Source organism: Mesoplodon bidens (assembly GCF_964165515.1).
Source record: "Mesoplodon bidens genome assembly, chromosome: 4".
NCBI lineage: Eukaryota > Metazoa > Chordata > Mammalia > Artiodactyla > Ziphiidae > Mesoplodon > Mesoplodon bidens.
The window spans coordinates 9,334,462-9,477,883 of NC_138160.1; the positions used below are offsets into that span (position 1 = coordinate 9,334,462).

General features: G+C 43.6%; 2 protein-coding genes and 1 pseudogene across 6 annotated transcripts; 2 read left to right on the plus strand and 1 right to left on the minus strand.

The window, feature by feature from the left end:
* Positions 1–7,530: 7,530 nt before the first annotated feature.
* Positions 7,531–84,126, plus strand: MARCHF6 (membrane associated ring-CH-type finger 6). 3 transcript variants are annotated; one of them, XM_081231506.1, is made up of 26 exons: positions 7,531–7,708; positions 26,155–26,251; positions 27,285–27,358; positions 30,352–30,495; positions 35,027–35,099; positions 39,114–39,282; positions 40,809–40,998; positions 42,830–42,891; positions 43,508–43,540; positions 46,422–46,473; positions 50,724–50,782; positions 52,076–52,156; positions 52,619–52,687; positions 52,767–52,841; positions 54,164–54,298; positions 56,280–56,399; positions 57,156–57,256; positions 59,921–60,058; positions 61,388–61,592; positions 63,506–63,575; positions 66,990–67,186; positions 68,810–68,944; positions 74,292–74,381; positions 76,334–76,466; positions 77,449–77,584; positions 80,310–84,126. In XM_081231506.1, exons 1-26 carry the CDS (start codon positions 7,690–7,692, stop codon positions 80,398–80,400), a joined length of 2,748 nt encoding a protein of 915 aa, XP_081087632.1. In that variant the 5' UTR covers positions 7,531–7,689; the 3' UTR covers positions 80,401–84,126. The 3 variants fall into 3 exon arrangements, with proteins under 3 accessions (XP_081087632.1, XP_081087631.1, XP_081087633.1); XM_081231505.1 differs by lacking the exon at positions 7,531–7,708 and adding an exon at positions 15,741–16,312; XM_081231507.1 differs by lacking the exon at positions 7,531–7,708 and adding an exon at positions 15,742–16,312 and having other exon boundaries at positions 67,005–67,186.
* On the minus strand, positions 17,161–18,395 carry LOC308616745 (small ribosomal subunit protein uS8-like; annotated as a pseudogene). The gene has a single exon. The product of its transcript is annotated as a small ribosomal subunit protein uS8-like (transcript).
* A 5,133-nt stretch (positions 84,127–89,259) lies between the features above and the next one.
* On the plus strand, positions 89,260–109,803 carry ROPN1L (rhophilin associated tail protein 1 like). Of its 2 annotated transcripts, none has more exons than XM_081231997.1 (6): positions 89,260–89,389; positions 89,699–89,873; positions 93,525–93,648; positions 94,832–94,993; positions 105,496–105,671; positions 109,571–109,800. In XM_081231997.1, exons 2-6 carry the CDS (start codon positions 89,743–89,745, stop codon positions 109,665–109,667), a joined length of 690 nt encoding a protein of 229 aa, XP_081088123.1. In that variant the 5' UTR covers positions 89,260–89,389; positions 89,699–89,742; the 3' UTR covers positions 109,668–109,800. The 2 variants fall into 2 exon arrangements, with proteins under 2 accessions (XP_081088123.1, XP_081088122.1); XM_081231996.1 differs by having other exon boundaries at positions 89,354–89,389; positions 89,719–89,873; positions 109,571–109,803.
* Positions 109,804–143,422: the final 33,619 nt, after the last annotated feature.

The following is a 143,422-nucleotide window of genomic DNA, read 5'->3' on the forward strand; positions in this document are numbered from 1 at the left end:
GATTAAGGGAGACTATGTAGGCTTAAACCAGTAGCAATGCATGAAGGTCAATTGAATGCTTGTTCCAAAAAAAAAAATTCAAAACAAAACTATAAAAGACATTCTTGGGACAATTATAGAAACTTTAGATTCTAGAGGTAGTTATGGTGTGTCAATGGGTTTAAAGGACATTATTCTAACTGTAGGAGATACATGCTAAAATGCTTAGGGGGAAAGTTGTTCAAACACATACTTTCAAATGACACACAAAAAACTATAGTTAAAATACATATGGCTAAATCTTAATAATTGTTCAATCTAGGTTGAGGGCATATAGGTGTTCATTGTACTATCCTTCAACTTTTCTGTATATTTGAAAATGTTCATAATAAAATGTGCAGAAAAAAACTGGTCTTGAAGGCCTTCATCTCAGTAACATTTTGGCTTAAATTGCAAATAATTTTTATTTGAATATTGTATCTGAATATGTTAGGGATAAGAAAAACTTGGTACTTTGTTTTGATGATTTGATTTGACTCAGTGTAACTCCTTGTTGAGACTATCTGCCTGAAGCATTGAAACTGAATTCATTATAACTGAGAAGTGCAGATGTAGAAGTAGACACACCAAACCTTATATATCACTGTTGCTCAATTGATATTTCAGCTACCTTATGAATGTGTCTCTTGCTAAGAAAGGCATTCATACACATGTTGCTATTTCAGCAACAAAAAGTATCTCCTCGAAAATTATGCTTTGTTTATTCAGCCAATATTTATTGACTTACTACTACATGTCCAGACCTGTGTTGGCCTAAGGGAAACATCAGTAAATGAAAGGGGGCCACGGCCGTTGAAGATCTACAGCCACTGAATTCCAAGTGCACAAGGACAGATGTAGCCTCATTCATGCTAATGCAGAATTCTCTAAAGATTTTGCTTGTGTACACCCTAAAAAATTATTACCTTCATTTCTTGATAAAGATTTTTCATTGTATGTTTAAATGGCAGCAAAGATGTAACTCTGGCATAAAATCGATATTTTAAAATTGTTTCATCACTTTTTTTAAAAAAAGGTCCTAGTAAGTATAATTTCTTTACAATCTTTGTCTGGTAATCCCATATCTGAAGTCTTTGTAGGATGGTTTCTGTTATCTGTAAGTTCTTGTTTATATACATATATATATATATATCCCAGGTATGGGATTACTATATTGTATCTTCCAGGTACTTAGGGGTCCCAGTAGTTCAGGATCATTTTGAACTAAATTTATTGCTTGAGATTATTTGGTTACTGGTGTGTCATGAGTTTGAGGTGCAATCCATGCCAGGGTTGGTTCATGGGTATAATTTAATAAGGCTCAGCAAAACCAAATTTTCCTAAAAGTTTCAGAGAGAGGTCTACTTTTGGTTCACTATTCCTCCTGAGAACGCCGTTCTGGAGGCCCTGGGGGAGAATCCAGGTAGAAGGTCTCTTAACAGATGTTTGACCGTTGGCAGGCTCTGGGCTTTGACAGTTGTTATTCTTGCCCCTGGAAGCTGTCAAAATTCAGGTTCAAAGTTTGCCTGTAATCAGCAGAGCAAAAGCAACTGCCATATTCCATTTATACCCCGTCCTTAGATTCTGGCCTGCTAGTTGCTTTACCATTTTTGTCAACTCTTCAGTGGTTTTACAAATATGTTTTTAATATTTTATCAAGTATTTTCAACTGTTGGTCTAAATAACCTAGCCTGCTATATTCTTGGAAAGGGAAGTAAACATCATCATTTTTCTCAGTACTTTAAATGAGAAGCTCTTCTAACCGGAGGTTTCTGCCTGGACTTGAAGGCAACCATGAACTCCTAGAAACTGTATGCAACATTTTGTGTTTATGCAGTTTTTCTGGGAAAAAAAGCCCACAGATTTTATCAGATACTCAAAGGTGCTAATGACTGAGACTCCCCAGATCTGAGAACCACTGCTTTATAGTTCCATTAGCACGTAGCAATTTTAATTTTAAAAAATGATTTCAGAATAATTTCAGACTCACAGAAGAGTTGCAAGTACAGTCCAAAAAAATTCCGATATTGCCTTCACCCAGATTCACCAACTTTTAACATCTCTCTCTCTCTCTCTCTCTCTCCCCCTCACACACACACACACACACACACACACTTAGTCTTTTTCTAAACCATTTCACTACAAGCTTCAGCCCTGATTCTACATCACCCCTAAATACTCTAATGTGCATTTCCCTAAACAAGGACCTCCCAAGAAGTCAGAAAATCAACACTGATACAACACTACCATTCAAAGAACCTATTCAACTTTTAATTTTGCCAACTGTCCCGCAAATGTCTTTCTTGGTTTTCAGGTCTAGGATTCCTTCGTACATTGCATTTAGTTGTCACGTCTCTTTGGCTTCCTCCAATCTGGAACAGTTCCTCAGTCTTCTGTCTATCATGTCCTTGAGAGTTTAAGAGAATACAGCCCTTATATTCCATAGGCTGACACTCAACTTGATTCCACTGGATGTTGCCTCATGCCCAGACTCAGGCATGCATTCCTGAGAAACTTCAATTTTCTCGTTATGTCAATCTGTCCAATCACTGGTGATGTTGACCTTGATCATCTACTCATGTTGATGTCTTCACTGTAAAACTACTATTTTTCTTGTTAACTGTTGGAAAATGTTCCAATAATATGCTAAAATCCTGTTCCTCATTGAAACTTCACCCATTCTTAGCCTCCATTGACAACTCCAGTCTGAACCACTAACAGGTTGGTCAGTGATTTTCTGTTTATTGGTTGGCATTATACTGCAAAGGAAGAGCTTTTTTCTCTCCCTACTGATTTATATCATGATGAGCTCATGGATTCCTATTTTACTTAACAGGTTATAATCTGTTACTGTAATATTTATTTTCATGCTCAAATTGTCCTCAGCATGGCCAACGGGAGCCTCTTTGATCCAGTTTTTTTATCCTTTTAGCATGGCCCTATCAGTTTTTGAGCCTTTCCTTAATTTCTGCACAAGATGTTCTAGGCTTATCTTGCAGTTCTCCTGCTTCAGCCCTAAAATCTGACATTTCTTCAGAGTCTTGGTTACTCTTTTTTTCCCATATAAATATTTTTTTGAAAATTTTGAACTTTATTTTTTTCTTAGAGCAGTTTAGGGTTTACAGAAAAAGTGAGAGGGAGGTACAGAGATTTCCATATGCCCCTACATAGACTCCCCCATTATTAACATCCCCCATAGTATATTTGCTACAATTGATAGAACTGACACATCATAATCACCCAAAGTCCATAGTTTGCATTACAGTTCACTCTTGGTCTTGTACATTCTATGGGTTTGGACAAATGTCTGATGACATGTGTCTATCATTATGGATCATACAGTCTTGGTTCCTTTTAGTGGAGCATGGTATTAGAAACCAAAATCTGTATACGCAGTGTGCTCATAGCTACTGAGATATCACTGCATGTCTATCCTCTCAGAGGACAGAACTAGGAAATGTATACAATGTACACATAATATTAAATATTATATATTTCCTAGCATATATATTTAACAGCCGATATATATTATATATGATATTTATAGACATACATATATAGTTGAGCCTTGAATAACACTGGTTTGAACTGCATGGGTCCACTTATACTCAGATTTTTTTTCAATAAATACATACTACAGTACTACACCATCTGAGGTTGGTTGAATCCAAGGATGTGGAACCACAGGTATGAGGGCTGACTATAAAGTTATACTCAGCTTTTCAACTGAGCAGTGGGTCAGTGCCTCTAATCCCCACATTTTTCAAGAGTCAACTATATATATTTCTATATTTGTTTACATTTTTAAAAATGAGTTCCTAATGATACCTATATTTCCAATCCAACACCTCAGGGTTCATTTTAGCCTTCCCCTTTTCCATGTTAGTATTTTCTCCAACAGTGGGAAATCTGGTCATCATTATTCAACATAATCAATTGTCCAACCACACCAGTCTTCTCTCTCTGCCACCTGCATGCCTCTCCCTTCAGCATCCATGTTCTTGCCCACATTATTGTTGTGTCTCATAGCAGGAAGGGAGGAGAAATGGAATAGAAAAATGGAAGGGAGGACTTCCCTGGTGGCGCAGTGGTTAAGAATCTGCCTGCCAATGCAGGGGACACGGGTTCGAGCCCTGGTCCGGGAAGATCCCACATGCCGCGGAGCAACTAAGCCCGTGAGCCACAACTACTGAGCCTGCGCTCTACAGCCCGTGAGCCACAACTACTGAGCCCATGTGCTGCAACTACTGAAGCCAACATGCCTAGAGCCAGTGCTCCGCAACAGGAGAAGCCACCACAATGAGAAGCCCGCGCACCGCGACGAAGAGTAGCCTCCTCTCGCCACAACTAGAGAAAGCCTGTGCACAGCAACAAAGACCCAACGCAGCCAAAAATAAATATAAAATAAATAAATAAATTTTTTAAAAAATGGAAGGGAAGGGAAGATGAGATGAGAGGGAAAGGAAGATAGGAAGGAAGGAAAGAGTTTTATATTAAGATAATGCCACAAACTGCCTTCAATAATTTATAGACGTTAATGTTAAGCTTATAGTAAGGCACTTTACTTAATTATCATACGTATACTTGGTCAGCAACAACTCTGTGCAACTTCTGTGCAACTGTTGCAAAGTCTTGGGCTTCTATCTAAGCATGGGCTCATGGTAAAAAGTTAAGAGTTTAGTGGCAGTGTTAAGAGTGTGGCTGCAAAGGGCAAACAGGTGAGGTTTAAAAATTAGAGGTCTGGAGTTAAAGACAGACCTGTGCTTTAATTTTGGTTCCTCTTCTACATATGGCCAAAAGCAAGTTACTTATCAGCTGTCTCAGATTCCTCATCTGTGAAATGGCTACAATATTTGCTTTGCAAGATTGCTATTAACATTCATTGGACATAATAGGGAGTTAGGTTAATTATTGTTATTGTTAGTTTGAGTTAGTGCTCAAAAATTATACCACACATCCCCTGTTGCTCCTTTGATTGCTATATGGAAACCCAGAATTACTAAGCTATAGTATCCTCATGGCACAGTGCGCGCACACACACACACACACACAGAGGCTGGAACCACATGTATGCTATACCTTTAAGTGTCTCTTTTGATCAAAATAACTTTTTCTCAGGTTGAAATTGTGTATGAATTCTAACTGGTTTCCTTGGATGAAAGTGTGGCAAATAAAAATATTTCTATATTATCTTGGTGTCCTTGTTTGAAAACAACGAGAATTCTAATTATAATGCATATCTATTGCTTTGTCTTCCCTTTTCTTGTGGGAAATGTTCTTTCTGCACTTCAGTAATGTAATTCAATGGCGGTGTACACGTTATGTTCTTACAGACCCTCATCATTTGGTTCAGGGATGGGCACTTAGCTGGACCAATGAACTGTCCTTCCCTAGGAACTGTTGAGACCAGAGATCGTCGCCCTCAGCCTGTCTGATGGTGAGGCTGAAGATATGACCTTGAGAGCTATCGGGCCTTGTCCCCAGCCATGTGGAGGAAGCTGGTGTGACAACAAGAAGCTGATGTGCAGAGAGAAGCAGAACAGAGGGATGGGGGCAGAGAGGGGACTCTGGTTCCAGCAATTCCTGAGGCCCACTGGACAACTACCCTTGTCACAGTTTGTTCATGTAGACAGTCCATTCCTCCCTTTTGTCTACTAGCTTAGTTGGTAACCAAGAGAGGTCTGACTGCCTTACGTATCTCAAAGGGTTTGTTGTGAGGACCAATGCTTGGCACATAATAGGGACTCAACAAATATTGTTTGATTACTCTTAGGTTTAACCTCCAAATGAAAAATGAAAAAAGGTTGGGGCAATTCTCAACTCTAGAAGTAACCTTCCTTTGAGCATCACAAAGGAAGACACAGAAAGACAAAAGGAGGGAGCCCTCCACCCACACTGCATACACCCACATCCCTCCAATCCTAACCCAGGTCTACTGCCTGGAGGTTCACACACCTGCCCGGAAAGACCATTAGCACTTCCTCCAGTGAATCTTGAAGTCTACCTCTCAGACTCCTTCCCGCTTTTGCTGTACAACCCCTGAGGCTGGGTCTGGTGGTCCTGAACAGTGACCCTGGTCTGAGTTGAGTGGTCTGCCACAGGCCTTACAGGGGATGTGACTGCTCGTCCTGTTAGGCAGGAGGGGTGGGGACTGGAGTATGAGCCCCCTTCAGATTCCATTCCTTGGGAGATAATAAAAAATAAAAAGCTTAAATATGCTCAGTTCTCAAGGTCAGCTCTTGAAATCGGCGGGTCTCCATTATTGGGTCAAGACTTTGAATTCTCTCCTACCTCGGGTAACATGAGTGACACTGGTCAAATCGGTGACATCCGTCTTCAAGGGCTGCTCTCTCTACAGAGGATTACACTTCGTTACTTTTATTCTAAGTCTCATTCTGATTGATGAGGCTTGGGGGAGGGCGTCTTCCCAACTCCGTCCCTCACACAGGTGGAAAAGAGATTGCTAGCGCTCCTCAATGTACCATGTATCTAATCTATATGCAAGTCATCCGCATATTCTTTAAAATAGATTTCCTTGGGATTAGAGACACCTTTGGTTCTACTCAGGCGATTCTAAAAGTGGTGACCTTTCTAACTTGTTATTTTCTGCATAGTTCTTCATTTAGACAAAAAGCCAGGGATTACAGTGAGGAAAGGTGCTGTACGGATGGAAGCAGAGCTCAGTCCGAAGCAATTTAGCTCCGGCCAGATAAGCGTCCGACACGCAGTGTTATCAAGCCCTGTCCGTATCTGAACCGATTTCCCTTAGAGGAGGGTGTTGCAGCCTCCAGCCTAAGCAGGTTATTGAAGCAGTCCTTCCAGTTAAATGAAGAAGTTTCCCTGGGAGGGTGTGTGGTAGAGTTAGAGCTTGCCTTCTTAATTTCAGTGATATTTCAGTACTTCCTCAAAACGTGCATCAGAAGTGCCCGCGTGCGGAACAAAAATGCATATCCCTGGGCCGACTCCAAACACGCGGCACCAGAATCTCGGGGCGGGAGAGAGGGGGGCGCCGAACTTGTATTTTCACAGGCGCCCAGGTAACTAACTCTTCAGCCCTGAGACCCGCCTTTGTCTGCACCGCGCCCGGCCGGCGCTGGGCTCGCCACCTCGCCGTCAGGAGCTCGCTCCCGCTGCTCTCCTCCCTCAGCTCTGCGCCTTCTTTGTCGCCTCCCTCGGGGTCATTAGAACTCAGCTCCTTCTAAGGTTTCAGCCCCATTGCCCGCGCAGCCCGCGGGACAAAGCCCGCGCGGCCCGCCGCCCACGAAAGTAGCCACACGCTGCCCGCAAGGGGCGCCGCAACGCCCCCGGGGCCGCCAACCACCTAGGAAGGCGCCGCGGATGCGGCGGCCGCCGCCGGAAGTGACGGCGCCTGTCGTTGACGCGCCCCGCCCCTTCCGCCTCCGCGCCCCGCCCAGGCCTCTCCCCTCGGCCCTCCCCGCCCCTCCCCCTCCCCTCTCTCGCCCGCTTTCTGTCTGCCTTTCTCCCTCACCCTGTTCCCCTCTTTCCTTCCTCTGGCTTCCTCTTTCGCACCTGAGCAACGCACCTGCCCGGGCCCGGCTCCGCTCCCTCCTCCCTCCTCCCTTCCCTCCGCCCCGGCCGGAAGGCTCCGGCCTCCGCCGCGGGAGCTTGGCGGCTGCGTCACCGCCGCTCCCCCCCCCCGCCCCAGACAAGATGGACACCGCCGAGGAAGGTAAGCCGGGGTCGCCCGCGCCCTTGCTCTGGCGCCCGGGTTCGGGCCGGGCCCGCGCCCGGTCCGCGGCGCTCGAGGCAGGCGGCGAGGCCCGGGAGGAGCGGCGGGGGCTCCTCGGCTCGGGGCGGGGGCGCGCGGGGACGGCGGCGGGACCCGGCGGGCGGGATCGCGGCGGGGCCGGCGCCCGGGCCGTTTGCCCGCCGAGCGGCGGACTCGAGGGGCGGCAGGGAGCAGTAGGTGACCCCTCGGCGCCCCCGGCCGTTTCTCGCCCGCGCGCGCGCGCAGAGAGCAGGACCCCTGCCCTGGGCCGGGGGCGTCGGGCTGCAGTGGCCGCGGCCGGCGTGGCTCCCCGCCCCCTCTGTCCCGCCAGTCCCGGGGTGGGGGGACGGCGCCGTGGTCGCTGCACGAAGTCTGGGGGCGTTTTCCACACCCTTCCCCCACTCGGTTTTGTCTTTCTTTATGTCGCTTTGCCCCTCGCTCTCCGGGCCCGACCCTTTCACGATAAAACTTCTTTGTTGACTGAAACTTCGCGAAAAATACCCCGCCAGGTGACGGCCTGGTGGAGTGGAACTGACCCCGTATTTAAAAACCTTGCCCTCTGCTTGCGTGGCCCCTAGTAGTTTGTTTACTAAGCGAGGCAGAGGCAGCGCCACCGGGGTTATTCGAAGCAGGAAGGCTCTTTGTTTCGGTGTAGTTTATTTTGTGCTTAGTCTCTGGCACCAATAAGCAGAGTTTTGTGTGTCTGTTTTGCTTTTGAGTGCGTGTGTTTTGGATGTGGCTGTTCTGGAACAAGCTGACTCTTGTGAACTGAATACAGAAGTGAAGACATGACTGAACATCTGTGACTAGTGAAACGCATTTGCTGATCCGGCGAAGGTAGTTAGGTTGTTTTTAAGCAGTTTTATCTTTTTAGAGTTTATGGAATAATTTCGTGAGTCTATAGAGGAAATTCCTAATCGCTTTCCTGTTGTTGAGGTTATCGATGAAGATACATTTATGCTTTGGGTTTATTATGTGGGGATATGATAAGCGTCTTGCAACCTTACGGGTTGCGATTTTGATGATTTTAGATGAAGATCGTTGGGGACTGTCGTGGTGTGCAGTAATGGGTGATGAAAAGTTTGATGTTGTCTGTATATGTGATGCGTGGAGGGGATCAATTTATCATTTTTTTTAAAGAAGTCTTTCCTTCGATAGGAAGAACCTCAACTGTAATGATATTTGCATGTTATACTTGACAGTTTACAAAGCATAGTTACATGCCTTCACATTTGATCTAAGATCCCTATGGAGTAGGTAGGTATTATTATCTTTTATAGGTGTGGAAGTTAGTTTAATAGTTTGTCCAAGTTTCACACCCTAGTAAGAGAAAGATTTGAACTTAGGTATCCTGATTACACAGTTTTCCTTTCATTATGGCTCAGTTGTTTTTATTATGTGCCGTGAGTGAAAGGTAATCACCACAGGAGACTCCTTTGGAAAAAATAGTAAAGTGAAACTGCTGAGGAGGTTAGGAATTACTTTCTTTTGACAGGTGGTCCTAGTGTGTAAATTTCCATCTACATCCATACATCCTTTTGGATTCAAATTTTAATGACTCAGTCTAGTAATGCATGTGTTTATTGATTTATCAATTGATATATACTGGCATGGTTTATTAAATTCCCATTCTTTGAGCTTAGGCACTTAGTAATTGCATACACTTATGGTATGATAGTGGTGATTCAGGAATTGCAGAATCGCAAAGCTGGAACCATGAAAGAAATATTTTCTGAGTGCTTCTAGTGCACTGCCCACCCCCCTCAGTCAGGGTGCGGTACAAATGATATTTATTTACTGACTTGAACACTGTTCTCTATTGAAATAACTGACATTTACTGAGAACTTGATGGATGGCATGTACTTCACTAAACATTTTATACACATCTCATTTAACTCTCCTAAGACTGTTAGGTAGGCACCATTCCCTTTTTACAGATGAGGAAACTGAGGGTTAGTATGATTAAGTAACTTGCCCAAGGTCATACAGGTAACAGATGTCAGAGGCAAGATTCCAACTCAGGTCTGTCAGACTCCATGGTTAAATTTATAAGTGGATACCCAGTGTCCAGTGTTGAGATGACTGTATTTTTGTCACTCCCTTTATAAGGTGAATCATCTACATAATTTGACAAAGCTTTACTTTGCATTTGTTTTATGACACTGTTAGTCATGAAATGATAGTGAATTTTAATACTGCTCATGCCTAATTTTGCAAAATTCCAAATTGGAAGTCTTCTGAAATTGTCAAAGTTAATGTAAATTTAACTTGAAAAAATGCTGGAAGGAAAGGGAGGATTACAGAAGATTTCAGGATAAAAATGACAAAGTGAAGACACCAAAAAGCTTGGAAACAACTTCTATTTGCTAAATGAGTTATTACAGGTTATTTCTTAAATTAAAAAATGCAATTGGGTTTTTGATTATAAAAGAAACTTTTTTTTTTGGTAGGAGACTTGGGAAATGAGGCTAAACATAAAGAAAATAAAAAATTTAAAAATCTTAAAATTTTATCACTCGTTAAAAACACTGATGATGTTGTTTACTTATCTATTTTTTAATATGTTAATCTGAGCAAACAGAAATCTGAAATACCAACCTGCAAAGAGATTGTTAAGCTCTTCCATCTCTTTTAAAAATTGCATGTTGCTTTCCTCTAATGGTACCATATATGATGTTATAATGCTCAGAATGTTTCCTATTTGTAGTAAACAAGACTGAATTCTATTAGAAAATTGGTTGTTTGCCAGGTGGATTTTGACCCTTCATATTTTGTGTTTGCTAGCTATTAAAGATCTCTAAAGTGTTCAGTGTATTGTTTTATTTTTGTAAAATCAACAGTTTTATAATCCATTCTCATAATAGAGCCATGCCTTGTTTTATTGTGTTCATTTTATTGAGCTTTGCAGATATTAATTTTTTTTTACAAATTGAGAGTTTGTGGCAACCCTGCATTGAGTAAGTCTATAGGTGCCATTTTTCCTGAAGCATTTGCCCACTTCATGTCTCTGTGTCACATCTTAGTAATTCTTTTAAATATTGCAGATTTTTTCATTATTATTATATTTGTTATGGTGATCTGTGATTTACTGTTGTAATTGTTTTGGGACACCATGAACTGTGCCCACAAAGACAGTGAACTTAATAGATAAATGTGTGTATTCTCACTGCTCCACCAACTGCTGTTCCCGTTTCTTTTTTTTCTCCTTGGGGCCTCCCTATTCCCTGAGGCCCAACAATACTGAAATTAGGCCATTTAATAACTGTAATGATCTCTAAGTGTTCAAGTGAAAGGAAGAGTCACATGTCTCTCACTTTAAATCAAAAGTTAGAGGTAAGTAAGATAAGTGAGGAAAGCATGTTGAAATCCGAGATAGGCTGAAAGCTAGGCCTTTTGCACCAGTTAGCCAAGTTGTGAATGTAAGGGAAAAGTTCTTGAAAAAAGTTAAAAGAGTTCCTGCAGTGAACACATGGATGATAAGAAACAGCCATATTGCTTATATAGAGAAAGTTTTAGTTGTCTGGAGAGAAGATCAAAGCAGCCACAACAGTCCCTAAAGCCAAAGCCTAATCCAGAGCAAGGCTCTAACTCTCTTCAATTCTGAGAAGGCTGAGAAAGTTGAGGAAGCTGCAGAAGAAAAGTTTAAAGCTAGCAGCGCTTGGTTCATGAGGTTTAAGGAAAGAAGTTGTCTCCATAACACCAAAGTGCAAAGTGAAGCAGCAAGTACTGACGTAGAAGCTGCAGCAAGTTATCCAGAAGATCCAGCTGAGATAATTCTTGGTGGTCACACTGAGAAATAGATTTTCAGTGTAGATGAAACAGCCTTATATTTGAAGCAGATGCCACCTAGGACTTTCATAGCTAGAGAGGAGACGTCAATGCCTGGCTTCAGAGCTTCAAAGGACGGGCTGATTCTTGCTGGGGCTAATGTAGCTAGTGACTTGAAGCTGAAGCCATTGCTCATTTACCATTCCAAAAATCCTAGGGCGCTTAAGAATTATTTTTAATCTACTCTGCCTGTGTTCTGTAGATGGAACAACAAAGCCTAGATGACAGCACATCTGTTTACAACACTGTTTACTGAATATCTTAAACCCACTGTTGAGACCTACTGCTCAGAAAAAAAGACGGTTCCTTTCAAAATATTATTGCTTATTGACAATGTACCTGGTCACCCAGGAGCTGTGATGGAGATGTACAACAAGATGAGTGTTGTTTTCATGCCTGCAAACACAACACCCATTCTGTAGCCCATGGATCAAGAAGTAATTTCAACTTTCAAGTCTTATTATTTAGGAAATACATTTCATAAGGCTATAGCTGCCATAGATAATGATTCCTCTGATGGATCTGGACAAAGTAAATTGAAAACATTCTGGAAAGGATTCACCATGCTAGATGCCATTAAGAACATTTGTGATTCTGACACAACATTGTAGATCAACTATACTTCAATAAAAAAATAAATAAAATTTTAAAAAAAGAACATTTGTGATTGATGGGAAGAGGCAAAAATATCAACATTAATAGGGGTTTGGAAGTTGACTCCAACCGACATGGGTGATTTTGAGGGGTTCAGGACTTCAGTGGAGGAAGTAACTGCAGATGTGGTACAAATAGCAAGAAAAATAGAATTAGAAGTGGAGCCTGGAGATGTGACTGAATTCTGTAATCTCATGATAAAATTTTAAGAGCTGAGGAGTTGCTTTTTATGGATGAGCAAAGAAAGTGGTTTCTTGAGACAGAATCTACTCCTAGTGAAGATGAAATGAAAAGTTGTTAAAATGACAACAAAGCATTTAGAATATTATGTAAACTTAGTTGGTAAGGCAGGGGCAGGGTGTAAAAGGATTGACTCCGATTTTGAAAGAAGTTCTGTTAGGTAAACTGCTCTCTATCATCAAATATTTGAACTTCAGAGCTTGAGGAGGTCTTAGATCTTCCTCATTTTATCGATTAGGAGTCTGATCCTGCAAAGCACTGATATTTTTCAGTTTCAAAAAAAAAATCTGTTCTTTGCTCAAGGATATACATTTTTTAAAAGTAAAAGCACTGCAACATTGGAATAAATGTTGCAAGTATTGATGTATGAAACTCTCATTAAGATACTAAACGTTTTGCCATAGCAGTGTGCTCTCATTTCAGCCCAGTGGTATATAGAGCTGACATTTTTCTTTTTCATTTTTCTAGATTACTGCTCACACTAGCAGAATGTAATAAAATCTTACCAGCCTATTTTTATGGACTGCCAAAACATTGGAAGTAATGAGTTAAAAGGATAAGAAGTTGTCAGAACCAGACAGCTAGTTACTGTCTTTCTAGAACCACATGGTCTTTCATCTCTGCTTCCAGTAATGCCTGCTTCATTCTTCTTGCCACAGATCAACTTTCACTGCTTTGGCATGCTTACGGGCAAGCATACATGCACTTATTTGACAAGTGTTTATTGAGCACCTGTTAACTAGCCAGGCACTATTTTATGCACTTGGGCTAGGCTGGTAACAAAATAGACAAAATCCCTTCTTTCATAGAGCCTACGTTCTTGTTTTCGGCTTGGTAGAGGAGGAGGGGAGGACAGAAAGTAAACACGTAGTAAATTATGTGGCATGACGAGATGGTTATACGTGCTATGGAGAACAGTTAGTTGGGAGGGAACAAGATGGGTGAGAGAAGGATGAGATGAAGGTGGATTACAAAGGGGCATGAGTTAATTTTGGTGGTGATGGATGTGTTCATTATCTTGATTGTGGTGACAGTTTTACCAGTGTCAAGCGTATCAAGTGATATCCTCTAAGTAAGCGTATTTTATTGGATGTCCATTATTCCTCAGTAAAACTGTCTTTAAAAATCTGTTGTCTTTTACTCATGCATGGCTTTGTAACCTCATGTATTGATCATTTGGTAGCTGTTGGATCAAGTTATGCAAATCTTCCAAATCTTGACACATTTTCCTGTGTAACATAAAAGTCACATTCATTAACGTCACCACTTATCTCAAAAGGGCTTTAGGTATTGGAGAAGCTGTCGTTCTTATTGTGGTGGATGTAGGTTTTCTAAAATACTAATATTTGCTTGAAAGTTTTATTTTGTCAGTGGCAGCAAATATTGTCAGTGTTTTGCTTGGTTCTTAGGCTCACTTCATTCTTTTGTGACACAATGCCTGCCGAATACCCGAATCTGTCTGAATAACTGTTGTTTGTCATTTTGTTGTTGTTTTGTTTTTTTCCATAGTAAAAATGGTGTTTCGTGGGGGGTGGGGGTAGGGAAGCAGTTAGTTCAGCTGGTAGCTCCAAAGAATAATACAAGTGCTTTTTCTTGAGACAAACACTGCTGTTGAGCCTGAGTCCAGGAGTGAGTCCACACTCTGTATTTTTCACCTAAAATTTCCACTTGGTTCTTCTTTAAATCTTCTTTTTCCTTTGCACTTTGGATCCAGTGAGGAGGCAGAAAACACAGTAACTTAACTAGAGGAAGTTGAAAGAATTGTTAACCTAGGATTAGAGAATAATGATAAAGATGTAAGGACTACCGTAAAGGGTACTCTGGGCCTGAGGGAAAATGTCCAAGTAGGGACAGACGGGGGAGGGGTGAGGGCCCCTCCTCACAGCTGTGGTTCAGACCTCGTTGGAGAAGTACGGAGTTGTCCAAGCCAGAGTGAGTCCACAGTTTCTGGGTGAGCAGGAAACAACCCTCCAGGGTGGACGCAGGAGACTCAAGGTTGATGAGTAGGCGTGCAGACAGAGTTAGGGTACCACTGTGGGCTCAAGGCCTGGAGTGAGTTGAGCTGTTGTCAGTAGGGCTGTGAGAAGTTGGTTACTAAAGCAAACCTACTGACAGTGCAGCGGGAGCAAGGAGTGCTCCAGTCCTCCTGTGTTGTCCCTCCAGCACCCTCTACTGACAAATTTATTTTTAAAAACTGTTTAAAAGAGTCCAGTCTCTTATCACTGAACAGGTTGTACTGAAGGATAAATTTGGAGCTCAGAGGAAATATTCAGTACATTGATACTTGGCACACTCCTGCTAAAACCTGGGAGTTATTGCCTGTGCTGCTGAATTTGCATTTGCCCACTGCTGGCAAAAGCCTCAGCACGAGCTCTGTAACTACTGCAGGAGTCCACAGGACCTGCAGTTAGCTGCCGTTGCTGTTTTTAGAGCCAGAAGTAGGAAATGGCTTTACTCCTTCCCTCCATCTTATGTTCCCACGGAAGAGCTTCTCATTGAAAGCATGTGACTCAAGCCTAGTCAGCAAGGCAGATGTAGTTTTCAGGCTTCCAGGAGCAATAGTATAGGTGAATGTTAGTTTTGTAATGATCAGTAATCTGGAGAGAAAAGAAATAACTAAGCTTTGGGATATATGGAGAATTGGGATATATGGAGATTTGGAATTTAAATGTATGCTTTCAAGACCTAATTACCAAATCCATGTTAAAAAAAATAGGTATACTTTCACAGTCAAAAAGGAAGTGTTTTTCACAGAATTTTAGCAGTTAAAATTTTCTTTTTCTTGTAATTGTGAAAGTAGCAATGAAACAGTAGAAACTTTGGGAAAACAGGGGAAGGAAATCACCCATGTTTCTCATCTAACCAATATAATGGCTATCATTTTTTGTATTTTCTCTTTTAGGCTGTTTTGGGTTTTTACCTTGTTGTAAGAACAGTATGTATTCATTTTTTTATTCCTGCTTTGTTTACTTGACATTATGCATATTTCCATATTGTCATATAACTGTTATATTTGCTATTTTTAAGGGACTGTAGACATTTGTGTAGTGAATGTACCACAATTTATGTAGCCACATTTCTGGTTTTAGCAGTATAGGTTATCCACAGATATTTTGAATAATACTTTTTAATAATGTATTTTTAATATGTTTATTGTAATCGTAGCTACTAATTATAAAATTTTTGTTGATAATCAGCTATTAAAAATCCTTTGTTACTGCAACCAGGTGAATCAAGGTCACCATTAACAGTCATAAAAATCATGTTGATAATGTACCGTTCATATTCTGTGATGAAATGGCACTTTACCTATGTGATTTTCCTCCCCAGAACCCATAGCCCCACTCTAATCATGAGCAAAAACATCAGACCAATTCTGGGGACTTCCCTGGTGGTACAGTGGTTAAGAATCTGCCTGCCAATGCAGGGGACAGGGGTTCGAGCCCTGGTCTGGAAGGATCTCACAGGCCACGGAGCAACTATGCCCGTGGCCACAACTACTGAGCCTGCGCTCTAGAGCCCGCGAGCCACAACTACTGAGCCCATGTGCCACAACTACTGAAGCCTGCGTGCCTAGAGCCTGTGCTCCGCAACAAAGATAAACCACCGCAATGAGAAGCCTGCACACCGCAACAAAGAGTAACCCCTGCTCACTGCAACTAGAGAAAGCCCTCGTGCAGCAACGAAGATGCAACGCACACAAAAAATAAACTAATTAATTAAAAAAAGAATCAAAGTCATCAAAAACAAGGCAAGTGTGAGACACTGCCAGAGCCAAGAGACGCCTAAGGAGACGTGACAACTAAATGTAATGTGGATTCTGGAACAGAAAATGACACTAGGTAAAGATCAAGGAAATCTGAATAAACCGTTGACTTCAGTTAATGATAGTATGTCATTACGGGTTCATTAAGTGTAGTAGAACTACCATCCTAATGTCGGATGTTAATAAGAGGGGATGCTGGGTACTGTGTATGGGGGAGCACTGTTCTGTCTCCTCACATGTTCTGTAAGTGTCATCTGTTGTAAAAAATAAAGGATATTAAATCCTTTGTTTATTAAAGTATCACTAGTTTATCACCAGAAGGAAAATGGAAACATTCTGAAACCTTATGTGAAACAACTTTCAGGATAGACATTGGCTTAAGAGTTAAGATGTACCCAAAGCTTTAAAAGTTGTTTTGCATTTTGTCTCATAGTAGATACTTAGAATATATTTGGTGAACTGGATTTTTGGCTAAGAAAACTAACGGGATGGGCTAGCCTTGAGTGGGTGTTGACTTCCCCAGCTGGCACCAACTTGATAACCTCTTACACTGTTGGGTGTTCACCCTCCCTTTCATCTCATGGGCTGTCTCCATCTTCAGTCACTAAGGACTTGAAGATTTCATTCAAAAAAAAACTTTACTGAGCTAGGTACTGTGCTAGGAACTTCTGAAAGATGTATGCTTTGTGAAGATACTAAGTATTCAAATAAAGCAACAAAAGTTGCCATAGGATTTAACAGAAGAAATTTGCCCTTGAAAACCAGGAAGAGCTTTGATTTATTGTTCTAGGTAAGTTTGCATTCATAACCAGCAGAGTGCATTGATTTTACTTTGGCCTGAGCAAGATTTTTAATTTTACTGCATGTAAATTTGGTGGAGTCTTACTCCACCACAGAACATTATATCATTTTTAGTGAAGGGCCTCAGGCTGCACCTTTTGTAGACTGCACTCTCCTTCTGTACCCTTGGCCTTGTTGTTCTCTTGAGGTTTTGGGTGGTGGGATTGATCCTAGTAAACAAAATAGATTATTTTTTCTTTGACTCCCCCCCCCTTCTCCATTGAGGCATTTTATTTGCACATTGTTATATACTCCTAGGAAAAAAATTCCAGGATTTCTTTCCTATGTGTTTTTGTCTTGTTTCTTCATGGTCCTCGTGCCAGCTGAGGTTGTCAGTACAGTGAAACCAAGCTAGAAGAATGGAAGTAGGTTATTTTGACACTTTTCTAGATGTTTGAGTTGCACTTCAAATCTGGGCCTGATCACTTCATGCTTGTTTAACTTGCCTGTGAGGTTCACAATAATTTTCCCAGCTCTGTGATCATCAGTGATTTGAAATTTGCCAGTGTAAGCATGCTTCATCATTACAGTTAGAAACCAGGTGATTTTGGAGCATGGCCTGACAAGAACCTGGCGTTTGTCTCTCTTTCAGCATTGTTAATGCTCTTGAGAGCATCAGCCAGGTCATTCATGCACACCATTGCGGTAGCACAGAAAGATGGCGAAAAGAGTTTTCTTTGACTTTCTGTGTTGGTGGTGGTTGTGCTTGTTTTAGTTTTAGTTTTGTGAAGCAGCTAAGATCTTTTATAAAACAGGATAGGCTAATTTATGTCTTAGTCACAAACTTCCCCCAAACCTGAGCAACAGAAGGTTGCTTTAAGTTTCTCACTGACATCACGTCCAGTGTGGCTGGGGAGAGATTCTCCTGCTAATAATGCTGGTCACTTGGAGATATAGGTTGGAGACCATGGCTTAGCACATGATTCCACAATCATTGAGGCAAGAAAATGCAGTGTGATGGATTGTGTTTATTGGTGCCCAAAGACTTCTATCCAGAAGTGATGGTACATCACTTATAACTCATATTTCATTGACTAAAGCAAGTCACATGTTCAGGTATAATTTCAGAGGTGACAGGGGAGTGCAGTACTGCCACATACCCAGAAAGTAGAATGCCAAAAATACTTGATGACCAATGCTGATCATTTCCACAGTCCCTAGCAACATTAATTCCTACCTGGCCGGATGAAGTAAATGTGCTCATTGGGATATATTTCAATCTACAACTTCATTAGAACACATTTTAGAGAGGGAACTAATTTTTTTTCATGTCGTTACCTTTTCTCATTTGTTCTTTTTTTCTACGTCTGTTTAGACACTAGTACTGTAGAAAACATGATTTTATTAAAATTAAAGTGTATTTAAAGTTTTCCTTGTTTAATGTCTGTGAGTTTTTGACAAATGCATATAGTCATGTAGCCACCACAATCAAGATATAGAATAGTTCTTTCACTCCCCAAAATAACTTCGTGTCTTTTTATGGTCAGCTCCACCCCCAGACCCTCGCAACCACAGATCTGTTTCTGTCTGTATAGTTTTGTTTTTTCCAGAATGTCATAAGTGGAATTAAACAGTATGTAGCTGTTTGAGTCTGGCTTCTTTCAGTTTAACATAATGCATTTAAGATGTAGTCACATTGTTGCCTGTATCAGCAGTTTGTTCATTTTTATTGCTGAGTAGTATTCTGTTGTAGGGATGTGTCACAGTTATCCATTCCCCAGTTGTGGAATTCTTGGGTTGGTTGTTTCCAGTCTGGGAGAATTATGAATGAAATTCACATAGGTTTTTGTGCAAACATGAGTTTTCATTTTACTGGGTTAAATACCTAGGAATAGGATTGCTGGGTGTATGGTAAGAGTATATATGTTTTTATTTTTGTTATTTTAATAGGTATGTAGTGGTAATCTTACTGTGGTTTAAACTTCGTTGTTAATGTAAAATTTACATAACAAAATTTACCATTCTAACCATTTTTAAGTGTCTAATTCAATGGCATTAAATATAAGCACATTGTTGTACAGTCATCAGCATCTTAAATTGTGTTTTTAATTTGCATTTCCTTAATGAGTCAGCATTGTTTCCATTTGTAGACCTTCTTTGCTGAAGTATCTGTTCAAATCCTTTGCTGAATTTTTTTGGACTATTTTCTTATTGTTAAGACCCCAATTAGTAAGCTGGACGAAGAATTTGAATAGATAGTTCACAAAGAGAACATGGCAAAATATGGAAATATTCAGCTTCACTAGTAATAAAACTACTTCTTACTTAGCTGTTGTACTAGTTATTTTTACCCTTATATTTCAGTAATGTGTTTCATTAGAGGGAGCAAATCTACTGTTCAAAAGGAAGAAAATTATAAATTTGGAGTGGTAGATAGTAGATATATATAGGATATTGACAGTAAATTATGAAAAAATAAAACATTCAAGGAAACTTGATCACATAGCCAGGGTGTGTATGATAAAGTCAAAAAGTTGTCTTTTGGAATTGGGGGTTAGGTTTTAAATCCTCATTTCCTTCTTAACTTGCTTGATAATATAGTTGGGCTAGGATTAGAAATAGAGTTCGCTAATCTTAGGTCTACTCCCCACTTGTTCTTGACTGTCAGAGGTGCTGGTAGGGTCGAATTTTTTTCTTGTACTGTTTGGCTGGGGTACAGCAGTAGTTACTGTCTAAAGTTTTCTGTCTTGCCGAGTTGCCCTTCCCTGGTCCTTTGGCTAGAGAGAGAGCAAGCTTTTGGGCGGAATTTTTTTTGTCTGTTCTCATTGGTGTTTCTAGCTTGCCAGCTTCTCCCCCTCAGCCTCCAGTCCAGGATACTTGAGGCAAAACACAAATCCAGAGAACTCACTGCCTTTTGGTTCCTTGGCATCCCAGCTTCTTTTGCTGATCTGCCTTCTCTTCGCCTTTTAGAGTCTTCTTATGTTTGTTTTTGTATATAATATCCTGGGTTTTTAGCTGTCTTTGGCAGGAGGAGTAGGCAGAAAACTCGTACTGTTTCATCTTGGTCTAGAATTTTCATTTGTCTTCTAGTCTTTATTGCTGTCTTTCTCTAGAGCGAAACTTTATCCTTATTTTCTAAATGATACGTGTTTTACATGTTTCTGAATTTTTTTACATCTGGAATTGTATAGGAGTAGGTACTCTTTGTGTCTGGGGTTCTTTATCACTCAACATCGTTTTGTGAGATAAATCCAAATTGTGGTTTGTGGTTTTGGTTGGTTTATTCTTTTTGCCATGAAGTATTATATTAAATTATGTGAATATACCGAAATTTATTTATCCAAATTTATTTGCCAAATTTAGGCAATTTGGGTAGTTTCCATTTTGGAGGCATTATGAATAGAGCTGCTATGAACATTCTTGTACATGTCTTTGAACATAAGTATATAGGAAACTATTAATTTTAAGTAAGATACTAGCAAAATACTACACAAATATATACAGTTGATCCTTCAGCAACACTGGTTTGAGCTATTTGGGTCCACTTATATGCGGATTTTTTCCAGTACTTATATGGTGTTGGCCCCCGCCCCATTCGTGGGTGTCACATCTGTAAATTCAACCAACTGCAGATCAGAATTTTCATCTGAATTTGCTTGAATCCGTGGATGTGGACAGAACCTGCAGATGTGGAGGGCCAACTATGGGACTTGAGTGCCCTGGAGTTTTGGGATACATGGGGGCTCTTGGAAGCAATCCATCCATGGATGCCGAGGTACACCTGCACTGTAGGCAGCATACACTTATGAAATAAGGAAAGAACTTCTTTCCCCCAACCCTGATCCCCCCAAAGTAGCAGCTGTTAATAGTTTCTTATGTATTCTTCCCGAATAAATGTTTAACTATGACCTTTATATACCCGTGCCTTGTTTCAGATTTTTCTCCTGGAATATAGATTGGCAGGGAAGAACCTTCCATTGCTTCTACTCCATGCACATGGACTAGCTAAGGAAATTGAGTTGAGGATATAGAGCAATGACAGTGGCAGCCTATCTCTTAGGTAGCTTTTCCTGACCTCCATTTCCCTGCGAGGGGTGGATAAGCCACACCGAATCAAGTGTGGCTCGGGGCCTGCTAGACAGCTGAGTGTTTGCCTTGAAGAGTTTTATAGCTGAGGCATATCACCATTCTGGTTGATTTATAGCAACAATCTTTGCCTTTCCATTTATGGAAATATTTATACATAAAGTACTCTTGAGCAAAACTCAGTCACAGCTTCATCATGTGGGGAAAAACAAGAGTCAGTACTGCAAAAGAGATTTGTGATGTTGTTTCTTGGACCAAATTCTGTATTAGAGTCATTTAGATGAAATGGTTTTGAGTTAGAAATGGGTTGTTGGTTGCATAGCAGTAGGCTTTTAGGAATGTTGAGACAGATTATTTAGATCTTATTTTGCTTTCTTTCCCTGATGAAGATATAGCCAGTGAAAGTTTTAACACATTTGAAAAGACATGGTCAGTGAAATAGGAAAATTGCTAACATGAGTTTTCACATTTGTGTGTGTATGTTAAGTTAAATAAACCACATGCAAAGACCTCCTACTAAAGGACTTCACTGATAAAATTGGACTTGGTGGGCTTCCCTGGTGGCACAGTGGTTAAGAATCCGCCTGCCAGTGCAAGGGACACGGGTTCGAGCCCTGGTCTGGGAAGATCCCACATGCCGCCAAGCAACTAAGCCCGTGCGCCACAACTACCGAGGCTGTGCTCTAGAGCCTGTGCTTCACAGCAAGAGAAGCCACCGCAATGAGAAGCCCGCGCACCGCAACGGAGAGTAGCCCCCGCTAGCCGCGGCTAGAGAAGGACAGCGTGCAGCAATGAAGACCCAACGCAGCCATAAATAAATAAATAAACAAACAAATAAATAGGACTTGGTAGTGTTAGTAAAGTGAAAGTTCAGCTATGATATTTACAAATTGCATGTTAACCTTTGATTGTTTCTTTTTGTTTCATTATACAAAATTTCAAACTCTCACAAATAGATTAATGTAATAAACTTCCAATAACCAGCATCTGGATTCAACATACACAAGCATATGGTTGATAATTCTTTTATCTCAACCCTTTCCCTCTTGCCTCCCCACACTTCTGCTGGATTGTTTTAAAGGAAATCCCGGATACTATATCTTTTCATCCATGAATACTTATGTATTCTAAGAGATAATTTTTTTAAAACAAATAACCACAATACCAGTATCATACTTATTGTCTTTATCCTCCAAGTTTTAAAGTAACTATCAATATTATTATTATTAACATGAAGATTACTGAATTCTCTTTAGGATTTCTTTATAGTTCCTTCTGTCTTTGGATATAGCCTACTTGGGGATATATGATCATGTTTTAAAGTCTAAAGTAATTATTTTCTGTGATTAAGCTTGATATACACAGGTTCACTTGTTTGATTTGTTTTTGGTTTATTTTGCATTTTGATTATTATATGATTTCCACTTTTATTATTATGTTAAAGATATCCGTGGTTCTAAAACAAAGTGATTCAGAAGTCTAATGTTCCCTTCCCTTTCCTTTTCGTTTTATAATCAGTGGAGCTTGTGAAGTCCCTGGTACAATAATGATAATTTTATGCATATGTGTATTTTGAGAGAGCCATAGTTATTTTCTGATTTTTTTCAGGTGTTCTGTGAGCAAAATCTATCTGTCTATCTATCAGCATACCTAAACATACCACTACGATAGAGCAGTGGTTCTCAAACTCTTTTGGTCTCAGGATCCCTGTAAATTCTTCTAAAAGATTCAGAAGAGCTTTTATTTGCCGTATAAGAGAATAAAAAAATTTAGAAATATTTATTCACTTAACACCCATTATGTGTTAATATTATATTTACATACCTCTTAAATGTCTGGTTTAATGGGAGGCATCTGCATTCAAACAGGTGTCTCATGTAGCCTCTGGAAAACTCCACTGTACACTGGCAAGACAATGAGAGGTAAAACACTCTTACTGTTACGGCGAAAATAGTTTAGGCCTTGCAGGGCAAGGTGAGTCCAGTCCTGTACTTTAGACTGTCGAGCAGAGTTCTGGGCCTTGATTTAGATTTGTTGTGTTTGCTTAGTTTTCTGTTTATTGGTCCTTCAGAAGGATGGAGTCTACTGAAGATCGGTGTCTGGTCGTATTCACGTGTTTCTCTGCCCTGCTAGTGGAGGTGCTGTCTGTCCAGCCCCACCCCACCCAACCCCACCTGCCCCTCGTGGCCGTGCTGTGGGAGTGTGGGGAGACGTGGTGCCTCCTGCGGGTGGGCACATCCCTCAGCCTCCCACTGTGACGTCCTTGCCGCAGCTCCCTGCGCCACACAGGGCTAGGTCACCTTGTGGGGCTGGTCCCTGTGTAGGAGGCGCTCGGCATTCACACCCGTGTTAATACTGTTCCGGTGTTTGTCCCGGCATCCCGCTAGCTGAGGTGTGCCCACAAAGGCTGTCCCTGCCCCACCCCAGTCCATCGCCGCATAACTGGTGGCTGAGCAGTCACCATGTTGGTGGAGGGTGACGTGGCGACCCTCGTGGTGACCCTCGTTCGTGTAAGCCCAGTGGTGTCTCTTGCCGCTTCCCTCTGCACTGTGTCTTGCTTACGGGACACCTCTTGCCGCGCTGTGGCTCCTGTGCCCTACTTTCTACTCCCGCAGCTGCCTGAGAGCTGGCCGGGGAGACAGGATGAGGAGGAACCGCTTTGCCCTATGACTGCAGCTGCCTCCCCACACTCGCACTCAAGCCCACCCTGAGGGTTGATCCTGCAGCAGCACATGCCTGTTGCTAAAGTTAACCCACGGCCATCTAAGCACTTCTGGCTTAGACACCCTGACGTTGAGAATGACTTTGAGCGCTTGTTTGGCTCCTACCTGCAGAACTGTGGTAATTCTAGAACTAATCCATGCCTGTGGACATCAGCAGCTCTGCTCTGATGATTCTAGATGACCAGGATTGCACGTTCTGTGGCCCTGTTAAGGAGCCGTTTTGCGTACCATGGCAACCACTGTGACTGGGAATTCGGGTGATGGGAAATCTGGATTCGATTCCATAGAGGAAGCCTGGTAATCGACTACTCCAACCTAGGAAGGTAGCAGATTAACCACTCGCGACCCGAGGGTGGGGAGGCAGTGATGAAAAACAACGCTGGACACTTTCGAGGTCCGGTAATTGGAATGGGTCCACTTAAAATCCTTTAAGGCAGATCTATTGTGTGGCAAATCTGGTACCGGCAGCTGAGGTAATCCCCAGCTTCAGTGGTAGGGTATTGAGTTAGGTGCAGTTAAAATGCTGTGTGATCTGCCGCGCGGGTCTGCGGATGGGGAGCCTCCGTCCCTATCCCTACCCCCTGCTTCTCAGTGCCCTCCTGGCTCCTAGCCGAGTGTCCGTGGGCTCAAGTGTGCACTTGAAGAAATTAAAGTACTCCAAGCAGGCGCGAGCTGCCTGCACACTGCTGCTGGAGATGCTGGAATGGGAGCGTGGTTCTGTTTGTGTTGGAATTGGATTGTGGAGGCCGGTTAGGCGGGATGGCTGGGATGCTCGTACTGCACCGCTAGAGCTCAAAGTCTTAGACTGCTGCAAGACCGACCAGAGTGAAAGCTTTTGCCATGGATGTTTTCATTACTTAAGGATGAAGGTGAAAATGGGGGGTTTGAAGAGATTCTGATCCCACGTTGTTCTGACCATAAACAATGCCGACTGCCCTCGTTATTTCCGGTAATGTGCCGGCAGCTTATTGCTGGAAGCTTATGGGCAACCAAAGCCCTTCGGCTGGTGGTAGCTGGAGCGTCTGGTTCCAGAGCTGAAATTTGAAGGCACAGCGGTGTGGTCTGCGCTTAATTTGACTCAATCTGGACAACCTTACGCGACTCCATCACAGACAGGATTGGCACTTTGATAGCTCTTACGTGGGTGGTGGTGCGTGGCCTTTCTGTGTTGCTGGAGCGATTTGTCTGGCTCATTGATAACCGGGGAGACTAGTGTGCTCACCACTTAGGTTACCCCCAGGGCTTGATATCCCTAACTTCAACAGATATTGCTTAGCCACCCAGGATTGAGCAATCACAAGTCTGTGATGCTCTTAAGGGGCCGTAACTGCGCCACGCTTCTCAACATGTGCGTATCCCAGTCTGACAGGTGCTGGGGATTCATTATTAAATCCATTAGTGCTGGGCTCTGGGTTGCAATTATTCCTCATTAATGAGGAACTCCCTGTAAGAGAGTAGATCAGAAGCTTGCATTAAGTCCCTGCCCGTTGTTCATACTGCCCATCGCCCCTCAGATTGCCCACTTGGGGTTGGCATTTGGTCTTGGTGGATCGCCGAGAAGATGGTCTAAATGAAAATTGCAACCAGGTTTCGGTAGGTGGTCCTGCGGAAAGACCGCTTTAAGGACCGAGCAAGCAAGCTTAAGGGATAGCTTTCGGACATCTGTATGTCACCCGCCACCCCAGGCAAGACTGACAGTAGTGCCATGAGAATCACTTGGGGCGGGGGGTGGAGGGAGTGAAGGAAGAGCTGCTGCCCTTTGATGGCCAACCTGTAGCCCTGAGCTTCCGTAGTTTCTGCTTAAGGTGGCCTCTGGCTCGCCTCTCTCTGGCCTTCGTGGTCTTGGGGTGCCCCCTCCACACTCTGTCGGGTGTATGTCTGTTTCTGTCTGTCTCTCCCTCTAGGGCCACTCTGCTGTTTCGATGTGTTTTTGTGAAGTTTAAACTTAGGACCGGACGTAGGACTTTAGACTTTAAACTGTTAGGACAGGAATGGTGAAGTGATCTTGCATATTTCTATCTACAATCTGTTAGTTATGAGAAAGTACAGTTTCAAATAAAACCAGGGTTTCCATTATTTTCAATTTTAATTTATTTACAAAGCTCTCATACAAAGAACAGTTTACCTTTTTATATAATAGAAAATTTTTAAGTTTCAGATATACTATATTATCATCCTGATCACACTTTTTAGTTCTCCATGATGTTGATTAATGTTTTACCTAGTGATAGAGTCTTGCTTTAACATGCAGTATTTTAGTTTTTGGTGGCCTATTATTTTTTAAAAAGTTATAACCAAAGATAATTCAATTTTTCTTTTTCATTAATAGACATATGTAGAGTGTGTCGGTCAGAAGGAACACCTGAGAAACCTCTTTATCATCCTTGTGTGTGTACTGGCAGTATTAAGTTTATCCATCAAGAATGGTGAGTCATCCTTTTAGAAAATTTTTATGTCTGAGCTTTACTGTCATCTATATAATAAGGGGTACTGTTTCAATGAACTTTCTCTGTAACTAGTTATTTCTTTAAAATTTTTATTGTGAAAATTTGGAAATTACCCGTATTTCTTATTACCATGCCATGTCATTTTGGTATATTGTCTTTCAGATGCACGTGAGTACCCATTTGTTTATTTCTACCACGGAGAGCTTATGTTCATGGGAAGTGTTATGGTGTTCTAGTTTTGCTTGGCATGATTATAGTTTACATTTAGGAAATGCTTTGTGTAAGGTAATAACTCAGTGGTTGTATACATTTTAACTCATTTAATCCTTACAACAAAACTGCAACGTGGAGTATGATTATGATTTTATGATTATTCAGGTGAGGGAACTGAAGCATTGAAAGGTTAAGTAACTTGTTCTATGTCACACAGCCAGCCAATTAGTGATAGACCTAGCCACCAGGTAGCCGTATCCTTAGACCAATATTAGAACTGATGTTGATGCTTGGAGATTCTTCTATATTCAGTTATCTTTGAGGACGTTACAATTTACTTTGATTAGTTAATTGTTCAGTTAATTGAAACTGCTTTTTTTTTTTTTTTTTTTTCGGTACGCGGGCCTCTCACTGTTGTGGCCTCTCCCGTTGCGGGGCACAGGCTCCGGACGCGCAGGCTCAGCGGCCATGGCTCACGGGCCCAGCCGCTCCACGGCATGTGGGATCCTCCCAGACCGGGGCACGAACCCGTGTCCCCTGCATTGGCAGGCAGACTCTTAACTGCTGCGCCACCAGGGAAGCCCCTTGAAACTGCTTTTTAATAGAGGAAATACATGTCGTTTTTATCTTTATCTGTTATAATTCTGTATTCTTAGAGGGCATCAATGATAAAAAGTTCAGGACTTTGTAAAAGTTCTTTGATATGTAAAATTTTAGTAAAGCAATATTAGTTTTCAATGAAACCTTAAAAGTTTTTTTGTTATAAACACTATACTTATGAATGTATTTGTAATTGCAGCTTAGTTCAGTGGCTGAAGCACAGTCGAAAAGAATACTGTGAATTATGCAAGCACAGATTTGCTTTCACACCAAGTAAGTTCTTTCGAAGTTTTCACTGCATTTCTAGGTTATAACTGGCCACATAAAGGTGTTGAAACAGTTTTAAAGCAACTGTGTTCAGCTTAATTTGTCTTTTATGGTAATAGAAAGTATTGCTATAACATTTTGGAAAATATTTTTAAAAACTACACGTCAGCTTTTAACACACCACACGTTAGCTTTTAACACATCACACACACGTGATTAAATTTGTGGAATATTTCTTTTTTCTTTTAGACAAGTTCAAACGTGTACAAAGGTATAATGAGCCTGTATGTATCCATCACTCAGTTTCATCCATTTTCAACTCATAGCCTTTACATGTCATTCCCTAAGCTCTTGTTCGCACCTCTCCATCCTTATTAAAGCAAATCCCATCATTTATGATTTCATCTGTACATATTTTAGCATGTATCCCTAAAGAGTAATGGTTTTTTTAAAAAAATACAGCTATAATACCATTATTTACCCAGAAAAATTATTGATGCCTTGAATTTGTCAAATATGCCATCCCTGTTCAAATTTGGGACATCTTTTGAGTTTAAATTATGTTGAATTTAAATTATGTTGGTTGGAATAATAAAGACAAATACTTAATTCACTTTTTTAAAATAAGGCTTTTTAAGCTCCGTATTTTGTAGGCTTAAGGTAAATATTTTGCAGATCTTTAAATTCTAATTATATTTATATATATTTATAACTCCTTTACCTATTGATTGATACTTAATATTGTTCATCTTAAATAAGTAGAGGTTTATACTGGCAAGTTATCAATAATTTGAAGCACATTTTCATTCTGGGATCCTAGTAAATTGCTCTCCCCCTCCCCCAGAGATATTTTTATGCTTTAGTTTTTGTTTGTTGTAAGCATCTGGAGCTGCTGAGTGTAAATTCTGTAAATTAGTGTTAGTTTTACTTTGTCTTTATGTGATGAGTGTATATAATTAAAATCATTACAGTTTCACTTTTGAAGCTTTGTATTCACTGTGCTCAAAAAATGTCAATTCTGTTGTTTTGTAGTTTTTAATTTTCTGTAGGGCATAAAAACTGTACAGCTTGAGGTTTATTGCAAACTGCAAGACTAAATAATTGAATATCTTCATGAAGTTTGATTGATGAGAAATACTCATGTGAGCTTCTTTATTCTGAGGCCAATAAAAGCTTGTGTTTGTACCTTTTAGTTTTCATTTGACAGTCATGTGCTCTCTTTATTACTGGTTTAATGACTAGCTCCTGTATATCAAAAAATCCTCTTAAAGTACTGATCTTTGTGGGTGTGTTGTAAAAAGTTGCTATTTGTTACTTGTTCACTCCTTTTGTGTCTATAGCTGTGAACAGTTTTGTAATAGTGCTTTCATAAATTTCAGATCACTGATTTTAAGACTTTATTTATCATAGCTGTTTGTTTCGGCCTTATTGGAGAAAGAGGCCTTTATTCCTTCTGTATGTTCTTTCTGAGAAATCTGTGGTAGAGCAGTGGTTTTCACTGGAACCATTTACAAAGGAAATCTTTCTAAAACGTGTGTACATAGGGTCTGGTACCAATTCCAACATGTTTGTGGGGTGGTTTTCCCTACACCAGTGAGCAGTTCTGCAGGACACCAGCTGGGTGTCCTGCAGTTTAACCCACTTCTCATACTGTCTGCTCCAAGACAGCATTCCATTCCACAGGTTGAGGGCTCCGTCCTTAGAGGACTGGCGCCCCTCAACCCCCTGCAGATGCTAGTCGCAAACCCAGGCTGTTACTTCTGCTTTTGACTTTCTGACCCACTGACTTTAAATCAGGGGTTCCCAATGACCCCTTTCTTGGTTTGATTAATTTGCTAGAGTGGCTCATAGAACTCAGAGAAACATTTTACTTATTAGATCATCAGTTTATTATAAAAGGATATAATTCAGGAACAGCCAGATTGAAGAGATGCATAAGGTAGGGTATGTGGGAAGGGAAACTGCACCGTTTTCCCCAGATCTACTTGTTTGCACCAGCTGGGAAGCTCTCCGAACCTGAGGCCTTTCGGGTTTTTATGAAGGCCTCATTACACAGGCGTGATTGATTAAATCGTTGACTCTCTGCGATTGGTTCTACCTTCAGTCCCTCGCTCCTCCCCAGAGGTCTGAAGGGTGGAGCTGAAAGTTCCAACCCTCTAATCACTTGGTTGGCTCCCTTCGAAAACTCAAGCCCTACTCTTTCTCCCCACCCCTGCCAGGTTCAAAAGTCATCTCATTAACATAACAAAAGACACCTTTATGGCTTAGAAAATTCCTAGGGTTTCAGGACCTATGAGCCAGGAACTGTGGACGAAGACCAAACGTATATGAGAAATATATTTTGGTCATCTGAACGACCAGATATGTATTTCTTATAAATCACAGTATTACCTGTGGCAGAACCTCTTTTTCTGAGTATTGAACCACACTTTGCAGAGAAGTGGGAAGACCTTAATTTACCATTTGGAATGTTGATTATTGTGCTAAAATGGGGTGGGGAGTGGCTAACATATCAGTGGGCTGTTCGATGTTACAGGAAGTGGCTCTGCTGCAGATTGTTGTGCATTTTGAGTGCTATTTCTGAGGCTGGCATGGGGGGAGGGTTTTTTCTTGATGACATCTGTCAGCTTCACCTTTTGCTCCTGTTTGCTTTATGTGATCTTTTATAATTTGAGAAACCAGATAATTACAGGGTTTGAATGCTGAAATATGTGTAAATTAGCCTTACATAAAGTTCCTGGCTATGAGTGAGGGATGTGTACTTCTCTTGAATCTTTTTTCCTGCTCAGAGGCCTGTTTCTACATTTCTTATGTGATTTGCTCTCATAAATGACTTCTGGGTAAATGTAGTATTTTATTGCGATTATTTGATTCATTGTTCTTATAGGAAAAAATATTTAAGTGCAATTGCAAATGTTGAAAGTTAAGATAGTGCTACCTGCCTAGAAAATAACCTGTTTGAATCTTCATGAAATTATGTGAACGTTTTCCCCTTATAGTTTATTCCCCAGATATGCCTTCGCGGCTTCCAATCCAAGACATATTTGCTGGACTGGTTACAAGTATCGGCACTGCAATACGATACTGGTTTCATTATACACTTGTGGCCTTTGCATGGTTGGGAGTTGTTCCTCTTACAGCATGTGAGTATTCATTCTTCTGTGGCTGGAGTTATTTAAACATTGCACAACTATTTAATATTATAAAGTAATATGGCATCATAGTTTTGTTCGAATGATATTTAATTATTTGATATTATAATGTCATGTATTAGGAAAACCTCATTTAGGAAACATTATTCACCTGAATTAAAAACCATTTTTTAACAGGTCAGTTTCTTGAATGAATGTGGGAAAGAAAAACACAGCATACAGAGGCTAATAATGAAAGTTCATGAAAGAATTGAAAAAGCAAAATCAAACATAATTAGAAAGAAATTGAATTTTATTCCTTGAAGTTTATTAGAGCTTTCAAGGATGACAAAAGATGGGTTCTTTTGAGATTTTTTTTGTTATCCCCTTTTAAAAAACACATATCTAATGGTGCTGAATAATTGGGAAGCATATCTTTCAAATATAGGAGGCTCTTTGGGAGATTGGTATACTAACTCTTAGTTGATTCTTTTTAGGTTCTTTGTGTTCTTAAAGACATGGAGAGGGGTCGATAGTATATGGTGCCAGAGTATATAGATAGGATTCTTTAGAGTTAACCACAAACAAGATTTTTAAATAAGTATAATAATATCCTCATGTCTCCTTAAAATAAAGTAAAATAAACTCAATCAGTTATAAAAACGAAAATCTTATGAGAGTAGCAGAATAGGTACTATTCACTTGAGTGAATTAGTGAGCTAGAAGATTGAGCAAGGAGTTCTCCAGGATGTAACTCAGAGACAAGAAGTTGCAAGTATGAGGGAAAAAATTTGAGAGATGGAGGCTACATCCGATTCTTTCAGTATCTGTCTAGTAAGTAGTTCCAGAGGGTAAAAGAGATTGAAAGAGAGAGAGCTGACTGGAAAAGGAAAAAGACAATCCTAGACACATTCTGAAGTTTTCCAGTGCTGAATAGGGTGGTGTATAGATGTTACGCTTTCAGATTATCCTACAAAATCATGAAAATCAGACTGGCATCAGACTTAAAGTCAGCAACATTGAATGTTAGAAGACAGTAGAATAGTCAACATATGGCAAAATTTTTGAACCCAAAATCTTATTATTAAATCTCAGATAGAAGGACAAAATACAGACATTTCAATAGATGCAAGGACTTGCTTGGAAAGCTTACTACCTCAAATTATTTATGAAAAAAGTGTTTGAGAATATATTTTACTAAAACGAGCAAGGAATCAAAGACAGGGAAAGGTGTGAGCTCCGGAGAAAAAGAAACAAGTGCTTCTTATAGCTAAATCATAATTGTTGTTAGTCTACAATAATTAATAATTTTTTAGGTATCAATCGGAAACTAAAATTCTAGATGATCTTAACGAGAGAAATTGTGAGGGGAGGATAGAATTGAGAGCTTTTTAGGTTGTCTTATTTGTGGTGAAATTATAGGTGCTTTAGATAAAACAGGAAAATACAGTGTAATTATGCATTAAAAATACAGGAGTAACCAAGTAGAGTCCAGAACTAGCAAAGGGGATTAACAGCAAAGGTGCCACTGCTGTTCAGGGGAGGAAAGATGGTCTTTTCAATAAATGGTACAGCATCAGCTGGACGGGCGTGTGGAGCAAGGACCCATACCATTACCTCCCACCTGACACAAGTTAACTTTAGATGGTCATAAACCTGAATGTGAACATTAAAACCAAACAACTTCTAAAAGAAAGTATAGGAGAACAACCATAAAAGAAAATACTGAGAAATTTAACTTAATTAAAATTAAGAACTTTAATTCATGCTCAGATACCTTTGAGAGAGAAAGGCAAGCTACAGAGTGAGAGACGGTATTTGCAATACACATATCCAGCAAAGGACTTGTATCCACGATATATAAAGAACTATATAAATCAGTAAGATAAAGGAAGACAAGCCAGTTAAAAAGTGAACAGCAGATTTGAACAGATGTTTCTGGAAAGAAGATTAAATAGCCAATAAACACGTGAAGAGGTGCTCAGTATCATTAGTCATCAGGGAAATGCACAAGAAGATGCTGCTACATACTCAGAAGAATGGCTGAAATTAAAAGAAAAGACAGTGCCAAATCCTTCTTAGGATGTGCAGCATCTGCAACATGCGTACATTGATAGTAAGAGTATATAGAGTATAGCCACTTTGGAAAGCTTTTTGATGTTATCTATCAGTGGTAAATATTATAAATACCTTATGATCCAGTAGTTCTGTTTCTGGGAATGTTGGTAACAGGAATAAGAGCCTTGTGTCCACTAAAAGACATGTGTGTAACAGTGTCGTCACTGCAGCTTTGATAATAGTAGTTTAAAACTGGAACCAACCAAACAACTATCAACAGTAGAATGGATAACAGTGTGGCTTACCCCTATAATGGAATACTACATAGTGGTGAAAAAGGAGCTGGCTGACGCGACATAGACTAACATGGATAAACTTCGCTTCTTTGAGAAAAAGAAGCCAGGCACAAAAGAGTATGGATTGTAGGATTGCATTTATGTGAAATTTTAAAATAGGCCAAATTGATCTATGGTGATAGAGATCAGAATAGTGGTTACCATTTGCTGGAGATACTGACTGAAAAGGGTCTTGAAGGAGCCTTCTGGGGAGCTAGAAATGTTGAGAATCTTATCTGGGTGGCAGTTACTTGGATATATACTAATATAAAAATTCACCCAGACACACTTAATATTTATGTAAATTTTATCTTAATAAAAAAGTAACAAAACTTAAATTTAAGTAACTGTTAGGAGAATAGAAATAAGATGATAAGTTTTCATCCTAGGGAGCGGGAATAGGAAACAGTGAGTAAAATTTGTAAAGTCTGACAAAAGACAGGAAAGACAAGAAGGGAGGGCTGAGGAACGGGAGTAAAAGAGAAGAAAAGATAAGATTGCAATATCCGTGATCATAGGGTTTAGATAGAGCCTCGTAATTGTGTATGTATAAAGTGTTCTGCTACAAGAGATAAGTACGAAACAGCCCAGGTTAATGCTAGAGGGATTTGTTAACAAAGGCTGACAAAACGCAGGAACAGTATTCACCAGCCAGATATTATTCAAGATGAAACACTTTAAATGAAGAACAGCATTTTATTTCATATTAATAAAAGGCATAGTCCACTAAGAAAACTTAAGAATTTCTATGCACCAGCAAACAGGACTTAGAAATATGTAAAACATTCATAGTTGTAGTGGAAGACTAACACTTCTCTGAAATCAGTAGATCAAGTAGTCAAAAATTAAGTAAGAACTTTGAGGATTTAAGTAACAGGTAGCAAGCTTTATTTCTGTTCTGACTTGTTTACACACACTCACACACAACTAAAATCTAAATTATGTCACCCACTACACATTCTGTAACTTCTTTCTTTAAGTTAGCAGTGTACCCGTGGCTGTCTTTTCCTGTAGGAATGTGTTGAGCTACCTTATTTTTAAGCACGCTAGTAAGGAGGACTTTAATTTATGAGTCTGTTTTCTTATCTACAGACAATTGGCTGTTTGTCGCTTTTACTTGTTACAAGCATACTTGCTTTGAATGTTTTATACATATATGTAAGTAATTTCTGTCACAGAAAATCTTTTCCTGTCTTTCTATTTTGACTTGGCATTTGAAAACAGCCATTGAAGTCACTGTAAATTTTTGGTACAAGGCTATATAGGAAGTGCTTAAACTAATACACAAGTACTGGTTTGAAAGAAAACCTCAGCTTTTGGGCCTCATTTCCAAATCTGTTTCTGCCTTTTCTGACTAAGAGGATAAGGGATGGCTGTGTATTTGCCCTTACTTCATCTTTTCCCTTCATGGCCAGATTTAAGATTTTGTCCTTTTGAGGACCCTTGAATCTGTTTGTCAAAAATTGGTTGTTAGTTTGCTGTTCATAGCACTGAAGCATGTACTCTACTGAAAAGTCCTCTTAATGTCAAAAATGTGTACCCCCAAAACTTTATTTTCATGAGCAGACTCAGTGAAGTTTAGAATTCTAGGTTAAAGAAAAAATACTCTATTATAATTTTGGAGATATTTTCTTGAGATTGGTCCCCCCCTCTTCAAACATCTAAGCTCATTTAATAAAAACAAGTAAGTAAATCTAGAGAGAATCAAAACTTTAAGCATTATTGTGTAACATTTATTCTTTACTGTCACTATTTTTTTTTTTTTTTTTTGCCGTACGCGGGCCTCTCACCATTGTGGCCTCTCCCGTTGCGGAGCACAGGCTCCGGACGCGCAGGCTCAGCGGCCACGGCTCACGGGCCCAGCCGCTCTGCGTCATGTGGGATCTTCCCGGACCGGGGTACGAACCCGCGTCCCCTGCACTGGAAGGTGGACTCTCAACCACTGCGCCACCAGGGAAGCCCTACTGTCACTATTTTTAATGCTTGACTCTTTTTTCTTTAACTTTAGTTTTATGAGGCTCAACCTGGCAAAGACTAAATGTTTATTTCAGTGGCGCTCGCAGTGTTCCACTTTATCTCTGTTTAGTTGAGCGACTGTATGAGTTACAATGAGAGTTGTGACTGTGTGCCATCGTGCCCTTTCTTGGTAGGCCGCATCTACAAGTGCTTGTTTACTGGCTCTGTGAGCTCCCTACTGACACTGCCGCTAGACATGCTGTCCACGTAAGTACTGAACCTCGTGGTGGTGGAAGGCTGCACATTGTGAATGGTGCTCATTTTTTCTTCTGCATACTTGTGTTTGTTGTAACTTGAAAAGTCCTCCTATTCCAAGGACAAATAATACCTTATGTTTGTTACCTATTCTAAAGTTACAGCGACAGTGGAAGTAGCTGACACATACAAATGATGTTTTAAAACATACCCATCTTAAAGGACAGTTTGGTAACGGTGGGACAGCTAGTTAAATAAGCTGTCGTGTAGTGCGAGAAATGTACTGTTCCATATAGTGATAGGACCGGAGTTCATTTAAACATGTGTTTTTAACAACACAGACATTTGAAGTCAAATTTCTTTTTTAAATGTTTTTTGTGATTGTTAGGAGATGGACTGTAAAAACTTGTTCACTGTGATGGTTTTACTGTATTTTAGTTTGATATAAAGCTTTGTAATGGCAGTTTCTTGGGAAAGACATATATGTGTTTTCAAAATTATTGATGTTAGAAATGCTGTAAATGATTAACAGTATCAAGATCATTAGAATATTAAGCTTGCAAAAGATTGCACCTCTGTTTGTTAAAATCTTCTTTTGTACCCAGTTGACCTTAGGTTTCTGATCCCTATGTCAGTAAAGGCAAAGAACAATATAAGACTGTCTTTTAGAACAGAAGCATGCGGAATATATTATAAAAATAAGCCAAATGGTAATAGAAGAGAGCAGGAGAGCATGTTACATTTCTGATAGAAAAGAAATCAAGGAGGAGGTCTTTTAAGTCTCTTGTGTCTGCATCATTATTTTGAATTGTGGCTGAAAATACTTAGAAATATTAGATGTGTTTGCAACTTGGTTTTCCTACTTGATAGTTTTACCTGTTTTTGGATAGAACAGGCAAGTTATTTAATTTATGTGTTTCTTTGGCAGTATAGGGAATAGATAAGATAAAAGGTTTTGAACTTGAACTTTATTTACATTACAACAGCTTTCGAAGTAATGTTTATAAGTAGACAAGGATCTTGAAAACAGGGCACTAATGGCTGTGGCCCTCATAAAAAGGAGAAGCAGTAATTTGACACACTTGAGAATTTAGAAATAGTGTAATAAGGTAACCCTTTGTATGAAAATATTGACCTTCTATGAAGCGATTCAGTGAAACAAGTAGGACAGCGTTACTATTTTTGGACATCAGATTTTTATATCAGCCATCCAGAACACAGTCTTAGTATAGAGGCAAGAAAAATCAATCTTGGCTGAAGTGTCATTCATATGTCTCCACGTATATGATGTAGCTCATCTCCGGCTTTCATTTAGGAATCGTATACGACATAAAGGCACGTATTAGAAGTAGCGAGGGAGGTCAGAAGAAAGCCAAGGGGTGACTGCTAAGAGTGATGGAAGTTATATTTTAATATCTATGAACTAATAAAAGAACCGTTTCAAACAGGGCAGTCTTGTTCCATTTAGTGTGAGGCTAGAGTTGTGTTTATCATTGTAATTTGTGAGAGAGCAGTGTAGCAGCCAGTCAGTATCTCAGTTGTTTAGAAGAGGAGACTTGAGGTCCCATCTGTGCTGTTCAGTAAAGTGGGGGTGTGTTACTTCTTTAATGGTTTCTGTTTTAAGTGGCTAAATATGTTAATGTTTACCAAAGCTTAAATTGGTAGGCTTTGGCTTTGTGAAAAACAGGTGTTTATAGAAGCCATGTCAGTGAAAATTTAGTATTTTAGTCTCAAGTAAGGCAGTATTTTACTTGCCTACCACCTTTACTTCTTGTTGGCACAACCATTAAACATCTGGTTGTTTGGCAAGTATGATCACTTGGGTGATGCAAAGAGGTAGCTGGTTGTAACAGAAGGAGCCCTGACATTGGAATTAAAAAGTTGCTGCATCTGCAACTTTTTGGTGACCTTGGGCAAATCACTGGACAGTTCTGAACCCCTGTTTCCTCATCTGTAAAATGAGGAAGCTCATGCCTCAGGGATTTGGGTGGGCTGTTCAAAGATTAAATTCACAAATACACGTAAAAACTATATGTGAATTTTGAGCACTATGTTAATACATAGCAAAATTATCACCAAAACTCAGAGCTGTTGCTTGTCTTATGTTGGCAGGCTCTCCTTTTCTCTGTGACCTGATTGGTTAGTGGGCCATACCTGAGTTGCCTTCATGAGCTTCCTCATTGACATGGGAAGAATGCTGAAAGCTTGGTGGGGATAGTGGAAAAAAATTGTAAGCGTGGGTTGCTTTTGTAATCTCATGCTGCCTTTTAGAATTTGAAGAATTGAGCCAGTTTTTCTGAAAGCACTTATAAGTAAGTCACTTATTTTTTTCTGAGTAATGCTTCATTTTTCTCTATAGAATCCATTTTCTGAAATTTTACTTAAAATTTCTTAATATCTTAGCAGCTGCTACATATTAGCAGCTGCTAACTGTAGCTCAGTTCCTCAGCATCTCTAGGCACAGTCTATCAGTTAACTATTGCTGCAAAACATGCTGTCCCTAAAACTTAGTGGCTTAAAACAACAAACATTTTATTTGCTCATAATTCTGGGGGTTAGCAGTTTGGGCTGGGCTCAGCTGATCCATTTTTCTGTTGGGCTCACCTCCATTATGCATGTGTGTCACTGGGGTTGGGTAGTCTAAGATGGGGTACCTTGGCTCTTCCATATGGCTTCTCATCTTCAGAAGGCTAGTGGGGCTTCTTTACGTGGTGGCCTCAGGGCAACATTCTAAAGGGGTGAGAGTGGAAGCTCACCTGGAAGCTCTCTTCTAGGCTTTAGAACTCAGGAAATTCGCTTCTGGTCCAGACAGTTCACAAATCAGCCCAAATTCAAGGTGTGAAGGAAAAGGAAAGGATTCTACAAAGGGTTTGTCACCATTTAAAAATCTACAATAAAATCGACAATAAGCAGTTGCTGTCCTTATTGCTGATGACAAGGAAGGAGTAGAGAAGTGGGTATTTTAGTCCCAACCTATCAAAATTTTAATGGCCTGGAGGGGTCCTTAGCAAGCGGGTGATTAGTATTCCTCTTTTGATTAACGTATATTCCAGCTAACACCCGAGGGCCACATTAGTTCAGTTTGGAGCTACCAGGCCGAGGTCTCCCAAATTGACCCTTCCTTAAGTTCTCCATGGAGGGAAAAACGTCCATTATGGTAGTGAATTTTCCAAAGGCTACCAAGATTCTTGAGTTGCCTTTGAATTACTCTGAAATCAAGACATAGACCGGGGAAGGATATGCTCCTTCAGAGAGGAAAAGAACAAAGAGGTCTTCAGTATTATTATACTCCGTGTATTTTCATGCGAACCATACTTGATCTGTCTGGATTTGTTGAGAAACTAATACACTTTTGGTGTATTTGCAGTTGGCATCAAAATTTAATCTGCGTTCTAAATGAGGCCTTTGTAAAATGTACCACAGGCTTCTTTGCCTCATGCATTGTGTACTGTGTATCTCTCAGCCTTCCTTTATGTTGTCTTTAGGCCTTTCTAGAGGCCCTTCTCCACCTTTCTGATTTGCTGATTGTGTTCATTTTCATGGGTTTAAGTATCAGCTAACTAAGTTGGTTAAACTTGTGTATAAACTAAGGATAAGGATATTCTTAGTAAGGGTTGGACAGAGTCATGTATCTTTAGGAAATTACATGTATTTAATACTTGACCTTTGTCAAGTATTTGGCTACTTTCGGTTTTTTGCTTGCTGCCTTCCTTTTTCTCAGCTATGTTCAAAGAGAGGCTGGATAGCCGATTTATGTAGTTCTGATGTTATTCTTTGCTTTCTATAATATGAACACATACAATACAAATATATAAATAAACATATTTGGCCAGCTTATAAGATACATAAATTGCCACCATCCTCGGAAATAATTCTTTTTGAGAGACTGATTTTTCACCAGAAAGTTATGACTTACTTTTCTTGTTCTTTCTGAGCTTTTTATGTAAAGTGAATGTCGTTACCTTTGGTTTCTTAATTTTAAGTGTTCTTTGGAGTAATTCTATGTACTTTTTTTTTTTTTAATAGGGACAATTTGTTGGCGGATTGTTTGCAGGGTTGTTTTGTGGTGACGTGCACATTGTGTGCGTTCATCAGCCTGGTGTGGCTGCGAGAGCAGATAGTCCACGGGGGAGCCCCGATCTGGCTGGAGCACGCTGCTCCGCCCTTCAACGCTGCTGGGCATCACCAGAATGAGGTAACTCCCTCTAGCCCCAAATTCATTTTATTTGGGTAGGACATAAGAATTATTGTCACCCTCTAGGACCCAAACCCTTGACTCCCGTGTCCCTCATTGCAAAGCAGGACAGTGACAACGTTTGGGAGAAGATTAAAGGAGATGTGAAAAATCAAAAGAATGCTGTTGTTACTTTGCCTCTTAGTTTTCTAGCGAGACTGGGAGCAGTACTGGGGGTATACTGCATGCCCTTTCATTCCCTTTGCCTGGGTTAGCAGCGTGCTGCCGGCCTGGCAGTTAATAGACAAACCACCTGCATGGGCTTCTGACATGCTGCATAACATTCAGGAAGCCCCCTCACCCTCTTTGTTCATTAGTTTCTTCATGTGTAAAATGCCTCACCTTTGTTGCTTTTAGTAGAAACATTACCAAAAATAGAAAAATTGGAGTACTGTTGATAGCAGTCTTGTACAGTTTTACTTTTTATTTATGAGATGACATGCTCAGATACAAGGGTGTCTGCTAGAGACATTAAGAAGAGGAAGATAGGATAAATGATTTTTATTATCTTGTTTACTGAGAAATTATAGGGTTGAAAATGTAAAAAAAAAACAAACAAACTGGCTACTTACAATACAAAAACAATTTGCCCTTTGTAAAATTTTATTATGAAAAAATTCACTATAAAATTAATTCAAAATAATACTTAACGATACTTAAGGACTTAATTTTTCATTTAAGGACCTTTGGCTTTTTTTAGTGTGAAGATTGATTTCATCAAATTCTGCCATACCCTTTTTTCTACAGAATTAAGAGTACAACTTCACCTTTGAAAACCACACATATGAAAAATGGGACTATTAAGCAAGTTTTTACCTAGTGTTAATACTTTCATCATTGTACCTCATATTTTGAAGCATTTTAATACAGTTCTTTTAGAATCTTCATTAACTCCATAGGAGTTCAGTGTTTTAATTAACTACAACTAGGTCTTTGCATTTGGTAGGTAGCAGAATTTAGGAAGAGCCAGAGAAGCGTGCTTATGGAAACTGATAAAAGTTCATATGGACAGGCTTACCCTCCTGAGCAGAAATGAGAAACCTTTTCTCAAGTGTGAACTGATAACTGAGAATTAAGTTATATATCAGTATGTGTGTAAACAGATACATAAATATATTTTCATCCCTGAAGTGGTCAGTAAAGACAAGAGATGCCTTATAAAGAGGATTATGGAATGATGTATTCAAGATAGCCAGATTTGTTAACCTGTTTTCTGTAAAGCTTTGTGAAATGTTAATCTCTAAATTATATTGAATGAATATGTACACTATTAAATGAGTTTATGTTCTTATATACCAAGTTGATCCAAATTCAGATACATTTAGAAGAAATGCCCTTGAGAGGTGGGTTTTTTTTTGGAATTTTAATAGAGTTTGTGTCTGTTTGCTAGTTTTGTTTTTTTTTTTTTTAGAAGGGAGGGTGCTATTTGAAAATAGAGCAGAACTGAGGCAAGTTAGCCAAATTTCTGGTCTCCTCTGTCATTTTAGGCTCCAGCAGGAGGAAATGGTGCTGAAAATGTTGCCCCCGACCAGCCTGCTAACCCACCAGCTGAGAACGCAGTGGTGGGGGAAAACCCTGCAGCCCAGGATGACCAGGCAGAAGAGGAGGAGGAGGAGAATGAGGAGGAAGACGACGCGGGCGGGGAAGATGCAGCTGATGCCAACAACGGGGCGCAAGGTAATGGCCGCCGGCATGTGCTCACCCTTCCTTTGTGACCATGAGTCCATTCCCAGCTCACCTTGGGGAGCATTGGAGTTCTCAAAATTTAATGGGTTTGAAGTTTGTTTCTAACCTGTTTTTACTTTATTTTGGCAGACTTGTATTTATGGATATACATATGCATACTTTTTTTTTTCTATGAAGCAGGGCACATTTTGAGTTTTACAGTTGTACTTTAGGGACTCCCCTAGCGGTGCAGTGGTTAAGACTCTGAGCTTCCACTGCAGGGGGCACGGGTTCAATCCCTCTTTGGGGAACTAAGATCCCACAGTGCCACATGGTGCGGCCATAAAATAAGATAAGATTAGATGAGATAAAATAAAATTCTGCTTTACACAGGACTTTTTATAGGATGGATAGGAAGAAATTATTTGTAAGTTGGAATAGATCCTGTGTTTGTTTGTTTGTTTGTTTGTTTTTTGCGGTACGCGGGCCTCTCACTGTTGTGGCGTCTCCCGTTGCGGAGCACGGGCTCTGGACGCACAGGCTCAGCGGCCATGGCTCACAGGCCCAGCCGCTCCGCGGCATGTGGGATCTTCCCGGACCGGGGCACGAACCCGTGTCCCCTGCATCGGCAGGCGGACTCTCAGCTACTGCACCACCAGGAAAGCCCTAGATCCTGTTTTTTTAAAATGGAACTTGATACAGTTTTATCTTATTCCTTTGCCATTTTTATTGAGTCAGTACAACTTTTATTATCAAAGAAGAATTCTTGAAGTGTACTCTGCAGGCCAGATAGCACCCAAAGAAACCAGTTTCTCATTTTCTGACAGTATAACTCCAGAGTGGTAAAGAACTTCTGAGACCAGCCTGCCCGTCAGCTGTCAGTAGGTCACCACCTTCTTTTCTTTCCTCTGGCCCCAGAGTTTTCCTGTCAAGCACTGCACTGTCACTGGGTCCACTTATCACTGCTGATAGCTGAGTGTTTCTTGTGTGCCAGGCACTCAAACACCAGATCCCTGCCTTCATGGAGTTTCTGGTCTAGTGACGAAGTAGAAATATCCAAGTGAACAAGTTTGTTATTACACATTGTGGTAAATGTGCATGTTGCTCTGAGGATGCTACTGAGGAGAGACCTGTTTTAAATAAGGTTCCCCAGGTAGCTCAGAGGAAGTGATATTTGAGCTGAGACGTGAAGGATGAGAAGAAGCCAGTTGTGTGATGGGAGCAGGGGGCCTTTGCAGGGAGAGGTGGGTGTATGTTCAAAGGCTCTGAGACTGCGGCTCCTGTACCCTAGTGCTGGCCCCTGTTTCCTTCTGTTTGTCTAATGCAGTAGGTCCTGCCTGGTCTTCCTTCTTCCATTCTCGCTCCACATAGTGTTTGTACTGCTCTCTTCCCTTAAAATCTGTCAGTTATCTCCCCATTATGTTAAAGAACAAAACAAAATTCAGGCTTCCCATTCCTCCTGTATGATCTGATCCCTGTCTGTCTGTCGTACTGCATCTTCTGCCACCCTCCTCCTCACCCAGAGAATTCTAGTCCCCTGGCTTCTTTACTTTTCTCAAACCCACCATATTCATTCTTGATTCAGAGCTGTTGAATTCCTCTGTTTCACATAACCCTGCTTATTTCCTTTCTAGCGCTTATCACAATCTAGAATCATCTTATTTTATATGTTGTATTTATTTATGTTTTTAAAAAATTGCCTAACAAGCAAATACTCAGTTTGGAAAAATTTTAAGTGTGGTTTACCTTCTCAACAACAGTTACAAAACACCAAATTAAAAGAGTATATTTATTTATAATTCAAGTTCTATCAGTAATCTCTAAACTACAATTATATTTCCAGACGACATGAACTGGAATGCTTTAGAGTGGGACCGAGCTGCAGAAGAGCTTACATGGGAGAGAGTGAGTGAGACTTCTTTCTGTCAAGTATCCTAGTGTTTTAATCCTAACGTGTCTTAAAGTTGACCATATTTAGATGTATACACTAATTTTCCAGTTACATTTAATGAAAACAATTACCAGAACTTTGATTTCTAGGGAAAATTAAGTAATGTATTATTTGTGATGAAAATACTAAAAATATTATGATAAAGGTCTGTTGATACCTTTTTCTATCTTCTGGCCTTTGATACAGACCTTGCTCCGCTTACAAAATCTTTAACTTGAAATTGTGGACTTTTGAAAATGAAGTAACAATTTAAATTTAAGTATTATTCTGATGCTTCAGTTGACAAAGTAATACTGTTGTATCATGAAATCTTGACTGGCTCCATATCAATGAGTTGAAACCCAAGATGGAAAATTTTAACTTTATAATCATATGATTTGGATTAAAAGAAGATTCAAAATATAAAACTCGCATGAACAGAAGTTTTTCACTCTCTGAAAATGATAGGCTGTATTGGAAAGTAGTGGGTAAATATTATGTTTAAAAATATTGAAAGGAAAATGAGCTTTTTTCATAAATAGAATAAAAAATCCTGTTGCATCTTAAATTAATGTATATTATTTATTTTAGATGCTAGGACTTGATGGATCACTCGTTTTTCTAGTAAGTAAAGCTAATCTTTTTTTTTTCTAATTTATTTATTTTATTTATTTTTGGCTGCGTTGGATCTTCATTGCTGTGCGTGGGCTTTATCTAGTTGCGGTGAGCAGGGGCTGCTCTTTGTTGCGGTGCGTGGACTTCTCACTGTGGTGGCTTCTCTGGTTGCAGAGCATGGGCTCTAGGCATGAGGACTTCAGTAGTTGTGGCACATGGGCTCAGTAGTTGTGGCTTATGGGCTCTAGAGCGCAGGCTCAGTAGTTGTGGTGCACGGGCTTAGTTGCTCCGCGGCATGTGGGATCTTCCCGGACCAGGGCTTGAACCTGTGTCTCCTGCATTGGCAGGCGGATTCTTAACCACTGCGCCACCAGGGACGTCCAAGCTAATCTTTTTTAATAACAGAATTGCGACTTAATTATTTGTCTTAGTGATTCAGTGATTTCAGATTTACAATATGTTCTGGCTTTTTATATTAAAGGTCAAAATGCCCTGTGATTTTTGGTTACTTAATATGTTGAAGAAAGCCTGTCTTGTACATTGAAAATAACTGGCAAAGCATAAAGGTAATATTATTTACAAAGGAAATTATTAAACATATTTGATTTTTAGAAAATGAAATTCAAAGTTGATGGTAGTTAAGAATACTTGGCCTTCTTTTAAAGTCCCACCTTGTGGGACTTCCCTGGTGGCGCCGTGGTTAAGAATCCACCTGCCATTGCAGGGGACACAGGTTCGAGCCCTGGTCCGGGAAGATCCCACATGCCATGGAGCAACTAAGCCCGTGCGCCACAACTACTGAGCCTGCGCTCTAGAGTCCATGAGCCACAACTACTGAGCCCGTGTGCCACAACTACTGAAGCCTGCACGCCTAGAGCCCATGCTCTGCAACAAGAGAAGCCTGTGCACCACAACGAAGAGTAGCCCCCGCTCGCCACAACTAGAGAAAGCCCTCACACAGCAACGAAGACCCAGTGCAGCCAAAAATAAATAAATAAAATAAATAATAAGAATTTTTTTTAAATGATTAAAAAAAAAAAAGAAAGTCCCACCTTGCAATGTTTAATGCCTGAACTGCAGTTTTGCGTTGTTCACAGAGAGAGCCCCGTTTGTTGCGCCTCTCCTATCTTTACCTTAATAATAAAGAATACATCTGTATGATGAAGAACAGTTCTTTAATGAACTTGTTCTTTAAGGAGAAATGATGCTCTTTTCAGGTTCTGTAATACAAAATCACTTGCCATTTGGGAGTTTTGAATAGCTTTAAGTATCAAGATGACTTTGGCTGCAGGTAGCCAAACCGCAGCTGACCAAACCAGTAACACAGGAGGAAGTCCAGAGGAAGGATAGGCTTCAGGTGTGCTTGATCCGGGGGCTCAGCAATGTCATTGAAGAGTCAGATAATTTCCGTCTGTCTCCTCTGCTGTCCACAGTGTTGGCTTCCTCTTCAGGCTGGCTCCTCAGGCCAGAAAAGGAAGTTGAGGTTAGCAGTGTTAGGATTTTGAGGAATGTATCTGATGATAATTCACAGATTAGTAAGAATGTGATATTAGTGAGCTCCTATTCAAGGCTTGAGTATAATCAGTATAGAAGGTATTATTTGGGTATATACTGATTTCTGTCCTTTATCAGTCCCTCATAGATGAGTGATAGAAGTCGTTGAGGCAGTGGTGTTAACTCAAATCCATTCTAATTTTTAGAAAAAAACCACAGGATGACTTCATGCATTTGTTGCAAATTATTTAATATGTACCATGTGCCAGCTGTGATAGTTACTGGATGACTCAGAAATGAATGAAATAGGGTACCTGTTCTCAAAGACTCTTTATAGTTTAGTAGAGAGAAATGAACATGTAAACAAGGAACTTTAGGTAAAGACTCTGACAAACAGTGTGTATAGGACACAAGAGACATAGAAGAGGGCTTAGGCCTTTCTTAGCAGAGGGGCGTTGTCAGCGGGGAATTTTTATGGAAGATAACTAGAGGTTGAGGCACAAAAGATATTGAGGATAAGGACAGTTTGGGAGCCCTTAAGGCAGAGAAGCTGAAAAATGCAAGTGATATGAGCCCACATGCTAAGTAGGAAGGTACAGTAGTAGTTAAACAAACTTATCATCCTCTTGCCACTTGGATTTGTGGCAAATTGGGAACCTGATTAGAATAACCTTTCTAAAAAGAAAATCTTACCATGTTAAGATTCGTGAAAATCTTTCTCCATGGCCCCCTTGGAAGGATCATTTAACTTGATTGTGGGGGGAGGTAGTGGGCCTGGGCAAACGGGCTTGGGTGTCCCGATGGTCAGCGTGGAGCGTGACTGAGCACACGCGGAGGAATAGGTGGGTGGGCCTCATGTTGGAGGCGGTAGTACCTAAGTGTGGAGTGTGTCAGTGGCCAGGTGAGAGCACATATTCTGAGACGTGAACAAAGAAAGCCATGGGGACAGAAGGGACCAGAGAAGATCAGGTGACCTTAAAGAAGGCATGAGAACACACTGGACACTGAAAAGAAGTGCTGTGCAGTTTACATTGATACGTTGTTCACAAATAATGTGGTGTTCAAATTTTTCTTTATTTAGAATTTTTTAGTGTCATATGACTTAAATGAAACCTGGCGATTATTTATGAGAATCTGTGTAGTTTGTGGTAGATTATTAATTTCTGAAGAGGAAATGTTTATGGATTGATTTCTTTGTTTTTTTTTTCATGTGGACATGATGAACTTTAAGTTTCATTAGGTTTAGTTTTATGAGCTATCTAATGAAAAATGAAGTTACACATAATTTCTGAACAAAATCTCAAAATTATAGTAAAAATTTCAGTCTTAAAACTAAATAAATGGATTAAACATAAATAGGAGATGAATATGTTTTATTAATGCTCTTTTCCTTTAGGAACACGTCTTCTGGGTGGTGTCTTTAAACACACTGTTCATTCTTGTTTTTGGTAAGTGGCGTTTATGCTTTTATTTATGGTATTATGGTAGGAGTTTAGTTTTCTAGGAGTCTTTTTTTTTTTCTAGGAGTCTTGTTACAGGTTTTGTTTTGTTTTTCAACTTAGGAATATATGAAACAGTTTTAGACAGTCATCTGGTATAGGAAGACCCCAGGTATACAGTTACTTTCTTTCCTAAGCAACATTGACTATGGTTATTTACCAACTTTGCTTCTGTTGCGCATTTCTGTCTCTCTTTGTAGAAGCCAATTTTACACTGACTTGAGAATATATAATATTTCACATCTGGAATTCATTTTGTGCTGATTATCTGTGTGTTCTTCCCTATGGCAGAAGATCTTGTTTTCATCTGTTAAAATCCTGACCAAGGCCTTACCAGAGGCCTTGGCTCGGGATCTGTCACAGAGATGGATATAGGCTTCAGGAAACTGTAGTTCCCCTCAGAACCAGATTCCAGCAAAGTTTACTTCCAAACACCTTAACAACTGTAGCTATGCGGATTCTGCGACAACACTAAGAGTCCCTCCCATTGGGAGTCATGAGAGTAAGGAAGGCAGGGTTCGAGATGTAGCTGACAGGTTTTTCTGCTTTGGGGAAAGGTAAGGGAAACAGTTGAGTAAACCAAGATTTTAGAATTCAGTTCCTCAAGGTGGAGTCTGATAGAACTGGGTTATTGTTAGAGTGTACTATTGGTGTCTCATAGAGAGACCTCGGGCTGCAGATCTCTGTATAGGGAATATCTTTGAGAAATTCCTTCCTTAGTGCATATGAATTACTCCTAAGAAAGAGGAATATTTTCCAAGTTTCTTCCACTAAATTCCAAGTTATTTGCTCTGTGTTAGGGACTAGAAAGCAGTGTTTTCATCAGGAAACAGTTGTCTTCAATAGGAAGCCATATGATCAAAGAAGACACTGAATAAGTAGATCAAAGATGAGACAAAAAAAATTGTTTTCTGAGTATTATCTATAAAAGAGCAAAAGAAATTTATCTGTATCTTGTTGAAACACAGTATCTTTTAAAAGTTCCATTCATTCTTAATTTTTAGTAGATGCTTAAGATGGTGCAAATTAACAGGAAGCCCATTCTTTGTTGTTTTCCCTTGCGTATGGGGGTGAAAATGTGTCTGCAGATTATTCTGCATTTATTTCTCATTATGTAAAATAATTGATATATAGAGTGTGAAACTTTTCATCTTGACCAAATTTTCCTTGAGAGGAAAAAATGATCTATATAGACTTTAGTCTTGGTTCTTGCAAGAAAAGCTTAGTGCTAAATTAATGTTTAAAGGAATAAGTCACCTTTAAAGCATGAATTATAGAAATAAGAACTCTTGTTTATATACAGCAAATCTCAACTAAGTAAATTTTTTTCTAATCCAACTTCCTAAGCTTATACTATGAAAACAATATTTTTTGTCTTAGTATGCACATTATACTTAGGATCTTTTGAAATGAAACAAGTTTTCCTCTTTTCAGGACTATGCTTTTCCTTTTAGATGAACGTAGTCATTGGGATTAAGCAACACTCGTGTTTCTTTCCTGCTTGGGTTGCTTTCCTGCAGTTTCCACTGGCATTTGTGGACCCTTGTGGTCGTGTATTATATACTTTGCAGAAAGAAAACCTCACACTGCTGCAGTCTCAGTGGAAGGGAACAATCCTAAGAGACTGACCTTAAGTTCTGGGTACCTATCTAGTAGTTTCTGTGTAACGGGATAGAAATTGATTGTTAACCTTGGTGCTTCAGGTTAATATGTATATATAGAAAGAGTTGAAATTTGAACATTTGCCTTTCCCAAGGGCCTCCTTGAGTCGTCCTCAGAGTTGGGTGTGAGAATAAAATAGGAAAAAATTCTGCATATAGTTATCTCGCACACTTTAAAATTTTCTTGTGCTTCATAATACACATAATATGTTAATAAAATAGTATATGTGTATCATTTATAAAGAAATTCAAGTGTATTGGGAATACCTGTTAAAAACAATTTCTACTTACGAATACTTGGTCAAAAAGGTTCGGCAGCCAGATCCCTATAGATTCACTCTGACTTTTGTCTTGATGATTGAGTCTCCCTCTCCCCTTTCCTAATAATCTATACTGTTGAGTTATTTTTGCCATAAAAAAAGGTAATTAAATTTTATTACTGAGAATGAATTACAGTTATATTAACATGGAAAGAAAGACTTGAGGAAAAGAGACTATCAAAATTCTTAATATGAAAATTTTAAGGCTATTTTATTTTTTCTTTTAAACATCTTTATTGGAGTATAATTGGTTTACATTGTTGTGTTAGTTTCTGCTGTATAACAAAGTGAATCAGTTATACATATATCCCCACACCTCCTCCCTCTTGCGTCTTCCTCCCACCCTCCCTATCCCACCCCTCTAGGTGGACACAAAGCACCGAGCTGATCTCCCTGTGCTATGTGGCTGCTTCCCACTAGCTATCTATTTTACATTTGGTAGTGTATATATGTCCATGCCACTCTCTCACTTTGTCCCAGCTTACTCTTCCCCCTCCCCGTGTCCTCAGGTCTGTTCTCTACATCTGCATCTTTATTCCTGTCTTAAGGCTATTTTCTTATTTAACCAGAATATCATCACACTTTACAAAATTACCAGAATTGAATATTACCTAATAATAGATCATATTAAAAATTCTAGATTGTCTCCTTAAATATCATTTTATAGTTGCTTTGTTTGAATGAGAATTCAAATAAGGTCTACCTGTTACCTTTTTTTTTCAGTTTTGGACAAAAAAAATTCATTAAATTGCACTAAAGTTCATCTACTTTTAAAACAGAGCTGAGAATAGTCGAGGAGATTTTGAAAGAAGTATATTGAGGGAGGTTTACCTTACCCAGATATTGAAATTTTTTTAAACCTACAGTAATTAAAAAAAAATTTTTTTAATTGTTTTACAATTTTTAAAGGTTACTTTCCATTTACAGTTACTACAAAATATTGGCTGTATTCCCCTTGTTGTACGGTACATCCTTGAGCCTATCTTATACCTGGTAGTTTACTGTTACTTTTGGTTGTTAAATCTTAAGTTTTTCGGATCTAGAATATTTTTTATTTGCTCCCCTCATCTGCCCCTACCCTGTTTTGGCATTGATTTGTTGATGACACTAGGTCAGCTGTCTTCTACGTGTCTCACTTTCTACTTCCTTCCGATGACTTCCTGTTGATTCTGCTACCTTGTTCCTTTGTCTCCGTATTTCCTTTAAACTGGAAGTTAAATCTGAGGCCTGATTAGATTCAGGTTCAGTACTTCTGGGACAGAATTTTCACTGGTCATGCTTTGCCTATTATTATGACATATCAGGAGGTACATGATATCTGGTTATCCACCTTTGTCTGTGGTTCAAGTGATAGTATCTTGAAGCCTCTATTGTTAGGTTTCATTTTTCCTTCTAAACATCAGAAAGTAATCTGTGGGAGGTGGTATTTTAGTATTAATGCAAATATCTAGTGTGCCATCAACATTTTACCGAATGAATATGTTTATATTATCCATTGATACTTGCCTGAATTAATTTATTTTTATTAGGTATTACAAAATGGTGATTTTCAAATTCTGTCATCTTTATGCATTTATTGGCTGGCTTTTCTGTAAAGAAGAGCTTGATCTTATCAGCTAGAACTATTTAGTTAACCTGAATTTGTTTGTTTGGAAGAAGCAGGACAGATTTGCAGTTCTTTTCCTTTAATTATTAGTTTTCAGGATAAGGAATTGATGTTCTAACTACTTCCCTTCGTGATGAAAGTGTTTTCTATTATGTTGCTTTTTTCCTTTTGTGGTTTTTGTTTTTGGCTTTCCCTTTTTTGAGTATTATGAACTCATGAATTTGTATGTATTCAGTGTGTTTTCATCAGTTTTCTTTTTGTTGTTGTTTTTTGGATGCTCATATCTTCTTCACTGTATGTATTCAGTGTGTTTTCATCAGTTTTGGGGGTTTTTTTGTGGTTTTTTTTTTTTGTATGCTCATATCTTCTTCTCTTTCCACAGGCCTGTGAGACTGTTTTCACAATAGTTCTTATGTCCTTTCACCATGAGTTTATTAGGAGCTTGGTAAATTTTTTGTTCTCTGGTTATAGAGAATGTCACAGACAGTACATTTTTGGTTCTGAGATCTTCCATTTCTCCAAGAAGCCTTTGTTCCTTTTAGTGGGGTTGGTACTAGGAGTGTTCGTTGTCGTGATTTTGAAGTTTTCATTGAGGTTTTCCCCCCCTTTTAGCATTTTGCCCTTACCACATTGGCCACTTCTCCCTTGTTGGTTTGGGATTTGAAGAACACGTGAGTATGATACTTTTGCAAACTTAATTTTATTAATTACCCCAAATTTGATATATATTGACTAAGTAATAATATTGTAAAGAGTTACGTCATTTCTCAGTCTGCCTTATACGAAGGAATAGTTATCCAGCACCATCTCGTTCACCTCTTCTAAGCCAGAAGTGGCCTAAGACGTAGTAGGGCATGTTGTCAGCTGTGGAAGATGTTCTCTGAGCCCCACGATGCAGTCTTCCTTCCTGTTGGGCAGGCCAGAGACATACTGTGGGAAAGTTTTCCTACAGGCTGATTTTTGACCTGCTCCGTTAGCCTGTGTGCTCCTTCCTCTCCCTTTTCCCTAGTTGCCCCATAGTGAATTCAGACAGGTAATGATATATAAATCAAGTTTTTAAAATGTTGATCTGTGTTGGAATGATGGACTGTGGTGTTTTCTAAAGAAATTTGCTTTAATTTTGACATTTTATTGCTGTTTTTCAGAATTAGATAAATATTTGGATGGACAACTACTACAATTTTGGGGGGTCCCCAGAAAGATTTAGTCTTTTAAGAAAAGCTGACATAGCTGGAATATTCTGGTCAATTTGTATATGTGAATCCTGAGAGATCACATTCTGAAGTTTCTGAAATGGCAAAGAGACATGTGACATGTTCTGATACTTAATACAGCTCTCCAAATTCTCACTAGTTGAATGCAAGAACTTGGAAAGTTCAGATAAATGCTTTGATAAATTTTGACTTTATAAACTGTCACCACTTGCTACCTGAAATTCAGGAACCAAAAGGTGATGGTATCTTGGGCAGTGTATGTCACTATCCAAACTGTTAACTCTTTGTAAGTTGATAATGACACAGATTTGGCGAGCAAGGGAAACTGAAACATTGTGGTTAGGAGATAGGGTGGCTAAGATGTACCTTGGCCAGAGGATGGCTTGGACTCTGTGCTGCTGTTTTCAGCGCTCAGCCTTTAGCGGGTCCGCTTCAGAACGGACTGAAGTGCAGGCGGTTACATCTTTTTTCTTACTTTTGTAAAATTTAATTCACTCTACTCTTATTATTTTGTCTGCTTGAGTAAAGTGTTATTCTTTAATTTTTCCTCATCTTTTCGTAATAAGTAGCAGTCCATGGGAGAATCTGCTTTGCAGAGGTGTCATCCAGAGGGGATTTTATAGTTGTTTTTTAGTTACGAATTCCTGAGATAGTTCACATTTAGTCTACTTGGATTGTTTAATAAACATTGTTAAACTGGGGTGTAGGCCATGTGGTGAAATTACATTTTGTTTATTTTCTTATTTCTAGGTCCAAGCATCCCATTTTGAAGGCCTAATCACGACCATAGTTGGGTATATACTTCTAGCAATAACACTGATAATTTGTCATGTATCCTTTAATGAACCAGCTTAGTGTTCAGTAATGTTATTATGCTTACCCAAGGGTTGTTCTTATTAATGACAAAACTATTTCTCTCCACTTGTCCTTTTAGTAGAAGTTGAGGGTATTTGTAGTGAGGATGAGAGCAGAAAAAATATAGAATAAATAAATTCTGTCTGTCAGATAATATTAACTGTTACCTAAATAGTTACCTGTTTCACTGTATCTTTCTTTTTTTAATTAAATAAAATTTTTTGTTGCAGTATAGTTGATTTATAATGTGTTCATTTCTGCTGTACAGCAAAGTGATTCAGTTATACAAATGTATACATTCTTTTCTTTAATATTCTTTTCCATTATGGTTTATCATAGGATATTGAATATGTTTCTCTGTGCTGTATACAGTAGGACCTTGTTGTTTTTCTGTATCTTTCTTTAAATGTTTAGGTTTTCCTTGACTACATGCTGTAGGGCTTGGCAACTCTTGTTAAATTTCATAGGTCTCGTCGCTTGCTGGGAGTCTGCTATATTGTTGTGAAGGTAATTCCTGTTATAACTTAAGACTGGAAACAATTTCTCCCCATTTGGGTGATATTGATGACCTTTGTTTTTACTTAAGGTCTCTTTGTTAGTGGTGGTAGAAATTGGAGTGTTCCCTCTCATTTGTGGCTGGTGGCTGGATATCTGTTCCCTGGTGAGTTTATTATTCATTGTCATACAATCTAATAATTTAAAGGCTTTTTAAAAAGTGGTCTTTAGGGTGGGTTCCTTTAATGTAAAGTCAATATTTGATAATAGTTTGTTTTTTTCTGAGAATGTATCATTGTAGAGTCTTAATGTTCCTAATTTTTCCAAAGTACCTGATTTGTGTGAGGCTCTGTGCACATTTCTGATGTTAGAGTACTTTGACTGGAACCTTCCTGATAACCAGTGGAGAGTTCTCTTCCTTGTTTAACTCTTTTGAGTTTTATGAAGATGCCAAGACGTTGTGTATAAAAAGAGTAATTCGAGGGAGGTCCTGGTGGTCTGTTGGTTAGGACTGGGTGCTTTCACTGCTGTGGCCTGAGTTCAGTCCTTGGTCGGGGAACTTCCGCAGGCAGCACCGTGTGGTGCAAAAAAAAAAAACCCGAAAAAGAGTAATCTGTAAAGAAGACTGCCTTTGTAGTAATTAATTCAATCTAACCATTTGTTTTAACTAAGGTGTTCAGTCTTGATTAAAATCTTTAATGACTGTCAGTGATCATCAGTTTTTTCTTTTCTTTTTTAATTAATTAATTTATTTTTGGCTGCATTGGGTCTTCATTGCTGCGTGTGGGCTTTCTCTAGTTGCAGAGAGCGGTGCTACTCTTGGTTGTGGTGCATGGGCTTCTCATTGCGGTGGCTTCTCTTGTTGCGCAGCACAAGAGGGTGGGCTTCAGTAGTTGTGGCACACGGGCTCAGTAGTTGCAGAGTGCAGTCTCCGTCCATAGTTGTGGCGCACGGGTTTAGTTACTCCGTGGCATGTGGGATCTTCCCGGACCACGGATTGAACCCATGTCTTCTGCATTGGCAGGCGGATTCTTAACCACTGCGCCACCAGGGAAGTCCACTTTTTTTACTTTTCAAAAAAATTCAAATGTAGAAAAGCTGCCTTTGGTTCTGAGATAACATTTTCTCCCATACCTTACTATTAAAACTTGTCATGAATTCATACCTGTAACCAAGAAAGGAAAGTATTATGTTAACCAAAAATGGTTCTTTCACAATAGCAATATTGGTAAAGTTCTTACTCACCAACTGGTTTATCAGTATTGCCTCTGTAAAATTTCTGAAGTGTCATATACATCTTTGAAATGGTATCCAACCTATATCATTTGTATTTTCTGTGATACGATGAAATGGCTTTAAGAGAACTGTAATTCTAGAAACATCAGAATCTACGTGCATAGTGATTCATTCACTTCCTAGAATATGAAGATATTAATTCAGCAGATGTAAGCAGTACAAATCTCTCTCACGTGTACTGTTTTGATTTAGGAAATGTTTGATGCCACTCTGAAAGATCGAGAACTGAGCTTTCAGTCGGCTCCAGGTACTACCATGTTTCTGCATTGGCTGGTGGGAATGGTATATGTGTTCTACTTTGCCTCCTTCATTCTGTTACTGAGAGAGGTAAGTTCTACCGGGAAGTTCCAACACTGTACATTTATGAAAAGGACTTTTGCCTTAACCACAAGTCATGCCTTAAAGGCTATGATGATTTCCTAGCTAAATCATTTTCTCTGTTATTTTATTCTAAGAGGGAACAGCTAATAGCCTAGTTTGGCTCAATTGCTTTAAACTGTTTTTTAGTAATTTGTCTCAAAAATTGACAAGTTTTATTATTTCTGTCTAATTAGTTTTGAGTTTGAAAGATGAATAGACTGAGGGATAAAAATTAAATAAAAACACTTGTTTTACTTGGTATATATTTTAACCATCCTCAAATACATATTCTTGGAACTTTATGTGATGTGAGCCTGTCTTGGACTTCATCCAGGGACATTTAATGCTGGAAATAACCAAAGGGTATGGTTTTGCAGGATCAAATATGTAAAATGGTCTTGAAGCAGACACCTAAAGTATAGAATTGTAGTGAGGGTCCTTTATGATTCTGGTCCACTCACCAGATGGGTACTTCTACTACTAATCCTGTTTTCAGATTACAGTCCTTACTGATTCGGGGGCAGTGAAAACAGGGTCAGTATTTGACTAGTATACATCTCATGCTTAGTCATCTGCTGCAAAATGAAGTATAAAACTTGAGTACTTCTGAGAAGTGTACTTTCCTCTGTGCATCCCTTCCCCAGATAGTACTGCATGCTCACTCTGTGCCAGACACTGTGCTGTATGCTGGGGTAATAGTGAGAAACAGAGACACAGTCTCCACTCTCCTTGATTTTTGCATCCTGGGAAGGGATACAGCCACGGAACAAGTCCGCTTACTCCATTGAGAGTGGTGATGGAGATGTGCAGGGCCCAAAGGAGCAGGCTGACGACTAATCCAGTGTGAATGTGATACAGAAGCACAAAGGCTTAATGCAGTTCTTGGTTACTTTGCTCTTTGAGAGATTTGAGGAGTTGGGGATGAGCCTGGGGGCCAAAATATTCTCCTGAATCATACAGTATAAGTTCAGTAAATTCTGTTTGCAAACAAAGCTTGTATCCTTGTTTTGAAATTAGTGATTGAGACTACATTAATAATGTGTTTTTTAAATTGTAATTATACCTGACCTCTAAATTGCATTGTTCAGTGATTAAGTATTTTATACTGAATTTTTTCATTTTATCAATGTGGTGGTTTTTTGTTGATACAGAATCCTAGTATTTTAGAGTTAGATTGAACCTTAAAGCTCACATATAATAACCCCTTTGTTTGGAAGGTGGAGAAGTAGAATTTGAGCAGATGAGATGCTTTTTATACAGGGTAGCTCAGTGAGTGTGAGCCACCCAGAACTAATCCCCAGACCCATTCATTGCCCATCGCCCATAGCCTCTAGGGTTGATGCTTCCTACTGAGCAAGGGGAAAAGATGTAGATGGTAAAATGAAGATACTGAGAAACTGAAGGTTGTTTAATTAATATAACTCTTTTCAGGAAGTGTGAGACTGAAATCACATCTTCCGTTTAGGACACTTATAAATTGTAACCTAATCCTTTCCAGATTATACAATATAGTGATGATTTTTATAAAAATACTTACTTTTCGAGACTTCCCTGGCAGTCCAGTGGTTGAGACTCTGTGCCGCCACTGCAGGAGGCATAGGTTCGATCCCTGATGAGGGAACTAAGATCCCTCTTGCCCACGTGGCGAGGCCAAAAAACCAAACAAAACTTATTTTTCATCTTGGAGACCTAGATTTCTTGACAAATTGTACTTAAATTTTTCCACTGAATGATTAAAAGCATCAAAGGACATCAAACACAGGGTAGTTTTAATAAAGATTCTGATTTAGGAACTTCTTTTCCCAGGAAAACTGTATGAATTTTCTAGGGCCCATTTTATAAGATGCCAAAATAATTTTAAGAGCTTATTTCTCTATTAATGTTTTAGCTCGTATGTAGAGCCTGAAGACATTGGTAAGTATTTATAGCATTTAAAATATATTTGCAGGTACTTCGACCTGGTGTCTTATGGTTTCTAAGGAATTTGAATGATCCAGATTTTAATCCAGTACAAGAAATGATTCACTTGCCTATTTATAGGCATCTCCGAAGATTTATTTTGTCAGTGGTAAGCATACTTTTTTTGTTTTTGAAGTAAAATGGGCTACCCTTTAGATTTTTTTTTTTTTTTTTTTTTTTGGTCAGGAGGACTGGTAGAGTGGATTGAATTAAGTTTATCTAAGCCTGTGGAAGTTGGTTATCAGATAGCTGTTTTATTGGTTACTTTGATGAAAACAAAATGTAATAAACAAAAATGCCTTTTGGTTCTTTAGTAGTATAATTGATTGCCAAATTATGGGTCTCTGAATTACATTTAATTTGCATTGAAGCAATGGAGACTTGTTAATAGCTTCTAAATTAAACTCTTAACAGAAGCAACTCAAAGTTTCTTCCCTGCCTGGAAGAAGAAATTACCTAGTTAAATCTAAGTTTTTCCAAGATAAACTTCTAAAAGCAGTGATGTGTGTTCTTTGGAAACTTTTGTAGTCATTAGTATGGGTAATGTCTTATTGTTACAGGTGGTTTATTAAGATGCAGGCAATTTTGATCCTTCAGTATGAGTTTCTAGCTCTCTTTTCACATACCATGCAGTGATTATCCTTTGTGGCTCCTGTTTGAGCCTTCGTGTCCTAGAGAGAGAGGAGCAGCTGTCCCAGGTATGCAGTCTCCACATAGAGTAAGCCAAGTAGTGCTGAATGAGAACACTCAGCAGCCTGGGCACATATAGACTTGGATTGTGTGTTGGATGTGTACGTCCAGAAGTCTGCCTGTCTCTCATACTTACAGTGATTACAGTGGTCCCCTGCCCTTTTTCTTGCTGCAGATTGTCTTTGGCTCCATTGTACTCCTGATGCTTTGGCTACCTATACGGATAATTAAGAGTCTGCTGCCTAATTTTCTTCCATACAATGTCATGCTCTATAGGTAAGTTGTTGAAATTCGGAAGCTTTACTAATTTAACTCTGGTAGGGATTTGATATTCAGAGTACATTTATTTAAAACGTGCATTTCTTACAGATACTAGAAATCATCTGATAACTAAATTTTGCCATGTTCTAAATCACATAAACGTTAGTTTAGCAGTTACATGTTCCAAAGAAGGACTGACTTTTCTGCAAATGAAGTGTGCCTTTGTTTAACATTGAAATGTTTAACATTCCTAATGAGAGATATCTGGTAGCATCATCTTTGTGTGAAAAGCACATCATAAGTAATGTAGCCATAGATATACATTTAATTGTAGATTAAAATAGGCTATATGGCTTATAAATGGAAAATCTTTTTGATTTAAAGACTTAAGTAACCTAGAAACCTAGTCTCCACCATTCCTCCTATAATCTCTTTTTCAGTGATTTGCCTCATCCCTTCACCTAAATATGCCAGGCAAATTGGATTTCTTCCTCAAATTTACTTGTAATTAGTCTTTAAAATCTTGTCAGTTTTTGGGGCCTCCCTGGTGGCGCAGTGGTTGAGAGTCCGCCTGCCGATGCAGGGGATACGGGTTCGTGCCCCGGTCTGGGAGGATCCCATATGCCGCGGAGCAGCTGGGCCCGTGAGCCATGGCCGCTGGGCCTGCGCATCCGGAGCCTGTGCTCCGCAAAGGGAGAGGCCACAACAGTGAGAGGCCCGCATACCGCAAAAAAAAAAAAAAAAAAAAAAAAAAAAAAAATCTTGTCAGTTCTAATTCTTTTTACAGTCTCTTGTCTAATTCAACGTGATTTACCACTTAATACCTTAGTTTAGGCCTTCCTGTTTTTTTCCCATTTATAATCCATCCTTAACGCACCTGCCTCTTCCTCCGTAATGTACATGATAATACCTGGGTCATTTAGAATGACATCCAAGGCTCGGCGTCTCACACTGCCTTTCGAGCATCTTGTCCAGCATTGTCTGACGTGAGTTCTCCTCTCCAGCCACGCTCAGCCTCCATTGAGCCTCCCCATAAATGCCTAGCTGCTCCTGGTCTTTCCCTCTCTCTTTGGAATGACCTTCTTCCCCATGTTTGCCTGGCATGCTTCTGCTGTCTTTCGTCAAAATCCAAACCGAGGTTTTATTCTGAGTTTTTCCCTACCTAGAGAATGTCGGTTCCTCCTCCTTACATATTTGGATCGTCACAGTGAGAACCAGGAAGCACAGTTTCTGGCTTTATATATTGTTGGAGTAGACCCATTTTTTTGGTAGTTCTTTATACCTAGAATTTTAGCTGAGTTTTTGTAACAGTGTTTAGTGTGTTCTTCCATTCAGCAAAATTGAGGGCCCATTATATAACAGGTTCTTTTCTATGTACAAGGGATGTAACTGAACAAAACAGAATCAAGAAAAATCTGTGCCCTTGTGGAGCTCATATTTCAGTTGGGGAGACAGCCAATAAAATAGATAAAATACATAATATGTCAAAGGGTCGTAAGTGCCATGGGAAAAAACGAAGCAAGGAAGTGACTAGTGGGGACCTGAGGAAGTGACAGGTGAGGAAGGCCCTGAAGGAGGAGGGCATGAGGGAGTGAGCCGTGTGAAGCCCTGAGGGCAGAGTGTCCTTGCAGGGGAGGCGGGCACATGCAGCGGCCTGAGGTCTGTTTGAGCAGCAGCAGGGAGACCAGTTTGGCTGCAGTCAAAGGAGACAAGTAGTTGGCTGTGAGGTCAGAGAGGTCATGGAAAGCCAGGTCCTAGAGAGCCTTGTAAGCCATTGTAAGTAAGCATTTTGGCTTTAACTTGAGTGATTTGGGGGGTTCTTGGAAAGGTTGAGCAGAGGAGTGGTCTGACAGAGGTTTCACAGGGATCACTCTGGAGGCTGTGACAAGAGCCAGGGTTGGGATGGCCAGGGCCGGAGCAGGAGGGCAGCTAGGGGTGATGCCGTGATCCCCATGGGAGGCGAGGGTGGCTGAGACGGAGGAAGTGGCAGTGGAGGTCATGAGACGTGGTTAGGTTCTGGGTATTAGGGTACAGTCAGTAGGATTCTCTGGCTTGTTTGAATGTCGGGTGAAGAAAGGCAGTCAAGGATCTAAGTATCTGTCCTGAGCACCTGGAAGGATGGAGTTGCCATTTACTAGGATGAGGAAGGTAGTGGAAGAGCAGGATTTAAGGGGAAGAGTGGGAATTGGATATTGAACACGATCAACTTAAGATGTCTCGTGTGTGCTGGGAGACGTTGAGTTGGCACTTGGGATGTGTAAGTTAGGAATTAGGGAAGGTGTCTGAGCAGCATATAGAAATTTACAGAAAGGCGCTGTTTGAAGCCACAGGAGGTCGCATTCAGCGTGTCTTGGAAAGGTGTTCACGGAGAAAGTGTTCTGAGGAGCATGAGCGACCAGGTGTGTGATAGCTACTAAGACAGCATGCGAGGCGAGGACCAGGACCTGGCCGTCACCTTACCACCACCAAGGTCATGCAGCCCTTGTTGGGAGCAGTTCTGGTGATGTTTGAGGGATGTTCCTTGTTCTTCAAGGAAGAATGGAGATGAGGTGATAAACACACTGAGTTCATGTGACTCTTCAAGGAGTTTTGCTCTCATTCCATTAAATGTCTAATATGATATAGTTATAAGGGAAAATCGAATTCACATCATAAATTATGGCTTTTCGTAACTCTCAGTGATGCTCCAGTGAGTGAACTGTCCCTTGAGCTGCTTCTGCTTCAAGTTGTCTTACCAGCGTTACTTGAACAGGGACACACGCGGCAGTGGCTGAAGGGACTGGTGCGAGCGTGGACTGTTACTGCTGGATACTTGCTGTAAGTACAGGCAGGTGACTCGTATGTGTGTCATTTGTGTCAGTTTAATAACCTTTCTGAAAAAGTATGCCCCGCTCAGGAAAAGTTAGTTTTAATAAGAGACAATTTAGTGTTATCTGCAGGTATATTGTTTAAAGCTTATTAAAGTTTTAAATTTTTCTTATTTTTCTAATCATTGTGTATCCTTTTATGGAGAAATGTGTACGTGTTTTTTACCCTCTCACAGAGGGTTGCTGCTGGCCCAGGTTCTTTCATTTCATTACACAGGGTAAAAAAATAAAATACTTCTCAGTGCATTAAAAACAAACCAAGTTACCCTTATTTTAGAAATCCTAACCTGATAAGTGAGCTCTTCTCAGATTTGGTTTCTCAGTCATTTAGTCAGCATGATGCATTTATGTTTTTTCAAGCTTCATATATTATATACTTATTTAGAAGTTTAATCTCGGTAGTTTAAACATTTTTTCAGAAAATATGTGGCATCCTGTAGATACCTTAATGTGAAGTATAGGCATACTTTCTTTTATTGTGCTTCACAGATACTGTATTTTTTACAAATTGAAGGTTTGTGGCAACCTTGCATTGTCAGATAATTGTTAGCATTTTTTAGCAATAAAGTATTTTTAAATTAAGGCATATACCTTGTTTTTAAAGACATAATGCTACTGCACACTTAATAGATGACAGTATAGTATAAACATAACTTTTGTATGCACTCGGAAACCACAAAACTTGATTGCTTTACTGCAATACTCGCTTTATTGCAGTGGTCTACAACTAGACCCACAGTATCTCCAGGGGATGCCTGTATGCATTTGGTTGTATTTGAACATTCATCCTTCTCTAACCGCTCAGTGCCCTACCGTGAGCCCCCTCCTTCCCCCCCATCTCATTTGTGCCTTAACTGATTTGTGGCTTGATGTTTTAGTCGAGCTGCATGTTACAGCAGACACAGTAGTCATCTACAGAGAGAAAAAGAAGTTGATAGTTTTTTCCCTAAAATTCTTCACATAGAGTATCTTGGGCATTGCACACTTTTTTTTTTTTCTTTTTCTTTCTTTTTTTCAGTTACTGATTCTTCTCAGATACTGGCTGAAGAAAACATAAAATAGATTGAATGGGTATTCTGTGTGTTAATTAACTTTATGTTTGGGAAGGTCTAATTTAAAGCACGCAGCAACATTTAGAGCTGATTGAGATAATAGTAGTGCTATGCATAGATTCCACTCGTTCATTTTCTCCCCTAAGTATAATTATCAAGAAAGTCTCGTGTCTGCTGTTTTATTCTGATCTGAGGTGAGCATTTTCACTGATGCCATTTTTACACAGGGATCTTCATTCCTATTTGTTGGGAGACCAGGAAGACAACGAGAACAGTGCAAACCAGCAGGCTAACAATAACCAGCACGCTCGAAACAACAACGCCCTCCCCGTGGTGGGGGAAGGCCTGCATGCGGCCCACCAAGCCATCCTCCAGCAGGGCGGGCCTGTTGGCTTCCAGCCTTACCGCCGGCCCCCGCATTTCCCACTCAGGGTAGGTGCTGCCCCGACTTAGCAGGGGTCAAGCTTTCCAACTTCTGTTGGGGAGTTTTTCTGCTGTTATCGGCGCTGTTAGTATATGATCCTCTGTGTAGACGCATCTTGCAGTCTCCTGACAAGAACCCACATTTCAGGCCTCTCATTCTGTAACACATAATATATGTAAATGTCGGATAAGCTGATCGAATTTTAGATGTGAGCCGTGGAGTTGGGGGTCCATGTGCTGTTGGTCCCTGCTGTTGGAAAGGAACAAGATAGAAGACCCTAGATCAAATGAGAAGTTGCCATTCCTGATTCATTTCACCTGTGTGTCAGGAACTGGAGGGGGCCTTTTAGTGTTTTCCTCTCTTTAATCCTTGGAGTATTAATCCCAGTGCTGCAAGGTCTGAGTAGTAATCTCTTGTTTACATCTGATCAAACTGAAGACCAGATTGGTTAAGGGAGTACCTGGCTCAGCAAGACTTACCCCCAAACTCCACCAAAACTGTTCCTGTCAAGGGTCACTAGTGACCTTCATGGGGTTAGATTCAATGGCCAGGTGTTAGTCCTCACCCCACTTGCTATATTAGTAGCATGTCATATGATTGCTCACTTCTTGCTCTGCAAAACACGTTTTTGAAAGTTGTTCAGGAAGCTTTATGGAGGAGTTGATACCTTTAAGTCTTTAAAGTTTGGGGTCAGGCAGATTAAAAAATGGGAAGTGGGAAGGGCATTCCAGGCCTGTGTCAGGACAAGAGGCAGGTTAGCCGTGGTACGTATGGAATCTGCAGGGAGGTGAATGTGTGGAGTCGGGGGTGGGAGGTGCCGGCGAGCTGCAGGAGCTGGGGAGGGCGCCCTCAGAGATGGGGGTGGAGCTGTGAGACTTGAGGCTTTCGGATTGACAAAAGGTATTTTCTAAGCAGAAGGTACTTCTGGCCTAGCTTAGAGAGAGAATCACTAAGGGGTTTCTCAGGCGGCGAAAGCTGACCGAGGCTCCAGCCCCCTCTTGGAGCGTTATCATCAGTGCTTTCCAGTCTTCCTGCTGGAGCTCTGCCCTTTGGGCTTAGTCAGGTCAAGGCAAGCAGCACTTTGTCTTTCTGTCCAGGGTAGCCACTTCCCTCTTGTCTCAGTGTATTTCCTTTTTATCTGCACTTCTCAGTATAGCAGCCACCAGCTATAGCTACAACGGCTGTTTACTTTTAAACTTAATTAAAAATAAATACAGTTTGTAAATCTGTGGGGTGATGGATGTGTTAATTACCTTGATGGTGGAATCCCTTCACGGTGTTTACATGTATCAAATCACATTGAACACTTTAAATGTATTACAGTTTATTTGTCGTTTATACCTCAGTGAGACTGAAAAAAGAAAAGAAGGTACATTTCCTGTAGACAACACACACACTCAAAGTAAATAGAATTTAAAATTCCTTTACTCATTCATGGTGACCCCATGTCAAGTGCTTCGTGGCCACTTGTGCCAGCGGCTCCTGTGTCGGGCAGTGCAGGAGTAGACATGTCCATTATCACAGAAAGTTCTAATTGGATAGGGAGTAAGCTTTCCTTTCATGAGAAGTTGTTTTTGAGAATTTGATAAAAATAAGCAAATATTGTTAGTTTTAATTAATAGTGAGGGAAATTTTAAGCTGATTATGTTTTATTTTTGTGCTCGCTGATTGAAAATATATTGGTACTTGCTGATGTATTTGATTATATGAAAGTGGGCACAGTTTCCTTTCAGCCAAAATTATAGTTAATATTACCTAAAATGAAAATTTCCTTTTTATGTGAAATGGAAGGAATCCTTGAAATACAAATATAGGCAGATCATTTTTACTGGGAGAATAGTGTTGATTCTTTGAGGGGTGTCATAAAATGCATTGAGCACAGATGAATCCTGTTTACGCACTGCTGTGTTTTGCCTTCCAGATATTTTTGTTGATTGTCTTCATGTGTATAACCTTGCTGATCGCCAGCCTCATCTGCCTTACTCTACCAGGTACGAAGTTATCCTAGCTCTCGGCTAATGACATCATGAAAAGGTGCTTTGTTTTAAAAGGGTATGTCTTGCTGACATGTGATCTTTCATCACACATAAACTTGAAGTAGTTACCCCCTCATTTTTATTGAATATGGGATACTGTTCTGTCTAGGGCTCTACACTTCATTGGACTCGTTTGTGTTGGAGCAGAGGGGGACAGAGTCAGTATACAATTTATGATTCATTTTTGGGAGTGAAGTACTTGTGGTCACTCACTGTATAGAGACCTTTTCTTACTGCAGTCTGGGTTCTCAGAAAGTCATCTGTTGTCTGGGATTTGCTTCATAGCGTTCTGGGGGTGGGGAAGTAGGCAAAACTATAGAAGGTGTTAAGATTGGCTGTGAATTGATAATTTTTGAAACTGGCTGATTGAGTACAAAGGATTTTATTATAGGATTTTCTCTGCTTGGGTATATGTTGAATTTTTCATGCACTTTTTTTTATAAAACATTTTTCAGCATTTTAAAATAAAAATGTATGCATTTAAAAAAAACTCATCTGGGTGGCTTAAGTCATTTTTTTCAAGCCAGTGTTTTGATGTTAATTATGTTTGCCTTCATTATGTAATTATCTTTCCAGTCCACTGCCTGCTGTTGTTAGAGACCTTTATGAAGCCAGGCTGTTTCCCTTTATCACCTGTATCATAGTATCATTAGTATCATAGTATCATAAATACTGTCATAAATAGTATGATAAATACTATCATAAATACTGTCATAAATACTATCATAAATAATAGTATCATAAATACTATCATTAGTATCATAAATACTAATCGCTAAATTTCAGCTAAACAGGGTTTCTTCATCTAACAAGAAGCTGTCGATGAATATAGTAGTTTGTCATCTTCTGCAGAGGTCAGGGGTAAATGGGGGTGGAGTCCAAAGCCAGTGACAAAGTGTCAGAAACAGCTTGCTGTCCCCCCATCCTCCTAGTTAGTGTTTATGGCAAGCCAGAAGATTCTGAATCATACCGATATGTGTTAGCCACTTAAATAATCATTAAGTGGAAGATAATTTTCAGGTCTTATCAAGCCTGTACATGCTATGGAGTTAGTGTCTTGATTATAGCACTAACTCAGTATAACTTTATAAATCAAATTTGTATTAAATACTTGAGTTTTCCCATGAGGGCTAAGGCTGGGGAAGAGCAGCTAGTTAATTTCAAGTGAGGTTTCTTAAAAATACTTTCTAATTTGTAAGAGTTGTGATTCACCTTAAACTGGTAAAAATAAAGTTGTTTTGTTTTTCACTCTTTCTGCACAATGATTTTTGACCGTGAGAACTTTGCTCTTAAGTTCACTACTCAGACCTCAGCTGTTAAAAAGACAAAACCTAGTTAACCATTGGGTGCAGTGTAGTAAACATTGTTGAGAAAACTCAGTTTTTGAACTTTGGACAGCTTTACATTTGTGCTTTTTATGATCCATTTTCATGTTTTTATCAGAAATATTAAAAATAACAAAAGAGGGAAACCTAGTTTTTAGTGCTTGAATTTGGCAATACAGGTACATTAATTTCATTAAAGATTGTTAAGTAAATATTTCCCTGTTAATCCAGTCCCACCATCTAGTGGAAGGAATGCAGTTATGTTTAATCATAGAAATGCTTTTGTCATAGTACATATTTAAGGTGGAGAGGATGCTGTTTTCCCCATAGGTTACTTTCTTGTAGCTGCATTTTAGCTAATGTTAAGTTACTGCAAACTAGAAACTAGCCCTGACCTCTCAAAAACACTTTAGAAGTATGTGAAGTGCGGAATGAAAAGCAGCCTTTAAATTTTTTTTTTCTATTTTATTTTTGGCTGCGTTGCGTCTTCATTGCTGCACACAGGCTTTTACTGGTTGTGGCGAGGGGGGGCTACTCTTTGTTGCGGTGCACAGGCTTTTCATTGCAGTGGCCTCTTGTTGCAGAGCACGGGTTCCAGTAGTTGTGGCACATGGGCTCTAGAGCACAGGCTCAGTAGTTGTGGCTCACGGGCTTAGTTGCTCCATGGCATGTGGGATCTTCCCGGACCAGGGCTCGAACCCGTGTCCCCTGCATTGGCAGGCGGATTTCCCAACCACTGTGCCACCAGGGAAGCCCTAAATTTTTTAAAACCAACCAAAAAAGAACAACAAAAAATCTTGGAGTAGACATATGTATATACAGAATGCTAGACATTTTTACTGAATTATCAGTGGTATTTTTATATCTTTAACATGCACGTGTGTTTATTTCATGTAGATAAATACTTAACATGTATTTGTCTTCAAAAAATGAGTTATCTTCATATCCAAGCTGTCTGTGAGATGGCACAGAGGTGTGTAACGTTACCAGCTCTGTGGCCTGTAAACCTGACTGTTGGGTGGTTTAGCTTGACTGCAGGCAGTGTGGGTCCGCCGTCAAGAGCATGAGCTCTGCCCTGTAGACAGGAGCTCACACTCAGCCTCCTCCCCTGTGTGACCTTCCTGGGCAAGGTTCTGTTGCTGAGCCTCGGTTTCTTAGTCTTCAGAGTGGAGGTCATTGCTGCTGGCAGGGTTGTTGGGAGGATTAATGAGAAAATGTATGGAACATGTTCAGCACAGCCACTGGTTCCTTGTAGACACTGAAAGGTAACAGATAAGTGCTGTATTAAGGAGAAGAAGACACTGGAAATGGGGTCTTCCTTTTCTCTCCAGCCTGATTAAGATAAGTAACCATGTAAAGAAAGTTACCATAGAAATGATCTTGCCTGATAGTTAGATTTTTGTGGGTACATTGTGGAGTTGATTTGTAATGACTCTTTGTGTGAGGCAATCCCTTAGACAACTTTCACATGTTTCCTAAGTTTCATTATATTTAGATCTTAATTTTTTTCCTAAGAAAAATTAGTGTGGTATTCTTTGTTAATGTGCCCACTTCTGATTAGTTTTCTATCTTAATGAATGACCCAATTGAAAGAAAGTTACTCTAAATTATTTTTAATGTTCCTAAATGTTAAAAGTATTGACAACGCAAATAATAGAAAGTAAGTTTTCCATTTTTGGCCTATTATGTGCATAATGATTTCATTTTATGATACAGACAATAAAAATAACACCCCCCTCAAGTCGTTTCAGTCCCCAAAGAACAAGTAATTGGCCTGGCAAGTCAGAATGCATGTCATAGGAGAGCTCATCCCCGGTGACTTACTGTGGTCTGGTTGTATCTTAGTCAAATAATTACATTCTTTTGAATTTGGGGGGTTTTGTTTTTATTTTGTTTGTTTGCTTTTAACAAAGACACTGATATATCAAAATGTGATGTGTTTTTAATAATCACTTAAAATGACTGAAATTTTTGAAAATACTAGTAGTACAACATTGACGTCAAGATTAGAGTTCTCTTTACATGACTGTTTCTCATGTATTAGCTTTTCTATTTTCAGTATTTGCTGGCCGTTGGTTAATGTCATTTTGGACGGGGACTGCCAAAATCCATGAGCTCTACACAGCTGCTTGTGGTCTCTATGTTTGCTGGCTAACCATCAGGGCGGTGACAGTGCTGGTGGCATGGATGCCACAGGGACGCAGAGTGATCTTCCAGAAGGTTAAGGAGTGGTCCCTTATGGTAGGTTTTCCTAATAAAGACTGATCTTGTCTGACAGGAGTCGTGAATATTTTTCCAGTAATTTCTTTTAATCTTTTTTCACTTTTGTTTCTTCACTGTGTTGATAGAGTCAAGAGAGTTGATTTTTTTGAATTAGAAAGGGTGTTCCTTTAAGACAGTAGTTTTCTGGTTCATTCTGAGAAACATAGTCAGATGTATTTGAGGGTTAAAAGGAAATCATGCTATTAAATGATCCGGTAAGGCCCTTGAGTAATAAGATATCCTGTAGAATTTAAAATCAATTTGTTTAAGTAGAAATGTCCTTTAATGATATTTTTTCTAAAATCTGGTTGAAAAAAATTTTTTAATACAAAATCTTGACTTCAGGATTAAGTCAGTGTTTTTCACATAAATGGGAGTCCTTTAATTATAGTCTGTTGTTATTCAAGAATGTCTTGGCTAGTGTGAAAGTGTAGTAAGTAATGGGAATTATTACTCTCAATAAAGAACTTAATTGTCACAAAGATGAGGAAAAAATGTCACTGTAAGATGATTGTCCAGGTGTGGTAATTTACTGATTGATCATAACGTTGGCTATGACTGGTAAATATGTTTTACGTCACTGCTTTATGCCTTTTCATTTGTATAATCAACTCTGGTATCTGAATTTATATCTTGATTTCACTGAAAGTTTAATAGCTATTTAATATTAGTGTTGAAAGAAAAACATAGGAGATTAATTGTATATTAAGAATGGAGGGCGTTGATTGTTCTGTAATCCATAAGATGAGACACTTACCTATATTTAAAATACAGAAACTAGCTAGTACCACTTTTCATTTGATATTCTTCCATATCATATTGCCATGTAAAGAAGTAGGTACTGCGTCTTAATACACACCATTTTAATCTCTTGCTGTTGAAATGGATGTACTCACTGAGGCTACCTTAAGAAAAAGGGACATCAGGCCACTTAAAAACTGATTTCTTTGTCAGGATTTCATAGTGGCTCTTGAGTATTATCTCTTCTCTTTGTGTCTACTTCATTTTCCCGCTTTGTCCAAATTCTAGAGCTGTGTTAATAGAGTAGCCCTGTGGCTAATGGCTACCATACTGCACAACACAGATGTGGGACATTTCTGTCATCATAGTAAGTTCTGTTGGACTGTACTGTTCTCAGGGGAGCTAATTTGATCAACTTGGTTAATTACCTTAACTGGGGTTATGCAGAGCCCTTCAACTATACCAGTCCACCTCAGGGGTCACAGGTCAGCCTGTGAGTGGACCACCACTGGATCAGGGGCCTGGGACAACCAGTAGCTTTTCATGGACAAACAGAAGCCTACTCCTGAGACTGAGGTTGAGAAAAGCAGCAAAGCCACCTGATTAATATATGTAATAAAACGAATTTCCTATAATTTTGTAGCAACAATGCATAGTAATTTCATGTTTTTGTTACAGCTTGAGATTTTATAGTTACACATTCAGATTTCATTTAAACGTAACATAAAATGTAAGTTGTTTAAGGTATATATTCGTTCTGTTAGGCATCAGGTCAAAGAAGAGTAAATTTCCACATGAGATAAAGAGCTTGGCTTAAAAGTCATAGAGTCTGTAATGACAAGGCTTTTCATTCCCTGATAGATAATGAAGACCGTGATAGTTGCGGTGCTGCTGGCTGGAGTCGTCCCGCTTCTTCTGGGGCTTCTGTTTGAGCTGGTTATTGTTGCCCCCCTGAGGGTCCCTTTGGATCAGACTCCTCTTTTTTACCCATGGCAGGTAAGTGTGTGTCTTTTGCTCATGATATTTCTTTATGTATTTGGAATCAAAAATTCTTAATTGTTTAAAAGTGATTTTAAGCAGTTTGTTTAAGAAGACTCCTTAGTTTTTTCTATTGTAGGAACTCTTATAAAATCGATTAGATAATGCATTTTAGCTTTTGAAATATGCAGGTCATTCAACACCTTTAAAATACCTTACTTTATAGGTTTAAAATGTCACTATAGGCTTCACCAGTGTTTAGAGATACAAACTAACGTGTTGAACTTTTCACTTTTAGTTAGGGTGAGATATCTTGCTCCTTTTGGCTTTGAGACTTGAAGCAATAACTTGCCCTTTTGAAAAATTGCAGCATTTTTTCCCACAAAGTCACAGGCTTATTAAAAAGAGCATTCTGAGGGAACCTATGCAGGTCACAGCGAAGGCCTTAAAATGCTCACGGAAAAAGAAAGTTAACTTTTCTGTCCTACTTAGAGCCTGAAGTTAACATCATAGATCTCAAGTTTTTAAGAGGTATTAGGGGAAAGAGCTAGGTATTGACTTCAGTCATTCAAAGGCTTTTCAGCCTTGTTTTTAAAATCTCCTTTTAGTAGATTATGATGAATTTTTCAGAAATGAAAATTATCCTCTACTTTCCAGATGAAGAACCCCCATAAGCTTCATCTCACAGCAGATATTTACTTGAATGCTTTAATGTACATCCAAACCCTGCACTGTATAAGTGAGATGGAAATGAGGCTAATGCAGGAACTTCTTGGGGACCTTAAAGGCTGGTGGGAAAGATGGTGACTGTGTGTGATCGGGGCAAGCACAAGAAGCACAGCATCGTGTGGGAGAGGCATCTGCCCAGCTTGGGGGCTTCAGGTGCCGTCTTCTGCAGGACATAATGTCTAGGACAGCACGATAGAGTGCAGAGGAGTGGGTGAGAAAGGAAGAAGTGTATTCCAGGAGGGAGCTCGTGGGCAGCCCTTGGAGTGAGGCAGAGTGTATGATATGGGGACCTCCTCTCATCCGGTGTGCTCACAGGTTAGAGTCGGAGTGAAAGGGAGCGAGGAAGGGGAGTCGTGAAGCAGAGACGACGCCGTTCTGCAGGAGCTGCAGTGCAGTGTAGGCCAATCGCATCAGTGATTGAAGTAAGGCTATTTTTCACAGAATAGTGCCAGCCATAAAGGTAGAAGAATTGACAGTTAATTAGGAAAGTTACTGTTCTGCAATAACGAACAAAATAATTGATTCTAAGGATTGTCAGTGGATTCTGACCCCCTCAGGTGGAAGTTGATGGGTCTCTAGCTACCGTGCTACGATAGCAAGTTACCTGCAGCTCCAGCTTACTGGCGTAAAACAGCCATTTGTTTTGTCCACAGAATCTGTGGGTCAGATATTAAGACGGGGTATATACTGCCTTGCGTCTGTTTCATGTTATCTGGAGTCTCGCCTGGGAAGGCTCCGTGGCTGAGTGTGATTTGACAGCCTTATTAGCTGGCATCATTTGGAGACGTCATCACTCGTGTGTGAGGGTTGGTGCTGGTTATTGGTTGCACCTTATCTGGGCTACTGGCTGGAGCCCCTGGATGTACCTGAGCTTTTTTACAGCTTGCTAGCCTCAAGGCACTTGGGCTTCTTACAAACAAGGCAGACGCTGCATCACTTTTTATGACCTCTTCTCAGAAGTCCTGCAGCGTTGCTCTTCACTACATCCTGCTGGGTATGAGCAAGTCACAGGTTGGCCTGGATTTAAGGGAAGGGGACGTAGACCCCTACCACTCCATGGGAGAAGGATTTGTGGTCGTGTTTTTATGCCACCACAATGCAGAAGTGGTTGTTTGCATGGTGAGAGAATGTCACCTTACAGATTACTTGCTACCTCAGAGGGAAACACAACTTTATAGGGGAGGGGTCAGGCAGATGCTACCGTAACCCAGGTGGTCACTGCAGATGCGGCAAACAGATGGTACACGCCTCCTGAGGCTGTGCAGTACGCGGCACTGAAAAAGAGCAAAACAGCCCCGGAGGTCCAGGAGCTAGGCCTCCTGCTGAGTGTGAACAACTGACAGAGCATCAGCATCACACAAGGCCACTCTGTGACCATGATGGATCGAGACAGACTCAAGACCCCTCCATAATCATGTCTGAACGCAGGCAAAACATGAGTATTGTCCAAACCACAAAAATGCCCCAACGTGCCAGTGCCCTGGCTGACGTGATTGGCTGCTCCTTTGTTTCCAACTACAGTTGGATTAGCCCCAGCCTGTCCCTTCTTCTGGGTAAGATTGATTACGATACCCAGTTATAGGTTACCTGTACTTTCTAAGTAGCATCTGGAATAGAGCAAAGCCCTGCTTCCTTAAATCCTCCCCAAGTCACCTCACACGAGCCAGGGAACTGTAACAACCTTTTTCTAACACTCTTATAAGGGCTCCAACTTCCCCATGCCGTCTGTTCTCCCTCACTGCATTGAGCAGTGACGCAGCTTGTTCACTCACACTTGTGTTCCTGGTGGTCTGGACAGTGCCCAACATTGTGACCTTGGAGAATTATTTGAAATTATTCAGTTTTAAGAATGCTTATATGTTATGACCCATCAGTTTTCACTTTTCAGAATATCCTGCAAAGAAACAGTTACATGTGTGCAGGAGACATGAACCAGGGTTGTTCTGCTGTTATATAATTTTTTACCATGTCAAAAAATTAGAAGCAACCCAGATGTCCATCAGTAGAGAATGACTAAATAAAATGTGATCTATCTTTGCTTTTGAATCCAGTGCTGCAGTTAAAAAGAAGGAAGTAGAGCTGTGTGTTTCTTTGCTTGTTTGTATTTTTGTTTTGCTATATGTTTTGCTATAGATAGCTCTCAGACGTGTTTTTTTTGGTTTGTTTGTTTGTTTTTTCTTTTTTTTTTTTTTTTTGCGGTACGCGGGGCCTCTCACTGTTGTGGCCTCTCCCGCTGCGGAGCACAGGCTGTGGACGCGCAGGCTCAGCGGCCATGGCTCACCGGCCCAGCCGCTCCGCGGCATGTGGGATCTTCCCGGACCGGGGCACGAACCCGTGTCCCCTGCATTGGCAGGCAGACTGTCAACCACTGTGTCACCAGGGAAGGCCTGACGTGTTTTTGAGTAGGGGAAAAACACAAGTTGCAAACAGAGTGTGTAGCATGGTATCCTTAATATTCTGGATAAAATCCCAAAGTTTGAGAGAAAAGCTTGCTTTTTGTCCATCCCTGACTCCAAGCTGCTTGCCTTTCCTGCGTCAAGTGACTACAGACCTATGGGAGGCTGGACTCTTTTTTAATTCTAGCAGAGGAGCTAGTGTGGTATGTCTTTTTTTGTGGGAAAGGACTGGAAAGCAGTGGATCCTGAAAGAGCTGGAACCTCAGTGATCTGTGGACCTCCTCAGGTGAACATTAACCTCACTTGGGTGCCTTCTGGACTCCCAGAGGCCAAGAGAAAGCGAGTTGTTGGGTTGAATCTTCCCTGCTTGTGAGCCTGGAAGGATAGAGAAAAAGCAAGGAGGATTTCTCCATGTTCTTATTTGGGAATTGTTGGCTTGCTATCCCAGAGGTCTGACAGGCTAAAGATCCTTTTGCAGCCCTTTAGAATATTCTCAGTCTGAGCCTCTGAACCACATTGAGTCAACAGAGAAAAATAACACATGTTTTATGTAAGGGGGGCCCAGCAGCCACAGAAAGGAAGGCCAGGCAGAGCCATCAGAACACATGCCCGGTGACGGAGAACTGCTTACAGAGCCGTGAGCATTCAAATAGAAGAATAAAAACACAGGGGTATGGGGGCATGCACGCACAACAGCAGCCATAAACCAGAGTGAAATCGTCGTGATGTTACGTAGCGTGGATTTCAAACAAATTCAGTACATGAATTAAAGATGTGGCTAGTCAGATTGGAGGCCTGGAAGACTGATGCACAGAGCAAAACTGAAGAATAGGAAATTGAGGGGAGAGGAAGAGTCTTGGAGGATACACCCAGGAGACTTAATATGGCCATAATAATTAGGGTTCTACAGTGCAAAAATATGAAGTAACATTGAAACAAAAATAGGAGACAACATTGAAACAAAAATAGACATTTTTAACTGAGTTGAAGAAAGAACTGATCTGTAGGTTGAAGGACCTCATCAGGTTTGGTGAAAAGAAAATTGATGAGAAAAACGCATTTGGGCACATCTTGGTAAAATTTCTGAATTAAATCACAAGCTTCAAAAAAAAAGCATACTGGCAGTGGACTTTGTAGCACTGAAACCATAAGGCAGAAGGGCATTTAGAGACCACTGAGATAAAAGGGACAAAACCCAACCTTCCTGTACCTAGAAAAAATGTCATTCACCCATTCGTCTGTCAGGATGAAGAGTGATATTTGAGGTTATGCAAGAATTCAGTGCATGCATCAGCCTCCCACCCTATCTGAAGATGTTTTGGAAGACCAACCAACCAAACCAGAAAATCGGAACAGAACAGTATGAGCAAAATCCATATAAAACTGATACTACATATTTCCTATGGGACATACATGTATAGACATAGATCGGTGCATAAGGAAACAAACTTGGAAGGTACATACCAAATGTTAGCAGTGGTTATTGCTGGGGAGGGATCAGGATTTGGGTTGGTGGTCACAGAGGACTCCAGCCTTCTCTGGAAAGGTTTCAGTTTAATGTAAGAATAGATTTAAATGTTACTTGATACTTTTAAAACATACATGTATATATATATTTTTAAGATAAACAACAGATTATGAAGGACGCTGTGTGCTGTGTTCAGGGTTGTAAGCAGGGAGGTCTCCTTAAATGATCTGACTTGCACTTTAAGAGATCACTTGGGCAGTGGGAGTGGTGATCCCTTGGCCACCTGGTGGATAGTGGGGTGGGCAGGCCAGAGGCACAGCGGGGAGCTTGGTGTGACTGGGGAGGTCCTAGTAACAGCTCAGCAGAACTGCGAGCGCACCCGCTGGAAGCGCTCTGAGCCTTCAGGAGCCCAACCGGGAAAGCAGCCCAAGGATGATTTGATGAAGTAAAATTAGGGCACTGTTTTATTTGCTTGTTCAGATGTCCATTAAACACTTTTCTTAGTTCTCTTGGGAAAATAATGTAGTTTTTGTTTGTTTGTTTGTTTTTGTTTTTGTTTGAAAGACACAAGAATGAGTTTTGATAGAAACACTGAACTTGAGCTGCTGGGGGAAAAATTCCCTGGATTTTCCAGCATATTTATTCTTCTGTAAAATTGTTACTAATCCAACAGAATTTTTGTTTTGAAGTTAATAATGCAAGAAATAGCCTCTGTGCTGGGTTTATTGCTAAAAACAAACAAAAATCTGTTAAATGATTTTTATTATCGTAGGACTGGGCACTTGGAGTCCTGCATGCCAAAATCATTGCAGCTATAACATTGATGGGTCCTCAGTGGTGGCTGAAAACTGTAATTGAGCAGGTAAGCGAGTTCGGCTTATGGGACTCTTTATTTTCCACGTTCCCACTTTTCTAAGTTTTATACATTTTCTTTAATGAACATATGTAACTTTTTTTTTTTTAAGGAGAAAGTCAGTTTACTCTTATCACCATGAATTTTCATCAGCTACTCTTAACACTTCCCTTATCTGAAAGTTAACCAGTATCTTAAAGTACCTAGAACCCTGACTAAAGTAAAGGCAAAATTTAGCATATGTGCTTTTTTTTTAGAGCAGGAGTTCTGATGAAGGCTTGGTAGCCAGTTTTGTAAGCCTGTAGTAAGGAAAAGAGCTTATTGTTCAAGGCAATAAATAAAGAAAATGGCAGGCAAAAATAGATTTAGAAAAGCAGAGCTCTTTGGGAATATTTTAGCTACGTAACACCTAAGGCAGTTTGGTGTTGTGGAGCTATCACATAATTTGGTCACTGAGGTGATAACCTTGAAAACAATAGATGGTACTTCTGTACTTTGATAATAAGGCTAGGAAGTAGGATAATTCATTTTAGGAAGATTTCTTCCAAAGTAACCAACATAGTAGACTTCGGTACTTATTTCTTGTAAGTTTTAGTTACCTAAAGAATGGACGTACGGACAACCCTCTTGTCCTTAGGGCAGCATCAAATTAATAAGGTGTTACAGTTTTGTAGCACTGAAGGTATACCTCCTTGATGTACGGGAAATAAAGACAGTAGTTCTCAGCCCAGTATGCACAGGAAACTCATCCAAAAATTTCTACCTGGAGATGTGTGAGGGTGGGGAGAGCCAGGGAATTGGTGTGTGTTTGCATACATCTCTCAAGTGCGGGCTGATTCTGAAGTGAGATGGATTGCGGGCTGCGTGGCAGCATGTCCATTCCCGATAGGAGTACAGACCAGTCCACTCTAGAGTTTCCAGGTGAGACTCTGACCCTTGTGGAGAATAAGCATGTAGTTACAGCTGGGGGCTGTGAAACACTGTTGATCTCTATAATATTTTGCTCTCTGATGCATTCTTTCTCATACACGTGTCTAAGTTTAAGTAAAATGATTGAGAAACACCCGGATGCCTTGCTGCATTAATTTAAATGCATTTGGGTTAAAAGGATTTGGGGGGGGGGGGTCAGAAGGGGACCTGTGGAGCAGTAAGCCTGTTTGTCATTCACCTTGAAATGTTCTGGCCCACTTCCGAGGGACCCGGGGATTGGAGTTGCACCACATTGTGTGACTGTGGGCCAGGAGAGGTTGAAGTGCTGGGGGAAAAACACAAACAATGCTCTGCTGTTTCGTCCCCTTCTGTATACCATCTTTATTTTCCATTATTCCCAAGATTTCCCCATTTCCATCCATTCTTTCCTCTGCAGTACTATCCCGTAGAACTTCCTAGATGAGGTGAAATATTTTAGAAATTCTTGAATTTAAAAAAAAATTCACTGTAGAATTCTTTCATACTAAATTGTTCCATTAAATACCTTTCGATTTGTTGAAATGTGATTTATACAGGCTTTTTAGAAACATGCTTCCTGTTTATAATGTTTTCTTATAGTCAGATAAAATGAATGCAATCTTGAGTAGTAACACAGGTCACTCTTACACAATTTATGTATGAAGTTACTTCAAGTTACGTACTCTTCAACTAATATTATTGGATGCCATCTGGTATCGTATAGCACAAGGCTAGTGTAATTATTATGCTAGATTAGCATCTTATTATTTTATCTCTTAGCAGAGTTAACTGCAAAGTGTAAGGAAGTAAATGCATTTCTTTAAAAACTTATGGACACCATATTTATGTTTTTGTGTTCCAGAATTTGCCTTGACTTCTGAAAAAATAGCAAGTTTGAATCTTTTGGGCTGGTAGATCCAGCTCCCTGTGCTTGAATTCAGCAGAGATTGCTCTGTTAACCTGGAGGAATTTGTCTGGTATCCTTATTCTCATTTTTTACCCCTATGTTTCAGGTTTACGCAAATGGCATCCGGAACATTGACCTTCAGTATATCATTCGGAAACTGGCAGCGCCAGTGATCTCTGTGCTCTTGCTTTCCCTTTGTGTACCTTATGTCATCGCGTCCGGCGTCGTTCCTTTACTTGGTGGGTAATGCTGGCTGAGAGCTTGAGAGAGCACCTTTATTCACATCATTCCATTCTTGTCACTTATGGTATCAGAGGTTGCCTGGCTCCAAATGCTTTATTGTAAATATAAATCCAGCTAAAACAATGATTTTAAAAGACTGTTTTTCTTAGATTTCACTAGTTAGGGCAAGATGAGGATCATAAAACACTTGGGTACAGTTTTTTTCCCTAGGCAGGTGAGAAAGTATTGACACCTAAAAAAACGTCCTTTAGCGTAAAAGAAAAACCAAAGAGGAGATGCTAATTTGTGCCACTTTAACATCTAGACATTATCAGCTACGTACTGAAGAATCCTCACACGACCTTAAAGCCAGCAATATGTTCAAAATTATAAGCACAAAGTTTTCCCCTCCAAATCTTTTGCTTCTATTGAATTCCCTCTGTCAGTTACTAGCATTATCATCCAACAAGGTGTATAAGTCAGAAACCTTGAAGGTCACCCGTGTCACCTGAGGCTCTCTGCGCTTCATACTCAGCTGGGTTCCAGGTCCCTCTGATCTGACCTCTGGAACCCATTCTCTCATCTTTGGAGCCCTTGCCCGCAGCTCACGTTGAGGTGAACATCAGCTCTCACCTTAACCTCAACCTCAGCAGCCTCTTGTCTGGTTTCCTTGCTTTGAACTCTCCATCGCTAATTCATTCTCCACACTGCGGCCACGATGACCTTTCAGAAGAATAAATCTCAGTCACACCTTTTTGGTGGACATGCTTTTGTTGATTCCTCTGTGCCTTTAGAACACAGTCCAGCTCCTCGGAGTGGTTCACAAGGCTCCTCCTCTAGCTGGGACTGGCTCCAGCTTGACGGCACTCCTTGCCTCCCTCCAGTTCACACAGGAGGAGTTTCAGTTAAGCGCCCCTCCCCTCTTCTTAGGAAAAGGACATACTTTCATTTCACTGTCATCCTTTATACACTTAGAGTTTTTCTTTTTTGGTTTTCCAGGTGTTACTGCGGAAATGCAAAATTTGGTCCACCGGCGGATTTATCCATTTTTACTGATGGTCGTGGTGTTGATGGGAATCTTGTCCTTCCAGGTCCGCCAGTTTAAGCGCCTTTATGAACATATTAAAAATGACAAGTAAGTCTAGACTTCGTTTGTCTAGCTGCTTTTTGTTAAGATGTCTCATTCCTTAATTACTGTGTCTGATGTGATAAATCACAGGAGGGAAAAGTGCTCAGATTTTGGACGTATTTTGAGGTAGAATTGACAGGATTTGCTAACAGATTGGATGTAGAATGTGAAAAAGGGGGTTGTCAGGACTTGGTTGGGTCAAGCAACTGGAAATACGGAGTTGTCGTTTACGGAGATGAAAAGACTGGGAGAAACCGGTTTGGGGAGGAAGAGTTTTTAGTGTCCATTTGAAATAATTTTCAGTCTGTTTTCAAATGTTTTGGTCTGACAATATATTAAATAGTTTTAGATAAAAATAAGAAGCCTGCTTTAGTCATTAGCAGTGCCTGCCTAAGCCCTTCTTGCAGCCAAGGGCCATTGGGTTACTCTGACCATTGCTGAGAGAAGCTGTGAGGTTACTGCAGAAGCGTTGTGGCGCCCTCTGTTTTGAGGAAACTCTGCGACCTGACCTCTGAGAAATTGAGAACAGCCAAGGAAAACACCTTCTGGGGTAGCAGCCATTTGACCCTCCATGTCCTAATGGAAGGCTGAGTCCTCTTCTGCTTTAATGGCGCCTCACAGAGGAAGTAAGTTTGTAACTACCCATCCTGGTTTGCCCGGGAGAGTCCCAGTTTACACAGGCTGCCTGCGTGTCATTACTAACAGCGCCCCCTTTTACTCGTGAGTGCCGGCTTTGGGCGACAGATGATACGGTCACCTCATTTACTCCGAGGGCTCTTTAAGAGTCATATGTTTAAGAATGAAATTTAGAGAGAGTTCAGGGCCTCTCCAAAGCACTTACTGATGGTAATAAACACTGGAACGCTCAGGCAGGCAGAGTGTTAACTTCTGTCGACCACGAAAGAATGGGGAGGGGCTTTCAGCGATGAAAGCCGGTTTTCCTCACTTCGGCACCCGCGCACAAGAGACACACCCTCGGGAGCTGCCTGCATTTCCCCACCGTTGCTTCGTGCAGAAAACCGTTGAACTCGGGCTTGACAGAGGGCATGTCTTGTTCACCATTATACATCCACAGAGTACCTGCCACAGGGCTTGATCCCGAGGAGGTGCCAAGTGTGCGTGTGTGCGTGTGCGCTGGGGGCACGAGAGGCTGCTGGGGTAGTAGAACTGGCTGTGGGTTCAGAGTCTCGTTTTCCTGCCCCTGAGTTACTTTTCGGTCTGGGGCAAGTGTACCTTGCTTTTCTCTCTGTGCTCGCTGTCTTGATGTGGTTTGTGATTACATGTGTGTCAGGTAGTGCCGTGTGTAGTATCATGTCAGATATTGCTCAGTTGTCATTGTTCAAAGCATTCACAAATTCCTCAGAAGTTGAAAAAACACCGGTTGGTTGGGGGACAGTGGGATAAAAATAAGGGATGATTAACTTCAGGAAGAGAATCGGGAGGACGAAAAGGGATGAAACAGCAAGCTCGTGATGAAGAAGTAGGACTGGTGGAATGTGGTAAAAAGTGAAATGTTAAACTCCTTGGCGTAAACTGCCAGAGGACCTCATGAGACCTGTATGTCGACAGCAAAGTGATCGATGAAAGTCAGGGTGGAGGAAGTCACGGTGAAAAATAAAAGTTGCCGCACGGAGCCCTCCACACATGCCAGGCCTTTGTTACCGAGGCTTCTGCCTGCTTTCTGTTCCTTACAGCAACCAAAGGACTATTGTTCTCACTTTATTGAGGAGCAGACTGAGCCTCAGAGACCCCGGCTCCCAGGCAGCCCTGCCACGTGCTGGCCTCACTCTCCTCCGCTTACACAGATGCGTAAAGTCCTGCCGGGCACGTCTTGGTCTGCACTGCCGCCTCCAAGTGGGTCCCCGTGCCCGCTTGAAACCATCACCCACACCGCCCCCGCCCCCTGCAGCTTGTTGGCGTCAGCGTTGTCACCCACTGTTCTCCCGGGTCAGCCTCCGGGCCCTTCCCCCACGGTCAGTGCAGCCCATCACCGCCGCTCCCCCCAGCTCCTGCTGGCATCATGGGGACGCCAGGTCCTGGTGGAGGGCCTCCAGCCCTGTCATCCCGTCCACAGGCACTTCTGTCTCTGTCTCTGCGCTCCTGCTCCCTTTGCCGTCACCTCTCCTAGGTTAGGAGCACTTGATACTCTTCCTTGGACCGTAACCTCCTCCCTCCCATCAGTCACCTGCGTACAGTCACTTCTGTGCCATCTTCCTTCGACCTCCTTGAAATCTTTGTCCTTTGATTTCTCCTTTTCTTTATAACTAGAGCTTTTCAGGTTTTACTCTCCTCCCTACCCAGCTTTCTGATGATCATATTTCCAGTCCATTTCTTCAGATCTGTCCACTTACCTGTTTTGTAAGATATGATCCATAACAGACCAATCCCCTGAATACGTTTGCTCTACCGTACCTACCTCTGGCCTCCAAGAGTCAGTTTATGAGGGCCCCTCACCTATGGACCAGACACAGCATCTGAGGCCTTCTGACCTGTGCTGCTCTGACGTCTTCCCGTAAATCCATACCTTTGCTATGAGATGCCTGCTTTTGTGCTGTTGGCCAGTATTCATTCTAGACTCCCCTTCTACCTACCTAACTATTGAAGGGTTTTAAGTGGGAGTGAAGTGATCTGATTTATGTTTTAGAAAATGTATCACTGGCTGCTCTAACGAAGAATGTTTTAGTAAGTAAGATCACGTAAGAGAGTAACCACCCTGTTTTTAACAACCTAGGTACCTTGTGGGCCAACGCCTCGTGAACTATGAACGGAAATCTGGCAAACAGGGCACATCTCCGCCACCTCCACAGTCGTCCCAAGAATAAAGTGGTTGTCTCAACTACCTTGACCTTCCCCTGCCTTTACGTGTCCTTTTTTGTGGACTTCTCTCTTTGGAGATTCTCCCCAGTGATCTCTCAGCGTTGTTTTTTAAGTTAAGGGTATGTGACTTGGGTTTTCAGCATTCAGCAAGCGGCAGTGCGAGGCTCTGCTGCCCTGCCTGCATCTCCTGACATCGTTGCTGTCTGAGGTCTGTATATGTGTAAATAGAAGTTCCTGGATACCCTAAAACCTTGGATTAAACAGAATGTGCATTGTACATCTTTAAACAAAATGTATATTAATTTATTAAATCTAGTTGTCACTTTATTTTGGACCTGCTGTGATCTTGACAGGAAATGTGCCACAGAGCCATAGTGCAGATGCAAGACTTTTTAATGACGTCTTTTGGAATGCAATGTCCCGGTGTTCCTAGCAGTTCTTACTGAGTGAACTGTACATTCTGTCTTGGCTGTTCACACCTTACCAAGAACGTAAAAGGAAACAAGTAGAAATCAACAGTGGAGTGTCTGTGGTAAGAAAACATGAACTTGTGCTTCACTGTCAATCGTTTTTGGAAGTTATTTTGTATAACACCAAAGCTGTTGTACATTTTCTACTGCCTGATTTTTTTTCATGTGTCTGTGTTTGTAATATTGTATAGTATCTTGTGCTAGGTGAGGAGATTATTTTTAATTTTGATAATTTAATATTCCTAGTGGTCAGCATTGGGAGTTGGGTTTTTGTGCTTGTTAGGGGCATGTCTGTACTTAGAGAAAAGAAAAGGTCCGGAAGAAGATTTTTCCTTAGATCCTCCAGCCCCCTCTTCCCACACACAGCTGTCTTTTCGTCAGCAGTGGCCAAAAGTCATGCAAGATCATAAATCTTATAGAATAACATCACCAGTGATACTGCATCTTCCTGGAATAAGGACATACTGAAATGTTTGTCAAATGTAGATGGGGTTTGTGGTCTTAGATTGACAGCATTAGAGAAGACGGGTTAGAACCCCTGGTCCTGCTGGTTAGTGCATCATTGGGTGAGGATTAGGGGCAGTGCATTTCTCCAAAGTTTCCAAAGCTTTTTGTTTACAGAATAAAACTATAAATAAAACCAACTTGATTTCATTTGACCAGAAGGAAGCTGGCTGAGCTGGCCTTTTAACATAGGAGTACAGAATGTATTTCATTGGAAACGTGCTGTAAAATCTCAGAAAGCAGAACACTTAGAAACTTGGTTTTCCTTTATAACCAAAGCTTCAAGTTAGAAGTTTAGAGAAATAGAATGGTTGGGCACATGATCCACGTTTTTAATGGTGATGGTATATTGTAAGGGTAGTGTTTGTTTTTGAATGATAACTTAGTTCTCAGAGAAAATGGACAGCATAGATCTTAAGAAACCATAAAAGAATTTCCATATAGTATTAAAAGCCATAGGCTTAAATCTGAGAATTTTTAAAATATGAGAGTCAGCCAAACATAAGTTACGAAAATCAAAAGCAACACGTTCTGGTTGTTTTATATTTCAACAATTTTTCCTGAAGTGGTAAGTGATTACTTTAAAACATCAGTATCAAAAAAAAAAAAAAAAAAAAAGCTCGACATAGGATTCAGTGTTACAGTTTTTGGCACTTTGTAGTAGCCCTTTCTCATATTTGAAATAAGGTCTGTGGTAGCCCTACCTTTACTTAGAAATTTAGTCCTACTGTAAAAATTAGGAGCATTTTAAACATAATGCCACCTGTCATGGTGTATGTCTATATCAGTTGTTCTCTTTGGGAGAAAAATATTATCAAATTGGGCATATAACTTGATTGTGTTAATTTAAGTTTCTTTTTTAATTTTTCAGAGAATTTGTAGATCTTGATATAAAGTTATTGGAACACACTTATCTGTTTTACCATAAAGAGATCTAGGCAGATATCACAAAAGATTAAAAATTGTTATTCTACAAAATTTTAAGTGAATCTTATCAGATATTTTGTAAGAAAATAAAAAACCCAAAAAACAACATATAATATACATATATATGTGTGTGTGTGTGTGTATATATATATATATATATGTGTGTGTATATATATATATATATATATATATATATATGAATGGCCAAAAAGTTGCCCTCCATTTCACTGGCAGATAACTTTATCTTGTCTTACTTAAGGATTTCCCCTGGTTTTTCAGTTGTGCTTTGTCCTGTTTTTTTCAATAAGGTGAATACTTTCATAAGGAAAGCATTTGCTGGCATACTATTTACTTGGGTAGCATCAAGATTTTATGATTAACCAACAGTCTTATAAATATTTAAAACTTCTAGTTCAGAAAGTACTGGTATTGCTGCCCTTCTTCAGGTAGAATTAAAAAAAATAATAGTGTAGTTTTGCTTCATTTTACATTGGGCTAAGACTGTCTTCAATGAATTTAATTAGGAAAGAAGACCTTTTTGCTTTATTTTTACTATTTATAAATTGAAGACAAATCAACATTTGGGGTTAGTTTTACATGACCAGTTATCAAATGGTCATAGTGTGAAGTATGCAGTTGTTCATTATTAGCAAATTCTGTTTGATTTTTAAACGATTAAGTACTAATAGTTGAGATGAAAACTGAAGAAAAATGCCAATGTGAAGTTTGTGTATAGCTAGCCTTAAAAAAGCTCCATGTTTTTAGGTGTTTTTTTTTTCCTGTTCTCTGGAGAAACAGTGGAGATTGGACATCTCAATTCCAGATGTAAATGAAAAGTAATTTTTATTTCAACATTTAATATAACTGTTATTACTGTGGATTCTTGTCTTGTGTTTTTTCTTTCCCTTATTCAAGTAATAGAGAAGAACTTTTTCTCAAATGATTTGATCTTAGATGATATGTCCTTTCTGTATTGGCAAAATGCTACTATTAAAGTGTAATTCTTGAATTTAGGTTGAATTGATGACTTTTTAAAACAACAGTGAAGCACTGGACATTTCTACATTGTATTGCGTTTGCGCACACACACACACACACACACACACACACTCCGAAGAATGTTGCACCAGTATAAGAACACTGGCACTTTTTTAAATGTTGCAAGTGAGCTACTTACTCTCATTTTCAGGATTGAGTATTTTAAGCTCTCTACTTACTGTGATAAGATTTTTATATTGTAAAATTAAATGATTATGTTTAAAATACTCCTTTAGAATGTTACCTATTCAGTTGCCATCAAGAAGAAAACAAATGTCTTACCACAAAGGTATTACTGGAAGCCTCACTTGTGGAGATTCTCTAACTTCCTTGTATTTACTTAATTAACATGCCCCTCAATCAGATGTTTTCCTTTCAGTCCATTACTGCCCTGTGTCATTTTTTTAATCTTATTAAAACAGCCATCACAAGTAAGGGCTTCTTTGAGGTAATCCCCAACAATATCTTTGGCATTTAATACAACATAAAGATAAGACAGGATACATCTGTTTTCATTCCCATCTATTTTGTATGAGTGCCTCATTTTGTAGTCATGAAATTAATATAGTACCTTAAATGAAAATGTAATGACCATAAGGCCTAGAAATGACTGTTGTAGAAGCTCAATGAATAGCACATTTACTTAGTTGGGATGTTAGTTTTCTATGAAATACCTTAGATACCCAGACCAACTTTATGTGTATATATTCTAAAGTGCTCCCTTTTTTATGTGGTTGTTTGTTGCCTTCTGAGTTGAGAGAAAAATTGAATAAAAACGTTAGTTGTAGCCTAGTTTTTTTGGTTTGTTTATTTTTGCTTTGTTGCAAGATTGCTTCAGAATTATGAAATGTGCATTATTAGTTGGCATAGGCAGATAATCCAGATTGTTAAAAGTATAATAATTACGGAAGAGAAAACTCAAGTTACATACGATTATAGCCCCTCCGTTCTAAGTAGGAACTTGAAAGTGTAGTTGCAGAAGACGCACCTTCCCCCTCTCTCCCTCCTCTGTGGTTACAGCCCATCCTCACTGGGAAGAGCGAAGCCCTTCTTGTGCCACAGGCAGGGTGCCACCCAGCTCTGCACCTCCACTGCAAGATCTGAGCGTAAAGTTTCCCCAGGTTGTCTTTTAGGTGGAGATCTGGATAGAGTAAAAGTCCACTTCACATACTCATCATATGTATCAGACAAAAAGGAAAGGATTGCTTGAGGTTTTTAAAGTGCCCTTTGTGAAGAGATCCTTCTGTTTCTAATTTTTGTTTTCTAGGTTCAAAACTTTTTCTATGATTTTTTAAAAATCAAGTGCATTTTTATTTATTTCAAATGCAGTGGTGGTAGGTGAGATGCTATTTGATCCATAGGGCACGTGTAATCTGTGAAGTTGAACTTTATAGCAAAGGAAATTGTACAGTGAAATCTCGGAAAGTGGCCACAAATTCCCTTCTCCCACCGTGCAGTCTGCAGCCGCTCTTGTTGCGAACAGAGACAACATCACGAGTGAAATGAGGGTCTGAGGAGGTGAATTACCCCCAGCCCCACCCTCATTTTTTTTGGTGTCTCTTTTGTTTCCAGCACTGTACTTAGTACTGTAGTAGAATGAGGTATGGGGTCTGCCTTCAAGGAGCCCAGTTAGAATGGAAAAGAACAAAAAAATGAGCAAAAGTTTCCATTGTAGGTATGAGTAAAATGCCACAAGGAACACAGAGAAAGGACCCACCTTGGGTGAGTCTGTGATGACCTGGTGGTGCTCAAGTCCTGTTTTGTGTATACAGGCACCCCTCCCACACACCCACACCACAGTTCCTCTTTCACCCTCTTGCAGTCTACTTCTGCTCAGTCCTACATGGCACTACAACTGTCTGTATGTCAACAGCAGTAACCCACTTTACATTGTCTAATCATCTTTTTTTTTTTTTTAATTTATTTATTATTTTTGGCTGTGCTGGGTCTTTGTTGCTGTGCACGGGCTTCTCATTGCAGTGGCTTCTCTTGTTGCAGAGCATGGGCTCTAGGCGCACAGGCTTCAGTAGTTGTGGCTCGTGGGCTCTAGAGCACAGGCTCAGTAGTTGTGGCTCACGGGCTTAGCTGCTCCGCGGCATGTGGGATCTTCCTGGACCAGGGCACGAACCTGTGTCCCCTGCATTGGCAGGCAGATTCTTAACCCCTGCGCCACCAGGGAAGTCCCTAATCATCTTTTTGAAATTTCTTCCTTTAGATATGTAACAGTGCCGTGTCTTTCTGCTTCTCCATGTTTGTTCAGTAACTTTTCTTTAGGACAAGAAGCTTCATACCTGAGAACCCCAGTCATTCACTCCTTTCTTTGCTTAAATGGAGCAATCCCTTCTGCTAGCTGCACAAATCCAAAGGTGGTGTGATGGAGCAGAATAGTCCAGAAATAGACCTACACGTGTACAGAGAGCTGCTTTTTGACAAAGGTGCAAAAGTCAGACAAATAGTGCTGGGGTAACTGGACGTCCAGATACAAGATTAAAAACTGATCCGTATCTCAACAGTTGTAAAAATTAACTCATGGATTACAGTCCTAAATGTTAAAACCCCAAACTATATAACTTCTAGAAGAAGACCAGGGGGAAAATATTCAACCTTGGGTTATAACCCCAAAAGCACAATCCATAGAAGAAAAATTTGATGAATTGGGCTTTATCAAAATTGAGACTGTCTGCTCTTTGAAATACAATGAGATACAATGAAATACGATGTTTAGAGAAGCCACGGAGTGGCAGAAAATATTTACAGAACATTTCTGATAAAATGCATTCGGAATAAAGAAGTCTCTAAACTCAGTAGTAAGAAAACCTATTTGCCCATTTTAAAAATGGGCAAAATATTTAACACACTTCACTGAAGAGGATATGGAGATACATATATATATGGCAAATTACATGAGAAGATGTTCAACACAGCCATAAGTAAAATGCAAATTAAAACCATGAGATACCCGTTCATACCCGTTAGAATGGCTAACACTAAAAATACCGTACCACGTGGTGTGAGGACATGGAGGAGCTGGAACTCGCATACCCCGCTGGAGGGAATGTAAAATGGTACAACTACTTTGGGAAATAGCTGGGCAGCTCGTAAAAGGTTAAAACCTGTTTACTTACCACTCCTAGTTCTTCACCGAAAGAAAACGTGTACGTCCGTATGAAGACTTAAACACATGCGTGTTCGTAGTAGCTTTATTTGTACTAACCCAAAGCTGGAAACAATCCTCGTGCCCATCAACTGATGAATGGATAAATGATTATCCATATAATGAGATACTGCTTAGCAACAGAAAGCAATTCACTATCTGTATATACAGCTTGGACAAATCTCCAAATGGTGATGCTGAGTGGAAGTAGACTCAAAGCGTACTGTGTGCTTTTCATGTATGTAGAACTCTAGAAAATACAGAGTAACCTACAGCAATCTAGAAAGCAGATCAGTGCGGTAGGGGTCGGCAAGGAGGGATGTGGGGGGATTCCTCAGGCATGTGAAGAGACGGGGCAGAGAGGACGCATGTGTGTGACGGATGTGTTCACTACCTTGATGGAGTTCTGGTTTGACATGTCAGGGTGTACCCAACTGTACAGTTTAAATTTGTGCAATTTACTGAATGTTAATTACACCTCAATTTTAAAAAGTATTGTATGTTCATACATTGTCTTTAACTGACCATTTCACACCTTCTCTTCCTCAAAGTGCCACCTTCTCCACCTTGCTGACTTCGGGCTGATGATTTTTATTCCTGTTTCACTTAGAAGATAGAAGCAGTCGGAACAGAACTTTTCACAAGTCCACACCCTCTGCCCCAGCAGCCCCTGTGTTTACTGTGCTCCAGGCAGCCTCCCCTGTTCCACAACAGGTCAAACCTCAGGGCCTTTGCATTTGCTGTTTGCCATGCCTTAATATTCTTCCTCCAAGCTCTCCCCAGTCTCCTCGTTTCTATACTAAAATGTCTTTTTTTAGGGAGGCCTATCTGAAATTGTAGCTACTTCGGCATTCCTGTCTCTTGCTATATTTTTCTCTTTCATATTAACGTACTGTACAGTTTACCTATCTTGTTTATAATTGCATGTTTTTCCCTCACTTGAATGTAAGCTCTAGAGATTGAAAAAAAAAAAAAATTGGGGGATTACTACTGTATTCCAGGACAGTCCTGGGACATATTGGGCGTTCTATAAATATTGTTGGGTAAGTAAATAAATGAATGAATCAGAATCAAAATAATGTATATATGGTTAAAATAAAACCCGAAAGCCATCCTCCAGCGGTGAGGTAGCTTGGTGTTTGCCTCCAGACTGTGCTCTGCATAAGCATTCGTTCACTGATGCTCTTATCAACACGGGTGGTACGTGCCCAGGACTGCTCTGCAGGGGGCTTCTTTCACTTTATATTTCTGAGCTTTTTTTTTTTTTTTTTTTGCTGTACGCGGGCCTCTCACTGTTGTGGCCTCTCCCGTTGCGGAGCACAGGCTCCGGATGCGCAGGCTCAGCGGCCATGGCTTACGGGCCTAGCCGCTCTGTGGCATGTGGTATCTTCCCGGACCGGGGTACGAACCCGTGTCTCCTGCATCGGCAGGCGGACTCTCAACCACTGCGCCACCAGGGAAGCCCCTGAGTATCTTTTTGTGTCAGTACATAAGTAGCTATCCCATTTAAAACTTTTAGCTGTATTGTATTCCATTGTGTGGATAAGATTATGATTTAAGTTTTCTGAAAGGCAATTGGTTAACCCATTTTATTACATGCTATAGTAAACATTTTGTCCATATTACTTTACCAGTATTTCTGTAGGATAAATTCCTAGAAGACTGCTAAATCATCAAACATATTTAAAGTGCCAAATTGCCCCCAAATGTAATAATGAACACTCATCAGTGTATGAGATTCCTCGTTTTCCCATATCGTCATCAACATTAAATAGTGCCTATTTTCAGTTTTGCTAATGCTGTTAATTTGGAAACGTGTGTGTCATTTGGTAGGTAAGTTGCCCAGTAGAGAAGTTGTGTTTGGGGCTTGATACTTCTAGGGAAGGAAGGAGGGCTTGTCACTGGCCCCTCCTGGAGACAGCTCATTCTAGTTCTTCACCTTCGTGTCGAGAGGTGAGCAAGGTGAGGTGGGTCTCAGGGCCTGTTTCATTCAGTGTGGGTGTTAAGGGCAGCTGCAGCAGCCAGCCAGGAGACCCCTAAACTAGATAGGATTCACACCTTGTACGCTGCGCTGGTCAGCATCCACCAGAATGGAACAGTTTCTCCTACCCTTGGACCCAAAACTATTGTATCGGAAAAGGTAGCTTATTTTCTCCTAGACCCGATTAGATTGGCTCAACCGTCCTATCTTACTTAGGAAAACAAGTTAAATAGAATCTTCTTTTAGCTGGAAACTGCCCACTGTCTAAACTCTTAAGTGGCTCTTGAACTGCCAATGAGTTCACTAAGTGGTGCCGATTGGGCCACGGGAACAGCGCGTGCGAAGGCGTCGAGGTCAGACACGTCTAGGACAGACACGTCTAGGACAGACGGATAGGGGCGCGTGCAGGATAACGAAGCAGTCTGGGAAGGCAGGGTCCAGATTCCTTCAGGGAGGCCCGTGCTGCGCGCACACACCAGCCTCCAGGACTTTAATGGCTTCCTACCTTGGAGGACACGAGGCATCTCGTTCCAGAGCTTCACGGAGACCGTGCAAAGGAAGGGGGGGGGTCGTTTGTGAATTCGCCGCTCACATTTGGCAGTGGGAAATCTATCAAAAGGCCCTTTCCTAAAGGAAATGTTCCGCTCGTGCAGCTGTGAGCTATCTGTTAAGGCAGAGGGGGCGCCGAAGCCACACTGCTCAGGCGCGTTCCGCCCCCGCCTCCAGCACTGGCCAGGGGCCGGCTGCGGCTCGGGGCCTGTGCGCGTGCGCGACGCCAGAGGGGCAGGGCCCGCGCGTGTCTCGGTTGCCTGGATACCGCTACGAAGCAGTAGCGGCGGTTTGCGCTCCAGTTGCCAGGTCGCGGCCGTTGCTAGAACTGGCGGTCGGTCCTCATTTTCCGAGGAGCCCGAGGAGGAGCGGTAAGAGCCCTCGTCGGCCGTCCGCGCCTCACGAAGCCGGCCTGTCGGCCCGCCCCCAAACCTAAGATTCCGGCCGGGCCCTGGCCCCGGCCCCACCCGAAACCCGGGGAAAGGCGGGCGGCCAGGCCTGGCCCCGTTTAAACCCGGAACCCCGACCTGGTTCGGGATCCCGGACCTCGGTCCCGCCCCAGACCCCTGTCCCCCGCCAGGCTCCAAACTCCGGACCCGGGACCCCGGCCCCTGAGCCCCGTGGCCGTCGCGTCTCCCCCGCTCCTCAGGCTGACCAACCCGCCCTTTCTCGCTCCGCAGCACACCTTGATTCTTCCCAGCTTGGTCCTGGTCTGCGGAGAGCGATGCCGCTTCCCGACACCATGTTCTGCGCGCAGCAGATCCACATTCCCCCGGAACTGCCGGACATCCTGAAGCAGTTCACCAAGGCTGCGATCCGCACCCAGCCCACCGACGTGCTGCAGTGGTCCGCGGGGTAAGCGCCCCAGGGCCAGCGCCTGGGAGAGCCGGCCCGTCCCCGTGCCCAGTCGTGCCTAGTGAATCCTCCTTCCTGGACCAGTGGTCCAACGCTCGGGACACTTAGGGTACCGGCAAAACTTTAATTTTAGCATTGGTGGTATCTACACCGAAGTATCTATCTAGGAAACATCATGGTTTATTGACCACGAGACCAGAAATTACTGCAAAATGCTCACTTATCTACAAAGCAATGACAGCTCCATTGTTGGAGAGTGTTATTTATGCAGGTAGAGTAAAATTTGTAAAGCAGTTACACTGGGTAAAATGTTTCTGCATTGTGTTACAAACTATCACAGTTTCTTTACTGGTGAAATGATTTTTACAAGGAGGAATCTTATGATTATGTTCCTTGCCTTCAGAGAATCCTCCAGGATTAGGTACCTATTGAGTTTACTGGAACCAGAAGGGCTGGTTCACGTTGGGGTAACCATCCCAAGGCTGCTATAAGGTCAAACTCTGCACAGCTTAATTCACAACACATGAGCCTTCGCAGTTTCTTGCAGCAAACATTCTAACCATTTCCAGGAACAGACATTAATAATTTAAAAGTCACAACTCAACAGACCTTAGAACCATTCAAATAAACCCTGTTGATTTTATAGGAAGGCTCTTTGTCCTTTTTCAGTAAACAAATTGACTCAGAAACTCAATTTTGTGGTCCCAAGAATCAGTATAAATTTAACTTAATATTTTTTAGTAACTAGCGTGTCAAATTTTGCTGACCTTCCCTAAACCGTAGGACCAAAGTGAATTTAGTTTCTTATGACTGCTGTTAACATATAACCACCAAACATGTTGGCTTAAAACAAGAAATATTTATTCTCTTACAGTTCTGGAAGTCAAAAGTCCAAAATCAGTTTCCCCAGGCTACAGTCAAGATATTGGTGGGACTTTGCTCTCTCTGGAGGTTCTAGGGAGAGTCTGACCCCTCCCCTTGCCTTTTCCAGCTTCTAGAGCTGCATTCCTTGCATTGTTTGGCTCGTGGCATACCTCCATCACCAATACTGTGGCATTCTCACATCTACCGCTGCCTCCCTCTTCTAGGGACACTTGTGATTGCATTTAGGAACCATCCAGATAATCCAGGATGATTTTCACGTCTCAAAACCCTCACTCACATCTGCAAACTCCCTGTTACCGTGTAAAAGAAGATCCACAGCTTCCAGGATTAGGACCAGGATATCTTTGGGGCCCTTATTGCACCTACCACAAGAGGCTACTGGTTAATCCAGCCCTTTGCCTTCTGACAAATGCTTCTGTCTATTGCTTCTGAAAGACTCTCTCAAGGTTCTTGCCCAAAATTGTGGCCTCTAGTATTAACCGTTATTCAAGACTAAATAAGAGATAAAACTGATTCATAAGAGTTTATTTGTTCTCTACCAAACATTCCAAGATTTAATCTTTTTTTTTTCTTGGAACATTATATTTGGTAACACTTTAGAGACAACTATTTTAAGCTTCACTTTAATTTAAAAGGCTTAATCAAGAAATTTCTGAATGTTCCATGCAGCTAATTACTCTTAAGAGCAGTTTTGGAGTTTAGGAGGAAAAGCAAGCATTAGTCATGTGTCCCAACTCTCTCAGAACAGAATCTGTTAGGGAGAGATGTCGTTGAGAAGAGGGTGAATTGGTCTTTGAAAGATTTCGTAGCGATTGGGGTTAAGACAAGACAGAAGAGGAAACAGCGTATAACACGAGGGCCACGACAGGAAGGGAGAAGCAGCAGAAGGTAAAGCAGAAAGCCAGGGTGCGTCTGGAAGTGACTGCTGTGGAAGGTTCCAGCAGGCATTCAGGGGAGGGTGCTTCTCAGACGAGCCTCACCCCCAGCCTCTGCCACGACGCAGTGGCTAATTGGCTGTACATGATTATGTCATTGAGTCCTGAAGGCTTGTGCTCACGTGCACCTTATACTCGAGGGCATGTGACACAAGTTGGCCTGGCCGCTCAGGCAGGCTTCCTCCGCCTCGGCTCTATTGCTGCTTTGGAGCGACATCTCTTTGGGGGGTGTGGGGCTGTCCTGTGGATTAGAGGGTCCTTAGTGGCCTGCTGACCTGCCCCCACCAGGTGCCAGAAGCACCATCCACCCCAACTTGTGGCAACCAGAAGTGCTTCCAGACGCTGCCAGTGCCTTCCTGAGGAAGGGGCGCTGCTCTACAGGCTGGGCCGAGCCTGATGATTGGTTTGACGGGTGGTGAGGAGGAAAGTCCGCGAAATCGTTGAAAACCCTAATTAGGAACAACATGGCAAAGCGAAGCACCCCCTCAACCTGGCTCCTTAGGTCTTCAGTCCATGTTTGTCTAACTGCCTGCCTTTTAGCTTTCTCTCAGACTATTAAATTCACGAAATATGACTGGACTTGTCCTAAAAGCATGAAAACAAAGTCGAATTTGAGGAATGGAGAGAGAAGAAAGGGATGAGATATAAAACGTCTGTTAGCCTAACAAATACCTATTTATCTACATTTTGTTACATCAGAGATGTCTCTATTTACTCATATCTTTTTTAAAAAGTTTATTGGAGTAGAACTGATTTACAGTGTTGTGTTAGTTTCTGCTGTACAGCAAAGTGATTCAGTTCTACGTATACATCCATCCATTCTTTTTCAGATTCTTTACCTGTATAGGTTATTACAGAATATTGAGCAGAGTTCCCTGTGCTCTACAGTAGGTCCTTGTTGGTATCTGTTTTACATAGAGTAGTGTGTATGTTAATCCGAAGCTCCTAGTTTATCTCCCCCGCCCCACCATTTCCCCTTTGGTAACCATCATTACTCATATCTTTTAAATTATTACCTGTGGCCCTGGATGATTTAGTGTTTTGTTTTCCTGGATATGTCATTTCTTTGATGGAGGTAAAGTCATGGGGGCAGCAAATGATGTGGCTTCAGCCGGCGGCCCCGGCTGACACGTGCCCAAGGGGAGTGAGTTTTGCAGAAGGACCCTGCCTGGCACCCTGACCCCTCCAGCCAGAGCCCAGGTGTACACCCCCTCCTGACTTGTTGCCCCAAACTGTCTCTGTGCCCCAGCTTATTCCCAATTTAAGCAGTAATATCCATGTCCCAGAAAGGAACAATTAAGGGAAAAAATACTTAAAACAAACAAACAAAACCAGGCAGGAAAAGTGAAGGGTAGGGGGAGGTCCGCACCTGACTTAGCCAAACAGTGATTTCCCTGCTCCGGGTGCCTTAGAGCTGAATAGGCACAGAGATGCTTGAAATCAAGCCCCTCAAAAAGCAGGGCCAAGCCCCCCCAACTGTCAAAGTGGCATGACGGACCATGACCTTGCACTCCGGTCATGCGGGGCCCCGACCTCCACCTCCTCTGGCAGTCTCAGGACTCTGATGGCGTTCGCTGGATAAGTGTAGCACCTGTTATGGGGGTCCTGAGACCGGGGCTGCCATTGTCCATGCTGTGCAGACAGAGAAACTGAGGCACAGGTGGAGGTGAAGTCGGAGAGCTGAGCGGAGGAGCCGGGACAGGAGCTGGGCCAGGGGACCCAGCACTGTCCTCCCTCATCACTGTCACCCTCTGGGTTCATTGACACAAGTGCATGAATTTAGTGGCTGGTTGTGTGCTGATGAGCCTTCAGAGATGTCTGTCGTTGTTAGGTATTTTTCAGCTTTGTCAAGAGGAGATCCACTTCCTGTAAAAGACAGAATCGAAATGCCCGTGGCCACTCAGAAAACAGACGCAGGCCTGACTCAAGGACTTCTTAAAGTTTTGCACAAGCAGGTACAAGAGTTTGCTATCAGTCAGCTGAACTTGCGATAAAGCGCCGCAGAAAAAGCTCCACAGTCCATGCAAGCCCCGCTTTCCCTGCAGTAAACCTTCAAGGTTTATTCAAAGAAGGAATCTTGGATTCAGGGCCTTCCTCTGGTTTAAAGAACCCAAGATAGCTATTCATGATTATATAGAAATATAATTTCTTTTAAATACCAAATTAAGATGCAAGAGGCTGCTAGACTAAAAAAAAAGATCTGAAAATACGAAATTTTAGACATGGGAGTTGCAAGCTCCTTCTTGAAATATGTGTTTATAAAAACTATGCTAACGTGATAATCTGCCACCTTCTTCATCTGAAAGACAGATTGCCCTTGGGCGTCTGGCTTCCAGCCCTCCTGAGAGCCCTCGAGACCCACCATCTCACTTGGAAAGTTCATAGAAAGCGTATTTTATCTGAATGATTGGGCTGTGTTGCTAAAAACAGCATCAGTGGTATAACCCTGAGTTTTAAAGCGACTCGTCCCCGTTGTACATCTCCAAGTCCTGTGTCCCTCTTCGGGATGTGGTGACTTCTGGAAACGAGATTTTCCCATTTCTAGTTTTTCTAGATTTTCCCATGTCTAGTTTAAGGGACAACGAATATCCACTGCAAGGGGTAGTTCAGGAAGAGACGCTAAATTTGCTCAAACCTCTTTCACGCAGAATATTGCTAGCAGTCCACAGGAGTTACCAATGTTCATAAAGTTGTCTACAAGAGTAGAAGGAATCAATTTATTGTCACTGTTGAGATTTACCTGTTAGCATGTTTCAGGGTTGGATTTTATTTGATTTATTGAAGTGTTATCTGTATTGTGAAGTATTTCAGGCAGACAATAGAGAATCATGTACGCCATGTCTGTGTGTCCATTTTATTAAGTCATAACATTAGGCCATGTTTGTTTCCCAGTCCTTTTTTCTCTTGAGAAGTAACTTGTTGCCAGTCTCTGGTTCCCAGCCCCCCTCTCTGCCTGTGCACCCCCTGTCCCCAGACACACACATCCCCCGCTCCCCTCCCCAGGGCTAATGGTGCAGTGAATTCAGAGTTCATCTTTGAAAGGGGATGTGTGCTCTGTTTAAGTCTTCAAGAGCGTTATATTACTTCTTGGGGCTTTAAAACTTACGTAGATTGTGTCATGCTGTGTTTTCTAAACAGTGTAGCCACAAGGAATATGTGGAATTAGCAGATCTTGAGCAGAAATGGAAAAATCTGTGCCTGCCAGTAGAAAAATTCAGAGCTCTCTTGCAGTTGGATCCTTGCGAAAACAAGATCGAGGGGATAAAATTTTTAGCACTTGGATGCAGCATGCTTGGTGGGGTACGTACCTATAAATAGCATATTAATAACTCTGTGTGATCATAGGCCTGGCTTAAAAATAATTTAGGTGTTTCAGTAACTGAAGGAACACTTTCATTACTTTAGTAATCTTGTCTTAGAAAGGCAATTTTTTCCATATGTTTATTGTATTTAGGCTTATAGTTACTTTAGTTTACAGAAGTTAAGTACTTATGAATGCCTCAATTTAAAAGATGTTTACAGTAGACAAACCATATAGATACTGTTAAAATGTGCTTAGTTTTTGGAAGAGAATGCATCAGTGACTTTTATTAAACTACATGTCACTTGGTAAATGATAATATGTTGCCCTCATCTGTGCAAAGAGGCATAAAATTACTTTCTATTTTAGTTAAAATCTGTTATTAGTAACTAATACTGTAGATACCTTGCTGATGTTAAAAAGTATAACTTAGGAATGAAGAATTCCCTGGTGGTCCAGTGGTTAAGACTCCACACTTCCACTGCAGGGTGCATGGGTTTGATCCCTGGTTGGGGAATTATGATCATCCCACAAGCCAGGTGGCTCGGCCAAAAAAAAAAAAAAAAAGAAGAAGACGAAAAAGAAAAAGGAATGAAGACACAGACGTTCCTTAAGGGAGGCGGGTGTGGTAGGGAGGGGTGGAAGTCTAGAATCTCTCTTTAGCCTTAGTATTTGAGTCACCCTGTGAGACACAGGGCTCAAGTGCAGGGAGAGTTACCACTTTAAGTTTGTGAAGAAAGGGGTTGAGAAAAGAGAGCTAGCTCCCTTTACTGCAGAGACGAGCAAAGTTTGCTACCCTCTCCCTTCAGTCTTTGGACCCCAGAGCACCTAACTGGCTAACTCTTAGTCCTCACTTCATGGGGTGCCCTCATCTCGGGTCCACGCATCAGCCTCCTTAATTCTGTTTAAACTTTTAAGAATTACTTTATGTAGCACTACCTCACGTGACCACTGACACAACTAACCACCTGCAGCTAACCTCCACCCCGTCCCCCTGCTGCCCACACCTGAAGCATCAGCTCCCCTGGTCTCACGCTTCCCATGGATCCCAGATGGACCCCAAGAAATGCATCATTTAATTTTAGTTGGTTTTAACTTTATGTTGTTACTAATCTTCTGGAACTCTTTTTCTTTCCCAAGTAGGTTTCTGTTTATTCATCTGTATCATTACAGACACTGTGGTTCATTCATCTCCTCTGCTGTGTGAATACAGTGCAATTTACTGGTTCTGTTAATGGTCCCAGCGAGAACCTCTGAAACCCCAGTAAAGTCGGGTGTTAGGCTGGTCGCTCCCTTTTCCTGTGTACCTGCCTACAGGCAGTGTTTCCGGTCAGCCATAGAGACAGCGGTCAGCCCTGGGCTGGACACCTCAGACCAAGTTCCCTCCTCTAGGCTCAGAGGCCACCAGGGAGAATCCCAGCGGGGTTTTATTGGAGGAAATTTTTTTTAAGATAAATTTATTTATTTTTATTTATTTTTGGCTACGTTGGGTCTTCGTTGCTGCGCGCGGGCTTCTCATGGTGGTGGCTTCTCTTGTTGCGGAGCACGGGCTCTAGGTGCGTGGGATTCAGTAGTTGAGGCATGCAGACTCAGTAGTTATGGCTCACGGGCTCAGTAGTTGTGGCACACGGGCTCAGTAGTTGTGACGCACAGGCTTAGCTGCTCTGCAGCATGTGGGACGTTCCCGGGCCAGGGCTTGAACCCGTGTCCCCTGCACTGGCAGGCAGATTCTCAACCACTGTGCCACCAGGGAAGCCCCACTGGAGGAAATTTTATTTGGCTTTGTTCATCTGGAACTCTGGAAGCAAGATTTTAATAATATAAAATTAATAGCTAATATTTGATTTTATGGTTTGCTCCTCTAAACTTAGTTGTGAAATTTAGATTTTTATAATGATGAGACATTAGACTATTTCATATTTGGGGATCCACCTTTGTAATTTCTACCTCCCTAATCAGGAGAATCAGCCACTAGATTTCAAACCAAACCAAGCCTGTTTTGCACGATAAGACCTCTTACCGTGTGTGGGGTGTGACACTCGATGGAGACATTTGTTAAGGACGGAGCTTCCTTTCTGAAGTGACTACTGGGGAGGGGACAGGGTGGCAGCACACACGCTTCTCTGTCCTTCCTAGAACGTGTCACTGATCCCCGTCAGCCAGCGCGGGACCCTGCCCTGTCCCCTGAGTAAGCCACCTCTGCCAGGAGTCTTTGCTGTTGGCCTCTGACTCTCTCCTGGTGCCAGTGGCCCCCTTCTCACTGTGGAAAGCGGGAACCTTTCATACTTTCATATCCAGGCAAAGTTCGCAGCCTGAGGTGCCAGCTCTGCCCTGGCCTGCCCACCCCCCATACCCCAAGTGCAGGGCTAACAGCCGTGCTCTGGGTCCACGGGGGCCAGGAGGAGCCAGGCCCAAGGCGACACTTGTTTTGTTGATGCACCGAGTGCCCGCGTTGGTGGGGTAGCTTGGAGATGCCCCCGGAGCGCAGTGCTGTGACTTCTGGGAGACGCTTCTTCATCTAGTTTGGCATCTTAGCATTTGTCTTTACGCTTAAAAAGAAAACCTTCAAAAAGGAGCAGATGAAGAAGTGAAGCGAGATGAGGAGGAGGAAGTTCTCGTGGGTCACTGCCGTCCCCCTCATCACACACAGGACTGCTGTGAAATGGGACGCCGGTCGCTCTGCCTGGACGTGTCGTAGCGACTCCTGCTGCCCCGTCCACTCCACGGCGTCTCACGGCTTGTGGCTCTTCAGTTGCTCTTCGGAGCCACTCTAGTCAGATGAACCAAGTTCTCTGCAAAGACTGGAACCTCAGATGTCTGAGCCACACGCGTCATTCACCCTTCCTTCCTTCCACGGACGTTTGTCGGTGTGGCCTTGCGTGGGCCTCGCCCTGAGCGCCGAGCATCCCGACGCCCCCTGCCCGTGGAGGGACGTCCGGTACATCCTCGAAGCCCCGAGCGCCGCTCTGGTTCTCACATCGAAGCTTCCAACGGGGTGGGGGAGCGTTGGGGGCTGGCCGTGTCTGTGGGCACCTCTCCCTTGCCGGGCGAAGCGAAAACAAGTGTGTGTTGTGACCTTCACCTTAGGTCTCTGCAGCCCCATCAGTGATCCTAAGCGTTAAAGAGGTGGATCAACATTTTTCATCGGCTTTTTAAAGCACGGAGATCTTTTTTGGAATGTAAAAACGTTGTGGCCCAAGTCCCCACTGCATCCACACGCGACTGACAAAGCCCGTAATGACGAACTACCCGCCTGCCTCTGGTTCGGGTTTGAGAAGCCTTTGCACTTCATTGACAAGAGCGCCCCTCCGTGTGTACGGCTGCCCGCATACGCGCGTGTCACGTAATTTCCCATCAGAACGTACTGCTTACGAACGGCCAGCGTTTCTAGGGTTCTCACCAGGCGCGGGAATGTTCGGAGCCCTTTGTCTGTTTTCTCTTTAGTCCTCCCAGCAGTCCTTGGAGGACAGTCCTGTTCTCCGAATCGCAGGGTGGCGAGCTGTGGGCGGAGGCTCGGCACCGCAGGTGGAGGTGGTTGGGCAGCATCCGGACTCAGACCACGGGCTCCGGCGATGCCGCTACCGGTAGACGCGGGGAACGGAGGGGCCCCTGAGGATGTCCCTGTAGCCCAGGGAGCGCGCCGCCCTCAGGCTGGGACACCGTGTCAGAGGGTCAACTCCTTCCCACTGATACCGTTTTATATCCTCACGTGATCCGCACCCCGGAAATCTTTGTGTCAGCCTCCCAACAGCTCTGGCTCTGGACATCTCAGACCCGCACCCGCGCCCAGCTGCAGTCTGGTCGCTCGGCCCGCACGCCCCACAGCGACTCCTGCTGCCCCGTCCACGCCACGGCGTCCACTCCGCCCGTTGAGTCCACTGTCTGTGACCCGTTGAGATGCCCTGTGCGCTGCAGGCAGCACCTGGCTCGCTCCCGGCCGCTCTCCCCAGGGCCCCCCATTCGGGGTCCCGCTGGGCCTCTCGAGCCCATTCTGAGATGCCCACCCCTGCGGCCAGTGCAGAGATGTGGCCCTGACGTGAGTGCAGGCGTCCAGCCGCAGGCACGTTTAGGAGCTGCCTCTGCTGACGAGGCAGCTGATCGTGGGCGCCTGGGCTCACTGCCCCCCAGGCTGAGCGTCTCCTCTGTGGGGAAGGGCGGTTGCTGGGCCTGGTAGCCCCTCCCTCCGTCCTTTCAGCCTGATGGACTGGCTTCACTCCAGCACCATGTCCGGCCAACCGGAGAATGTGTGTCTCCCTCCGGCACCGGCCATAAGCCCCAGGACAACGTTGTAAATTAGGAAAGCTGAGAGGATAAGGAAACGAAAAGGGTTGCAGGCTTTTTAATTTTTGTTTTTTTTTAACATCTTGATTGGAGTATAATTGCTTTACATTATTGTGTTAGTTTCTGCTGTATAACAAAGTGAATCAGCTATACGTATACATATATCGCCATATCCCCTCCCTCTTGCGTCTCCCTCCCTCCCACCCGCCCTATCCACCCCTCTAGGTGGTCACACAGCACCGAGCTGATCTCCCTGTGCTATACGGCTGCTTCCCACTAGCTATCTATTTTACATTTGGTAGTGTATATATGTCCATGCCACTCTCTCACTTTGTCCCAGCTTACCCTTCCCCTTCCCCATATCCTCAAGTCCATTCTCTACGTCTGTGTCTTTATTCCTGTCCTACCCTAGGTTCTTCAGAACCATTTTTTTTTTTTAGATTCCATATGTATGTGTTAGCATACGGTATTTGTTTTTCCCTTTCTGACTTACTTCACTCTGTATGGCAGACTCTAGGTCCACCCACCTCACTAGAAATAACTTAATTTCGTTTCTTTTTATGGAGAGTAATATTCCATTGTATATATGTGCCACATCTTCTTTATCCATTCATCTGTCGATGGACACTCAGGTTGCTTCCATGTCCTGGCTATTGTAAATAGAGCTGCAATGAACATTGTGGTACATGACTCTTTGAATTATGGTTTTCTCAGGGTATATGCCCAGTAGTGGGATTGCTGGGTCATATGGTAGTTCTATTTTTAGTTCTTTAAGGAACCTCCATAGTGTTTTCCATAGTGGCTGTGTCAATTTACGTTCCCACCAACAGTGCTAGGGGGTTCCCTTTTCTCCACACCCTCTCCAGCATTTATTGTTTGTAGATTTTTTGATGATGGCCATTCTGACCGGTGTGAGGTGATACCTCATTGTAGTTTTGATTTGCATTTCTCTAATGATTAGTGATGTTGAGTGGCCTTTCATATGTTTCTTGGCAATCTGTATATCTTCTTTAGAAAAATGTCTATTTAGGTCTTCTGCCCACTTTTGGATTGGGTTGTTTGTTTTTTTGATATTGAGCTCATGAGCTCCTTGTATATTTTGGAGATTAATCCTTTGTCAGTTGCTTAATTTGCAAATATTTTCTCCCATTCTGAGGGTTGTCTTTTCATCTTGCTTATGGTTTCCTTTGCTATGCAAAAGCTTTTAAGTTTCCTTAGGTCCCATTTGTTTATTTTTGTTTTTATTTCCATTTCTCTAGGAGGTGGGTCAAAAAGCATCATGCTGTGATTTATGTCATAGTGTTCTGCCTATGTTTTCCTCTGAGAGCTTTATAGTGTCTGGCCTTACATTTAGGTGTTTAATCCATTTTGAGTTTATTTTTGTGTATGGTGTTAGGGAGTGTTCTAATTTCATTCTTTTACATGTAGCTGTCCAGTTTTCCCAGCACCACTTATTGAAGAAGCTGTCTTTTCTCCACTGTATATTCTTGCCTCCTTTATCAAAGGTAAGGTGACCATATGTGCATGGGTTTATCTCTGGGCTTTCTATCCTGTTCCATCAATCTATATTTCTGTTTTTGTGCCAGTACCATACTGTCTTGATTACTGTAGCTTTGTAGCATAGTTTGAAGTCAGGGAGCCTGATTCCTCCAGCTCCATTTTTCGTTCTCAAGATTGCTTTGGCTATTCGGGGTCTTTTGTGTTTCCATACAGATTGTGAAATTCTTTGTTCTAGTTCTGTGAAAAATGCCAGTGGTAGTTTGATAAGGATTGCATTGAATCTGTAGATTGCTTTGGGTAGTAGAGTCATTTTCACAATGTTGATTCTTCCAATCCAAGAACATGGTATATCTCTCCATCTGTTTGTATCATCTTTAATTTCTTTCATCAGTGTCTTATAGTTTTCTGCATACAGGTCTTTTGTCTCCCTAGGTAGATTTATTCCTAGGTATTTTATTCTTTTTGTTGCAGTGGTAAATTGGAGTGTTTCCTTAATTTCTCTTTCAGATTTTTCATCATTAGTGTATAGGAATGCAGGAGATTTCTGTGCATTAATTTTGTATCCTGCTACTTTACCAAATTCATTGATTAGCTCTAGTAGTTTTCTGGTAGCATCTTTAGGGTTCTCTATGTATAGCATCATGTCATCTGCAAACAGTGACAGCTTTACTTCTTTTCCGGTTTGGATTCCTTTTATTTCTTTTTATTCTCTGATTGCTGTGGCTAAAACTTCCAAAACTATGTTGAATCATAGTGGTGAGAGTGGGCAACCTTGTCTTGTTCCCGATCTTAGTGGAAATTATTTCCGTTTTTCACCATTGAGAACGATGTTGGCCCTGGGTTTGTCATAAAAGGCCTTTATTATGTTGAGGTCAGTTCCCTCTATGCCTCCTTTCTGGAGAGTTTTTATCATAAATGGGTGTTGAATTTTGTCGAAAGCTTTTTCTGCATCTATTGAGATGATCATATGGTTTTTCTCCTTCAGTTTGTTAATATGGTGTATCACGTTGATTGATTTGTGTATATTGAAGAATCCTTGCATTCCTGGGGTAAACCCCACTTGATCATGGTGTATGATCCTTTTAATGTGCTGCTGGATTCTGTTTGCTAGTATTTTGTTGAGGACTTTTGCATCTATGTTCGTTAGTGATATTGGCCTGTAGTTTTCTTTTTTTTAACATCTTTGTCTGGTTTTGGTATCAGGGTGATGGTGGCCTCGTAGAATGAGTTTGGGAGTGTCTCTCCCTCTGCTATATTTTGGAAGATTTTGAGAAGGATAGGTGTTAGCTCTTCTCTAAATGTTTGATAGAATATGCCTGTGAAGCCATCTCGTCCTGGGCTTTTGTTTGTTGGAAGATTTTTTTTTTTTTTTTTTTTTTTTTTCGGTACGCGGGCCTCCCACCGCTGCGGCCTCTCCCGCCACAGAGCACAGGCCCCGGACGCACAGGCCCAGCGGCCATGGCCCAGCAGCCGGGCCCAGCTGCCGGGCCCAGCTGCTCTGTGGCATGTGGGATCCTCCCAGACCGGGGCACGAACCCAGGTCCCCTGCATCGGCAGGCGGACTCTCAACCACTGTGCCACCAGGGAAGCCCTGTTGGAAGATTTTTAATCACAGTTTCAATTTCAGTGCTTGTGGTTAGTCTGTTTATATTTTCTATTTCTTCCTGGTTCAGTCTTGGAAGGTTGTGCTTTTCTAAGAATTTGTCCATTTCTTCCAGGTTGTCCATTTTATTGGCATAGAGTTGCTTCTGGTAATCTCTCATGATCCTTTGTATTTCTGCAGTGTCAGTTGTTACTTCTCCCTTTTCATTTTAATTCTGTGTCACAGGCTTTTTAAAACTGAGATTTGGAGTCAGTGCTGCTGTGTGACCCTGAGCTCAGGCCACAGGGCAGGAGAGAGACCCCCACGGTCCTGACTCTGTTCAAAGGGTCAGTCAGGGTATTGTCCACATTGCTATTTTCCTGCAGCTAAAAGGGACGTGGTGGGAGCTGTGAGGTGGCTCATGGTGTCGTCACGAGAGCAGCTGTAATTCTGAAACTGGAACAACCCACGGAACTGGCACTGGGGATGCTCAGGAGGCCACAGTGCCCATGTTTCTCACGCGTCTCCACTTGGATTTGAGATCCAGCTCAGGCGTGCATGCTGGGCTGCATACAGTGCAGCCACCTCCTCCTGGACGAATTTCCAATGAGAGAATAATGGGCAGGTGGTTGGAGAAGGGGGCGCTGGCCAGGGAGGGGTCCATCCTTGTGGCTGGTGAGCAAGTAGCCTGACAGCCCACAACCCTAGGAAGTGAGAAATCTGTTGTAGGAAACAAAGTCTCCAAACCAGGCAAGGTGCCTCATGAATCCTTTTGGGTGTAAAAATTGCTGCAAATCTTTTTGTCAGAAACGTCAACACTGGTAATGTCATCTCGCCTTTGCAGAGGGAAGTGATGCCAGAACACTTTGATGTGTTTTTTCCTTAAATAGCTCTTCCTCGGAAGTCCTGGAACCTCAGTCACCCAGCACTCCTGTGCAGGCTCCTCGTCAGCCACCTCCTCCCACCACCCCAGGCCCCACGGTCCCACCCTCGTGACGACTGCCCTCCACCGTGTGGGCTAAAACAGCAGCATCTAATGTAGCAATGTGTCCCTGAGACGTTTCAAGCAAGGAGCCAGTAAAATACACAATTTCGTTTTCACCAAGTCTTCCCTCAGGACAGCCTTTCGGGGGCCCGGCGTGGGCAGTGGTCCTTGGAGAAATGAATGCTGTCATTTTTCTAACTAGAGCATCGTTCTGCCCGCAGAGTTGGGCTAATGTCAGGGCTGCGCCATTGCCCCAACCCTGCCCCAGTGCATTCTGTCTCAGCAGGGCTGTCGGTCGGGGTGGGGCATGGCTGGTAGCTTTGCAGACACCCCGAGTCACCACTGATGGCGATGGGGGAGATGTGTTCCTATGGTCCAGCCGAATGCCTGGAATCCAGACACGTGTAAGCTCTGTCACTCGCTCCCCGAGCCAGCCTAGTGACTGTTGGCGGTGGTGGAATGTGGTGGTCACGCCCGAGCTCAGGAGTTTGGCTGCCTGCGTCCCGTCCCAGCTGGCTTACCTGGGACAAGTTACTCAGCCTCTCTGGGCCCCCTTGGCCTCATCTCATGAGGTTACCATAATGAGTAAATGAGATGCCAAGTCAGGCTCTCAGAGGGTCCCTGGGACGTGGAGGGTGCCAGCCATTCGCAACTTCTGTGCAAGAACCTCATTTCAGTCCCCCTGCCTTTCCCCTCCTGCTACCGGAAGCACAGGTGATTTTTCTCTGATATTGACCATGAGAACCTGGTCCAGCTCCTGGCACTTGAAGAAGCAAGCTGCCGTGTTGTAAGAGGACCTCAGGGAGACCCCCTGTGTCGGGAACTGCAGGCAGCCTTTCAGAGCTAAGGGGTGTCTCCGGCCAACAGCCAGCAAGAGGCCAGCCCCCTTCCAGTCCTACAGCCCCAGGGAGTGAGTTCTGCCCTTCCCTAAGGGCAGCTGCAAGTGGATCCCTCACCAGTCGAGCCTCTGGATGAGAACCAAACCCTGGCTGCCACCTGATTGGAGCCTCACAGAGGGCCTGGCGAAGCAGTGCCGAGGCTCCTGACCCGCAGAAACTGAGAGAGAATGAATGTGTTGTTTAAAATTTACACAGAGCTGGCTCCAGCCCTTTGCGTGTCCCTGAGGCCATGGGATGTACTTCCCCCACAGTCACTGTTCTGGTCAAGCAGGTCTGCGTGGGACTTTCCCTAAACCTGCACCTTACCCCTGGGGACTGTCCTCTGTAGCCATCCCACTGGTTTTTTCTTGCTGTTTCTCCTTGTGAGTGCAGCCCAGATTCATTCCCACGGGAGCTTCTATGGAGGGTTCTAGTCTGTCTCCTAGGCTTGCTGTCTGAGCTCTGTCCTCCCTGCAGTGGCAGCCGCTCAATTTTAGTGCCACCAGGGACGTCCCAAGTCATTCCCATTTAAAAAAATTTTTTTTTAATTCTTTTATATTTTTTTCCCATTAGATTTTTTTCTATTAAGGTATAGTTGATTTACAGTGTTGTGTTAATTTCTGCTGTAAGAGTCATTCCCATTTAACATAAAATAAAATCGGGGGGCCTCCCTGGTAGCGCAGTGGTTGAGAATCCGCCTGCCATTGCAGGAGACACGGGTTCAATCCTTGGTCTGGGAAGATCCCACATGCTGCAGAGCAACTAAACTCGTGCACCACAAGTACTGAGCCTGCGCTCTAGAGCCCGTGAGCCACAACTACTGAGCCCACGTACCGCAACTACTGAAGCCCACGTGCCAAGAGCCCATGCTCCGCAGTGAGAGAAGCCACTGCAATGAGAAGCCCACGCACTGCAATGAAGAGTAGCCCCCGCTCGCCGCAACTAGAGAAGGCCTGCATGCAGCAACGAAGACCCAACGCAGACAAAAATAAATAAATAAATAAAATAACTCTATTTAATAAATAAATAAATAAATAAATAAAATCTGGGAATCAAATTTTTTTCAGGCCAATTACTATACATCTCGATCAACCCTTTTCTTTTTCTTTCTTAAGGCAATTATAAATTCCCCTAGTTCTTAATTCACACCGAGAACGTACTTTTGAGAGAGCTTCTGTAAAATGTACTCAGGTGTTTATTCTGCTGCTGTCTTTCCTTTCAGTTTAGTGAATCCCCGTAGTAACCGTTTCTCCACCTGGTTTGTGGTGTTTCTAGTCATTGAACACTGCGATGAAGCACCTGTGTGAGATCCTGACCGCTGACCCCGAGGCGGGGCCTGCGCGCATCCCCTTTGAGACTTTCTCCTACGTCTACCGTTACCTGTCGGGACTCGACTGGGATATACCTGCATCAGACACGGAGTCCTACCTCTCCTCTCTGAAGGACAGCATGTAAGTGCTCGCAGGTGTTTCGGTGGCGGGACGACTTCTTTCTTCCCATTCTTCTCTGCTCTCAGATAAAGTGGTACCCACGAATCCGGCCTTTTGTAGAAGGGAAGGTGGCACACGCTGTGCCCCGAGGTGTCACTTAGTGATGCTGAGGATACCCGGGCCTCCGGAGGCTGTGCCGGTCTCTGCAGACTTCAGAGGGGAGACAACGTATCCCGTCCTTAAGAAACATGTATCCAAAACGCATCTTGATTCTTAAACACGGGATGTCACATGGTTTAAAACCGGGGCATGTTCAAAAGTAAGAATTCATTTCTCAACAATGAAACACCGAATGGGTCCCTGCAGGTGGAGGGCGTGAGTGAGGAGCGACCCCGTGCCCCCTGCCCTCCCCCGCCCCGTGCTGTGCTTCCTGTGTATGGGGGGGGACGCGGGGGGAGGGCCACCCCTCTAAGGGGGGCGACGCAGGGGGAGGGCCGTCCCTCTGGGCGGGGGGACACGGGGGAAAGGGCCACCCATCTAAGTGGGGGGACGTGGGGGGAGGGCCTCCCCTCTAAGGGGGGCGACGCGGGGGGAAGGGCCCCCCCTCTAATGGGGGGGACGCAGGGGACGCGCCTCCCCTCTAAGGGGTGGACGCGGGGGGAGGGCCACCCCTCTAAGGGTGGGGACGCGGGGGGAGGGCCGCCCCTCTAAGGGTGGCGACGGTGCTGCTCCGGGCAAGCCAAGCGGGAGGAGGAGGCCCGTGATGAGAGGGCAGCGCCCCAGGCTGCCAGGCCTCCCAGTGCTGCCTCTGTGCCGGGATGTAGTCGGGGTTCAGATCACGAGAGCGCCAGCGCTGGGAGCTGGTGACGGTGACGGTGACAGCCCCGCCGCCTGGCCCCTGAGAGCCCACGCCCTGCAGGCCCATCACCACCACCCAGGCCCGGCCCCCTACACCGTCCCCAACCGCCCGCGTCTGGGGTGCCCTGGAGCTGACCTCTCAGCCTTCCCTGTCCCTCCCTCCAAAGCCCTTCCTCCCCTCCTCCCTTCAGAAGCGCACCCCTTTGAGGACCCGCCACCGGACTGGGCCTCCAGACCCCGTCCTCCCATTTTTTTCCCCTCTGGTCCGTCATCCACCGACTTGGCACCCTCTCCCCTCCCCCTCGAAACTGCGGCGCCTCCGTCTCTCTCCGCCTCTCCACGCACCGCGGCCGGCCCCGCACAATGACCTCTCGGACCTCCGTCTGGCGGCCGCGGTTCCTTCATCCTCCTGGGCCTCCCCGTCTCCCCAGACACCACGACTCCCTGGCCCTCTCCTCGGCCGTCCCAGGGGAATCTGCCCGCTGCCAGCGGTCGCCCCTCCCTTGAGCCTCCTCTTTCCTGACCCCCCCCACTCCGCCCCGTGCCGCCCGCTCGTGCCGCCCGCTCGTGCAGCCCGCTCGTGCCGCCTGCTCACCGAGAACGAGCCCGAGGGGGGGCCTGGCGTCCTGCTAAAGCCGCTGACCTGGGGACCGCCCCCCGCCCCTGTTGCCGTCCCCGACCAGGCCCCAGAGCGGCTCCCACTAGCGCACTGACCAGAGCCCTCCTGTCCCCCTCGCTGTGGCCGGCCTCCGAGCCCTGTCCCCTTCCCGCGGGGACCCCAGCCCCTCCTGGCACGCGGCCCCTGTCTGACCTCTGACCTCCACACTCGGATGTCACAGCGCCCGCTCGCCCTCTCCTCGGCCGTGTAGGTGGGTCCGCTGCACACGTCCCAACAGAACTCCATGTCCCCCGGACCTTCCCCTCCGCAGTTCTGCTCCCCCGCTTGTGGACCGCGTCACCGTCCCCCCACTAGGTCAGGACAAGACGTGGGGGACCCTCGACGGAAGCCCCTTCCCCCCGACCCCTCCCCCCGGGACCCGCTGCTGCCCCTGGTTCTGGCCCCACCGGCTCTCCCGCCTGCACCTCCCCAGCTCGGCCGTTCCCCAGACGGCGGCCACCGGCCCGGGAATGATGACTCGAGTCACGCCCCCGCCACGCCTTCCCGGCCTCTCGCCCCCAGGGGCTGATCCCTGCCCGACCCTCGTTTGCCTGGTGAGCGCTGCCTGTGCGTCTCTCCCGCCCGCGGCACTTCAGCCACACGCCGCCCTGGGTTTGGAGAAGACAAAGCTCGCCCGACTCCAGGCCTCTGCCCTGGTCTCAGACACCCCGCCCATCTGCAGGGCTGCCGAGGTCCTCAGCTCAGCGAGGCCTCCCCTAAGGGGCTCTGCCCATGAGGTAGCACCTTCCGCCCTGGGTCCCTCCATGAAGCCGTCTTCCGTGCTGTGCGTGGAGCACAGCCATGCGGCGGGTCCAGCAGCCTGGGGTGGTGTCTGCACGCGCAGCAGTGCTGGGGGGACAGGGGTGGATGCACCCCACGGATGGTGGAGATGGCGGGACACGGGAGCCTCTAAGGAGTTCGGGTCATGTCTGGTGGCACTAGGGAGCCATAGAAGGTCTTAGGGAGCGTGGTGGTGAATTTTGGTTAGAAGACCCCTTGAGCAGCAGGTGTAAGGGGACTAGCTAGGAGGCGTCTGCCAAGGTCTGGAAAAGAGCTGGCAAAGAAGGGAGAGGCTTTTTAGTGCTGCCTGGATTTGGGTGGCTGATTGGAGGTGAGGAGTGAGGGGAGGGAGCCTTCCAGCATGCCCAAGTGGCCCCCGCCCGAGTGGATGTTTGTGTCTCTCCCAGGAAGGACCTGGGGGCGGCAGGACTTGTGAGTTGATGGGCCTGTGGCGGGGTCGGGGAGGGGGCTGCAGGGCGTGTCAGGGAGCTCAAACCCGGACTGGGGTCCTCCCAGGGGGACGCCGGGCGTCCCAGTGTGAGGAGAGCACCAAGGGTGGGGCAGCGGGAGTCCAGCCTTTTTGACGCGGGGGCAGTGAGTAAGGAGGACCTGGAGCAGGAAGAGTGAAGCGGGGGAACGGACGCCAGGAGAGGCTTGGGGGAGGGGCGGGCAGTGAGGGGCCTCGTCCAGAGCGGCAGACCCCAAAGCTGTCCCTTACGCTGGCCACAGAGGTCACTGTGCCCCTGGCACCGGTGACTTCCGAGGAGTGATGGGGACAGAGGAGGTGAAGTGTGGCCTCCAGCTACCCACGCGGGTACAGCTCACACGCCCAGGAACGGGGAGGTAGGCTCGACCTCCACAGGGAGGGGCCGAAGGTAAATAGAAGGGCATTTAACTGCCGGCTGGGAGGTCGGGGTTTATAACCTGGTGGTTGAAAATACAGACAGTAACGGGATTCCCCGGCTCCGGAGCAGAGGGTGGTCCACTCCCCATCCTCCCCGGCCCGTCGCCAAGCGGCCACAGTGGGAAGCTCTCCCACAGGTGTGGCTCCCCTGGGCCCGTAAGAGGCGGTTCCTTTTTACGGTAAAATATATTTTAGAACCACTAACTTGTGTTCCTTTTACTTTTAAATATGAGCCCTCAAGACAGCTCTCATTTTCCCACTGACGTGGGAAATCAGCATTGTTACAGTTCAGTGTTTTTACATCCACTAAGTTGCTAGTAGAAATTTACTAATGTTCACCATCTTTTATCTATAGATAAAAAGTCAAAAGATATACTGTTATCAGTGCCAAAGTTTCATAGACTTAAGACAGTCCTTTGAGTTTTACTGGACCAACGCTTAAAATAGAAATATACTTTTGTTATACTAGTGACTAAAATTTGAGTTGTCAATAAAGAAAAAACTACAAACATAGTACTGAGTTTTTCACCTAGAAAGATATGTTCATTTTTTGTAAAAGAGAATAGAGTGCTTTATTTTTAGAGGCAAGAATTACTGATTTGAGACCATAAATGATCAATTTTTTAAGGTAAAACTTATAAATTATACTGTATTCCATAAAAATTGTATTGTGTGCAGTAAGAAATTACTAATAAGTGTCTTTATCTGTTTCTAATTTAGAGACTCTAGAAAGAATGGCATGATAGGACTTTCAGATTTTCTTCGTTCTAAAGAGGAAAATGTAGAAAACCTCGAAAAGAAAACTCAGAAGACATAGGCCATTAATACAGAGAAGAACACATTTTAATGTCAAAATAGTGCTTTTTAAAACCTTGGCATCAAATACAACTTGTCATTAACCACATGCATATGTAGTGTGAGTTTTTCTTGTAATGGAATGTGACCAGTGCATCGTGGGGCCCTATTTAATGGTTATTCTTCACCGTGTTCTCCTAAGAACCTTAAATGCAAAACATTCATAGCAGTGAAATGATCTGAGTAAAACAGTGTTTGGATGCTGCAGAGTAGGAAGGGGAATGGGCAGTTTAAAATCAGCCGTATCTCTTCTTCTTTCAAAACTCCTGAGCATCAGGAAGGCAGATGCCCTCTGCTCCCTGGCAGCCACACCTAAGGCTCCCTGGGAGGAGAGTCTTCCGCCGAAGCTGGGTCTTCTCTGTGACAGGAGGGCCTGGAGGACTCACAGGCTGGAAGAGCATCCATGGCTGGGAAGCAAACTGGACCATCAGCTTGGACCAGCACTTGGTCCACTGGACAGAGATAAGCATTGAGATCCTTTATTTGCTTTCTTGATATAAAGTCTTCAAAATGACTGTCAATGAATACATCTTAGATTATTTTTCTGAGAGCTTGGGAATGGTTTGGCTTGTCTCTCTGCAGATTTGTTACCATGCTAGTAAATTTTATCGGTGTTCAAAGACTTGTGAAAACCCAAAGTTAGGAGATGCAGTTGTTATCTAAAGAAGTGTGTCATTTTTTGCACTGAAAGGTGTGAAGTATATTTTTCATCTGGACACTAAGCTACTGTATTTGAGATGATCTTTTTCCTGGACTTACAGTCACCCTTGCAGTGAACAGATGATATAGAGAGACTATTCGTAAAATTACAAGAAACTTTTCAGAGTTGGAGTTTTAAGAGCTTTTGCAATTTTTGAGTTGCTTTAAACCTTCTCAAAGTTTGATTTCCCCAAAGAATTTAAGTATTTTTCTCCTTCTAATCATAAAGCCTCCATGCACGGGGATAAGTGGAAAGACACCTTAGGTTTTGTATGAGTGCAGTGGTAAGTCATGTGGAGTGACCAGATATGTGCAGGGGAAGCACTGCAGCAGGAAGGGGCATGCAAAGGAAGGGGTGTGCAAAGGAAGGGGTGTGCAAAGGGAGGGCTGTGCAAAGGAAGACACATAGACGGTGCTTGGACATCCCGTGCACCTGACACAGACCCAACAAAGGCGCAGAGGGTTTTGTGGGTTTTTGGGTTTTTTTTTTCTCTTTTTTCCTTTTTTGCGGTACGCGGGCCTCTCACTGCTGTGGCCTCTCCCGTTGCGGAGCACAGACTCCAGACGCGCAGGCTTAGCGGCCATGGCTCACGCGCCCAGCCGCTCCACGGCGTGTGAGATCTTCCCGGACCAGGGCACGAACCTGCGTCCCCTGCACCGGCAGGCGGACTCTCAACCACTGCGCCACCAGGGAAGCCCCGGTTTTGTGTTTTTTTAAGCCAGACAATCAGCCACCTCAGTAGGCACACGTGAGGCAGAGAGCACAGGACATTTGCATGTGACAAAGAGAAGAGATGTTGGCCTGCTATCAGGGGACAGAAAAGGGGGTACCACGAATGGATGGAGGACTTGGGAGAGGCTCCCCACCCAAACTGGGGGCGGGGGGCAGCTCTGGAGAGTGACCTGCCTGCGGGGTTTGCAGGGACTGAGCTGCCTAGAGTGTCACTGGACCCACTGGAGGTCGGCAGGGTACCTGGGTGAACAAACTGCTAGACTGCCGTCCAAGTTGGGCGTGGAACTGACAAGGAACGTTGAGGTATAAAGGCCACAAAGTGGCATCCTCAGGGAATATTTTTCCAATGAACCCTTCCTGAGGAAGCTGCTAGAGAGTTTCAGACAAAGAGATTGGAGAGGTCAACGTAAGGACCAGTGAATACGGAATGTATATTTCTCCATAGAACTGAGACTAACTGATGGCGATAAGGGATGTGCTATCGTGTATGATGGCTGTGCGTGCTGACAGCAGAGGGACATCACGTCTATCGCATATCGGAGACGGGGGGTCTATATGAAAAGAATCAGCTGATTGTCTGATTGTCATATAATCATTAACCAGAAGTAAACCAACATTCATATCAGGTATCTGGGGGATGGAGAGGGAAGAAGAGTTGTCTAGCCAATTTCAATACTGATCATTGTAGAGAACCAACACACAGAGCCTGAAAAGAAAAGACTAAGGATATTATCTAGAGATACATACAGTAATCATTACAGCAGAAATACAAGCCTTCCTAAATACCAATATAAATAGACAGGTAGGTAGGTAAAAAGAGAGAACCTATGAAAGCTGAACCAGGGCTTCCCTGGTGGCGCAGTGGTTGAGAGTCCGCCTGCCGATGCAGGGAACACGGGTTCGTGCCCCGGTCCGGGAAGATCCCACATGCCGCAGAGCGGCTGGGCCCGTGAGCCACGGCCGCTGAGCCTGCGTGTCCGGAGCCTGTGCTCCGCAACGGGAGAGGCCACAACAGTGAGAGGCCCGCGTACCACAAAAAAAAAAAAAAAAAGCTGAACCAAAAAATAAAGAATGTTTACGTATAGGAGGGAGGCCGGGAGGGAACAGATGGAGGCGGCTTGAAGCTGGTCTTCTCTGAAAGTCCCTTTTTGTTGATTTGGAATCCTGTACGTATTTTACATAATTATAAAACAAAATTACATTTTAAAAAATCCCTGAAAATTGAAAGTAAAATGAAACCAATGAACTTGGCTGTGTCTCAAGTCGGTGGTGTAACCTCAGGAACTATTCCAAGTGACTTTACAACAAGTCACTTGAACATTCCTAGTGGAATATACAGTAACAACAAAAGTTACAAAACAGTTAGAAATCCCAAATTGTTTTCAGTGATCAGTGTTGGTAGTAATGGGATAAGTGAGTATTTTGGTGTCAGTAAGAACCCGGATTTTTGTCCAGGAATGGAGGAATGAAGAAAGAAATATAAGGTTGTCAGAATCCTGTGGTCCTGAGTTAGAACTGGAGCATCTGTATGAAATCACCATCCCTGTCCATTGGAAAGGCCTAGAAGCAGCGATGCATCCAGTCATCGGGGAGTACACCTAACAGCCAGGTGTGGTCCTTAAATCCCTCTATCCACGGAAAGGAGCTGGGGCTCCTTGAAGCAGAACTGATCCGGTCTTGGGTAGGGAATGTTCGAGGTGAAGCCCAGAACAAAGTGTCATACTAGCAACAAGCTGTAATGGACTTTCGGGTTCGTGTCAAAAGTCAAGTTGAATGAACTTCCGCTTGCCCTGCTCTTCAGGGATCCACCCCTGTGACCATCCTCCAGCAATGCAGAAGATTCCTTGCCACTCCGGCTGGCCCCCCGGGGTTACACCGTTTTCTCCATTTCCCTCTAAAAATGTGCTCTCTGGAGTGGACCATGTGTCTCTAAACAGACTCCACGTCAGAGACTAGAGGGCCTCTCCTGTGCGGTCACTCCCCAGGAGCCAGGCCTGCTGCTTCCCGGAGGACCCTGCCGCGTGGCCCAGCAGGAAGGCAGGTGCACAGCCATCAGAATGTCACCAAGTTGGCCTCAGAGCTGCTTAAACAAGGTGCCCTTCTAGGGGCCTGAGGACCAAGAGTGGGCCCCTCCCAAGCTTACAGGGGCAGGGCCCATGACTACTTTGGGGCCTGTTTGCTAACAAGTGTCTGTCCATTGGGCAGAATTTGGGGTGAGACTTGCTTTCACTGTAACTGTCTAGTGGGGGTGGCTACCGGGGGACATAGAACCCGCACCTCCTCTTGTCGCTGGAGGCCACACTCCTTCACCAAGAGAGCCTCATCATATTGCTGACCAGCCAAACTGGCTTAGGTCAAGAAGATACATTTGGGTGGAATTTTATAAGACTGAGAATAGATGAATATTGCTGTAAATAAACTTGCTAATGGGGACATCTGAATTCAAAAAACATAAATCAGGGGGTACTGTTTCACTTTACCAAAAAATCATGTGTTAACACAACACTGTAAAGCAATTATACTCCAATAAAGATGTTTAAAAAAAATCATGTGTTTCAGTAATGAAAGAGAATGAAGTGGGTAAATGGATAAACTATGGTACATCCAGACAATGGAATATTATTCAGCCCTAAAAAGAAATGAGCTATTAAGCCATGAAAAGACATGAAGGAACATTAAGTGCATACACTAAGTGAAAGAAGCCTATCTGCAAAGGCTACATGCTGTATGTGGGACGTTCTGGAAAAGGCAAACTATGGAGACACTAAAAACATCAGTGGCTGCCGGCGGGGCGGGGAGCAGGGGGGCGGTGATGAATCGGTGGAGCCCAGAGGATTTGCAGGGCAGTGAGAATCCTCTGTATGATACTATAATGATGGCTACACATCCAAACCCATAGACTGTACACCACCAAGACTGACTGACTCTCAGGTGAGCTGTAGCCTCTGGGTGATAAGGATGTGTCAGTGGAAGAAACGGACCTTGGTGGGGATGTCAGTGGTGGAGGAGGCTCTGCGTGCGTCTGTGCAGGGGGCACGTGGAATGAAGTACTGACTCCTGCTGCAGCGTGGGTGCCCATAAACCATCCTGCTGGCGAACAGGCTCTGGGCTTTGTCCCTGGTCTTAAGAAGCAGATCGTTCTTAAGAATGACTTTGTCATGGAACGGGAAGTGGCGTTCCCTCAAAAAATGTTCAGTCCCCGAAATCGTTTTGGTCAGAGTTAAGGTTCTCTCAGGGCCCTAAAGTTCAAACAAAAAGAACTTGACCCAGAAATATGAACTTGCCTTTGTCTAGTTGATGCCACCTGAACACATAGGTCATCTTCTGGGGGCGGGGGCGGGGGCAGGGGGGAAGGGAGTGTCGGGAGGGGAGATTTGCGACCAAAATGCAAGTTCTGTTTCTGAGGGTGAAGGCACATCTCAATAGCCAGACCCAAGTTGGGTTTCCAGAATGTTCTTTAGAGTTGACTCTGGATCAGCAGAGTTGAAGGTGGATATCCCTCTAACGATGGTCCACAGGATGTCCCAGCAAAGGATACTGAAGCTGATCCCACACCTGGACGATGGTGCTGTGTCCCTGTCCCTCCGCCATCAGGCTGTAGGGTCTTCCTCTGGGTCACTCTCAGCTTGGCTCCAGCCCCTCAGAGGCTGGGCCCCTCGGTTGCCTGCCACCGCTGGGGTCCCAAGTGCCCAGAAAGGCTGGGCCCCATCAAGGTGGAGGGTGAACTAACTTTGCAATTAACAAAGCATAAGGGGAAGCCACTTTTCTGTCGCATTTTTGCCGAGAGCCTCAAGTATCATGTTCCAGCACCTAATCCAGGCTCGTGCTGCTGGACATCCGCTCCGGATGGTCTACTCCTCGGCGCCCAGCTTCCTGGCGCCCAGACAGCAGGCCTCAGCCCATTTCCTGTCCTCGGGCTGATGTGGACTCTTAACTGTGACACAGCTGAATCATCGTTATTCTCCTTCATGCCCTGCAGTTATTTCTTTTTTAAAACAGCCTTAGGAAGGTTAGCTTTCAATCAGATTGTTAATGGTCTTTGGAGGACTCACTCAGATGGTTTAATTAATAACTACAAGCTTTGGTGCAAGTACCGTTACGTGTTGGATAAAATAAACTCGTCAAGCGACTGGAATTTTTGAACTAAGGAGCTCTAGACAGAGAAGGAGCCTGGGCTGGGGTCCAGGAGGGCCCGGACAGTGAGGGGCTGAGGGAGGAGGAGGCAGATGCTGGATTCAGCCCTTCGAGAGACAGAGAAGATGTTTCCTATTAAAGTCACTTAGAAAAGAGACTTTGACAATGATGGAGACACAGCACTCAGAAAAAAACAACAATCCCTGGCATTTGTGAGCTGTGGGTTTGCAAAAAATCTGCTCTCCCTGGATTTCAAGGGAGTGGCTTGGGGGAAAACAGGATTGGAAAAGCCTCAGATTCAAATCAGCTAAAGGTGACTCTGGCCTTAGGACTTCCAAACTGTCTGTCCCACTGAAATGCCTGTCCCTGTAGTGCAACCGGCAAACTACTTGGTTTTCAACCTATTTGTCAGCTTCTGTATTTTTCACCTTTAAAGAAACTGGGTTTGCTTTGGTTTGGTTTTCTTTCGGGTGGTCTTCATGATGTATAAGAAAGAGAAAAGGTGGAAGTAGAGATGATTCTGGAAATAGGCCGTCACCTGGCAGGAGGGGAGTTCCCAGGCCGTCGTTGGGTAGGACCAGTCATTTTGTTCTTAAAATGATTTAGTTTCAGGAGTCCCCTGGTGGCCTAGTGGTTAGGACTCTGGGCTTTCACTGCCATGGCCTGGGTTCAATCCCTGGTCTCAGAACTGAGATTCTGCAAGCTGCGCAGCATGGCCAAAAAAAAAAAAAAGAAAGATTTAACTACAAATCACTCATTTAACTTACGATTAGCTATTTATTTCCTGGCAGTCACTGACATACTTGTGAATTCTTGTAACGTGAGAAAATCTAGCTTTACAAATGGTTTTCAAATGTAGCGAGAATTTGATGTATACTCAATTTAACAATTAATGAAGAGTGAATATATAAATTAATCATTTGCTGAGTTTGATTTTTCTATTTCCATAATCGCAGCCTCTACCTTTTTTCAAGACTTAAACGTTTTCAAAGGTCCTTGAAACCCTGGTTACCTGAGGCTCTGTGCCTCAGCGTCTGGAATGAAAGCGGTTCAGACACTCCCTAAGGAAAATCCCAACTCCATTATGTCACTCTGCAGAATTCATTCTCCTTGGTTATCAAAGTGGATTCTCTCCAGAAGCCCATGAGGTGGGCTGCAAAAATATAATTAACCCCTTTTCTAGGGGACTGAGCCCTAGGAGTAAGAGGCCAGGGTCATCCCAGGTCCTCCTCCTGCCCCCCTCTCTCAGGCCCCTGTCTCTCTCAACTTTTCCCACATCAGCCAGCATTTCTAACATCTGCCCCATTTCCCTGGTGCTGGCTTTTCATGAGGTCAGAAGACCCAACAGGAAAAGTAAACTGAAAAATTTTCCCAGAATGGCTGGGTCCTCCCAGAAGCCTCGTGGACAGCTGGTATGTAACCCCATTGAGATGGGGCAGGGGTCCCTTACTTTCCTGCGCTGAGATGGAGGCACTGACCCGGGATGGAGAATGTCTCCCCTCTGGGCACACGTTCCACTCAGTTACCATCCCAAACCCAACGCGGGTTTGAATCAACGTGACCAGGATGGCCAGACAGGACATGAAGAACCCTGGCAAAGGCTGTCCAGTGGGGCCTCGGGGACATTTGGGTTGGGGTAAAACCTGGCTTAGATGAGAAAGCATTTAACCAGCACCTACTAAGTGCTGGACCCTGTGCTAACGGGTTTTTTTCACAGCTCAGTGAATTCTCACACCAACTGCAGGAAGTGGGTACTTAGCATTGCCCATGTTTTACAGGTGAGGACAGACAGTACCTTGCCCAGGGTGACTCAGGTAGAAAATGGCAGAGCTGTGACTAAACCCTGGCCGTCTGACTTCAGAGTCTGGGGAGCCCCTACTCTAAATAAAAGGTGAAGGGGAATGTGGCTCTTGGGGGGGACAGTAATTGGGGGAGAATTCCTTTCTTGATTTTCTATTGGAAAAGTGTGTAGAGTGCGCCATCTGATAGGGACACGCAAAGAGGGTTGGAGAGGAGGGCTTCACAGAAGACTGTTTACCAGTGCGGGAGGGTTTAGGGGAACCCACGGGGGAGGGTGCAGGGCCCTGGGCCAGCCATGGTGGCGGCTTTATGTGGTAGAGGGACAGCTGCCTCTGGGGCGCAGAGAGACGGCTGGAGCTGGGGAGAGGGCTCCTGGCCGGAGCTGTGGATACAGTAGAGGGGTAGTCATGCCTTGGGGCCCCACAGGGTGGCAGCTGGGGGAATAAATATCCCCTTCTCTATTTGCCTCCCACCCTCTGATCTTCTGCCAGGGCCTTAAGTTGGCCAAGCACAGCCAGAAACAGGGGCAAGGAAGGCCCCAGGCCACAGAAATCAGTGTCTCTGGCTCTGGAAAAGGGCAAAGCGAGGAGAGGAATGCTCAGGGTCAAAGAAGTAGAAAACATCCAGCACACAATCATTCGTGTGAAAAACAGATGCAAGAGATTTTGTATCTATATCTCTATGCATTCATATGCTTGCTTATAGACGCATGAATTATTTCTGGAATGTTAACACACACAAAAGGCATTGGTAGAAACTTCTGAGAAGAAGTGGCCTACTTTCCATGGTGTAACTTTATCTACTGCTTGGTTTTTATCCTGTGTGTGTATTATATATGCAATCCATCCATCCACCAATCATTAACAAGAATTGATGTTTTGGGGCTTGGGATGCAGCCAATAGGGGCATGCGTGTGACCTATGCTAGACCAATCATAACACCTCACCAGGCTACGGTGATTCGTGGAAGGCGTTGGCACATGACCCAAGCTCAGCCAATCAGAGCCTCCCATGGGCTTTTCATCCTGCAGCTGGGCGGGAGACGTCCTTTTCCTTTCCTGTGGTTGCAGAGTCATCAGGAGGTGGGTCTAGAGCTGTAGGTGGTAATAGTAGCTAACAGTTACATGATACATTCCATTGAAACCTGCAAGTTACAGATGATAGACTCCATTTTTCATCCCCGAATGGTAGTTTCAGCTAGTTTAACCTAGTGCACGCCAGGCCCTCCAGGAGAGGGGTCTCTGCAGGGCAGTTTCACCAGTATAGTGGGAATTTTGGAGCCGATTAGAATTCTGCCTACTTTACCTACACTGACTCATGTAATCTTCATAACAACACCCGCATAAAGTGGGTGTTACCGATATTAACCTCCTCCTATGGGTGTGACGGCTGAGGAGGAGAGAGGCTGGACATTTCATGCGAGGCTGCAGTGGGCTCTGGTGCTTCCCTGCCTTCCCTCTGCCGGGCCCCAGTGTGGCGGAGCCTCTCTGCACTGGGGGCTGGGGTGCAGAGGACAGGCAGAGCGGGAGCTTCCCAAGCGGTTCGGATCCTGGCCCTGTGCCTCTCCAGGGGCACACCACCTCGGCTAGGCTCTCAGCTCCAGTAGACTCACCAATCAAGGCGCCTGCCATGCTCCAGCAAGACCAAGGGGGATATCTGGTCCTTGCAATGGACATAGCCAGACTTCTAAATCAGTTTCCCCATGCAATCGGTTGAATAGTGGCCCTCCAAAAAGATATGTCCATGTCTTAACCCTGGAAGGTGTGAATGTGGTCTTGTTTGGCAAAAGGGCCTTTGCACATGTAGCTAAGAATCTTGAGATGAGATCATCCCTGGTTTAGGGTGGGCCCGAAATCCAGTGACTGGGGTTTTTATAAGAGAAAGACAGAGGGAGATTTGAGACACAGGAGAGAAAGACCTGTGAAGGTGGAGGCAGAGATTGGAGCGATGCAGCCACAAGCCAAGAACACCTGGGGTCACCAGGAGCTGGAAGAGGTGAGGACGGAACCCTTCCAGAGGCTTTAGAGGGAGCATGGTCCTGCCAGCACTTTGATTTTAGACCTCCAGCTTCCAGAACTGTGAGAGAATAAATTATTGTTGTTTTAAGCCCCCCCAGGGTATGGTTATTTGATACAACAGCCTTGGGAAGCTGATATGCCCCATGACCTCTTTTCTGGCCAACTGTGTCCAGAGGGGGTGTCAGAAATGGAACAGAGCTCTGGAATGGTCCAAAGCGAGATCCGGACTTGGTTTCCTACTGACCCCTGAAGAAAGCGGTCAGTAGACCCCTTTGTTTCTGCTGAAGAAAGCCCTGTAAGGATTCCAGAGGTGGGGAGGGGTTGAGGATAGGGGAAGTTGAAGAGTAGTGAGGGAATCTTGGCTCATTTAGAAGATCAGAGAGGTTTCTAGAATGGGGAGAAGCTAGATTTGCTCTAGATAATTTTCTGATTTTCTCAGACTTTCTATGAGTCTCCATGGCAGGCAGAATTCTGAGACGGCTTCCAAGAGTCCCACCCCCACCCCCGTATGTACTGGCCGTATAATCTATAATCTCTGTATAGTCTCATGTCCTTGAGTGTGGGTAGACCTGTGAGTACAATCGGATACTTATTCCCTTGGTTCTCTTACCTTATATAAGACTCAGAGGTAGCTGACTAGAGAGAGACTCCCCTGCTGGCTTTCAGATGTCAGCTGTCATTACGAGAGGGCAGGTGTTCAGGAGGTGAGGGTGGCCTCTGGGAGTTGACAACAACCTCCTGCTGGCCGCCAGTAAAGAACTGGGGACCTCACAGCCCTATGACCGCAAGGAACTGAATTCCGTCAATGATCCTGATGGTTTGGAAGGGAGCCCCGCGCGTCAGACGAGACAGCGGCCTCAGCCCACACCTCGACGAGGTGTCTCTGCCAGTTGAGCAGAGACTCAGCCAGCCTGTGCTGGGACTCCCCACCCTCGAAACCAGCAAGATAATGAACGTGGACCGTTTGAAGCCACTGACTTTGCGACCATGGGTGATGCGCAATAGAAAACGAACGCAGTTTCTGACCAAAGTTCCTCCCAAATTATAAATGAATGAACACTGCTGAGCCTTGATTTTGTGGGTGTTTTAAATGATCTCATATTAAAAATGGATGTATATTTTTAAGCTGTATTTTTAGACGAATTACACATTCGTTAAAAAAAAATTGAAAGTCTCTAAAGAAAATAGAAAAAAGATGAGCAAAAGATGATCCTTCCTTATTCATAAATGTGCTCTAAATGTCCATGGCAGTTGCCTGCTAATCATCTTCCGTGTGGCCGGCAGCTTCCCCCAAAGCCCCTCGGGTGGTTTCAGAGCAGGGAGATGTCTCCCATGAACAGCTTTCCCCGATTCCCCAGAGGGCTCGTTTCTGGCAGGTTCTTCCAGCACAGAACCACAGCCACTTTTCTGCCATTCCATCAGCCCCGGCCGACGAGACCCGGATCTCAGCCCTGGCGGTGGGAAGGGGAACGCTTTTCCTTGCGTGCCCCGTCCCCGTCCTGGGGGTCCTGAATGCCCCTTACATTTGCTATTCATATATTCTTTTTTTTTTTGCGGTACGCGGGCCTCTCACTGTTGTGGCCTCTCCCGTTGCGGAGCACAGGCTCCGGACGCGCAGGCTCAGAGGACATGGCTCACGGGCCTAGCCGCTCCGCGGCATGTGGGATCTTCCCGGACCGGGGCACGAGTCCGTGTCCCCTGCATTGGCAGGCGGACTCTCAACCACTGCGCCACCAGGGAAGCCCCTCATATATTCTTTAGAGTTCTCTTTACTTCTCTCCAGCCAGTTCCTCACACCCAACCCTGTCATAGTGCCTGATTCTGCTATTGCACTTTACCTGTAGTTTGTAGATTCTTACACTGACTGACCCTGTCGTTTCTCTCTCTTGACTGGACCCAGACTGACGCACCGTTCCCCAGCAGCACGTGGGCACCAGGTGCTAACAACTGGGTGGATTCATTCAGAGGCCTGAGGTGACACGGTCCCGTCTCCGAACAGCAAACATCGTGCCCGTGTTAAGTGGACAGAGCACAGGGCTGCAGATTAAGAGACTGGTTCCAGACCTGGTTCTGCAGCGAAGTGTGGGGTTGGAGAGGGTGGGGGGATCATCCAGTCTCTCAGTTTCCTCCTCTGTCTCTGTAGCCTGAAGGTAGTGGGCTGCAGGGCCTTTGTCTTAGGGTAAAAGCTAAGCTGCTGTGACAAAGCGACTTAAAGAACACAGACATTTATTCTCACTCAACTAAGTCCTTCCATGAGAGGTCCAAGGTGGTAGACCTGCTCAGGGACCTGGGTTCTGTCCGTCTTGTGGCTTCGTCATCACTTGGAGAACCATCCTCACCTGCGTGTGTGCAGTTCTTGGGATGGTGGGGAGCGCGGGGGAGCAGACTCAGAAGTGTGCCGTCACGTCCGTTTGCATCCCAGTGGGGTGCACTTGGTCACAGGACCATGCTGACCTGCACAGGAGGTTGGGGAATGGAGCTTTCCAGGGGAGCGGCCGTGGGTCCAGCCACAGCCCGATGACATGGAAGATGGGGGATGACCATCAAGGCCCACCTCCTCTGTTCCAGCTGTTCCAGGCTCCTCCACGTGTCACCCAGCCACTGACAGTGAAAGAGGGAAAACATCCCGTCCACACGGGAAATCCATGCCTCATCATTCTGTGTTGCTAATAAAGTCAAGATCTGTAGAGCTTGCTGAAGAGTAAGGAAGTGGCAGGTGTGCCTAACAAAACACTCCTGTGCATCTGCTGGGGAATCCTGATTCTTTTCCTCCAATGTAACAAATCAGAACCCAGCTGGTATTTGAGAAGTCTGAGCTAAGGTTTCCTGGATCTGTTTGCATATGGAGCAATAATGGAAAGTGAAGGAAATGAAGAAAAGGGAAGAAAATGATGAGTTTAAAGAACCTCCGTGTGTCAAATAAAACAAAGGCTTGGGAATTTTTATTCATTTTACTCGGGTGTAGGATGGTATAGGATTTAGGGAGACTGAGGGTTAAAATGGAGACCTGAAAGTAACTTAAGCCATCTATAGCACTTCTCTGTGCCAGGCACTGTTCTAAGACCTTAGAGTGGTAGTTCATCTAATCCTCACAGTAATATATATATATATATTCTTTTCTTTTTTTTTGAGGTACGCGGGCCTCTCACTGCTGTGGCCTCTCCCGTTGCGGAGGCACCGGACGCGCAGGCTCAGCGGCCATGGCTCACGGGCCCAGCCGCTCCGCGGCATGTGGGATCTTCCTGGACTGGGGCACGAACCCGTGTCCCCTGCATCGGCAGGCGGACTCTCAACCACTGCGCCACCAGGGAAGCCCTCACAATAATATTTTGAAATAAGAACTTGTTGCCCATTTTAGAGATGTGGAAATGAGAGCAGAGAGAGGAGAAATAACTTGCCCCAAATCACGCAGCTAGGAAACAGTGGAGCTAGGATTTAAAGTTAGATAATTTGGCTCCAGAGTCCATGCCAGGGACCAGCAAACTTCTTCTGTAAAGCATCAGCTAGTAAATATTTTAAGCCCTGCCAGTCACACAGTCTCTGTCACAACTATTCAAGTCTGCTGCTGACGAGTGAAGACTGCCACAGACACGTAGAGACACATAAGCGTGGCCCTGTTCCAATAAGACTTCACCTATGGACACTGTTGAATTTCATGTAATTTTCACATGTCACGAAATATTCTTCTGCTTTAATTTGCTTTCAGCTATTTATAAATGTAACAACGATTCTTAGCTCAGGCGCTGTTTTGCCCCCCACTGGCCTGTGCAATTGACCTTGACCTACTGAATCTTAAAGATGTGAAGCATTTCCTGAGTGCTGGCAGCACCAGGCACTGTGCAAAGGGCCCTCTGTGCCGTTCCCTGTTCCACGAACTTGCTGCCTTCAAGGCAGCAGTGAGGAAGGACCCATTACCATCTTTCATACTTTATACATGAAGAAAGCAGAGTCCCTAGATAAGGCGGAGGAGGATGCGCAGCCGCTGAGGACCAGTGTGGAGACCTGATCATGGAGCAGCAGGAAGGGCTTGGACTGGCAGTTAAGGCACTCACAGGATCTGAAAACAATGGTGGAAAGTCCTCTTGATCAGTCTTGTTGGAGTGAGAGGAAAGGGAGAGCATACATGCAGAAGAATGGGCGGAAGCGACACGTGCCTAATCGTCTCCATCATCTCCTGTGGGAAGGAGGCGGTGGTCTGAAGTGAGCGCTGGAGAACACACGGGCCTTTCACTGATTGGTCAGATGAAGCTCCTCCTCCCACAGGTACAAGCAGAGATGTGTGTGCGAAGGTGGGCTGGCCGGACGGGATGGGCCGGCAGAGAGGACTGGCATCAAGCTGGCTTCGTGGCCGCATTTTCTTGGTCCCCATAGCATTTGTTTCCTGGATGGATCAGCGGGGACCAGAGGGGCCCTGAGCCTCCTCCAGGTGCCTGAGTGGCAGCCCCAGAGCATCCTCAAAGCCTCCATGAGCTCCCTTCTGGGCTTTCTGGCTCCCAGGTCCTGGTCCCCCTTCCTTGTTAGTTTCCTAGGGCTGATGTAACGCAGTACCACAGTCTGGAGGGCTTAAAACAAATACAAGCAAATGTACAAATACAAACAAAATGTGTTTTCTCACAGTTCTGGAGGCAGGAAGTTCTAATCAAGGTATTTGCAGGGCTGTGCTCCCAAGACTCTAGGGAAGAATCTTTCTTTGTCTCTTCCAGGGTCTGGTGGCTGCTGGCAGTCCCTAGGGTTCACTGGCTTTGCGGCTGCATCACTGCAGCCTCTGCTTCCCTCTGCACATGGCCTTCCCCTCTGTGTGTATTAGTGGGTCTCCTTCTGTTCCTATTAGGACAGCAGTCATTGGTCACTCCACTCAAGGATGACCTCATCTTAACTAATCATCTCTGCAAGACCCTATTTCCATATAAGGTCACATTCAGAGCTTCTGGCTGGACATGCATTTTGGGAGGGGACATTATTCAATTCACTACATTTCCTTACCCCAGTATTGCTGGATTCTCATGTCTAAAAAAAGTATTAGTTGGAGAAAATAAGAATAGTTTTTCCCCTTCTCGCAGGAGTGAGGAAAGATGGTAAAATGACTGTCAATTTTGGAAAGAATATGCAGTGCATTGGAAAGATGTGTGATGATGACAATGATGATGCTTTCATATATTAGCAGCCTCCCGTCCTCACAGAGGCGTTAAGAAGATGAATGCCTTGGAAATCTCCTGTGTTCTAGTGCTGTATTATTACTGTTATTAATTATTATGATTATCCCACTGTCCCCATTTTTGAGGCGGCTGCTGTAATTATGGTAACCGGTTTGGATATTTTAGAAAGATATCACGCATGATTAAGCTATACATTAGTCACTTGGACTACGCAGTAGCTCTTCCAAGTTCCAGGAGTATAACTGGGTGGTGGTGAGGGATCTATAATTGTTATTCCCACGTCATTCACAGAGAAATTGAGACCCACAGAGTTCAAAGACTTGCCCAAGTCCTTGGCGTGGTCAGCGTTAGACAGCTCTGGAGCCCAGCACCCCCGTTGCAACGACCATCCTCTTTCAAATATTTTTACAGGCTTAGAATGGGGGTTCAGGGACTTCCCTGGTGGTCCAGTGGTTAAGACTCCACGCTCCCAATGCAGGGGGCATTGGTCGGGGAACTAAGATCCCGCATGCTGCATGGCGTGGCCAAAAAAATAAATAATAGAAGAGAATAAACAGGAGAAAAGTTAAAAAAAAAGGAATTAAAAAAGTATTAGAAAAAGAATGGGGGTTCATCGCGGCTCACACGCCCCAAATTTTTCAGGGAGTGGCTTATAAACAGCCATTTGGTCCAGGGCGCTTGGCAGAGATGCAATACAGGGAGGAGGCTCCAGAATTAACACCTTCTCTCTGGAAGTGGAAAGAGAACAGGCGGGGCGGAGGAGGGCCCTTCATACTTGACTCCCTGGAAGCTTCCGAGGGCAGAGAGTCCACAAAGGCGGAGGAGCTGGCACTTTTTCTGGAAGGCTGTTTTGGGGACAGCCCTGTGACACTTCCCGGCCACTTTTGTCCGCCTTTCTTGCCTTGTGAATGTTAAAATTTTTTTTTTTTATTGAATGAAATCTTCTTTAAATTCTCCAGTGCTTTACAATTTTCAGATGCCTTGTGAATATTTCCTGGGGGCTGGGGTGGACCTCATCCTGAGCTGCTGCCCTACTGTTTCCCCCTGTTGAATGCAGGCCAGGACTGCAGTTTACAGGCTGAGAGCTGTCAACTTTCTAAGAGAGCTCTAGGGAAAACGAAAAACCCACGCTTGTGCCCAGGAGGTGCTAAAAATAGGAGATGCCTAGCTTCCTGAAGAGCAGATCAATGAATAAATGGGCCATAAACAAATGTGGTTATTTCTACCGGAAGTTTTCTTTCCTTTCAATTGTTCCCTGGAGCTACACAAACACAGATTGATAGGTTTGTTTCCATTAATTCAAAAAACGTTTCTTGGACCCCATCTATGTGCAGGGTGATGCAGCAGCCGGATTTCTGAGAGGCTGGAGGTTGCCTGAGGCGAATCCTCCTGGGGATGTTAGGAGCGGATGGAGGTCAGGGCCATGCTGAGAAGCCCCTCTTCTGTTCCAGAAAATTCCTAAGATCCTCTGGGAGTCCCAGCCTCCAGCGCCCCACTGTGGTTGCTGAATTAATCCACACTTTGGAATTGAGGCTGTGTGTGCTGGGGTGGGCTGGGGGATAGCAGGATTCAACAGGGGACAGGGTGGTGCAGGCGGTGGGCCTGAGAAAGTCCTCCGCGCCGCATCCTCCAGGCGCACCTGTAAACGTGGTCTTCGTGTTGGGTGTGTCCGTACAGCCCTGCCTCCAAGTGTGGTCCCAGCCTTGGCATACCTGGGAGCTTGCAGAATCTCGCGCCTCTGCCCAGACCTCTAGGACCAGAGCTGCATTGTCACAAGCCCCCCTGGGGGATTAGAGCCTGAGAGGACTTGCTCTGGAACTCCGCAGCGGGGACTGGCAAATCCCCTCTGGCCTCAAACCTCCCTCCACCTTCTGGAGGAGCTGGAGAAGCCGTCTCCTTTGCCTCCAGATCTTCTAGGTCTTCCTTCCAATACCACAGCTCTTAGGAAACCCACGCAGTGCAGGCCTGGGTCTTGTCAGGACTGTGAAGGGTCTGAGATCTTGCCTACTTCCAGGCTCACAAGGCAGCCTGTCAGTTTCATGGAGGCTTCCAGATGCCAGATGCCAGATGCCGCAAGATTCCTGGGTCAGGGACAGAGGAATTTATTACCCGTCGCATAGCAAGGTGCACGAGACTGTAAAATAGAGGCTTTTAATAGAATATCTGAGAGAGAGCAAGGCCCACACATTGGGAAACCACGGCCACTGAAAAGACAGTTTGTTACTCACAGGTTCCAAGAGGAGGGGGCACACACCACACCTTGGGGGCCACACGGGGAGGCACCGGGGTTGATCGGGGCAGAGGGAGTGAGGGGACCACGGGCAGAAGCCTTTCCTCCACAGGCAGGAACAAGTGAGGCAAGGTAGCAGCTTAGGATTGGCTGGTTTGAATAACTTCCATGGGCTCTGGGTGTAGGCGTGACCCTAGTGGTCTGGTACATGGCCCTGGGTGATTAGGGCAGGGGACAGTGGCCTGGTGCGTGAGGGCCCCATAAAAGAGGTGGTCAGGGTGTGGATTCTGGATTGGTTGGTTTGTATTTGGAAACCACACTCACAGGACAGTCACTTACCACATCTAGGAATTGGCTCTGCCTGGGAGGGCACAGTCCCTCCGGGGTCAGCAAGGCCCCGGATGTCAAAGCATCAGACTCCTGAAAATATAAGACACTGTTAGTACAAGCTTAGTGTTGGCACTGGTTCTTCATGGGTCCCACAGGGGTGACGTGGAGGGCTCAGGGGGTACTGCCATGCAGTGGGTCTGCACCACAGCTGGGGGCCCTGTGCTCAGGGAACGTGCATGTTTTATAATTGGCAGTAAAGAAACACACCCAGCCTGTGCCCCAGGGGTGAACATTATTTTACTGGACAATAACCAAACCACCCTTTCCTTTGCAGGGAGACGCCTCCAGCCTCCTACCCCTCCTCCAAGGCCGTTTGCTGTACAAACATCCTTGACGGATAGCCTGCAACAAAAAAGCAGTTCGTGCCTCTGCTCACAGGATGCAGGTACGTGAGAAATACCCTCTACCAGCTTATGCTCTCACCCTCCTTCAGTTCATTTCTTGTCAGGAAATACCCACTGAGCACCTACGGTATGCGGTGCACTCTCTTACTGTTGGAAACACTGTTGTTGACAAGACAGATGAGGTCTCTGCTCTCAGGGGTTTAGGTGAAGGAAGTGAAGGAAGATGAGGAGGGAAACAGGTGAACAGAAGACACAGAGCATTCGGAGAGTGATGCGTGCTGTGAAGGAAATGTGGCGGGTGATGGGATGGCGTGGTCGGGGGTACAATCTAGATTGGGTGGTGGGGAAGGCCTCGCTGGTGACTGCGAGCTTTCCTGAAGTCCAGTGATTCTCAGAGAGTGGTCCCTGGACCTGCAGCATCGGCATCACCTGGAAATACTCTCAAAAGGTAAATTCCTGGGCTGCCCCAGACCTACTGAATCAGAGGCTCTGGGGGTGAGGCCAGCGCTCTGTGTCTACATGCCCTCCAGGCATTCTGGTTCGCATTCAAGTTGAGAACCACTGGTATAAGCCTTTCTCTACACGGTGGCCTGGTGATGGTTTGAAGGCCTCATTAAGCCCACGGTCAGGCCTGACCCGCTCTGGCTCCTGCCCACCCTTCAGGCCTCTTTCCTGCTGGGCTGGCCCTTCCTGTGCTCCAGGAAGTCTGCCTCAGCCTCTGCCGTCACTCTCCCCCCAGGGATGCTCCCTCTCTGCAGCCAGGTCTCTCCGACCCTTTGGGCTTCAGTTCAAATGTCTCTCCCAGAGAGGCCCACACCGACCCCATCTACCTTGGATCCCACCCCCTCCCAGGCACTGTCCGCATCACTGTCCTGCCTGTTCCCTGTGCATCAGTTGCCAGGTCTCCCGCTTGCCTTGTTTACTTCCCAAGTACTGTCTTATTGGCCATCTCCGACAGGGTGGGTCAGATGTCTCCAGCACGAAGTCAGCCCCTGAGATTTGATACAGGAACAAATGAATGATGCTTCATCCTCCCTGTGACGTCCACATCCTTCACCCGTGAGCAGTTCAGACGCTCTGAGTCTCCAGGTGAACACAACGAACGTGGGTGAATTGAGGGCCGAGCACCAACCCCTGCTCTCTGGGGCAGGAGGACCAGATCCTGCCCACCCTCTGCTGTTATGAATAAAGTTTTATTGACACACAGTCACAGCCACTCATTCACATCATCCTCTGGCGGCTTTCCTGCGGTGGCTGTGACAGAAATGGTATGGTTCTGGCAGCCAAAAATATTTGCTGTCTTTACAGAAAAAGTTTGCTGTCCCCTGTCCTGGGCCTTGGAGTGTCCTCTAGGGGAGCAAGGGTAGGGATGGAAGAGCAGGGATACCCACTTCCTCCCTGAGGGGGACTCACGTCACTTCCGCCCACATTCCACAGGCCCCACCCCTCCGCAAGGGTTGCTGGGAAATGCAGCCCTTGGCCGGAAAGCGCCCTCTGGCAGCGTCCCTGCGCCGCGGACGAGGAAGTGTATTTGGAGCCACTCTTCTTCATCACGCTTCTGGTCCCTCCTTCCAAGACGAAAGGAACCGTCCCTCCGTTCTGAGCCCTCGGAGTAGACCTCACCCCCGCAGAGCTAGCCAGGTGGGTTTCAAGCGCATCCAGCGCCTCCTCGGTCTTTAGAGATGCAGAAGCAGAGAGTCAGAGCAGGGAGAGGGGGGTGGGTCGCCGAGGCCCCCCGGGAGCGTGGGTCGGAGGCCGCCGGGGGAGGCGAACGGAAACGCCAGCGATGAAAGTTGTGTTATTCATCCTTGTGGTAAATTGACACAAAACTGAGATTTTGCCCAACGTTTGCGCGGCTCCGGAAAGACTTGGTTGCCAAAAATGTTTTGTCTGCTCATTCAGCAGTTCTTGGGCTCTGCCTGGGGGAGATGGGGCCTCCCTTTCCTCCAGAAATCTGGGCTTCACCGGAAGCGCAGGGGCATGGGCGGCTGGACTGTCCAGCCTGCTGTGGTTCTGGCCGGGGACCCACCAGGGCCACGCGGCATCCAGACTCCTGTGCTCGACAGCCTCCCGTGGACACGAGCACTGCTTACAACTGTCGACTCTTCTGCACTAAAAAAGGCTTAAGAGCTCTTCCAGTGAGCTTCCAGTTACCCCTGAAGTCAGTCGGAGTTTTGTCTTTCAACGTCTCCTTGATTGCTTTTGCCAGTAATTCTGTAAATTGCAAATCTTTTGTAAGATTTGAAACTGAGGCTTCACCTTTCCTTTAGTCAGATATTAAAATGAAAAGTTCTAGAATTCCCTGCCCACGGAGGTCAGCCTGGTATGGTAGTCAAGAGCACAGGTTTTAGAAGGTTAGAGCTGGATGTGAATCCAGGCTCCTGGGGAGAATTCACGGTTTAATTCTCTGAATGCTGTTCCTATGTCTACAAAACAGGAATACCTGCTACAGGGTTGTTGTGAGGACTGACTAGATAATGGGGACTCCGCAGAAACTGCCACCCAGCAGCGGCCAGTGAAGAGTGGCTGTGGTTCCCCGCCCCCATCATGATGTCCTCCTCCCAGGCGCTGGTCTCCTGGCTCCACGACTGGGCAGCCCTCACTTCCTGGGGTTGTCTGTTACTTAAACCCCTGCCCAGGGGGACCATTCTCTCATCGCCCTGTATATCCAAACGCTGAGTTCCCTGTGGGTTCTGTGAAATGCCACCTTACCTGGATCCTGGTGAGAGGTCACTGCCAGCTCCCCAGGGCATCCAGAGACCAGTTTGTTCTCAGTGCAGGCTGCCCCATGCGGACCTGGAGCTTGGGCTGCAGGACTCACCATGCTGGCATCCCCGGAGCTCGAGGCACACAGAAGTGGGTGCCCCTCACACCTGTGAAGATGGCCACTGTGAAAAAAGCAGAAAATAAGTGATGACGAGGGTGCAGAGAAATTGGAACCCTTGGGCACTATTGGTGGGGATGTAAAATGGTGCAACCACTGTGGAAAATAGTTTCGTTGTTTCTCAAAAAAACAAACATAGAATTACTATAAGATCCAGCAGTCCCACATCTGGGTATATACCCAGAAGTACAGAAAGCAGGATCTCAAAGAGATCTTTATACACCCAAGTTCTTTGCAGCATTATTCACAACAGCCAGCAGGTGGAAGCAACCCAAGTGTGCATCAGTGGATGAATGGTTAAACAAAATGTGGTCTCTCCATACAATGGAATGTCAGCCTTAAAAAAAAAAAAGGACATTTTGACACAGGGTACAACATGGATGAACCTTGAGGACATTATACTAAGTGAAATAAGCCAGTCACAAAAGAGCAAATGAGATATGGTTCCACTTACATAAGGCCCCCTAGAGGAGTTCATAGAAACAGAAAGTATAATGCGGTTGCCAGGGGTTGGGCGGGGTTGGGGGAATGGGAAGTTATTGTTTCATGGGTATAGAATTTCGGTTTGGGATGATGAAAAAAAATTTCGGTTTTGGATAGTGGTGATGGCTATAAAGCAGTGTCCAGCATAAACTGGACACTTAAAAATGGTTAAAATGGTAAATTTTATGTGTATTTTACCACAATTAAAAATCAAAACAAAACAAAACCCCTAAAAGGCAGACCTTTTCAAATGCTTCTTTTCTTTACTATAAACAGTTACTCTTTCTGCTATATTAAAGACCCACTTCAAAGGGGGAAAAAAAGCAGCAGGTGTCACTTCCTGGACCTTTGGATAGCATCAGTATTATGTACACCTCTTTCCCATGAATTCTGGGAATTTTTAATAGGAGCCCTTGGAATAGGCGATCAGATTTTTGAGGCACAGTGACCCTGGACCTTACCGACTTGACTGCCGGGGCGCTCAGAGCATGAAGACGAAGGCTGGGGATGGTGGGACCAGGATCCTGGGGGCACAGCAAGGAATGGGGCATTGTAGTGGTTTGAATTGTTTCCCCTCAGAATTCAGGTTCACCTGGAAGCTGTGAATGAGACATTATTTGGAAATAGGGTCTTAGGAGGTATAATTAGTGACGGGTCTGGATTTGAACTCACGTTCCTATAAGAAGAGGAGAGAACAGAGAGACACACACAGGGGAGAAGGTGATGTGAAGACAGACACAGAGACTGGGGTGATGCGGCCACAAGCCGAGGTACGCCTGGAGCCACCAGGAAGAGGCAGGAAGGATTCTCCCTGGAGCCTTCAGAGGGAGTGTGGCCCTGCTGACCCTTGGAGTTTGCACTTCTGGCCTCCAGAACTGTGAGAGAATAGATTCCTGCTGTTTGAAGCCACCGGTGTATGGTAATTTGCTACGGCAGCCCGAGGAAGCTAACACAGACACGCAGGCAGGCTGGGATCCGGGGGGGGAATAGGAAGGAATGAAGAGGGGAAGGGATGTAGTTAGGGTCTCCTTGTTAGGAAATTCCAGCCTAATCCGTTGAGCAAAAAAAAAAAGAATTTATTGGTTCCTGTACTTGAAACAACCAGCAGGTGTCAGCTTCAGAAGTGGCTGGATCGGGTCATTCAGGAAAAGTCACCTAGAACCTTCCTTTCTCCATCTCTTGACTTGGTTGGAGATTTTGGCAAGCTCAGGGGACCTGCCCATCCAGGCTGATCACAGCAGCGGGGAGGTGGGCCTTCTGCATGTCCAGAGCTGGGTCCCACTCAACCCTTGGACCCACACAGGAACAGGGGGCCTCCCAAGGAAATTGGGGTGCAGAGAGGGATACAGACAGGCAAAAATAACAGAAACATGCGACCCCGAGGTCCTCTGCCTCTCTGCCGCTATGTCCCTCCTGATGGCAGCTCTTGCATCCACGAGTGACAGCCCAGAGTGTGGCTTTGAGTGCTCAGTGGGGCGGGATTCAGCTGAATGATCCAGCTGTGAAGAGGCGACATTCTGGATGTGCTGTCTGTTGCTGACTTCGGGGGTCCACCAGAGAAGGCCCCCTCCCTGCCTGATGCCCTGATTCTGGGGTCCAGGGCTGTCCACTCAGATGACGATTTAATGATCTGCCTGGCCTCTCAGAGAGTAAATCCAGATGGTCGGCACTGACTACTCAAATGTTAAATTGACTAAGTGACTGGCTTGGGGGATACAATCATCGGAGAGAAAAGTTATTGTGCAGAAGAAAATGCATCTTTTCACTTTTCAAGGGATCTTCCTCGGGGGCCGGGAGAGCATCCTGGAACCAATGCCGATGGCTTCGGACATTGCGGCTGCCGCAGGTCTTAGGCCTGCTGAGCTCAGGAGATAAACCGAGGATTATGTCTGGGGGATGAGGACTTCGGCACCCTGGGTCACCTGGCCGGAAGTAGGCTCTAAATTGGGGGTGGTGGGGGGGGATGGAATGAAGCAAACAGAATGGAGTCAGAGGGGTACTTTTTTTCTATTTAGGGGACATCTCAGCAGATCTCAGCTGCTGGACAGCCAGCCCCAGGCATTTCCCATGTCAGGGGTGGGGGCCAGTGCTACCCAGTAACCCCTCTGCTGAGAGACAGGGAACAGGCGGTGAAGAAATGACAAGAGAAGATGAGGAGAAGGTGAGAGAAAGGAAGAGGAAGTGGGTGGGGAGAAGATGCAAATAATACAATTTAATCCTCTGAGATGCTTCCTGGAGGCCAGACACCATCCTAAATGCTTCATAGGCACCAGGATATAGGAGCTTCTGACAGGCCCATGATGTAGGAGCCATGATTTCCCCCTTTTTACAGATGCGGAGTCTGCAGCACAGAGGGAGTTTGTGGCCTTTCTGACTGTATGGTTGTCCCCGCTTATCCACCGGGGTAAGTTCCAAGACTCCCAGTGGATGCCTGAAACTGTGGACAATACCAAATCCTATAGGTACTAAGTTTTTTCCTATACATATGTATCTATGATAGAGTTTAATTTGTAAATTAGGCACAGTAAGAGATGAACAACAACAAGTAATAATAAAATAGAACAATTAAAATAATATGCTATAGTGAAAGTTATGTGAATATGGTTTTTCTTTCTCTCCCTCTCTCTCAAAATACCTTATCATACAGATTTAATGCTTTTTCCATATTAACTAAGCATTTATGATGCACCGTGGCTGTAACTTTTGTAGCTTGAGATTCCACAGCAAAACTAGCAGGAATTTTTTTTTTCCTTCACAGTTTCACAGATGGAAGATACGCTCTTATCATAGATCTCAGCAACCTCAGAATATGATATTTTTTCTTTCCTAATTAAGTCAAGAACTTTCACCTCTTCACTTAAAGGAGGCATTTATGGCATCTCTTTGGCATATCCAAATGGCAGCCTCACTACCCTCGTACTCTGGGGCCATTATGAAGTAAACTAAGGGCTACTTTGAACACAAGCACTGCGATACCACGACAGTTGATCGATAACTGAGACGGCTACTAAGTGACTGACAGGTGGGACACAGTGGACAAAGGGGCACTTCATGTTCCGGGCAGGACAGTGGCATGGCTCGAGATTTCAACATGCTACTCAGATTGGCTCACAGTTTAAAACTTATGAATTGCTTATTTCTGGAATTTTCCATGTAATGTTTTTGGACTGTGGTTGACCACAGGTAACTGAAACTATGAAAAGTGAAACCTCGGATAAGGGGGAACTAACTCTGTTTATGAACGTTCACAGACACAGGGTTGAAAAGCCACATGGAGTGGAGTGGAGTTTGGACGTCTGTCCACAGTATTTGCTAAGTATGTTCTGTGATTCTGGAATCCACTTATCCCAGGGCTGCAAGTCGGAGTGTACCTCTAGAATGCTCACAGCCTAACGAGGGGAAACACAGATGCAAATTATTGCAGTGCAATGGGATGCTGCTGTTGTCCAGGTGCAGACACGGAAATATTGGGAGGAAGCAAAGGGCCTGGAATTTCCCTGCAGGTGCCCACACCTTTGAGGAGGTCCGAGTGCAGGGGCTGAGTATCTATGGGAGTGGGTGACAGACCCGGATTAGACGGGGAAGGTCTCTCCATGCCAATGTGAGGTGTGCGACCCTGTCCCCTGGCATGGCAGCCATGGAAAGCTTTCAGGATGGGAATGCGCTAGTTAGGACTTTTCAGTTGCAAAGGACAGAAACCAAATTCAAACTAGTTTAGGTGGGAAAAGGAACAGGGGGGACGTGGCTCTAATGTCCTCAGGACTAGAAGGGGGCTTTGGCGTGGAGCCAGGAACCCCTGTTCGCTTCGACTCTGATCTAGGCTTCTCTGTGCCTGGCGTACTTCCTTCCACTGCAGATGGGCATTCTCCATGTGGCAGGGAACCTCTGTAGGGCAGGGCACCACGAGGCAGGTGTATCCGTGTGGTTGGGTGCCATGCGACAGGTACAGTCAGCCCTCTGTATACATGGGTTCTGCATCAACCAAACTTGGATCAAAAACATTTTTTTTATTAGTTTCTGCTTTATAACAAAGTGAATCAGTCATACATATACATCTGTTCCCACATCCCTTCCCTCATGCATCTCCCTCCCTCCCACCCTCCCCATCCCACCCCTCCAGGCGGTCACAAAGCACCGAGCTGATCTCCCTGTGCTCTGCGGCTGCTTCCCACTATCTATCTACCTTACGTTTGGTAGTGTATATATGTCCATGCCTCTCTTTCGCTTTGTCACAGCTTACCCTTCCCCCTCCCCATATCCTCAAGTCCATTCTCAAGTAGGTCTGTGTCTTTATTCCCGTTTTACCCCTAGGTTCTTCATGACATTTTTTTTTTAATTCCATATATATGTGTTAGCATACGGTGTTTGTCTTTCTCTTTCTGACTTACTTCACTCTGTATGACAGACTCTAGGTCTATCCACCTCATTACAAATAGCTCAGTTTCGTTTCTTTTTATGGCTGAGTAATATTCCATTGTATATATGTGCCACATCTTCTTTATCCATTCATCCGATGATGGACACTTAGGTTGTTTCCAGCTCCGGGCTATTGTGAATAGAGCTGCAATGAACATTTTGGTACATGTCTCTTTTGGAATTATGGTTTTCTCAGGTTATATGCCTAGTAGTGGGATTGCTGGGTCATATGGTAGTTCTATTTTTAGTTTTTTAAGGAACCTCCATACTGTTCTCCATAGTGGCTGTACCAATTCACATTCCCACCAGCAGTGCAAGAGTGTTGCCTTTTCTCCACACCCTCTCCAGCATTTATTGTTTCTAGATTTCTTGATGATGGCCATTCTGACTGGTGTGAGATGATATCTCATTGTAGTTTTGATTTGCATTTCTCTAATGATTAATGATGTTGAGCATTCTTTCATGTGTTTGTTGGCAGTCTGTATATCTTCTTTGGAGAAATGCCTATTTAAGTCTTCTGCCCATTTTTGGATTGGGTTGTTTGTTTTTTTGCTATTGAGCTGCATGAGCTGTTTATAAATTTTGGAGATTAATCCTTTGTCAGTTGCTTCATATGCAAATATTTTCTCCCATTCTGAGGGTTGTCTTTTGGTCTTGTTTATGGTTTCTTTTGCTGTGCAAAAGCTTTGAAGTTTCATTAGGTCCCATTTGTTTATCTTTGTTTTTATTTCCATTTCTCTAGGAGGTGGGTCCAAAAGGATCTTGCTGTGATTTATGTCACAGAGTGCTCTACCTCTGTTTTCCTCTAAGAGTCTGATAGTTTCTGGCCTTACATTTAGGTCTTTAATCCATTTTGAGCTTATTTTTGTGTATGGTGTTAGGGAATGATCTAATCTCATACTTTTACATGTCCCTGTCCAGTTTTCCCAGCACCACTTATTGAAGAGGCTGTCCTTTCTCCACTGTACATTCCTGCCTCCTTTATCAAAGATAAGTTGGCCATATGTGCGTGGGTTTATCTCTGGGCTTTCTATCCTGATCCACTGATCTATCTTTCTGTTTTTATGCCAGTACCACACTGTCTTGGTTACTGTAGCTTTGTAGTATAGTCTGAAGTCAGGGAGCCTGATTCCTCCAGCTCCGTTTTTCGTTCTCAAGATTGCTTTGGCTATTCGGGGTCTTTTGGTTTTCCAAACAAATTTTGAAATTTTTGTTCTAGTTCTGTGAAAAATGCCAGTGGTAGTTTGATAGGGATTGCATTGAATCTGTAGATTGCTTTGGGTAGTAGAGTCATTTTCACAATATTGATTCTTCCAATCCAGGAGCATGGTATATCTCTCCATCTATTTGTATCATCTTTAATTTCTTTCATCAGTGTCTTATAATTTTCTGCATACAGGTCTTTTGTCTCCTTAGGTAGGTTTATTCCTAGATATTTTATTCTTTTTGTTGCAATGGTAAATGGGAGTGTTTTCTTGATTTCATTTTCAGATTTTTCATCATTAGTGTACAGGAATGCCAGAGATTTCTGTACATTAATTTTGTATCCTGCTACTTTACCAAATTCATTGATTAGCTCTAGTAGTTTTTCGGTAGCCTCTTTAGGATTCTCTATGTATAGTATCATGTCATCTGCAAACAGTGACAGCTTTACTTCTTCTTTTCCAATTTGGATTCCTTTTATTTCCTTTTCTTCTCTGATTGCTGTGGCTAAAACTTCCAAAACTATGTTGAATCATAGTGGTGAGAGTGGGCAACCTTGTCTTGTTCCTGATCTTAGTGGAAATGGTTTCAGTTTTTCACCACTGAGGACAATGTTGGCTGTGGGTTTGTCATATATGGCCTTTATTATGTTGAGGAAAGTTCCCTCTATGCCTACTTTCTGCAGGGTTTTTATCATAAATGGGTGTTGAATTTTGTCGAAAGCTTTCTCTGCATCTATTGAGATGATCATATGGTTTTTCTCCTTCAACTTGTTAATATGGTGTATCACATTGATTGATTTGCATATATTGAAGAATCCTTGCATTCCTGGAATAAACCCCACTTGATCATGGTGTATGATCCTTTTAATGTGCTGTTGGATTCTGTTTGCTAGTATTTTGTTGAGGATTTTTGCATCTATGTTCATCAGTGATATTGGCCTGTAGTTTTCTTTCTTTGTGACATCCTTGCCTGGTTTTGGTATCAAGGTGATGGTGGCCTCGTAGAATGAGTTTGGGAGTGTTCCTTCCTCTGATATTGTTTGGAAGAGTTTGAGAAGGATGGGTGTTAGCTCTTCTCTACATGTTTGATAGAATTCGCCTGTGAAGCCATCTGGTCCTGGGCTTTTGTTTGATGGAAGATTTTTAATCACAGTTTCAATTTCAGTGCTTGTGATTGGTCTATTCATATTTTCTATTTCTTCCTGAGTCAGTCTTGGCAGGTTGTGCATTTCTAAGAATTTGAACGAAAAACGGAGCTGGAGGAATCAGGCTCCCTGACTTCAGACTATACTACAAAGCTACAGTAATTAAGACAGTGTGGTACTGGCATAAAAACAGAAAGATAGATCAGTGGATCAGGATAGAAATTTGTCTAAGAATTTCTTCCAGGTTGTCCATTTTATTGGCATAGAGTTGCTTATAGTAATCTCTCATGATCTTTTGTATTTCTGCAGTGTCAGTTGTTACTTCTCCTTTTTCATTTCTAATTCTATTGATTTGAGTCTTCTCCCTTCTTTTCTTGATGAGTCTGGCTAATGGTTTGTCAATTTTGTTTATCTTCTCAAAGAACCAGCTTTTAGTTTGCTTGATCTTTGCTATCGTTTCCTTCATTTCTTTTTCATTTATTTCTGATCTGATCTTTATGATTTCTTTCCTTCTGCTAACTTTGGGGGTTTTTTGTTCTTCTTTCTCTAACTGCTTTAGGTGCAGGGTCAGGTTGTTTACTCGAAAGGTTTCCTGTTTCTTAAGGTGGGATTGTATTGCTATAAACTTCCCCCTTAGAACTGCTTTTGCTGCGTCCCATAGGTTTTGGGTCATCGTGTCTCCATTGTCATTTGTTTCTAGGTATTTTTTAATTTCCTCTTTGATTTCTTCAGTGATCACTTCGTTATTGAGTAGTGTATTGTTTAGCCTCCATGTGTTTGTATTTTTTACAGATCTTTTCCTGTAATTGATGTCTAGTCTCATAGCATTGTGGTCGGAAAAGTGACTTGATACGATTTCAATTTTCTTAAATTTACCAAGGCTTGATTTGTGACCCAAGATATGATCTATCCTGGAGAATGTTCCATGAGCACTTGAGAAAAATGTATATTCTGTTGTTTTTGGATGGAATGTCCTATAAATATCAACTAAGTCCATCTTGTTTAATGTATCATTTAAAGCTTGTGTTTCCTTATTTATTTTCATTTTGGATGATTTGTCCATTGGTGAAAGTGGGGTGTTAAAGTCCCCTACTATGATTGTGTTACTGTCGATTTCCCCTTTTATGGCTGTTAGTATTTGCCTTATGTACTGAGGTGCTCCTATGTTGGGTGCATAAATATTTACAATTGTTATATCTTCTTCTTCGATCGATCCCTTTATCGTTATGTAGTGTCCTTCTTTGTCTCTTCTAATAGTCTTTATTTTAAAGTCTATTTTGTCTGATATAAGAATTGCTACTCCAGCTTTCTTTTGATTTCCATTTGCATGGAATATCTTTTTCCATCCCCTTACTTTCAATCTGTATGTGTCTCTAGGTCTGAAGTGGGTCTCTTGTAGACAGCATATATATGGGTCTTGTTTTTGTATCCATTCAGCCACTCTGTGTCTTTTGGTGGGAGCATTTAGTCCATTTACATTTAAGGTAATTATTGATATGTATGTTCCTATTCCCATTTCCTTAATTGCTTTGGGTTAGTTATTGTAGGTATATTCCTTCTGTTGTGTTTCTTGCCTAGAGAAGTTCCTTTAGCATTTGTTGTAAAGCTGGTTTGGTGGTGCTGAACTCTCTCAGCTTTTGCTTGTCTGTAAACGTTTTAATTTCTCCATCAAATCTGAATGAGATCCTTGCTGGGTAGAGTAATCTTGGTTGCAGGTTTCTCTCCTTCATCACTTTAATTATGTCCTGCCACTCCCTTCTGGCTTGTAGAGTTTCTGCTGAGAGATCAGCTGTTAACTTGATGGGGATTCCCTTGTGTGTTATTTGTTGTTTTTCCCTTGCTGCTTTTAATATGATTTCTTTGTGTTTAATTTTTGACAGTTTGATTAATATGTGTCTTGGCTTATTTCTCCTTGGATTTATTCTGTATGGGACTCTCTGTGCCTCCTGGACTTGATTAACTATTTCCTTTCCCATATTAGGGAAGTTTTCAACTATAATCTCTTCAAATATTTTCTCAGTCCCTTTCTTTTTCTCTTCTTCTTCTGGAACCCCTATAATTCGAATGTTGGTGCGTTTAATGTTGTCCCAGAGGTCTCTGAGACTGTCCTCTGTTCTTTTCATTCTTTTTTCTTTATTTTGCTCTGCAGCAGTTATTTCCACTATTTTATCTTCCACCTCACTTATCCGTTCTTCTGCCTCAGTTATTCTGCTATTGATCCCATCTAGAGCATTTTTCATTTCATTTATTGTGTTTTTAATCGATGCTTGATTCATCTTTAGTTCTTCTAGGTCCTTGTTAACTGTTTCTTGCATTTTGTCTATTCTATTCCCACGATTTTGGATCTTGGAAATACAATCTTGGATCATCTTTACTATCATTATTCTGAATTCTTTTTCAGGTAGACTGCCTATTACCTCTTCATTTGTTAGCTCTGGTAGGTTTTTATCTTGCTCCTTCACCTGCTGTGTGTTTTTCTGTCTGCTCATTTTGCTTATCTTCCTGTGTTTGGGGTCTCCTTTTTGCAGGCTGCAGATTCGTAGTTCCCGTTGTTTTTGGTGTCTGTCCCCAGTGGCTAAGGTTGTTTCAGTAGGTTGTGTAGGCTTCCTGGTTGGGGGGAGTAGTGCCTGTGTTCTGGTGGTTGAGGCTCGATCTTGTCTTTCTGGTGGACAGGTCCACGTCTGGTGGTGTGTTTTGGGGTGCCTGTGGCCTTATTATGTTTTTAGGCAGCCTCTCTGCTAATGGGTGGGGTTGTGTTCCTGCCTTGCTAGTTGCTTGGCATAGGGTGACCAGCACTGTAGCTTGCTGGTCGTTGACTGAAGGTGGGTGCTGGTGTTGAGATGGAGATCTCTGGGAGATTTTTGCCGCTTGATATTACGTGGAGCTGGGAAGTCTCCTGTGGACCCGTGTCCTGAAGTTGGCTCTCCCACTTCAGAGGCACAGCATTGACTCCTGGCTGCAGCACCAAGAGCCTTTCATCTACCCGGCTCAGAATAAAAGGGAGAAAAAGTAAAAGGAAAGAATTAGTAGAAGAAAGAAAGAGAGAGAGAAAGAAAGGAAGAAGGAAAGAAAGGAAGGAAGGAAGAAAGAAAGAAAGGAGGGAGGGAGGGAGGAAGGATGGAAAGAAAGAAAGGGAGGGAAAGAGGAAAGAAAAAGGAAGAGTGATGGAAGAAGGGAGGGAGGGAGGAAGGAAAGAAAGAAAGAAAAAGACAGGAGGGAGGGAGGAAGGAAAGAAAAAGAAATAGTGAAAGGAAGAAGGGTGGGAGGGAGGGAGGAAAGAAAAAGAGTGGAAAGAAGAAGGGTGGGAGGGAGGGAGGAAAGAGAAAGAAGGAAATGAGGAGCGGAGGGAGGGAGGGAGGAAAGGAAGGTAGGAAAAAAAAAGAAAGAGCAGGTAAAGTAAAATAGAATAAAGTATGAAATATCGTAGCGTTATTAAAATTAAAAAATAATTATTGAAAAAAAAAACGGACCGATAGAACCCTGGGACATATGGTGGAAGCAAAGCTATACAGAGAGAATCTTACACAGAAGATTACACATACACATTCACAAAAAGAGAGCAGGGGGAAAAATAAAAAATCTTGCTCTCCAAGTCCACCTCCTCAATTTGGTATAATTCGTTGTAAAAAGAGGAAAAGGGCGAGAAGTCTGAAATCTTGCTCTCTAAGTCCACCTCCTTAATTTGGGATAATTCGTTGTAAAAAGAGGAAAAGGGGAAAAAATCTGAAATCTTGTCCTCAAAGTCCACCGCCTCAATTTGGGATGATTCTCTGTCCATTCATGCACTCCACAGACGCAGGGCACATCAAATGGACCGTGGAGCTTTAATCCGCTGCCTCCGAGGCTGCACAGAGAGATTTCCCTGTCTCTGCTCTCACAGCTCCCGGGTCTCAGCCTTGGACCTGGCCCCGCCTCTGCGCGTAGGTCGCCGGGGGGCGTCCGTTCTTCGCTCAGACAGGACGGGTTTAAAGGAGCCGCTGATTCGGGGGCTCTGGCTCACTCAGGCAGAGGGCAGGGAGGGGTGCGCAGTGTGGGGCGGGCCTGCGGCGGCAGAGGCCAGCGTGACGTTGCAGCAGCCCGTGGCGCTCCGTGCGCTTTCCCGGGAAAGCCGTCCCCGGGTCCCGGGACCCCGGCAGTGGCGGGTTGCACAGGCCCCCCGGAAGGCGGGGCGGACAGTGACCCGCGCTCGCACACAGGCACCGCGGCGGCGGCGGCGGCGGCAGCCCCAGCGTCCCACGCCCGTCTCTGAGGTCCGCGCCTTACCCGCGGCTCGCGCCTGTCTCCGGCGCTTCCCCAAGCAGCCCTCTTAATGCCCTCTCCTCGCGCACCAGGAAACAAAAGGGAAAAAAGTCTCTTGCCTCTTGGGCAGCTCCAGACTTTTTCCCCGGACTCCCTCCGGGCTAGCCGTGGTGCCCTAACCCCCTCAGGCTCTCTTCCTGCCGCCAGCCCCAGTCCTCTCCCTGCGCTCCGACTGAAAGCCGATACCCGAGCCTCAGCTCCCAGCCCCGCCTGCCGCGGCGGCCGAGCAGACAAGCCTCTCGGGCTGGTGTGTGCCTGAGGGCACCGGTCCTCTGTGCCAGAATCTCTCCGCTTTGCCCTCCGCACCCCTGTTGCTGTGCTCTCCTCCGCTACTCCGAAGCTTTCCCCCTCCGCCACCTGCAGTCTCCGCCCACGAAGGGGCTTGTAGTGTGTGGAAACCTTCCCTCCTTCACGGCTCCCTCCCACTGGTGCAGGTCCCGTCCCTATCCTATTGTCTCTGTTTATTCTTTTTTTCTTTTGCCCTACCCAGGTATGTGGGGAGTTTCTTGCCTTTTGGGGGTCTGAGGTCTTCTGTCAGCGTTCAGTAGGTGTTCTGTAGGAGTTGTTCCACGGGTAGATGAATTTCTGATGTATCTGTGGGGAGGAAGGTGATCTCCGCGTCTTACTCTTCCGCCATCTTCCTCCGGGGCCCCAAAAACATTTTTTAAATTATTTTTAAATTAATTAATTAATTTGGTTTCGGCCATGCTGCGCAGCTTGCGGGATCTTAGCTCCCCGACCAGGGATTGAACCCGGGACCCCAGCAGTGAAAGCACCGAGTCCTAACCACTGGACCGCCAGGAAATTCCCCAAAAATATTTTTTAAAAATTCCAGAAAGTTCCAAAAAGCAAAACTTGAATTTGCTGTGCACTGGCAACTATTTATCAATTCATAGCATGTACATTGTATTAAGTGTTATAAGTAATCTAGAGGGGATTTAAAGTATAAAGGAAGATGTGTGTAGGTTACATGCAAATACTACATCATTTTATACAAAGGACTTGAGCATCCCCTGATGTCGGTATCTGCGGTGGGTCCTGGCACCAGTCCCCTGTGGATACTGAGCGATGACTGTACCTCCGCGTGGCAGGCAGCTGTAAGGGAGTATCCTGGTGCAGTCGTACTCACTGACGTCATTCCAGTTTAGAAATCCCTCAAGAACAGAGAGAGACTGTTTCCAAGCTTCAGTATGAAAAGCCCCCGGGAAGAACTCTGGTCTAATTTCAATCACATGACCAACATTGGACCAATCCTTGTGGCCAGAGGCACAGAGCACTTTACGGAGGCAGATATGAGTCATGTGATTACTATGTAACTTGGGTCATGTGACACGTGAAGGGAGGGAAGTGAGTCTGCCATGATTGGCCACCCTCTCCCACAGGAGACCTTTGCTGAAGGAAAAGGAGAAGATGCTGGCGGACAGACAACAGATGTTCTCGGCAGGGAGGGCCTGAATCGGATTGGTTTTAGAGATTACTGGGCAAGTGACCATGGGGAGGCGGAGCCTGCTGCTCTGAGAGCCTGGATGTGGGCTTGTCAGGAGAAATGTCTTTCAGCTTGGTTAAACACAAGGGCACCTGCCCCACCTCTCTATAAGAATAACAACCCGGGCTTCCCTGGTGGCTCAGTGGTTGAGAATCAGCCTGCTAATGCAGGGGACATAGGTTCGAGCCCTGGTCTGGGAGGATCCCACATGCCACGGAGCAACTAGGCCCGTGAGCCACAACTACTGAGCCTGAGCGTCTGGAGCCTGTGCTCCGCAACAAGAGAGGCTGCGATAG

Excerpts from the sequence above, each read along its gene's own strand:
- ROPN1L (XM_081231997.1), top strand. The coding sequence starts at position 89,743 with ATGCCGCTTCCCGACACCATGTTCTGCGCGCAGCAGATCCACATTCCC. Across the intron at positions 93,649-94,831 it reads TTAAAGTTTTGCACAAGCAG|TGTAGCCACAAGGAATATGT; the intron begins GTACAAGAGTTT and ends TTTTCTAAACAG. Across the intron at positions 105,672-109,570 it reads TCCTCTCTGAAGGACAGCAT|AGACTCTAGAAAGAATGGCA; the intron begins GTAAGTGCTCGC and ends TTTCTAATTTAG.
- MARCHF6 (XM_081231505.1), top strand. The coding sequence starts at position 16,282 with ATGTGGATTCTGGAACAGAAAATGACACTAG. Across the intron at positions 43,541-46,421 it reads ATGGATCACTCGTTTTTCTA|GAACACGTCTTCTGGGTGGT; the intron begins GTAAGTAAAGCT and ends CTTTTCCTTTAG. Across the intron at positions 46,474-50,723 it reads ACTGTTCATTCTTGTTTTTG|CATTTTGCCCTTACCACATT; the intron begins GTAAGTGGCGTT and ends CCCCCCTTTTAG.